This window comes from Sphaerodactylus townsendi, linkage group LG05, assembly GCF_021028975.2.
Source record: "Sphaerodactylus townsendi isolate TG3544 linkage group LG05, MPM_Stown_v2.3, whole genome shotgun sequence".
Lineage (NCBI taxonomy): Eukaryota > Metazoa > Chordata > Lepidosauria > Squamata > Sphaerodactylidae > Sphaerodactylus > Sphaerodactylus townsendi.
In genome coordinates, this window is record NC_059429.1 from 77,296,644 (window position 1) to 77,440,822 (window position 144,179).

Genomic DNA, 144,179 nt, shown 5'->3' on the forward strand with positions numbered 1-144,179 from the left:
AAAGGGTTGTGCCAGCTACAAGATGCCTGGATCAATTTGTATCTTGCCTCCTTTCCCTCTCCCCCCCCCACCCCGCCCCGCCCCGCAATCAATCGTTCCCTGTCCTGTGCCTGAGAGATTTGGAATTCTGGAATATATTTAACATATTCTCATTTAGATGTTACCTAAGATAGTGTTGTACAGTTTCAAAAGGGCATTTCTCCTTCTTCAGAATTCCAATATATTCTTTTGAATTGTTTTCAGTCCACCATTCCATTCAATTTGCTATGGATAGATTTGTAATTAGAAAGAGGAAAGTCCTTTCTGTTGATGAAGATTTCTCTTATACACCTATATCATCCTGTAGTATAGACCTGAATAACAGACCTGGAAGAATCTCCACTATGTCTTCCTTGATAAGAAACTTATCTAAGGGAGAGGGAAACTCTTCAAAGAAGACAGCTCCTAATGTGAAGTGAAAGCAGGGATGTCAGTACCAAGATACTTGGAAAAGAACCTATGGATGGCTCTCTTACAGTGTGGCAGCAGACAAAGCATATTGGGACATCTGTTGCTTAGCAGTAAATGGCATGAAGGTTCCTCTTCCAAACCCACCAAGAAACAAGGATTCGCATGAAGTTTTTTAAAATTGAAAATGACTTCTCAAACTTGAAGAAAGCACTGTTGAGATTTCACAGCCATCAGAATTCTAATTTGCATTGTGCAGCAGTCCAAGCTATAGCCTCTGTTAAAGCAGGGGTAAACGTACATACCAAGTTTTCAGAAGTTTTGCAGTAGCAAATGCAAGATGCTGGAAAAGCACTGTTGATAATTTTATCATCAGTAAGGTATCTTGCCTTTTGGGGTAGTGCAATATGTAGCCATGATGAGTAAGAGTCAAACCTGAAACTTCTCTTGCTGCTATGTGCTGAAGATATTTCACAGCTGAAGTCAAGGCTGAATTGTACAAACTACAAATGGATTTCACCTACCGTTGTGAATGAAATGCTTGAGGTCTTGTGTCACAATGTTCTGCATACACTAGTAAGAGAGATTAAAGAAGCTGTTTATTACAGAGTAATTATTGATGAAACCACAAATATCACCACACACTAACAGATTTCATTTCCTTCCACATTGCAATAGAGGATATGCTTGTGGAAGAATTCTTTTTGTGTGTGTGGATTTTATGAGATTGAATCCACCTCTGCTACAACTCTCTTTTCTATTTTGAAGGTTGTACTTTGTCACTTTGATCTTTCTCTTGACAGATGTCATGGCCAATGCTGTGATGGAGCATTGAATGTTACTCGACATCTTAGGAGAGTATAAGCTCTTGTAAGGGCTGAGGAGCCAAGGGCACTATATGTTCACTGTCTTGCACATGTTGTGAACTTAGTGGTACAAGATGTGTCAAAAATGTTACCATGTGGAGAAATTTTCTGAGTGAGTTATCTGATATGATCACCTTTCTGAAAACTTCACCCAGACATCTTGCTTTGTTGAAACACTTCCAGCAGGCAGAGAACATAAATTGCCCCACCAGGTAGAGTAGCTTCCTCACAGTCAGTGGCTTCAATTTATAGATCCAGTTATTTGAGAATATGTCTTCTGAGAAGAAAGAAGATGCTGGGACAAAAGCAGAGGGATGTGCATGAAGCTTCGCCTGCATTATTTGTTGAAGCCAAATGTGTTTTACAAGTTGAAGCCAAATGTGTTTTACAAGTTGAACTCAAAGAGCAGAAATTAACAGGAATGCAGTCATTTCCCATAAACTGATTTATGTGATTTTAATAATAGTTTGTTCTGAATGTCTGTATTTTTAAGGTGAAGATTTTAAGCAGTGTGCTAACAAAGCAAGGTATATAAAATCCAAGTGGTATAACTGTGGGTTTTCTTTGGGGTCCTCACTATAAGCACTGTTCTGAATTGCCGCAAAATGTGCTTGTACTCACTTGAAGAATATGAGTTTGAAGTGAGAAGAAGATATTCCAAACTCTGTACATTGCCCCTTCCTAAATCCTCCATGGCCCCATCTCCATACATAGTGGTAATGGAGGCCCCTCCCTCCTGTGATGTCACTGGATCTCTGACCTAGCTGCAGCCCTGCTCCCCACTGGGAAATTAAAAGTCTATAGCCCTGGCTCACCAAGACATTGAGATGATGCAGCTCTGGGAGTTCACAGTGTGGTTTAAACTCATATGATAGAACACTTTTCCTAAAGTAACAGGTTTCGATCTGGTCTGTGCCTGGGTGAGAAACCTCCTGGGTATGTTGTAAGCATTGCTCAGAATTCCATAATAGAAGAAAGGTAGGGTATATGCGTAACAAGTAAATATATAGAGTTGATCTATCAATTTGTTGCATTTGGTCATCTAATGTTCCATTAACATATGAATACAGGAAACAGATGGGTGCAAGTCCTACATGAATGTCTTGTTGCAAGGTTATGGAAGATTGAGGGCTTAATTTCTGCAATTTGAAGAACATTTCCCTAGAAGCAAGCTCTAATGAACAAAATGGGACTTACTTCCAAGAAGCCCTGTTCAGGATTGTTCCTGGTGGATCCAAAAGGGAAACCTCCTCAATTTTATTCTATACATAACACTAGCAGGGCTATTAAATAAATAATTTCACTATATTAGTAGTATGTCTTGTAACTGATCAATTGACTGATTCAGTATAAATACATTTGTTCAAATCTTAATGTGGATATCTGTTTACGATACTGATTGTATAGGCCTAAGCACATGGCTATCTTGAATTCTAACTACCATACCAAACCAAGTTTCTTTCAATTTCAGCAAAATAATTTTTAAAAAACTAATTAAATATCTTTATTAGGACCAATTAAAAATCACAATAAGGTATTAATAAATATTGCTGAAAGAGCACCTGCACCTGTATGTCCCTGCCTGGACGCTGAGATCATGGTGAAGGCATTCCTAGTGGAAGTTCCCCAAGCCGGGTGGCCAGGACACATGTGAGGGCTTTTTCCATGAGTGTACCCAGGCTCTGAAATCATCTTCCCTTGGACTTTCACTTGGTGCCTACCTTTAAAGTGTAGGTGTATGGCGAATACTTTTCTCTTCACCTGGGCATTTGGCAAGCCTCCCTTGCAGCCTCTCTGCAGCTGCTGGTCTTGTTGGGATTAATTTTTATGATGTTTTTATCATCTTGTTTTATTGCTAATGCTTTATTTACCATGTTGTTATTGTATGTTTTATTGTTTTCACTTTATTGTGAGCCATCTGTATAAGGCAGGCTAAAAATATTTATAAATAAACTAGCAGGAAAGCCCATTGTATGAAAAATGCAATGGCCTGTAGAAAGCTGTTGCTGGATTAATGACAACCACTGAGGTCAACCCCTCCTGCCTTTTCTCCTCCCTTGACCCCATATCACCACCTTCCTCCTTCTCTTCCTCCTCTTCCCAGATGCCTGCATCAGCATACCAGGGTTAATGGTGACCACTAAGGGGGGACAACCCCTCCTGCCTTTCCTCCCCCCTCAGCCTCATGTCACCAGCTCCCTCCTCCTTCTATTCCTCTTCCCAGATGCCTGCTCCTCTTCCTGGACTCCTGTATCACCATGCAACAACTAATGGTGCAGTTGCAGCCACCAGCAGTCTTACGGGGAGTGGCTGACACCTGTGCCTGATCCTCCCCAGGTGGCTGCAGATGGTATGGTGACTGTAATTATTCCAGAGTGAGGGAGAAGACAAATGTGCAAGAGAGTGAGTAATTACTGTGGGGTTTTTTACCCATTCTTTGTAAGCCCCGCCCCCAAGCCATGTGTGCATGACGATTGCCTGGAAGTGAATTGACCTTCTTGTTGCAGAGGTCATGTAACTGTAATTATATTGTTTAACTTACTACTGTTTTGATTTTAGTGTGTTTTATCGTATTTTAACTATTGTACACCGCCCAGAGCCCTTCGGGGGTGGGCGGTCTAACTACTTAAATAAATACATAAATTGTGCATGACAATTGGCTGGAAGTGAGTTATCGCCACCATAGCTAGCCTTTTATGTAATATAATAGGATAAATAAATGGTATAATTATAAGCAAAACATTCAAATGGACTAATAACACTACCTGCATTTTCTGCACACTATCAAAAATAGTATTTTATTATTCTTTTAAATAAAGCAATAGTATTAGCACTCATGCATAGAAAAAACTTTCATATTCATTGTTTTTTTAATTCCCTTTCACTATCAAAACAGTCTCAAAAACAAAAGAAGTGATCTCTGAATTTGACACCCAGCCAATTGTAATTTTCCCTCACTGATTAACATAAACTTGTTGAATAATCAGCTAAAGCTTTAGTTGAGTCGTCTAGCAAAATAATATTATTCTAACTTCTCAGGTTTTGGAAATTAGGCTACTATTCTGTTTTTGATATTTATAGAGGTAACAGTTAATTGAACCTTAGTTTCCAGTGCTTTCTTCATTGGACTATGTTACTAATATTTTGTATACTGAGCAATCCTAAACAGAGTTACAGCCTTCTAAATCCATTTATGTCAGTGGTCTTTAAAAAAACTGCTTAGAACTGTACTGTTTCAGTATCAAAAGACAGGACTATATCTTTATATTGTAGGATGGATGAGGAGATTATTCATGGATAGTGCAACCCACAGATGGGTGACCTCATTCCACTAATAGCAACTGGTGCATTCCATTAAAGGTCTTCCTGCTTTCCTGCTTATGTGAATGAAATGAAAAGTCCCTACTTAAGGAAAAGCTCCTAATGAAGAAACTATTGCAGAAACATAAATGAATAGGTAACAGTATGGCCTTTCTGTGGGTGAAGCCATGGTTCAGTAGGAGAAAACGGAACTTTCCATAATGAAGTTCATAAGTTCAATCTGTGGCATTTCCATCAGGGGCGTAGCAAGGGGGAAAAGCAGCCGGTGTACTGGTGTGACGTCCACCCCTGTCCCACCCTGGAACGCCCCCGCCATGCCCCTGGAACGCCCTCACCACACACACACCGCCCTCTTGGAGCTACGCCTCTGATTTCCACAGATATTACTATCAAGTAATAGACAGTGAAAGACCATGAAGAGCCACTGCAGAGAATACCAACCTTGCCCTTTCAGTATAAGGCAGCTCCGTTCATGCAAATGTATTCTGCAAATTTGAGAAGCATTTTTGCAGATGTGTACAGCTCCTTGTTTTGAGGAGTCTGAGTGGGTTTATGGGAGCATCTCAAGTTGAAGAAAATGAAGGCAAAGGTCATTTTCTTGATCTCAGTTTGATCAGAGATAGCATATGTTGCAGAGAATCCTCCCACGATGCCGAATCTTCAGGGATTTGTATAATATATGCGTGTAAAGAATAATCCCCTGCATTGCCCCACCTGTGACACAGCAAAGATTAAAGCCAATGCTCAAATACAGACGCAATTCCATAAATTCACAAACAGCAGCCTAAAAATAACTTGCTGGATTTGCAGTCGCCCTCCTGTGATCCTGATTCTTACATCTTACTGCTGCCATCTGTCACCATGGAGATAGAATCACATGGCTACCAGCCATTCATTCATGGCACTTCCAAGTTGCAGAATGGAAAGAGAAGGGTAGTAAGATAAATAATAAGGATTTGTTAATACCTGAGATTTTTTTAGTGAGTGGGATTCAAAAATCTTGTTTGATATGGTATATATAGAAAGAAATGCTGATCTCTTTATAGGTGTTGAAGAGTAAGGATTTCATATGAATGTTAGAAAAAATATCACACTTCAGGAAAGAGTCATTTTTAACAACAGTGACTAGGCTGATTCAGTTGCTAACTCTTCATCCCAAGAGGCATTTGAAAATTGCACATGGCGGGGAAAAGTTCCAGTAAGTGTCTCTTCTCTAGCTACTTGCTATGCTGAAATCCCCCCTATTTAACTTTTCCTTCCAATACACATATCTCTTAAAAGTCACAACAGCATTCCTTAACGCCAACAGATAACCATCCTTGTCAGACCAATGACCCAGTAAGATCCTTGCTCTTTTAGACAATAAGTACTTTTGTTGCATTCAAAAGAAAGTGATAAGGAGTAAAGGGGCCAGTGCTGTTGCATGGTGGTGTAGTTGACCTGCTGTCTACTGCTGTTGTACTAGGTTTTTATATAGCCCTATCTTTCTCAGGAGCAGCAACAACTGGTAGTATGTGGTATCTCAACCTGCAGTGACTGTTCTCCACCACTGGGAATGCTGTAGGTCCAGCTCTGACTGCTTTGTGAGCAGAGGGGAAATTTGAAGAAGAGTTTGAATTTATACCCCGCCTCTAAAGAGACTCAAGATGGCTCATGAACTCCTTTCTCTTCCTCTACTCACAACTAGAGGCGTATCTGCAGTGAGGACATGGGGTCACCCATGTCCCTGGGCGCACGTCTTTTGGTCACGTGACCAAACACCACCAAGCCCCGGCCCACACCTCCCTGCCGGCCAGCTTTTGAAAACTGGGGCTTTTGAAAGCCGGCTTTTGAAAGCAGGGAGGGTGGGGCTCAGGAGCATGGCCTTGCCCCTAACCTGCACAGAGGTCAGGGGCTTGGCCCCACCCCCTGAGTCCCCCCCCCCAGTGTTTTCAAAAGCCTTTCAAAAGCTCCGGCTTTACAACCTGTGCAGAGGGGGCGTGGAGCTCGGGGGCGGGCCATGCCCCCAACTTCTGTGCAGATCAGAGGGCAGGGCTCAGGGGTGGGGGGGCGCCCCCTGCTTTCAAAAGCTGACTTTTGAAAGCTCTGACTTTTTAGCCTGCAGGGAGGGGGCGTGGAGCTTGGGGGCATGACCCCACCCCTGAGCCCCCTGGCCTGCATGGAGGTCGGGGGAAGGCCCCACCCCTGAGCCCTGCCCCAAGGTCACCCAGCAGGAATGTAGGAGTGGGGAAACCAATCTGGTTCACCAGATAAGAGTCTGTCACTCATGTGGAGGAGTGGGGAATCAAACCTGGTTCTCCAGATTAGAGTCCACGTATCCACCTGCTCTTAACCACTACACCACACTGACTCTCAGCCTGAAACTAGACCTGGCAATTTCTGGAAAATGCAGGTCAAATTAGGCTGCGTTGCAGGAGGCACACTGCCTCCCAAATAGGTAAACATTATTCTCCCATTTTATGTCTGGCATTAATCTGGTGATCTGATTCCCCCCTCCACCCCCAATTCCTCCACATGAAGCTCAATGGGTGATCGTGGGCTAGTCTCAGTTTTCTCAGAACTGTCTCAGCTCTACCTGTCGCCCAAGATGTCTGTTGTAGGGTGGGGAAGGGAAGGTGATAATAAGCTGCTTTGAGACCCCTTAAAAGATAGACAAAGGCAAGGTATAAAAACCAACTCTTTTTTTTTCAACTGTATGTGGAGGTATTTCATAATATTAGTATATTGTGTAAGTGTAATTTGTTTAATGTATTGTATACCAGTAGTTATCTATATAGTCCTGCATTGATCTATCTCCAAGTCAAAGTCATCTTCAGAAGAATCACTCTATATGCCCGCTCAGGGAGAAGCCACAAAGGTGAACTGTGTCATAACTGTGAAACTCCCTCTCCATAGAAGATCAATCCAAGTAAAAAACAGTTTCATTCCCCCAAACTTTCTCATGATCTTACCTGGTGAACTTTTAGTGGAATTTCTTCTCACTTTCTCTGATGGCTACATGATGCAATCTGCTTATATTGTGTGATTGTTTTTAATCTGCTGATGCAACCTGTCATGGTTTATAGTTGATGATGCAATTTTAAAAGGTTCTTCACATTCTTTTGCTACCTTTATTTATTAATTTCCTTATATCTACCCTGTTTTTCTCACTAGTGGAGATTCAAAGCAGTTTACAAAATACCATGCCTTGTAAACAAATAACCAAGACATATACCAATCAACAGCTTTGATGCTGTTAACATTGTTTTATTATTTAATGTTTTTGTTTTGATGAATTATGTAAACTTACCTGGGCATTGTTTAAGAAGTAGCAGTATTTAAAAGTGCTCAGTAAATAGCGAGAAAGGCTTGGCACCTTTTGTTTTTTTCTATTATTGTACTGTATAATTACATTATATTATTGTTGTTAACACCAGATACCATTCAACCAAAAATTGGACTCTGGAGGGAAAATCTTAAATATGAATCAAATTCTGAAATAATGTATTGGCTTTCTATATGTGGAAAGGGTGGGGTGAATTGGGGCGTAGGGGGCTAGTAAATTAATAGGGTAAGTAACTGTGATCAATGTGTGCTGTCAAGGGTCTTTTAGGTCTAGTGAGAAGCAGAGGTGATTTGCCATTGCCTTCCTCTGCAGAGTCTTCTTGGGTGGTTTCCCTTCCCAAGTACTGACCTTGCTTAGCTTCTGAGAGCTGACAAGATTGGTCTAGCTCAGGCTATCCAGGTCAAGGGCCTCCTTAATTACCCATCTCAATAGTAAACATTGCTGAATGTATTTGGGTTGCAAGCTTGAGCAATAAGTACACTTGGGTGGTTTCTGCACGGGAAACAACAGCGCTCCAGGAATGGGAAAAAAATGGTCCCTGGGGCACTGTTTGCACAGGAGGCACTGCTGCATTGCACCAGTGCCATCCTGGTTCCCCTGAAGTGGCGCGAAGATGCCGCTTCTGAAACTTGCTCAGCGGGCAAGTTTGTTGGAATACGCCAGTTGCCACCCATTGCAGAGTGAACAGCAGTGGGTGGCAGCTGGCGTATTCCCGTGGTGCTCCTGAACAGCTGCCTACCTTTTCCCTGCCTTTCGTCGCTCCAAGGAGGGAAGGGGACACGCCTCCTTGCCTCCATTGCTTCAGCCATCGCTCTGGCCAGGGGGCGTGTCCCCTTCCCTCCTCGGAGTGACAAAGGGCAGGGAAAAGGTAGGCAGCTGTTCGGGGGGCTGCATGGCTGTGCGGAGCGTGCTCCGCCAGCTGCGCAGCCTGTGGGGCTGTTCATGCGAACGGCCCCAGGGCTTGCATTGGCATCAATCATGCCGATGCAAGCCTGTGAGCCTGAATGTGCGGAAACCACCTTGGATCCATTGTGAGGTTAAATATTGGATGTCCAGGCTTTTTAAAGTAAAGACAACTGTTTTGGTCCATTTATTAACACACACTGGCCAGGACAAGCAGTTTCACAGTAATTGAATATCGAATTCATTTGGGAGAGGAGAATTTCAGGATGAGGAGGAATATATATCCTCAGCCAGCAATGTGAGACTAGGGTTGTACAATTAACCATGTGCCTCTTTCATCTGTGAAATTTCAGAGAATATGGAGCTATAGGAACTATGTTTTTTTGAATGGGGCCAGAGATCTCAAATGGATACTTCTCAGCATCTTCACAACCTACAATTCCAGGGTTCAGTTGAAGAATTCCAGGAATCAGTTGATGAAGACAACTAATTAACTGATCCATTTCTGATATGGATATAACATCAGGTTTGTTAGTATGCTTTCAATTTTCACCAGGGGAAAAAAAAGCAGATTCATGCATACAAGATAAGGAATAACTAACTGAACATAACCTCCCAAATGGGGAGGGGATAAACATCAGGGAGGTTACAGAGAATTGCATTCTGAGCATGAATAATCAATGATGCTGTCACAAGAAGATAAATGCTATCTGAGAAGCACTAAGCCACAGTACAGATAGCAATAGTATCATCATGTAACACTGCACTGACTACACTTCTAATTAGGACTGTATTCAGTTGTAATATTATTTGAATGGCAAATATAGCTAAGGTTTAACTTATTTTATGGCCAAATCTGAAAGCACTATTCTCTAGAGTAGTGGTCTTTAACCAGTGGTGGAATTCAGCAGGTTCACACCACTTCGGAAAAAACGGTTGTTAAAATGGTGCTTGTAAACAAACCAGTTGTAAAATTCTTTGAATCCCACCATCGGAACCAGTTGTTAAATTATTTGAATCCCACCACTGTCTTTAACCCATCTAGTCCTGGTGGGACCTGATGAGGATGGGGTCCTCTGACCTACAAGCATGTGACAATCTTGTGATATTAAAGTCTTGTGACAAGTAGAGGCAGTTCCAAAGCAATGCCCACACTGGTGTCAAGGCTAGGACCAAGAGAAGTGAGGCAGGAATCATGAACTAGGATATGTACCAAAGTGAGGAATAGATCAAGAGTCAGACCCAGGAATAAATCTTTTCCACTGCTGAGAAATATAGCCTTGCCCTCCTGTTGCTTCTCTCAGCATGGACACAGAGAGACAGGAGATGTAAAGAAAAATAATGTCACATGTGCACACTAGAAGCAGATCCTTCCAAAAAGCAGCCAAAGAAATGATGGCAATTTAGGGTTTCCAATTCAGCAGAGGGGGCTCCCACTGAGAGTCTGCCCTAAAGATTTAAGACCACTGTGTCATAAAACTGGGTCAGTTAATGGTACTTTGGCACCCAAGCAAGGTCACTATCTCCTTGTGGGTCTCTGCTACTGCTGAACAAGTGCACACGAGGCCCCTGTGGCAACATGGGGCAAGTCCAGGAGGGTTGTCCATCATCTCCTGTGCTCCTTTTGACTGGAAACAAGCTGATCCCTTGCAAGCTATCACTCAGTTGGCTTGGGCAGAGTACATAAAAGTATGAATTTCCCAAAACTGACAGACCAAATGCTCACTCATGTTAAGAGTGGCAAACTCTAATCTGGAGAACTGGGTTTGATTCCCCACTCGGGTGGGGACTCAAGTGACCCAAATTTGTTTCCCGCTCCCATATATGATGGGTAATCTTGGGCTATTCACAGTTCTCTCAGGACTCTCTCAGCCCCACTTACTTTCCAAGGTGACTATTGTGGGGAAGGAAAGGATGTGCACCACTTTGAAACTTCTGACAGTTGAGAAAAGAGGGTTATAAATCCAAACTCTTCCTCTTCTTCTTCTTCTCATGTAGCAAAGTCAACCTAGGGCTGATTTTTCTTTTTTGGCAAATTGTAGCCAGCATGCATTCAGATCCCAATTCCCCATTTCCTGGTGCCACACACATTCCTTAGAGTTTTCGAGATGTAGTGAGCTGCTGATCCAATATGTGTCAGTATCTGCAGAGGGCTAGTTTGCCTTACCAAAATCCATGGAAAAATAAAATTAGGTTACTTCACTGCACAGAAGATGACTGCTAGTAGGCCAGTGATCCCAACTAATGTAGCACAGTCACTAATCTACACAACAGCCACCTTGTTTGGCATCATCATTGAGTAAATACAGATTCAGTACTTGGGAATGTGGAGGATCCATTTTTAGCTGTCACAGTGACATTCACAAGACTTTGTGAGGTTTTTCCTTCAGCTAAACATTGAAGCAGACTAAAAGTGCCACCGTCAAGCCACTGACCAGGGCTTGCCAAATAGCAGAGTGGAGGGGCTGCTGCTTTGAGCTCCAGTCATTAACCAGACACAGCAGCTAGTAACCGTCAGACAGACATGAAACTGCAGCTGGTCTACTTGCTGTCACTACTTTCCAGGAACAGCTTGCTGGTTTTTCATTGGCTGACTTGGCTGCATGAAATAACACAGCTGGGAACTGGATAACCAGTTAATTGACCATAAAACTGCAAAAACAGTGTTCTGTCTTGGTTCTCTAGCTGCTACTCCGGAAAGGGAGGAAGAGCTAGAGACACAAAGTGTCTGGCCCTGTAAGTGTGTACTCTTCCCCCAGCCTTGTGTTTCTACAGGGCAGCTCATATTTCATGGCTGCCACGTGACTTCTTTTGCCTCTCATGATATTTTAAGCCTCTCGTTGACGTCAAGCCATCTCCACAGTATTCTATTCTATTCTGCTTTTGGGATCTGCATTCTCACCTACCAGCTCGCTCCTCCTATTATTCCCTCACAAGGCACTCACGGCTCTTTTGAGAATAATGGAGCCAGCAGCATGGCTGCAATGAGGGTCATTCTTCTGCCCCTTTGTTCTTTGTTCATCATGAGAGTGTAATTTCCCCCTGAGTCACCACAGTCAGACCCCAGCTACTGCACAGATGCTTTCTCCCTCAGACTTGGAAGAGCTGTGATTAAAAAAAATACTGGAGAGCTATGTAAATACCAGTCTCTTGCATCTTACTTCCAAGACCTGAAGGGAAAAGATGAGAGAAGCTTGTTTCAGGTCAGGAAATGTGGGAAAGATATACATTCTAGAAACAAGCATTGTGTGTGTGTGTGTGTGAGTGAGAGAGAGAGAGAGAGAGAGAGAGAGAGAGAGAGAGAGAGAGAGAGAATTGAGTCTGTGGGTGAGAATAACTAACTATACATAGGAATGTTTTGCATTAAACTACTACCAAGAGGTATTTGTCCCAACCTGGATAATCTAGACTAACCTGATCCCATCAGGTCCCAGAAGCTAAGCAGGGTCATCCTTGGTTAGCACTTGGATGGGGAGGCCATCAAGGAAGTCCAGGGTGGCTACATAGAGGTATAACTTTTTCATCATAATGAATCAAGGAGATGTGTAGATAAATCTGCCACATTTTCCTGGATCTTCTTTATGTTGAATGCTCTGCCAGGTCCTAGTGCCTGCCACCCCACCCCCCCGTTTGATTCTCTCTTAGTGACAGAGAATCGTATTTAAGAGCTGCTTGTGTCAAAACCATAGTTGCTTCCACTGGTGAATGTTGGTCTTTTTAAAAAGATCCTTTATATTGCCCTGGACAGCTGTTAGCAAGACTTCCCTTTTTGTAAAGTTGTGCTGCCATTTTGTTTCCTGTGGCAGGAATGGGAAACAAAATGGCGGGTGCATCTTTACAAAAAGGGAAGTCTTGTTAATAGCCATCCAAGGCAGAATAAACGATCTTTTTCAAAGATCACTGTTTACCAGTGCAGGCAATAATGATTTTGACACAAGTGGCACTTCAACAGGATTTTCTGATGTGAACAAAGAACTGGCACTATTTGCAGCAGCGGAAACATGCTGCTGCCCTTCCACGTAAGGATGCAGGACCCCACTTCATTCTTTATGTTGAATGGAGTATAGGCAATGGCAAATATCTCTTGCCTTGAACACTTACAGGGTCGCCATAAGTCAGTCACAACTTGACAAAAATAAGAGGTATCTGCCAAAACCTATACTCAGTAGTGAAAGCACTGTTTGATTTCTCAAATAGCAGCTGAAACATAATCCTACTTACCAGGCCTTTTCTGTGACCTGCACGAAGACCATATCATCCACTGATCCTTGCATAGCCCTCTAACGCTCCTTAGAGCTCAGTCCTTTTGTAGCCCAGCCCAGTGAATGCATTTAGAATGCCAGAGGAGTAAGAATGGGTGGGTTCTTGTCACCAGCCGGAAGAGGTAGGGTGAGTAAGCTGTCAGTACATTTGTGCTCAGTTTTTTGCCTGCCTATCCTGCAGGAGCTCTCCCCAGCTGGCAAGTGGTTCTGTGACTCAATGTCCAACCCAAGAGAAGCTGCATAAAGGGTTCATCTAGATCAGTGTTCTCAACCTTCCTAATGCCGCGACCCTTTAATACAGTTCCTCATGTTGTGGTGATCCCCCGTGCCATAGGTTCGCCATCACTGGTGTATACATTTCTTCTATATGATCATATGTTTTCAAATTAGACTTTTCATACATTTCTCATTGTTAGTGGGTAGGGTTTTTTTGTTCCCGTTTTGCTGTTACATTTCTTAAGGTTGATTTGAGAGACTGCCTTTTGTCTTTGTCTTCTGGCCCCATGTGATACAGGATGCTAAACTAGAATAGACCACTCGTCCAATTCAACATCACATAAAATAATTTTTTATAGTGCAACTTGAGGCTGGGAGACTGGCAACAGAATCAGAAAGATGGAGAACACACAGGTTCTGGCTCATACGCTGATCACGTCCCTTCCTCCTTGGGGGAGGTGATGATGTAGCAGGGAACATGGAAGACTTGCCAGAAGGTTACTTTCATAAGTAAAAGGTGTTGGCCCCGGCAACCGTCAGATACCTGTGGCTGAATATTTCAGTGTACCAGGACACTCTACTGATGCCCTGAAAGGCACTTTTCAGCAAAGGCTTCCAGAGAGAGAATCAAAGAGAAATTACTAGTAGTGCAATCAAAAGAAGAGTTACTTCAGTTTAAGCCTAGTTAAATTAATGGGCTTAGACTGGAATAATGCTCTTTAGGATTGCACGATAAGACTGTTGGTAGATTTGATCATATTAACTGGGAGTTAACAAAGTTGACATTGTTCTTAACAATCTCAGGAGTTAAATTACTTAATATGACTTTATTATCATTTGTGACAGTGATTTTGAATGACCATCTTGTGTACTTGGGGGGGGGGGTCTGAATGGAAATGTGACAAGCTATACCTCTTGTGTTCATGAGCAGTTAGTTTGCAATTTGTCTTTCCTTATGCTGTGTAACATTATTCTGATCAATGTATTGTCGAAGGCTTTCACAGCCGGAATCACTGGGGTGTTGTGTGGTTTCCTGGCTGTATGGCCTTTTGATCCCTTTGACTGCTTACTGCCTAGAGTGGTGGGTGGGCAGTAAGCATTACAATGCAGATGCCCTCACTAATTGATTATGCTATCTTCATGGTTACTCACATGGATCTCACCCAACACATGCAAATCAAGCTTACTAATTGCACCCTTTACACTTGTTAACAGGCAAATGGTTCTTTCTCCCATCCTGGACATTCCACAGGTATATATATTCCACTTGCTTTACTACCAGCAGATCCTCTGAAGATGCCAGCCACAGATGCAGGCGAAACGTCAGGAGAAAATGCTACTGGAACATGGCCATACAGCCCGGAAACCACACAACACCCAAAATATTCTGATCAGTTTCACTTCATGCAGTAGATGAAGCAGGGCCAACCCCAAAAGATTATTCTTCAGTATAGCTACTAAATCTCCCAGATAAGCAAAAGACTAGCTTGCCCTTTCCTGAAATCCTTAAAAATATTTGAAGACTGATCACACAATATCCCATTAAACTTTCCCAGGCTAGACATGTCTGGTCTCTGTGACCTAAAATCACCAAAACGCTGTCCTCTGAATTCATATCATTTTTTTTCTGGAACTGAAGCAGCCAGAGCTGAATACTTCATTCCCAGCATGGATATTATGGCATGCTATCCAGTGGTGGGAGTCAAATAATTTAACAACCGGTTCTGGTGGTGGGATTCAAATAATTTAACAACTGGTTGTTTACAAGCACCATTTTAACAACTGGTTCTGCCAAAGTGGTGCAGACCTGCTGAATCCCACCACTGATGCTATCCCTGTACCTACTACTGGAAATCACATCTGTATATGTGCAGCCATATCTATGGCACAGGCCAATATCCACAGGAAAAAAAAATAAGAGTTAGGACACAGAACAGAACATACAAACCCACCAAACAGATGTTTATCACCGATATTTAAAAAAACGATTTCTACAATTGTACTAAATATTTCTCAAGGTATGAACAATTTACAGATATACACCAGACCTGCTGGCTTATATATAGGTAATATCAGAATATTTTCCCCATTAAGCTTTTTTGTATATTTTTGTCCAATAAGCAATTCCTGCTTTTCACTCCTGCCTGAGCCTCTATTTGGTCTGGTCTTGGTGTTTACAAAAAGATTGCATCTGCATGCTGATTAAATGTTCTGTTGCTGCCAATTTAATTATATTCCTAGGGAACGTTCAGTGGTTTGATGGGAGCTGTGGAGAGCAGAGCACTGCTTGGCACATGTTTCAGTAGCTTCTTTATTAGAGAAATAGCATGTAGCCCTTGTAAACTCAGCATATAGTTAGTATTGAACTATACACTATATATACTCAGCATACACTTAGTATTGAACAGATATGGACTACAGGGTTCCTTCCTGTGGCATTTTCTCTTTTCATGACAATGACATAGTTTATAATGAATCCAGAATGGATCTATGGACAGAGCAGCTACTGCATGCATTCAAGTGCCTGCTACATAGAAAATTCATTTAAGCAACCATTAATATATTACTCAGTACATACTTTCCCTACATTATTAATATTCATATATGAAAATATGAAGTGCTCATCATCAGTCTTGGGTTTAGAGGCAAAAGCCTAGAGTTATTAATATAGCTATCATTCTGAGGGTGGATTATTTCTTTCAGTGTTTGAATACTACAGTCACAGAGTGAAGGGAATTCAGCAGAATTAGATTTTCTTAAGTTTGTGCGAAGCAATAGAATATGCTGCTCTTGCTAAAGCCATTGGGTCACACCACATCTGATGCTGGTTTTGGTATTTTTAACACTAAATGTGGTATGTGACTTTGAAAACAAAAAGGATAGTCCTCTATTTCAACAGTAAGGAATAGGAAGTTGACTCTCCCCCACTCCATTACTCTAGAAATTCTTCCCTAAATTCTACTGCTTTAAACCTCAAGTGGAGGGTTATTGGTGTTTTTGACAATAAAGGTATTGGTCTTTTTCCTCTACCAGGGCTTAGAGCACCCTGGGAGTATGGACAATTTTGCAGCTGTGGAAACAGCACATTGGGAAAGTTAAATCACCCCATGGCTGTTTCATGCCTGGAGTTCCAGTCACAGTAGCATTACAAAGGGGTTGGGCCAATGTTGATCCAAAACAATAAGAGCTTGCTGAAAGACATTTCTTAAAATTGAAAGTTTTGGCTATCATACTCTGACTGCTGTGTGTAAAAGCTGCATTCTGCCAACTGCACAAATTACACACGTTAAAATATTTCTTTATTTATCTGCTCAGGAGAAGTATAGAGCTCTGAAGAACACCAAAGAAATGTTCCTACCCACTGAAATCCTAGTTAGGTACACAACTTCTTCAAATACATCAACTCACACATTCAGGTTCTAACAAAAGGGAAGGGTATGCTTCCTGTTGTGGGAAGAGGCTGCCAGATCCGGCATCATAAAGAAGTGAGAGCCTAGGCAACTGTGTTAACCATTTGTTGACTGCAACACTAAACAGCAACTCACCAATGTAAATGAGCCATTACACGACAAGCACCAGAGATAAAAATGTAACATTCAGCAACACCTTGAATAGTTTAATGGAATGAGTTCATAAATTTCACTTGAAATTTTCAACAGTCTAATAATTGGTTGCTTTTATATCCCTTTTCCAATGATTTCCCAATAACTTTGTAAGGTTATGATGAGGCAGTGATTGGACCCAAGTTATCCAGGAGGCTTCAATGCTGAATGGGAATTTGAACTAAGGTCTTCTTCCTCCTAGTCTGACACTCTAAATACCTATACCACATGGGCTGCATGAACAATTTCTGTTAACACACATTTTGAAACTCCTGATACTCATAGCATGGGTGGAGGGGGACTCTCACAAACGTTTAAAACTAGATCTGATGAAGGGCAGACCACTCAAGTTTGAGCTAATTTGAAGGAGTAGTGAATCTGGATCTAAGGAGGAGCAGCTGGAGGACAAGGAAGTTACTAAGAATTCCAATTAATACAAATGAATGTGGAAAGGGGACTCCATGTGTTTAGGGGGATATAGCTTGATTTGGCTTAAGTCTGATGGGCATGGTTACTTCCACTTAACCTGATATGCTCTTTGAATGCTTGACAGATATGGAACTATGAAAATGACTGATGCTCTAAGCACAAGGCTACCATTGTAAGTAACCCTTGTTGAATCTGCATTTTAAATTGAAGACTTTAGAATGACTGAGAAAAAGTTAAACAAACTTGTGGCACAGTAGTTAAACAACATTTTATCACCATTGCTATAAAGGAGGACTATATGATTTCTTACATTTGGCCAATAGAAGCTGTAGCATTTTTAGACATTTACTACACAATTGTTCTTCTCAATTATAGTGAGCATAAACAAGTGTAATGATAGAATCAATGCATGTAACCATACAGCTTGCTGCAATTAGAATCCCAAATTGCCTGCTGAACCTGAGTCTGTAAATGAAGAAACAAGGCTATAGGAGAGGCTATAGCTAAAGCACTGGAATGGTATTCCATGGTGTGTGTATGTGGGGAGTCAACTTAGAAAAGGTGCTTCCCAGGAGGAGCAGAACACAAAGGAGAACAATTTATATGCCATGACTGAGACTGCTTACTCTAGCGAGATATCATGGGTACCAAGGAAAGACATTACAAAGTTACATTAATGCCACAAGTACCTGTATAATGTAGACATGTGAAAAATACATATGGAGGGAAAGAAATGGAAGAGAAGGGAGAACTTAGAACTTAAGAGAAATGCAGGAGAAACAAACAACAGGAGACAGAAGTTCCTAACCTCCAGGTGAACTACAGGGAAAACATGCAGGTTTGTAACATCCCTGTTCCAAGCAGAAGTCTGATGAAAGGAAGGAATAGACAGCTCGGTGACCAATGCTGCATATACTCTGATGGTGAAGTTTTTCCAAAATAGGTGTGTGTGTTGAGTGCTGTTAAGGCACTTCTAACTCATGGTGATACTATGAATTAATGACCACCAAATGTCCCATTGTTAACAGGCTTGTTCAGGTCTGGCAAGCCAAGGGCTGTGGCTTCCCTTTCAGAGTCAATCTATCACATTACCCTTTTTATGGCTGTTTGTGGGGAAGGTCTTCTCTTGAAACTCAGAAAGGCTTCACCAGATTGCAGTTGCCTGGGGTTTGGGAGGCTGTGTGCTCTGCCTTTCCTGTACTGAAATAAATCACCATTGAACGAGATTATGGACCTTCACATGAATTCACTCAATGTGACAGTAACAGAAAACAGTACTTCCTCCATGGCTTTCTTTCTTTTTACCATTCACAACTTGTATGTGTCCAAAATGACCTTGCACTGTTAAATTTGGTCTCCAGGTAAAGCACTGAATTCCAAACTCTCTTGTAGGTAAATAACTGGAAGGGTTACTAGAGAAGGTCTCCCAAAACCTAAAAGGCAACTTGCAGCTAGGCCAATTATGTTCACTAATTTGGTACCTGGCTCACATTATTTCTGGCCAGTGCTTCACCCTTGCTTCTACCATCTATAAGGCGATGGATGGTTCTCTTACCTGATAGTTTGATGCTGGAAGGAGTCCCTCAGCCTCAGCTGCTATCCTCTGCAATGGAAGGCATAGTAAACAGACTGCCCAAGTTATTTTGACCTGAAACCCCTGCTTTTCAACCCTCTCCAACAAGAGAGGACTTTGTTTTTCCACTGGGAAGATGAATGAATGCAAGAAGACACAAGTCATAGCCCCAGACCTAGTATGTGATATTGAATTTATCTGAAAGGAAGACTAAGTTTTCACCTACAGGTACCATGAGAGGGATTAGCACACATACGGGTTGTATATATGCACTGCAATAAAACCATTTGTGTTTAACCCTTTTTAAAGTGGAATGTTTTACATTCAGGCCATCTTTCAGGTAAATGTACAGAATGAAAAAGCTTCCTTAGCTTGTGGGTGTGGACCTTGGTTATAAAGAAAAATGAGGAAGCACTCAGCAGGGGTAAATGGTTTAGAGCACAGGACTCTTCTCTCCTTGAGGAGGGCTCGTCATGCCTCCTCAACTCTTAGTGTTCTGCAAATCAGTTGAACTACCTTGCTCCTGTCAGGGAATATGGTATTTCCAATATCAACTATAGCCTTAACCTGCATTTCAATTATTTTATTGACAAATGCAGGCCTTGTGCAGATTAACTAATTATATTCACTGCATTTTTATTGCTATTTTTGTGCATATTTTGCCACTATAATTTTTCGTCTGATGTTTAAGACTGTTGCTATTTTTAGATTGATTTAAGATTTTAATCAATATGCTATATATCACTCTAAGTGCCAGTTTAATTATGGAAAGGTGGCCTATCATTTCTGAAAACAGTACTGTTGGGTTGGCTTGAGTCCTGGGGGATGGGAAATCTGGTCTGTGTGAATCTGCTGTGTGAAAGGAAGTGAGAAGGAAAGTAGAAATGAATTCCTACAATTGATGTAATTCTTCCATACATTACCCCAATAACCTACAATTTTCTTCATTTCACCACATGAAGCCTTCACCTATCCCACATCTGGAAGAGCATCAGCCTGAACATCAAGATGTGCTCATCTCTTTGTGGGGATCCCTTGTCTACTTGTGAGTTACTATATAAGCTTGGAGCCCTAGAAACTTTTTCTATAAGTAATACGTTGTTGGTTGGTCCCTTTCTCCCAGGATGCCCTGTGAAGAAAGACTTTGGCTGTAGCTCCATCAAACTAGTTTAATCAGGGGGAAGATTGGAAAAAAATCCTGAACAATGCAAGTACAAGAGAATACTTAGGTACAATGATTCTCAGGATGTTCACATGTCTCCACACCAAGCAAGTACCAATCACCATCAAGTTTCCCTTACTCCATAGCCAGCGATTCCTTGAAGCTGCCAGCATATCAAGCAAGAAGAAGACTGATAACTTGGGTTGCACATTAGGAAGAAACAGATTCTGCACTTTCCTTCCAAAGTCCCCACATCTCTTCTGAGAAGAAATAGAAGGCACTTGAAATTCCAGAGTTCACACACTCATGCCAAGAGTTGTAAGATGAACAGTGTTTTACTGTTTTAATGCTTGATCATATTCTTTTATGTGACTACATGCTTTGGATGCATGATCATACAGAAACCAATACACTGTTCATAGCGCAGAAGATACATTACTTTCTTAGGATGTTACCTCTTGAAAAAGCTGGAGGTTCTCATCCCAGCTGCATCACAATTGTTGGACTGGCTGCCTAGTAGCTAGCTGCATTTACTTTACTTCATTTGATTCTCACTGTAAGTAGCAAAATATGCATTGGTCTCTACTGCTCTCTGGTTGAAGAATGTGCTTCAATCTAAATAATATAAATTAATCTTACAGGAGTGTTGGATATATCAGGCTTAGTGAAAAGGGCTGTCCCGTCCAAAAGTATAACTGACATTTTAATGTTCTAAATATGTTTACTAAGGAATCCCACTCATTTCATGGGACTTACTTCCAAGTAAATAGTCTTCGAATCTCAAAGCAGAAATAGAAAAAAAGATGTTAGATTGCAAGTCTACATGATAATTTCCTTTGTACTTGCTTGTTATTCCTGAAGGTTTATAGTGCAACTACAGTAATCCAATTGAATCGTGCGTGAACTGACTCTCATAGTAGATACCATCCAGTGGTAGGATTCAAATAATTTAACAACCGGTCCCGAAAGGACTAAGTGGTGGGATTACAACCAGTTCTCTGAATTAGAAAAAACATTAGCTACCAGTTCTACCGAATAGGTGCGAATAGGCTGAATCCTGCCACTGATACCATCTCTTAAGGAAGATGGAGCATCTACTACATGTCTACTTACTATTTCTTTTAAATAAATGCCTTCTCTTCCACCTCATTCTTCACACACAGTAACAGTTCGCAGGGATTTAGATGCTCAGTTGTTGCAAACAATAGTGAGGTGGCAAATGAGTACTGTACCACTGCAGGTAGGAGCTCACATGATTGTACTGCTACACGTATCAAAAACATTTCCACACACAAAAAACTGCCAGGCATCAAGTTAATCCTTCTCTCCCACCATACTAGCTTTCTATGTGTGATAAATGCTTTTTATGAAAGAACGTTCAAACTATGCACATCCCCAACCTGCATTCTCCAATAATGCAATCTAAACATGTTTCCCATCAGTTTGCCACATTAGATCATCACCATAGGATGGATGATTCACCTGGGCATCAACATTGAGGAACTTGGAGGCTAATAGGACACAGGCACAAATGGGGCCCTACCAGGAGGCCAAGAAAGGCAATTACATTGGCAAGTGCACCTGCTAAAAATAGTTTGAAAGCCAAAATCTCAGTCTAGTGCAGAGGTCTGCAAACCTGCAGCTCTCCAGATGTTCATGGACTACAAATCCATCAGCCCCAATTGGCCGTGCTGGCAGGGGCTGATGGGAATTGTAGTCCATGAACATCTGGAGAGCTGCAGGTTGCAGACCCCTGATAGTGGAAGGGAAAGGACTGAACAAGGAGGGAACCTGAGGAACCATGTTAGAGCTTGCCTTTCTTAGGTGTAGCTTCCAGAGAGTCCTAACGGATATTAACATTCAGTAGCTGCGATAGGGAAGGGGGGGGGGGGGCAAACTGACAATTATGACAAAGTTTTCCCTTCCATCCAGAGGATAAAAATGGGACAGGATCCCTCATTTTAATAAAGCTGCTTTCTCACTTCCCCAGCTGAAGCAAGCCAGTTATATTTCCACCACCTGCCACAAAATCAGCAGGTGTGAGAACTGTTGTCACTGCCATAAACACGTTCAATTCACACCAATTATATTCAGTCCCTGCATGCACTAATAGGACCACAGAGACATCCTTTCCCTACATCAGCACAGACAATGGTACACCATTTCATTTTTCTTTCCCACCTTCTACACACCATGAAGGTGCTGCTCTTTCCTAGAAACCAGCCCAGAAAGGATGGCATTCTGTTCACTGGGGGTGGAGGTACAGGGCCTAGTAAAGAAAGCCTTCATTCAAGTTTTGGTACAAAGTAGCCAGCTGAGTTCAGTGAACAGAAGCATGACAAGAACTTAACAAAAAGAAGCACAGAACATTTCCCTTGAGCAATATTCAAGGCTTACATTGGCATTTTGTTGAAAGTCGTTCAACTGATTCTAGTTTTCAAGCTGAACCACTGAAATTCCGTTCTGCACCTTTCAAATCAACCAGTAATTGAGGCAGCCCAAAAGGTTTAGGAGAACGAGACTAGCAAGTCCTCCAGAGCTGTACAAAGCCATGCTGCCACTTGGAGGAGAAAAGAAGAATGGCAGGTTACAAGTTGCATGAAAAAATGACATCTCCTCCCTACACTTGGCTGACTGAAAAGGAAGAACCTGGGCTTGCGCACATATGTCAGGTCTCAGATGATCTGCAGCAAATATCACTGCAGCAGTTCTTCCCAGCAGATGGGTCTAGAGAAGACTTCTCTTTCCAGCCACAAATCATAATTCATTTGGAAATCTTCAGGCAACTCCACACGTTGGCCCAGAACACTTTGCAAACAGTTATCCACAGGAAGGAATTCCGGGTTGTTATGTGCGCGGTCGTAGCGGCGAGAGTTGAAACGCTCTATGCTTGCACGCAGAGCACACTCCTCAGCTTGGAAGTCCCATGGACGCGCATCTAGATCTGTAGAAGTCATCAAAGTCATGATCAGACTCCAGACATCAAGGTAGCCCCAAGAGGTCCCACCCAGTCACATGAAAAACTGGAATTGACTCAAAAAAGCTTATGCCAGAATACATTTTTGCTAGTCTTTAGTGCTAAGGAATCCTGTTTTATTTCACTGCTATCACATTAACACTGCGAACCACCTGGAATTTCTAGACATCTCAGATTTTCAGCTTTCACAGTTTGGCAGAATGCTTTCAGAATACTGAAGACCAGCAGTCCCTCTGAACAGCTGACTGAGAGGTACAAGTATATGACGGGAATCTTGGAGATGGTTGCCAGAAATGAGGAGTACAGGAAGACTTTGGAGTCTCTGGGCATGGCTAGATGGAATTGAAGTACGGTTACTGTCTGTAATCCTCTTAATAAAATATTAACATTAACTGCTTTCACACACAATCCATTAGTATCTACCAAAGATCATGTTTGTGCCAATGTTCATATAAAATATTTTAAGTGAATCAAGATGTTAATCAGAAAAAAGTAATGAACATTTTTCCAGAGATGAAACTTCTCTATTATTGCCTTTTCATGATGAACCAGTCAAGAGTTACATACATGACTCATCAACTGGCTACCTACCTAGACTAAATAGCTCAGTGAATGTTTGAACCCAGCTTTCCCTGTCCAAATCAAGTACTCAAGCAAAATGTCTGCTTTGAAAGCATAATATATATTTATGCCCTCACAGGAGAAAAACATAGCCTTCCCCAGATTCCTATGTTTAAGAGATGAAATGCCTCATGGAATCCTAATGATTGCATTTGTGATCTTTGAGTACTTCATGGGATATAACTTGATGCAGCTGAAACAGATTCATGAAAAATCTGGAGAGAGCAGTAAGGTGAGACGCAGGACGTACCATTGCCATAAGCCCAGTCATCATTGAGGCGATGCCGCACTTTCTGGTATATCGCTGACATGGTCTTCATGTTGCTCTTCCTCCATTGTCGCCCCAAATATTTTGTCTGAACTTTGAGAAGCTTCAGAACGTAGAGCTGCATCATGGCTTGCTTCACTTTGAGAGCCCTTTTCAAAATGGGAGCAGACTTGAATACCACCAACATCTGGGGAAGTAAGGTAACACCAGCTGAGTTCACTAAAGCTGTACTTGTATCTTCATCTGCCCATGACCAAGACTTTGGTAAACCTTCTATAAATCTTTAATGAAGCTAGGAACAACACAGACAGTAGGTACACAGACAGATAAGGGTCTGCAGAAAAGCTTCTACTCACCATTGTCCTAGAGTGTTTCCACTTGGTTAACTTATTCAGTATCCTAAGAAGATTGATGCATGAAAACAGATTGCGCCAGCAAAACTGATTGTTGTCCCCAGCTTCCTATATGAAAAAGCGGAACTGAGTACAGGTGGATAAATGTGACTGAGAAGAAAAGCCAGAATTATGAAGAGCCCCTTGTTGACGATGCTAAATTTAATGGTGTCCCCACCACCTGTGCATATTCCTTATCAAGGGAAACAGTACAGGTTCGGGCAACTTTGCTTACCAGGCTCTCTGCTGTCAGCTCAGGTAACTCATGTACCACACAGTACGGATAATCCAAAACAGAGATGCTAAAACAAAAAGATACATAGAGAGACCAGAATGATAGTCAGTTTAGTATACTAACCCCAACATTGTTTAACGCAGCCTGGTTCAAACATATGAGAAACATGATGATATGAGGTTCTCCAAGCCCTGCTTGTTCATCCTCAAAATTCAGTAAGTTAAAATGGACATCTTTAAAAGGCCAATGTGAATATGATGACAATCAAGTCACACTCAGTTTCAACACACGCACGCACGCACGCACGCACGCACGCACGCACACACACACCCCGCATGTAAGAGTCCCACACTGCTTATGGCCTTGAAACTTCTTTGTGGAAAGAAGTCAAAATGTTCAAACATATTTTTGAGCTTTCCCACCTATGAGTAACTGCCAATAGGAGACACCAATGAGATGGACGTTTCCTACAGCAGTCTCTTGTGAGTAGCTATGAACAATTCCTTCATTGCTAGTTAAATTCTGGAAGAGGAATGGTTGCTCTAAAACTCTCACGCAGGTAACATGCAGATGTCCTGCTACAAAAAGCCACACTTGCCATCACTGAATTCTAGAACACAAGCATGGCAGTGATATTCTTACTCTCACTTACCTATTCTTAGCAGTAATGTATGACATGATGTTCTGATTGAAGAATTTCAATATAAGAGGGATACAGTTGGCAAATACCAGGTGCTGGGCCATGTATTCAAACTGGTTTAGGGAACAAACACAATAAGGCACATCAAGCAAGCACATTCCAGATTCATTACATTTCCCTGCTTCAAATGTTACACCTTACCGTGCTTACCTGATACACATGATTTAGTTTGAAGTGTTTGAGTAGCAGCAGCAACACAGCAGATATTGCTTTTACAATTATCTCTTTGTGCCTATTCACATCAACTCCCAGTTTCATGCTCTGCAACACAGTTGTTCTGGAAGCCAAAAGTGACAGTATTAGTGACTGTGATGGGGCTACCCTCCCTGCGATTATGTAGTGCTCTGGAGCACTTTTAAGAAATCGTTACAGTCTTTGTCCTTCTCATCTCAAAGAGTCCCTAAGAGGAGTCACTATCATACATTTTTAATAAACTGGAAATAATCAGAGATGATTACTTGAATATGCTCCACAGCTTTCTCTAAAGCCTTGTTGATTCTGATTAATAATCAATATGATAAAGAACATAAGGAACCATACATAGCTTCTGGGGTGGGGTAGGTACTGAAGGAATATACTGAAGTAAGTACTCGATACTCACAATGCACAATGTAACAAAATCTAGTCAACCTTGTGAAATGTTAATAGCTTCGGCTAGTTCTTGGTTTCATTTAAAGAACAGAATGTTATTTACTTTACATCCAAGTTTAGAGAAAAGAAGCCCTGTACTAAAGCACAACAAGGGAATATGGAATAGTATAGTTTAATCTCATCAGATCTTGAAAGCTAAGCAGGGTCAGTACCTGGAGGGGAAACCACCAAGGAAGACTGCACAGGAGGGCACTGGTAACCCACCTCTCCTTATCACTTGTCTTGAAAGCCCCTTGCTGGGTTCACCGTAAGTAGGCTCTGACTTGATGGCACTTCAAACACACTCTAAAGCACAAGCATCATGACTTTCCTGGAGTTTTCTATCAAGTCATGGCCTAATTCCACACTACTAATTAGAAAGGTCTGCCAATTCAAAGGCCCCTTCCGCACACACAAAATAATGTGTTTTCAAACCACTTTCACAACGGTTTGCAAGTCGATTTTGCCGTTAAGCACAGTTTCAAAGAGCACTGAAAGCAGTTTGAAAGTGCATTATTCTGCATGTGCAGAATGAGCCAAAGGGAGGCTGGTTTCAACAACATTCTGAAGACTGTCTGAAGGATCTACATGGATACTCCGCCTTTTACCAATGCCCACTTTCCTAATTATAGCCTGCATACACCCATTTACCAGTCTCCACTACCAGTGCAGACAGCCCCTTCCAAGGTCAGTAAAATGAGTTCCCAGCTTGCTGGGGATAAAGTGTAGATGACTGTGGAACACAATGGCAAATCACCCCGTACACAGAGTCTGCCTAGTAAAAGTTGTGATGTGACGTCATCCCATGGGTCACTAATGACCTGGTGCTTGCACAGGGGACTATCTTTACCTATCACCAGTGTGCCACCCCTTCAGAAAAAAGCAAGTACATGTCTATTCATTGTCTTCCCTCCTAATTCATTCAATGTCACTACTTGCTTCTACCCTATGAATGGTACTCACGGCATCTCCTCAGGTAAAACATCTGCCAGGATGTTAATGGAGTCAGTCTTGGCTTTGGAGGTGGGTGCTGCAGCCAGCAGGATTTTCAGTAAGGCAATCTGTGGATGAAGATCTGAGTGAGGTACAGAAGACATTCTAAAGTAGCCAAGTTAGGAAAGAAAAAGGGGCGCTCAGGCAAAAATAGTGGCAGATGAACACAGTGCAATTTGTCATGAACCAACAAGCAAAGAGATGACAAATCTGAATAAGCTTGTTGCATAACCCAGCAATGAAATCAAGATGAAAGCTAGATATTTCTCCCATCATAGAGGTGGTAAGACCATAGCACAAGCATAAAAGGAAGGAAAATGGGGTGAATGGGAACACTGTGTTAGGATGAAGCTTACCATGTACTGGGGCAAACTAGGAAGTAGACCCTGGTACAAGATTTCGGCAGGAACTTGCTCAACCTCCTCTTCCCCCTGTTAGCATAAGGAATAATTAAAATATCCATTGTAATTCTGAGTACTGAGTGGTATAGTGGTTAAACCCAGGTTCAATCCCCACTCTGCTATGGAAGCTTGCTGGATAATCATGGGACAGTCATACATTCCTAACCTAACCTACCTCACAGGATTGTTGTGAGGATAAAACAGAGGAGAGCAGAATGATCTAAGTCTCTGTGGGTCCCCATGGGGGGGAAAAGGCAGCGTATAAAGTGCATTTATTTCTATAAAGTGAACACAGGTAAAAACTGCACTTCATTACAAACAGCTTTACAGAAGCAACCTACATAGTTTATATTGATAGGAACAATGCTATGACTGGCAGATTGGCAACACTGAGAGTGATCCACGTATATTCTTCAAACAGGGAACCCAACTGAGGCTACAGCCAGCTGACATCTAATTCCGGACAATAGATATAATTTCCCTGCCTTGTATTTCAACCCAAACTACCGGTGACAGTCTTCCCATATCACTTACCCCTGACAAAGGGGAACGCAAGTACTCTTCTTCCATTTGTACTTGAATTTCTGCAATAGATGTATACTTGTGCTATAAGGTGACAAAGCAAAGGAAGTTTATCCACTGCATGGGAGCACAGTAAATTCAAACAATTCCCTGGCTGGGATTATCTCTCAGCACAGAGAAAACAGTGGTTTAAAATCAGCCTGTGTGAGAAGTCTTCTATAGAGGCACACATGAATTAAGGAGTACACAGTGTGAATACCCACCAGTTTCAAAGTTTTGATACTTTCATGAATGGGTCTGGGAAGTCCCACCACAGTGTTGGTGTCACTACAAATAACAAAGCAAAACTTGTCAGGCAGCAAATGCTATGATGCAACATATAAAAATATAAAACAGTAAAATTATATACTGGAGTGAGCCTAACTCAAGAAGTTTCTCTTCACTATTTTTCTGTCACCACTTGGAATCTGTTAGTAACAGACATTTAAATGAGTGTGTGAGGGCAGAGGGAGGATATACCATTCAAGAAAAACTGGAAGCCTTTTCTCCAAGTTAAGCCAAATTATCTATTTTCATAAGAACCTGAATTCTTGGAATTTTCTTTTTAACCTTCTCTTTTACAGTAAAATAAGATATGACAGAGATCTATATGGTTTCCGGCAGCTTAGTAATAATTCATACTACCTACCAATTTAAAATCCAGAAGTGTTTGTAAATTAAGCAGTGTCCTAAGCTTCAAACTTTAAAGACACAATATTTTTAATTCATTTAGGTCGTTATGCACTGGGTACAGAATTTGAAATTAAAAAAGAAACATGATCATAATTCAATAATTATAGTTCTCTGTTCCTTTTCTTGTACGCCACTGACCTAAACATGTAAATGCATGGTGAGCCTAAAACTCAACAGAAACGGTGCTGCTTTAACTCACTTCCCCAAGGTGTAGCCAATGAATTTACTCCGACTGGATTCCAAAAACATTTCAATGTCTTTTTCTCTGTAGAAAAAAAGGCAAAAAAGGCAGAGTTAAAACTTCAACACTTCTGACCATATTACAGTTTTCACAATAGCTCCTTAAAGATAACATCATTTAATACTGCAAATGGAGAAAAGGCAAGGCATTCCAAAACCTCACATTACTTAGGTTAGCACTAAGTAGGACATAGGAGAAATGTCCCCAGCAGCCCAATCCAGGGAGGTGGAGGGAACAGCTTCTGGAACCAGCGTGGAGCATGTTTGTCCACCTTGCTGGTGTAAGTGGCACTCATGGTGGCAGAGAGGTCAAATGTGGAGGCAACCCAGAAAAGCCTGCAGCCTGGAGAGCCGTGCTGGCCTAAAGCTGGATGCTGATGTGGCTGGGGATGGGCTAGGCCAGGGGCATTCCCGGGGGTGGAGCTGACTTCAGTCGGTTTTCCTTGGGTGTAAGTCCATTTTGCCTTACGAAGAGCTTTCAGGCAGCCAGGGATTTTCTGGCATTTGCCTTCTTCCGGCACTGGCTGGAAGTTCTTTGGAGGTGGTGCAGTGGCACCATTCCTGGCTACTGGAGCCCTCTGGATTGGGCTGTTGCTCTCTTTAGATGGAAGCTCTCATTTAATTACCACAAGTGTACAAACCAAAGATGAGAATGTTTTTCACTGTAACTAATGATCTACAATATATATTATAGTCACTTGCCAAATCTTCTAGCACACTTATATCGCAAAGGTCCTTTCAGCTTAAATGCCACCATCCTAGCACTACTCACCTGACCTTGGGTGCCCAAGGCAAACCTTTTGGGCAAGTCAGCCGGTCAGTTGAAGGGTGCTGGATAGGAGGAGGCATCACCTCATCTCTTTCAAGAGGGAATGTTTCTCCCTCAAGGCTATTATCATCATCATTCTCCTCCTCATCTTCACGGGAGTCATCAGTTTTGTAGGGATCCCGCTCATTGAAAGCATCTAGATTATCCTGTTTAATAAGAGCCTGGAAGAACCAACAGAGCAAACAGCAAGTTAACTGTTTGGGAAAAACCGGGACCTTTTCAGCACGGTTTCAGCATCCCCACTACAACTTCTGCCCCACAAACAATCCTTGTTCCCAGAAACGCAGCAGCAATGAAGGATTCCCCACTGAGGCAGATTGAACACGCGATCCGCTCAAGGGCTGTCCTGATCAGCTGCTGTGTTGTGTTGGGGGTGGGGATTTTTTTAAATTTTCAAATTCCCGGATCCCCGTCTCTGCAATCATGCGCAGAATGACCCTATGCGGAAACGAAGGAACGGGCGATTAAAATGAAGCCCGGTTTCCGCGCGCCTCCATGTAGTTGGATCCACGTGGATACGACGTGTAGCACTGCTTTGTATTGCCTTCTACTCAGTCAATCAGTCAAAACCGGCCCCATGTTGCTTCATATACACGTGGATCTCTAGTCCGCGAAATAAAAAAAAGGTTGCACACACATCGCGCACAGCCCGCTGCGTTCTCATTGGATGGGAGGCTTCATGTCACTACCAGTGACGGGAAAAACTAATCCGGATTCATCCCCCAACTTCCCCATGGTTCCAGATTGCCCACGCGTTTTTTGAAAAGGTCTACTTTCTTGCAGGTACTAAAATAACATGTGCTGGGGGGCGGGGGGGAGCGTCAGAAACGGGATGAAAGAGTGTTCAGTGCTGGTGCAGTGGAGGGTTCTACTGGAAACCTGGATATTTTGTGTGACGAGCACGCATCTAATCCTCAGTGGGGAATTGACCTCATCTGATCTTGTGAACCTTGTTCTTCCCAAAGAGGGCAAGGTTAGACTCCTTTTAATTTCCTCTGTTCCCCAGCTCACCTTGTGTTCCCGCCGGCCCCGTTTCTGCTGCTGCTCAATCAAATCAGAAGCAGATGCTGGAGGAGAAGCAGCCCTCATATTGCGGATTACTTTGATACTGTCCTCAGGAAGTGGGGGGAGACCCAGCATCTCTCGCTTCTCTGCTTTCATATCCTGAAGTTCCTCAAATCCTCCAAGGGTACACTACACAATAGGCCAATAAAATTTAGTTGCTCTATCTTTTTGATTATTCACAGTTCAAGAACTGGTCTGCTAACAGTAAATCAAGAGACTGAGGAATGAAAGATTTGTTGCAGTTAATTATATCTCAGTGATTCTTCAAAGAACCACTTGTGAACATCAGATGCAGTAAACACTTTGGCATTTTAAACTTGGCTGTGTGATCCATGTTATAACCCATTTTCACAAATAATTTTCTAAAGAATGAAGGGAATGACACTCATTAAGTTGAAGTGCCCTTATTCACGACAAACAGCATCTTACCAAGACAGTCTTCCAGAGGAGCAGCAACACCTTCTTCATAGGGAAGTGTGGAGCATGGCCACTGCAGAATTTGGTCACCATCCCAAAGAGCATAACAGAAAATGGCTCATTGTTATAAAGCGGTGCCCCTGAAAGGTAACATACTAGTGTCACCCATTTTACATTTTAAAAATGCCTCAGTTCTTGTTTCATGGATCCCAGTTCCATCCTCTGCAATCTCTTCTAATGAATGCCACTACCTTCCAGGACATCATTCATAACTTCCTTTTTTCTTTTTGCTCCTGAAATTACTGTTTACACACAAGTGCAGTGTTAAACTCGTGTTCACAAATGTGATCCTGTTCATTCAGTTCAAAGGATACAAGCTTCCTTCCATATTTGGACAGACTAATTAGAAACCAATTTCCAGAGAATCCGTACCTAATTCTGCTCTGAATGTTTGTCTCATTGTCTTCCACTCAGGCTTGTCTCCTTCACATTCTTGACGGACTGTTTCTACAATAAGGTACATAATATTCAGCAATACCCTGTAAATGGGTTAAAAGGATTCAGTAGGTTAGAGAAAAACACTCTGACAAAATGGTTTAGCTCACTCAAAACAACTTTACAAAGATGTAAGTAAACCTTGCAATCAGATCATCCAGAGGGAGGGGAAATGGTGGATGAAAGAGAAATACACAACATTATGCTACTATTATATCTTAAAGTTTTCCCACAATCATTTCCTTGTGGAACTGGTCATTTCCATGTAACAGAAATTATCATTCCTTATTAAGGGACAACACTGTGCACTAACTGTCCAAAAACAATATCATCTAATACAGGGTTCATTCTATGATGTGCTATTCACACATTCTTTTGATTTGGATGCCGGTCCTTTCTTCTTCTTCCTGTTCTCTCACTGCCCCAGCCTTGGAAATTTAAGGTCCAACATTACAACAAATCTAAAGATGTGAGTTTTGCACCAATAGGGAATTACAAGATAAAGTTGGACATACTCATGCTAGTTCACCAAGTAAGCATGACTAGGGCTTACAAGCGACCGTGTAATTTGAGCAGAGGATGTTGGGGGAAAAAGGAAAATGCATCATTGCTAACTTGAAGCACATCACAGAGAAGTATCATCCCATTATTGCTTTGCATGCCAACATTCTTTACCTTAGATCTGTGCTGTCTGCCAGGGAGATGGCAGGCTTCCTCACTGCACTACTGCAGGCTGCACTGTTGCTAGAAAATAAAGCAGCAAGAAGGTAGTTTTTACTGTCCATAATATGGGGTCAAAAACATGGTTTGAGAATAAGGAACTATGGAAACAAATAAACATATTGTGTAATGCTTCACTGGAAAGATGTACCTACAAGCACCTTTCTCCAGTTCCCTCTCCTATCCATCTGAAACTGAGAATAACTGCTGTGGGATCTTGCAAACTGAACTGCACTCACCTAGTCCAGTGTACTAAATCACTACAAACCCTACCAACATCATTCCAGTTTCTTAGACAAATGCTGAATAATGCACTTTTAATGCATTCTGCAAGTGGATTTTACTGTGCAAACTGGCAAAATCCATTCGAAAAGATCACAAAAGTACACTGAAAGTGTACTGAAAGTGCATCATTCACTGTGTGTGAAAGCACGCTAGTGGGAACATACTTCGCCCAAAAGAACCCGAATTAACTACTGACACACTGGTCAGTGAAAAGAGTAAAGGCCCTATTCCTTTCTAGAGAAACCACCACAGTTGTCTCAGTTCCAGTCAAACCTGTTGTGAAACAGCAGACTTCCCACTAAATTCCACCACTTGTGCTAAGGGACATCCTTTACTACTCCCTCCTGCTACAATTATACTTAAAAAATATTGAGACACTGATATTCTGCTGCTTCACTGCTATGAAATTAGCATTATAATTAGTATCCATTACATTATATCTATCTGGGACCTTTTGAAAAACAGGATCTCTGGGGACATAGTTTGACATTTGTGATATCATAAACACTGGTTCCGGGTGCAGGAAGATGGAGGAAAAAGCTGGCTAATATAAAATTGTCCAGACTGTCAAGCGGAGAAAGTCTCCAATAAACTTGAACTAAACACTTTAGCAGAATCTTTCTATATGTTTTCTGTGAATCCTTCACCTAAACTGCACAAGCAGAGGCAAGAGGGTGTGCCATTAAATTACTGGGAATGTGCTTGTACAGTAGAAAGGAGAAGCACTACAACAAAGGAAAGATCAGGGCTCCAAGTAGGGAGCTATTTATGTAGGTGGACTATTTGACCCAGGTCATTAATTAATTTTTATTAGTACATGCTTAATTCCTAGCTGGCACACTCAACAAAACTATTCACAAAAGTGATCAATTCCCAATATCAACCAATGTGCATTTTGTCCCTTCTCAGAAAGGTATCAATTCAGCTTCAGGAACTTGAAAGGCAAAGACTGTCACCTGCCATGCAAGGTGCATTTGAGTCCTATACTCCAGGGCCTGATCCAATTCCCTCTGAACTTAACAGGAGACTTTTCATGGAATCCAACTGGATAGATACCAGAATGAGTCTAGCATCTGATCATCTTTCACAAGTTGTAAAAATATATATCCTGGTGGGGCAGATCATAAAAAGGCTAGCTATACAGCCTGACTCCTTTTCAGCAACATGGAACTCACTCAATTTCCATGTTCAAAAGTTCCACCAAAGCATTGAAAGTGCCAACTTCCAGTAGAAGGAAAATGTTGTATCGCATCCAGGACTGAACTTCAGCTTCAGAACTGCATTCATCAAATGTACCTGCAACCACAAAGGCATTTTCTTTGAGCAAAGACATCCTTTACTGGATCAAATTTTACAATGAAGTATGTGTAAACCCCATTTTGCGGGGGGGGGGGGGGGGCAAGCACAGAGATGTGCACTTTATCTTGAGAACCCAGATGTCCTGGCAAATCACTGTGCTTAAACAGCAGCAGTTCAATAAATATATATATTTTAAACAAACTGGTCAAAATATCTGTTTACATAAGCATCTGGAACTCAGAGTTTAGTTTAGCTACTGAAGGTCAAGGAATGAGAGCGTTACAACACTCCACAATAAATCATTTTACCCTAGAGTGGTCTGGTGAATTCAATCTCTCAAGAGATAATTCCACAAAAAACAACACTGCATAGCATAGGTGTCAAACTCACGGCCCTCCAGATGTTATGGACATCATGCTGGCAGGGGATGATGGGAACTGTAGTCCGTAACATCTGGAGGGCCGTGAGTTTGACACCTGTGTTGTATAGGATCAGCCTCTATTGTCTGATGTTTTCACCTAGTACAATATAAAAAACCACTAAGAGCAAAAAAACACATCCATTATTATTATGCTATTTTAGTTACCATACATTCAACTAAAAATTGCAGAACATCTAAGAGTTGGAACACTGAAATGTCCATGCCAGCTCTTGGCTCAAGGACATTCTAAGATGGACTATAACCTCTCATAGTTAACAACCATGGTTATCCCACTCCACACACTTCTGAACTTCTATAAACTAGCCAGCATAAATGGAAGATGAAACTGTTAAAAAGTGGAAACCAACAAATTAGCTCTCTCTGCACTGAATAATAGCAGCTTTAGGTTACAGGAAAAGAATTTGTTACAAATGTAGTTTAATCAAACTGCTCAATCAAGAAATGTTTCACCAAACCATTACTCAACAATTGAACTGAGAAATTCCTCTGACAATAATAAAGGTGTACCTTGTGCAACATAAAGGATGGCTCGGGCCACCCTGAGCCTTTTCTCCCGAGCAGTAACCTCAAGGCCATCAAGAAGCCTCATAGCATGGGTGCGATGCTGACTGGTGTCCAGTTCTGTCCATTTTTTATCCTGCACTGTAAAACCAAGCAATATGATATATGATACTGCTTTCTGAAGTGTGTGTACATTGTACACTAGCAGCTAACTCTGGTCTGCCCTTTCAGCATACGTGTATTCATCAAAATCCTAGAAATTGCTGTGCACTCACTAAAAGAAAACTCTTCAAATAAAGATAGGATTCAACATTTCTGTATGATATAGGAAAACAGTCCACTAGCAGAATGTTAGCAGAGAGTGAACTCCTCTATAATTTTGGGCAGCACCTATCTATCATTTTGGACAGGACCTATACATAGGCTAATTGGGGTTACGTAGTGTTCATAGTCAAATTGGCCAATCTGGATCTATCAGAATAAATCCAGCAAAGTTATTGGGCTGGATTTAAGCAAAAGATTTCTACAAATGAGTAGAAGAGTAGAACCTTGTCCAAATGTAAATGTATAAAAAGAATCATGCTGGCACACAAAGACCTTTGGGAAGTCCACAGGTGGACAGAAATCACATTTTCATAACAGAAAAAGACTCTTACCGTGGACCCTAAAATCCTCTTCAAAACACTTCCTGTTGAGTTGGAATTCAGGGCCTTCAGTGTAGCTGTACAGTTCTGTTAAGGGATAACATGCACACAAAATAAAATAGCAAGTATTTTAAACAAGAATGAAGGGCAGTTTGAATAAGATGCGCGTAGCTCTAAACCTGGGCAACAATGTATTTAGAGGTAATCATTTGCTGTTACAAAAGGATTCACATTATTTATTTATTTTATACCCCATCTTTTTCCATAGTGGGAACCCAAATCAGCTTATATCATTCTCTTCACTTCCATATTATCCTCACAATAACCCTGTGAGGTAGGTTAGGCTGACAGTATGTGATTTGCCCAAGGTCACCCAGAAACCTTCCATGGCAGAGTGGGGATTTGAAATTGGATCTTCCAGATGGCTAGCCCAACATTTTAATCATTAAACCCCCCTGCTTCAATAATATTTTGTCAAGAATAACCAAGAGCAGTTGGTTTGCTGGTTAAGATAGTGCCTTGTTTTGCCAAGTAAAGCTCTGCCACCAGAAGACATACACACACATGCACCAGTGAGACCTGCTCACCCTTTTGTAAGCTGAGATGCAAGTTGCTTAAATCACTTGTATCCCACTTATCAAATAAATCTTTTTCAAACAGCTTACCAAAATAATAACATACAAACACCAACTGTCCACAAACAAGTTAGGATCATAAAGATAGCAAACATATTGTAAAGCAAGAGCAATTTAGCAAAATGCTCAAGAAAAGAAAATATTTTAATTAGGTTACTTAACAATGAAGAATAGAAGATTTCATAACTGGGATTCCAGCACAGAAAAAGCCCTTTCTGTGGCACATAACTCCTGAGGGTGGGGACATTCAGAGAACAGTCATGGATGTAGATGAGCAATTTAATAATGGCTAAACACAAAAAAGTAGTTTACAATTTTACTTCATACCCTGCCTTCACATCTTGTTATATGCCCCCATCTTAACTATGATTTGGTACCCAGCTGTATGGAGGCACAGAGCCAGCATCACATCTCCTGAAGAAAAAATTGATGCTATCAAAAACAGATACACTGTAAAATGCATCATCTTCTATTAGTAGGGCTTAATGTGCCAACTGTTTGCTGACCTGGAAACATTAACCCACATAACTGTAATTGGGCAGCCCTTGGAGACAGCCCAGCAACAACTGATTCATACATAGCAGTCCAATGTCTGTCAGGATGGGAACACCTCTTTGCTACATTAGCAGCCAATTTGTTTTTGAGTTCAATTCAAGGATGATTTTATAACCTTTAAAGCTTTTCACAACCAAAGATACACATATCTGAAGGATCATTTCTCTTTATGTGTCCTCATCAGCCAACTATGGTCTTCTGGTAGCCACTTTTTAGTTATTCCCTCACTCAAGGTGGCCTGCTTGCATCTGCATCTAGCCTTCTTCCCACTTTATGGAATGGCTCCCTGAAGAGTTGAGCTGGGGTGTGTGTGTGTGTGTGTGTGTGTGTGTGTGTGTGTGTGTGTGTGTGTGTGCGCGCGCGCTATCTTTATATGTTTTTGGGATGTACTATAAGGTCTTTTATTTGTGAGAACTTTTAGCTGCAGGTGAAGATTCCCATGAAAATGAAGAATGGGGTTAACAGGCTATTATCATGTTTTTAACCTAATGAAAACTTCTGCCTAGTGCCACATTATTTAATAGACAAAGAGCAGCTTCTTACAGAGCTTTTCTTATAAAAGGTGCAACATTCATGTACAAAAATGAAACAAGCTCCCCTCTTGAAATTCAGCAAAACAACACATAACACTAGAAACAGCAACAGCAAGTCAAACAACCACAAACAGTTGATTTATACAAGATGACCGAGTCCCATTAGCCTCAAAGAGGGCCAGGCCATTTTTGGCTCTGGCCCCAGCCTGGTGGAATGCTCTGCTGGAGGAGATCAGGCCTGTGTGGGATTTGATGCAATTCCACAGGCCATGCAAGACAACTGTTCCATCAGGCCTACAGCTGAGGCAGAGGTAAGATATATAAGGATCTCTAAAATATTTTAGTCTCCTTCTGCCCTTCCCGCTCCTCTGTCATGACTTACATACCAGTTAGAACTAGGTTACCATCTGTTTGGGGAAATTTTAATCCACTGGGTGTTTTTTTTTTAATGCAATTATGAAATCTTTATTTATGTAAAAATGTGTGATCTGTTATTATTATCTGTTGGGAGCTGCCCTGAGCCTGAAAGGGGAAGGGTGACATTTTAAAAAAATCTAATAATAAATAAAATAACAAAAGGCCAGTAGCACAAAACTTCTTCCAAGCACAGCAAGATGGTAAATTAAACTAAGTCAACTCATACTTTACCTGACAGCTCAGCAGCCCATTTGTCCGTGTCTGCATATTCAAACTCAAAGTCTGGTGACTCCGAATAGCCCTGGGAAGATGGTGACATCTTATTGAAACATTCAGTTTTCCAAAGAGTGCACAACTTTCCCCGCACAGTAACTACAATACCCAATTAGTCTGTTACAGATTGAAGCGACATCACTCCCTTTGCCTGCTTTCCAAACCGACTCTTGCTACGTAGCTCAGCAGCACTCTGTGCCCAGCATTTCACACAGAAAAGGCACGAAGCCGGAACGAAGGCAAATCGCTCTCACAAGGGAGCTGCCATTGACGGCGGGCTACTCAGAGCACAACAAAGGGGGTCCCCTTAGTGACTTGCGCCGCTCTTCTGAAGAACAACAGACGGTAAACAAAAGGCTCGTGTGGTGGAGTCGGCGAACAGGCCAACGGGATGCCCACGGGCACAGCCTAGGACTCCCTCCCTGTATTATTAATGTCACACTAGGCCTGAAACTGGAGCACGGAGCGCCCCAAAAAGGCCTCTCCTGAGCCTCCACGCTCAGGGATCGGGCGAGAGAGCACGACGCCGCCACCCGGCCTCACCTCTGAGTCCTTGCGCTGGTTGCGGTTGAGTTCCCGGCCTTTTCCTCCCGCCGGCGGCGTCAGTCCGAGCCCCGAATTCCGTTGCTTATTATTGACAATGAGCAGCCCCGGACCACCGCCACCGCCCGGCTCCATGGCGACTCGCCGGCAGTTCTCGCGCGAATTCAAATTCGCGCAGGGGTTTTGCACTGGAAACGTGGCCATTTTGGGCGCGCGACTCCGTCAACACGCCGGAGAGTGTACGGATTTGTTGCGTCTCGAGCGCTCGGAAAGAATCCTCGCCATCACGTCGCCGCAGCCATCTTGAGAGCGGCGCGGGGTCTTCCGAGGCAGGTACCCTCTGTTATGCTATTACCTTTTGCTGATGCCGGTCAGTATTTTTTCATACTCCAAGCTGCCTCTTAATCACCTTATTTTCCCTATTTTATTGTACTTTTGTTATTCTTCACCGCATGTGAGAAGTTCACATGCCCAAACGGTTCCAGTTCCCCCGCCCCCAAAATCTCACCTGGGTTTTATACCAGGCCTTTTTTTGCTCAGCTCCCCGCCTCCCTCCCGCAATTTTCTTTAAAAGTGAGATTAAAGATTTATTTCTGTATTGTATCTGTTAAAGTGAACAGTCTGTCACGAAACCTCATACTGGAATAAATGTTAATTTAAGGACCAGTAGATTTAACACAGCTGTGTGTGTGTGAGAAGTCCCATCAAGTCACAGCTGATTTATGGTGACCCCATGGGGCGTAGGGTTTTTAAGACCAGAGACCCTCAGAGGTGGTTTCCCATTGCCTGCTGCCACATACGCCCCTGATATCCCTTGGAGTTTCCCATCCAAATACTATCAAGTATCTGAACTGAGTGTGTGCGACTAGCTGCTAGCCCAATATCACCCAGTAAGATTCCACGGCAGAGTAGGGATTAAAACCTGGGTTTTCCCGGTCTTAGGCCCCTTCCGCACACTCAAAATAATGCATTTTCAAACCACTTTCACAACTGTTTGCAAGTGGATTTTGCTAATCCACACAGCTTCAAAGAGCGCTGAAAGCAGTTTGCATTATTCTGCATGTGCGGAATGAGCCTTAGTTTAACACTTAACCACAAGAAGTAGAGTTACTCTGCTTTTCTCTACTTTTAAGAAGACTCAAGGGGGCTTAAAAACTCCTTTCCCTTCTCCTTCCCACAACAGACACCTCGAGAGGCAGGGGCGGCTGATTCTGGGGAACTGTGAGTAGCCCAAGGTCGCCCAGCAGGTTTCATGTGTAGGATTGGGGAAACAAACCCACTTCTCCACCTGCTCTTAACCACTAGACGAGGTGACCATTTGATGAACAACAGTTACAGATAAGTGCAGTCCTTTTTTCAGGATTGTCTAGTACCAGTACACATGGGAAAGTTGTGTACTGACTTACCATTCTACAGAAGGTGGGTGTGAGCACTCAGTGGAATAGAGATTGCAATACTGCTTTTCCAGCTGCTGTCTCTCTCATGGCATCTGTGTCACACGACATCCCAACTGTCCATCCCTACACAACTTCTTCTATCCTTCGACAGCAGTTTGGCATAAACATTTTTCAATTCTTTACAATTCCACCCATCCTATGTCCTCATGTGAGTGTTTGTATAGGGATCTAGAGACCCTCCCACAGGATCCAGTTACATGCTCTGAATTCATCCAATTAATTTATTTGCTAACTTTTGGTATAGCCCCAGGTGAGGATTGGATTCTGTTTTACCCACATTACTAAATTAACAGTTCTTGTGATATCCCCCCCCAATTGGAAACAAAGTATCATTGCTCCTATTTTTTAAAATGTATGATTGTAGCAATCCTGCCAATTATTGCCCTATAAGTCTTCTTACAAATTATGTGCACATTACTTAAATTGAGTGACTTACCGTCCACTCACATAGGACACTTGGCTCCTGATGGGTAATCACAGCTTTTAATAACAGCTTTCAATTGTGGGGAATTGGTTACAGCAAAACTGCCAGAAACAGATTCCTTTTCAGTTTTTATTTAGTTTCAGTTTCCGTCCTCTGCTTCATCGCGGCAAACAGCTGTTTATATCAGAAACTCATATTACATCAGCCCAATATCCACTGGGTTGTCATATGTCCACATGCTTTTACCCAAGTCGGTATGTACAGATAGCTTATTGTTTATTGTTGTCCTTAACCATCTGTTATGTTTCCTTTATTCTTCTTGGTTTTTTCGAGTTAGAAGTCTTTAGTTTTTTTTCTCCTGTATACTTAAGAGTCTTTTTCCTCATGTAATACAGATCCACTTATTATTAAAAAATAAGAGATAAAACATGAAAAGAAAGAAAAACAAAGGTTAACAAAGAGAAAAAACAAAGAAAGGGGAGGCTGTTTCCAAGAGCTCACATTGCTGGTTCTGGATTTTTTCAGAACTAGTGGGTCTACAGGGTCTAAGATCTTCCAGTCTACCTGTCAAATTCAAGGTCCCACGTATCGGGGGAGGCAAGAGCTAAGAAAAATGTGTTGTATAGCCAGCGAAGTAGTTGCTATCAGCAGTGTGTAGTCTGGGAGTTCTCAGAAGCTCAACCAGATTGAAACGCCATTCTACTTGAAGTCAATACCCATGTGTGACTACATGGGTATCATGACGACGAACCTTCACAGCAAATCAGCCCACTCCTTACACAGCATACTGCTTTTATAAGAAAACTGGCAGAAATTGTGGCTGCCAGTTTATCACTGATGTTCCAGTGGTCTCTTAACTTCTGCTTCACGTCTGATTATACTATCTTCTTTGGGCTTTCAACATGCTAGTTCTGCTTCAGCTAGTAGTATGGACAGTAGTATGGACAGCAATGACAATTATAATTTGCAGTCCTCTGTCACTGTATGCTGTAAGACAGCAGGAACAAACCCAATTCATTGCATCCAGAAATGAAAGTGTGCTTGTGAATGATGGATCCAGGACGTTTCCTCAATGCACTGCAGTCAGTTACTAATGCTGGAAGTTATCCTTTCCTATAAAGTCCACTTAGGGATGTGGGAAAGAAGTCTTATCTTGTGCTCAAGTATCTCTGATCCAAGATGCAGACAAATAGCTTGCCAGGGATAAAACTGAAAACAACCTCAACCATAAGAATAGGCCACTTGCTTCTTCCCCTTTTCTTCCCTCCAACCTTACAAGCTGGGTACCCAGAAAAGCCTAATAATACTAATATTTCTTTAATAATAATATCACCATGTTCCCACTAACAGTGATTTTAAACAAAGTTAGGATATCAAATGGCCAAAGAAAAAAAACTCACATTTGCTGTACATGAATGATTTGAAGCTGTACAGACACAGAAACCCAGTCACTAGTGAACATAGTCTGAATATTCAGCGCAGATATTCTGATGGAATTAGCCTGGAACAGTGGCGTAGCTACGTAAAATGGAGCCCAGGGCAGACTCTGAGTTTTCCACATGATTTTAAAATTGAGATATAGCCACTTTGGCAAAAATCAGCTGAGATCATCCCAGTGGTAATTGGCATACAGGGTACCATTCCAAAAACGCTAGGGCAGCACTTGAAACTTCTAGGAAAAATTTCCTGACCGTCAAGGCTGTTTGTTAGGAAGAACTTCCTGACCATCAGGGCTGTTCAACAGTAGAATTCACTGCTTGGAGAGTTGTGGAGTCTCCTTCCTTGGAGGTTTTAAAACAGAAGCTGGATGAACATATGTCAGGAGTGCTTTGATTGTGTTTTCCTGCACTGCAGAGGGTTGGACTTTATGGCCCTTGGGGTCTCTTCCAACTTTATGATTCTATGAACTACAAATCGACAAAATCAACATATTTCAGATTCAGAAGACAGCCCTGCTGGGATCTGCACGAATACTATGCCAATACTTTAGAACGTCCTAGGCCTCTGGGTGAGGTTCGAATTGTAATGAAAGGGCAACAACCAGCTAAAGAACTGGCAGCTGTTATATGAAACATAATAATAATAAAGGATTTCAGGGCAGTGAGTTTTTCTAATTGTTTTATTTAGACTTTGCGTAATGATTTATTGCTCATTTGCAAGGATTAATATTGCATTCATTAAAAATCATTCATATACAAAATAAACCTATCCCCATCTGGGTTGACGCTATAACATGCTCCCTCTGACTGAGCTGAGGTGTTGCCAGGCATGAGAGTATATTTCATGGCTTATACAGAGATGGAGCCCTTAGCTAAGGTATCTATTGACACTGCAACACAGAGGCAGACAAATGGAATGAAAGATCCCTCATGGGCTCCATGAAGGACTTCTGGAAATATGCTCTCAGCATGGCTTAGAGGAATCCAAGCCAGTTCTGGGATCAGAACTTGTGGTATTAGAGCTATGCAATTAAAAAATGGGGAAAAAAAAACAAAAAAACAAGCCACCCTGGTATGTGCCAAACTAAGATTAAAGGAACAACTGAAAGGAAACACACACAGAGTGAGTTCTGGGCTCATTATACTAACAAAAAAAGAGGTCATTTGGCATGGCCAAACTTAAATGAAAGTAAATAAAATTCTGAGAATTTGAAGGGAGAGAGAGCCCCTGTATCAAGTCAGAGTTATTGTCTGGAATATTGGGAAAGGCTTAGTTGCCAATGTATAGCTATTTGGTATGGGTATTTTAACAATTTGAGAATTGTACAGCTGGCATTAGGAATGTGCAAAGGTTTAGTGGCTGAGTGGCTCTTCAAATCACAGACTGTTCTCAATGGAGGACCATCAAGGAGACTACAGCCTATCAAACCCAGCATGGGTCATACAAGTGTCGGACACACTACATTATGGTGGAGTTAGGAATGTCATATTCAGTATTTACATCAAGTTTTCTGCAGAGTTTACTTAAAAGGCAGAAAGTTCAAGGATGGTCATGCATTCACCATGCTTCACAGTAGTCTCTTGACACTACTGCCCACTGAGATGTCAGAACAAGGGTGAATCATTAAGATTTACCTAAACATACTTGCCTGAACCACTCTTAGCTGATTGTGTGCTTCTGAGGTGCTAAAACTTTCACTTTTTTTATGGCACTAAAATATGAAAACTGAGCAACACTGTGATCTCACAGGACAGATACAGTGCATCATGTACTTCAACAGAATATGCTAGCCTACAGATATAAGGTAATTAAAAGCAGCAGAGCACTCAAAATAGCAGTGCCAATGGGAAGGAATTCCACCTTCAATATTCATTTGCTACAAATGGAGCCTGAAGATGGAGGGAATGCTTTACACAATGAATCAGTCTTTGAAAGATTTGAAAAACTAGAGCTGCTACATAATCTAAATATTGCCTGTGCAATGCAAGAGAAGGGATGGAGGACAGAAGGTACCATTTCAGCTCATAAGGACTACTGGGAGTGGGCACTAATAGTTCTGTAATGCAGTCGCTAACATATTCTGCTTAAAATTGTCCCAATAAGGAGAAAAGCAATACTCACTAAGTATCTTTTAAAATGGGATATTAATACATCTTGTGTTAAAGAAAGAAATCTAAAATCAAAGTTACAGAAAGGCAAAGAGAGTGGATAGGCAATATCCATTCAAATTAGCACCCTAACTTCTCAAAAAAAAGGAACTAACATCCACCTAGACTTTGTGTATGCAACTACAAGTTTCATGTAGAAAAAATAATATAGCTGATTGCAATTGTTCCACTGAAAGTAAAAGGACTCCCCTCTCCCCCAGATAACACAATTAGCATCAGGGTTAGCCTTTGTTGAAGACATGCTTCTATCTTAGGTGGCCACAAGGTGTCAAATCTGTTCCAGTGCAGGAAGGGGAGCATTGATCTAGCAGCTAACAAACTGGGGCTCATTAAGGCAATTTAGAATTTTCCATACAGAAAAAAATAGTACTCTTAATATTTCTTAGATACATTAACTAGAACTAAGGTGCTTGGGAAAGGTTTAAATTAAAAGAAAATCGCCACAGGAAATGAAAGCTCTCAATTGCCAAAAGAAATCCTCCCATTAGCAAGAGAGTTAAGGGGATGAGACCACACTTTTTCAGTGTTGATGCAGCAGGGAAATCCCAGGTTGTCTTGCAGGGTCAGATACAGACATGGAAATAATATTTTTAAAAACCAGAATGAAAAAGAACAATAAGATCACATAAAGAAATAAAAACATTTCAGAAAGAAAAACAAAAATAAGTTCTTTAAACATATTTTTGCTAAAGCTCTTGTCTTGAGCATGTGGTCTGGTCCTTCAGCATTATGGTCCATCAGTACCTACAACAAAGATGACACACAAAACTAAGCATTAGACACTACACCAACTCGCATCAATCTGTACTCTTGCTAGAGCTATCAATAGAATTTGATAAATTTGAGTTTCCTTAGGATTGCCTACTCTATGTTGGAAAATTCCTGAAGATTTGGGGGTGGAAAATTAGGAGGGCAGGGCTTGGGGGGTTTGGACCTCAATGGGGTAAAATGCAAAAGTCCACTTTCCAAAGCACACATTTTCTCCAGTGGAACTGATCTCTGGAATTATGGGAGATCTCCATACCCCTCCTGGAGTTTGGTAATCCTAAATTTCCTCAGCCAACTCCCATGAAAATCTGTTGCAGGAAACACAGCCAAGTGTTTTGTGGCACCTTAAAGACGACAGATTTATTATGTCAAACTTTAGTCCACAGAAGTCTATACCAAATTGTATCTATCTTTAAGGTGCTGTAAGACGTAGGCCCCTTCCGCACAGCAAATAAAAAGCTCTGTGCAAATGGTGTAAAGACACCGGCGGCGTCCCAATCCGTTTGCACGGCTGGCCCTCCCATCAACAGCAAGTGCATTGGCAGGGTCACAAGACTTCGCATGGTGGCGCAGTGGGGTTTTTTTTTGTTGAGAACTCATTTCTGTACAGCTACGAAGGAACACACAGATGTACCCCCACAGCCACACTGACATCCCATGAAATCCTGATATGATCCTGTGCGCCTGTGCGACAGCAGACAGCAACTGGAATTTTTTTTTAAACCTGCAAGCGCGACTGGAGCAGAAGAGCCTCCTGCCTAGCCGTTCGCTCGGTGTCAGTTGCAGTTTATTTATCGCTAGTTTATTGATTCACCAATACACCGTTTTGGGGAGAATAGAGCATTGCAGCTTCATTGCAGCAATAGTGGTTGTGTGAAGTTCTCTCCCAAAACAGTGTTTTTACCATCCTTAAACTGCTGTTTTTGGCCAGTGTGGAAGGGGCCATAGATGCAAAAACAATTCTCACCACTATACCAAGAAAACTACAGAAATCTATACTCCATGCTGTCAGATCTGCCTATTCTTCAGAAGACCCAAGATGTGTCCCCTTTTCCCTTATGGAGATAGTCACCTGTAATAGTTTGGTTTAAATGGCCCATTTTTATTGAGGCCCAGATATTTCGCTTGATCATCTGTTAGTTCTGTCAGGTGGGCATCAAATGAAGGCAGGTGCAAGCTGGCAACATATTCATCTAGGAAAATAAAAGGAAAAAGTGGCTGGGATTATTAAAACGTTTTCCAGAATACTTTAGAGTGTTCAGGCAAATTTCTGAGAAGCATTTTATGCTGGAAGCTGTTCCTGTTAGATTCAACATAAAGCCAACTGGCAAGTCCAGAACAGCAGCTCTATAACTCCTTCTTTTATGGATCAAAGATATTATATACATCAAAAGAAATACTGCCTGTTCATAAATATTTCAGTTCTGTGCTGCTCCTTCATATTCAACTCTGGAATTTCAGAACAGCAAAATCAGTATCCTGAAAGTGACTAAGCAATGGTAAGAACTTAAAATATCTAATTGCTGACTCAGTATTTAACAGATGTTTTGATTTTTACAGTTCTTGCTGGAGGGAACAACATGTATTTTGTTTTTCATATTCTAATCTAAGGGATAGATTAGATCATAACCTTGTAAACCTGGTTTGTAAAAGAAAATCTAATACTTTCAGATGGAGATTAAATGAAGTTTCGCTTCAAAAGGATATAATTGTTCAGGACTGTAAGAAAAAATTTAAAAGAACTTTTGAACTCAATTTAAATAAGAGAATGGACTTAAGAATGGTCTGTGATGAAAATAAAGGCTTATTAGAAGTCTTTTGATGCAACATAAGTTTGAATTTAAGAAAAAGAAAATACAAAAGTATTTCAGAGAAGATTAAAAGAAAAGAGGATAAACAACAACAAGAAGCCAAGAAACAAGAACATTGTGGAGAAAATAAGAATTTTACAACAGTTGTCTATGTTACATAGTAAGGGAAATGAAAATAAATTTGAAGTATGCAAAGCTTGGCAATTGGTAAACAAACCAGGAAAATAGTTAGCATATACATTGAGAAAAAAGAGAGAACAGAAAATGATATTGAAATTACACGGAGGAAATAATGTTCTAACAGATAATTAACAATCCAAAATATTTTATAATTATACGCATTTATATAAAGTTCAAGAGATAAAAACAGATGAATATTTTAAAAAGCATAATTTACCTAAGATTTAAAAATTAAAAAATTAATTAAAAATCAAAAATTAAAAAATCAAACCAGGAAAAAATCCTGGTTCAGATGGATTATCAGGATTGTATTATAAGTGTTTTGAAGATGAAATTGTACAACCTCTACAAAATACAATGAACTCAATCTTGCAAGGTGGAAAGATGCCAGAATCATGGAAGAATCTAGTATGGTGTTAATAGCTAAAGGACAAGACCTAACTGACAAGAAACTACAAACTGATATCATTACTGAATAATGACTGCAAGTTGTTTACAACAATTTTAGCTGATAGATGGAAAGCAGTTTTACAAGAGTTTAGCCATGATTGTACCCTGCCCAGGGGCTTTGGTGACGGGCAGGTAATAAATGTACAAAAAAAATATAAGTAAATGAATGAACGAATGAAGATCACTGAGAATTTTAAGCTAAAAGACAGATAAATCACAATGTTAGGACTGAACTGGGTATCTTGTAATATTTGGAGAAACATAAATGAAAAACAAGCCCCTTTAATTCTGATGCCGAAAAAGCGTTTGACTATGTGAATTGATCTTTTTTGTTTAAGGTTTGGGAAAATGTGGATCTTGAGAAAATTTAATAAAATTAGTGAAATTAATTTATACTTCACAGTCTGCAAAATAATAGTTAATGGAGATTTAACTAAACCATGTGAAAAAAGGAGCAAGACAACAGAACAAGGAACAAGACAACAATGCCTATTATCTCACCTCCTGTTTATTCTAGTACTTGAAATCTTGAATAGAGATAAAAGATATCATGAAAGGATTTGGGGAATAAAAATTAAGAAAGAGCCCTATAAATTAAGAGTCTTTGCAAATGAATTGCCTTAAAGAGCACTGAATTTTTAATGTCGAAACTGAAAGAATTTAGTGCATTAGCAGGTCTTAAAATTAATAAACAGAAAACGGTTTTAACAAAAAAATATGAAATTACAAGAGTTGATGAGCAAAATGGTTGAAAAAAGGTGAATATCTGAGTATTACATTGACCAATGAACTGTATGTTACTATGTCAAATCATGGAATGAAGTTAAGAAAGATTTATTAAGGTGGAATTCAGCTATTGCTGGGGGAAATTTCAGTGAGTAAGATGAACATTTTACTCAGAATGTTATTTTTGTTTCAAATAATACCTGTGTTAGCAACTGACATTCCATTTAAAGAATGGTAGAAGAATATGTCAAATTTTGTTTGGCAAGGGAAAGAACCTTGCATTAAATATAAAATTTCACAAGATGAAAAGAGGAGCATTAGGTTTAGCTGATCCAAAATTATATTTTGTTTGGTTTAGTTGAAAGTATGGGTTTTGTTGAGAAACAGAACACTGCTGGAATTAAAAGGACATGATATGAGATTCAGATGGCATGCCTATTTATGGTATAACAAAGTTAAAGTCAATACGGAATTTAAAAATCATTATGTTAGATGTGCTATTCTAAGAATATGGGATAAATACACCCAGGTTGTGTCAAAAAACACCATTATGGCTCTCAGCACAAGAATCCCTATACGGCAAGAAAAGATATTTGAAAATAAGTGGTTAACAAATAATGATATACTAGACTTTTCTCAAGGGGAATGTAAAACGAATTGAAGAGAACTTTCTGACTGAATTTGAAGTAAAACTATATATGAATGACAATTATATGATTGTCAAAATGTATAAGCTTCTGTTGAAATTTGAAACAGAGGAAGAATGAGTAAAAGGCTATATGATAAAATGGGTCAGTAACTTTAGATAGATTATACAAATGGTTCAATAGGAAAATATGTGGTTGAAAGATCTTACATTTAATTAAGTTCCAGTCTCAAAGAGTTTCTATAAAATATTATATTAATCACCAGAGAAATAAACAAAAATATATTAAAATGTTCCAAATGTGGAAATGTAAAGAAAGTTTGTTTTACCATGTATAGCGAACCTGTAATAAAGCTAAAAAAATTGGAATACAAATTCATTCAATAATCCAGAAGATTTTAAAGACTAATATACAAATGAAACCAGAGACTTTTCTTTTGGGTCTGATGGACAGACAGTTTGAAGAAAGATATTTTGTGGATTTGAGGATCAGGAGAATAGGAAAATGGGTATAATAGTGAAATCCTACTTAATTATTAAGAATTACATTATGCAATTATATTGGACGCAGAGGAAATCAGGAGCCTTCAATTTCTCTTCCAAAGTGTGGTTTTTGTATATGTTCATGGTTTCTGTTTGTCTTCTAAAAAGTTCTAATAAAATTATATTAAAACAACATATTAAAAACGAGCTTGTAATTAATCAGAAACTAAATGTACTTCAAACATATATGTGAGTTATTTTTGAATCATAGACCTCTCACTAGTCAAAAAGCTACTGCTAAAGATTCTGTCACACTTTAAAGCTTACCCATTTTTTTAGGCAGCAGGTACACATCTTGTTTATATCGTCCCTCAGGAGCATTGTAAAGCTCAATCAAAGCCAGAGCCTGTGAATATTAGAGAGATGCTGAAAATATATTCTAGTCATTCTTTCCAGCATTTGCTGCCCACATACTGAAAAATCAATCTTCATTTGATTTCACATGCCATGACGCTAACTAATCAGCCTGTAATCAACACATTTATTTTTGAACCTCTGAAGCTTCAAATTTTTGGAGTTTACAAAACTGCAGTAAGGACTTTTTTTGGTACAGAATGACCTTTGTTAATGAAAGGGATCTCTTTTGCTGGTTTCAAGATTAAGACAGAGAGATGGGGAAATTAATTTACCTAAATAGGAGCATAATGACATTTTGTAAAAGACTAGAGCAAGAATGCAAAACATTACAAATATGGTACAAGATACAGATGCCACAGTGATATACCTGAGTGGTGGCTGTGATTGACAGAACAAAGGTGGGAACTGTTGAACAGCTCAGATTGAGAAGTCGACCCTAAAAAAAAAGGACAGAAAATAAATCTGTGATATGTTACTGGTACATGAAAGCCTGTGCACAGCAGTTCATACTCAAGAATTACTATATGAAACCTGCTAATTAACATATCCACGTAAGGCCTGGACTTACCACACTATCTCAGCTGTTTTAAGCACTTAGTGCAAATATCATTTAGGCCAGCATCAATGTTAGCTTCAATTCAAGACTAATAAGTAGAAAGACTATCAGATGAAGTTAATTTTTCATCAGGAAAATGCTGACTTCCAGTTGTTGAAATCTATACTGAGAAGTGTTAAGATCTGCTTAGCAGAAACCCTGAGCTTCCCCATATCTAAATTCCCACTGGTCTTCTGGCATTTGTTCTATGCTATAAAGAACAAACCAGAGCATAATCACAAGACACCAGAAGGACACCCTTCTTTCTTTCTCCACAAACTACTCTTATTCTTTTCTCACCACAACACTTTCTCCTTGCTTGAACTGTACAAACTGGTATTTGTCCCATCAACTTTCTATACCCTGAAGCTGAAAAGTAGAAAGGTGACTCCTGATATCATCCGTTACAGAAGGTTTCATTTGAAGCTTCCCACACATACCTCCGCTAGCAGGACAACACGCTTGCCATCAGGCCAGATTACATGATCCACCTGGGAACGTACACGTTCCCAAGTCAGCTCTGGGGTACGCAGACTGGCCTGGGACAGAAGAGATTGAGACAAGAGTTCAAATATCAGGGCTTCCTGAAAGAGCTGTAAGAGCAAATAAAATTAAAAGATGCTCACCACATCAATTTCTGTATTGGAATGACCCATATTACACACAATGCAGCTATTCTTCATTCTGTCCAAGTGCTCTCTAGTCACTACATTCTTATTTCCTAAAATGAAGAGAAGTAGCTAAATCAAGCTGAAGAAAAAAGCCTAAACTTTCAAGTTTTCCCATTCCATGATTAAAACTTTAATTTCAAAACTGCACATGGAACCAGTCAGATAGTAGTGCAGTAGATCAAAGGGTGTTGGATATAGAACAACAGGAGAGTTCCATTCTTCCAGTCTCCTGCTAAGAGTAGATATATAGTTACTGCTGCTCCCTACCTAGCTCAATTGTAGCTTTATGGCCACAGGAAAACCTTTACTCTTGCAAGATGTAACACAACCTTCTGCTGTTTTGGATGGACAGTTTAAAAAAGGCCCCATAGCAGAAGGGATTTTGTTTTTGTGATAGGAGAGAGGTTGAAAATATTGAACATGTTTTGCTCCGCTGTCCTGTCTATCATGACACCCATGTAAAGTTAATTACCCCATTGCTAAATAACAACTAAGGTCGCTTGGCTCAGGCATATGTAGGATTATTACTAGAGGATGGGAATCCAAAGATTACCACATCTGAAGCTAGGTTTTGTGAAATAGCTTGTAAAATTCATCAAATGACTCTGAGTTAAGTATATGTGGCAATTAGGATATTTTAATACATTTTACAATATAGATATATTGTATATATGACATAAGTGCATATTATATATATAAAATTTTAATGTATTAATTGTAAAATATATATGCCTTTTAAATTAATTGTAAAAAATTATGTATGGCTTTTTACTGTTAATGCGCATACACACACACACATATATAAAGTTATGATCTGTGAGGAATGTTATAATTCGCTGTACTTGCTGGTCTAAGATTGTACAAATAAATTGATTGAACGTATTTCCTATGTATCCCGAGAAGTCTGACATCCTGTTTGATACCAAATTCTAAGTGAAAAAGTACTTCTTGATAACATATCAATATTACCTTGTTAACTGGCAAGACAAAACTGGATTGCAAAGAGGAGAAAAACATGTATACATTCATCTGGGTTCCTTCTGGACTGCTTTACCTGTACAAGTTATGACCACATCCACCTGGCGAATGACTTCATTGAGCTTCACTACGCGAAACCCATCCATGCTGCCAAAAAGAAGGTAACACATTAAAGGGACATGACATGAGATAAAACAGGAATGCTCAGCCTGCTCTGACCAACTAAAACCAGCCACAATTCCACTCCCCCAAATCTGATCCAGAATTAGGGAATCTGCTGGGACGATCACATTGTGTTCTAGTATCCTCACAGCTGTGCTGCTCTTTTGACACCCCAGGTTCAAAAGACACATAGTTGCAGTTTTCACCAAAATGTTTCATAGTTGATAGCAGCTGAGGTTTGAGCAGATATTATGTTTAAAGACTTTAAAGCACAAGATGGTTTATGTTCTATTCTGCTTTTTGAACTACAAATTGAATTCATCCAAAGTGTGTAAAATCAAATTATCAGCAATGAGACAATCTGATGTGGAAGCAAATAGCTGCTAAAGTATATACTTATTTGGCTGTTGGGGGTTTTCTGGGCTGGGTGGCTATGGTCTGGTGGCTTCAGTTTCTAATGTTTCACCAGGATCTGTGGCTGGCATCACATCTTACCATGACATGCCTCTGAAGGATGCCAGCCACAAATGTGGATGAAATGTTAAGACCATGGCCACACAGCCCAGAAAACCCACAACAGCCAGTTGATTCCAGCCCTGAAAGCTTTTGACAATACAAATCTACTTATTTGACTCTTTAGAAAAGCAAACTAATCAGAATCCTCAAGTTTGTGCAAATCTTTATTTCTATTTATTTAAAAGGTTCTATTGCATTTTTCAACCATAAAGTCTCCACGGTAGCTTATAAAACATTGTAACAGTAACAAAATATAAAAATAATCTTCAGAGACTAAGCAAAAATAAGTATCCACAGAAGAAAATGAATGACCACATAATAATTAAATGATGGGGAAAGAGGCAAAAGTTTTTAAAAAGGAACATTACAAAATTGTTAGCAATGGAATGAACAACATAAAAGGACTCTGAACAAAAAAAACAATGAAAGAAATTAAGATGTCATGAAATCAACTAGATTTACTTGAGATAGAAGAAATGCAAAAACACCCCCTAAAATTCTTGAAGCAAAATTTTTTTGAATATGTGAAAAAACCAGGAAGATTTTCAGCACACTGTTTGAGGAAAGAAACTGAAAAAAGAACATTTACCAGTGTTATGAAAAATGCTAATACTACTCACTCAGAAAAGGAGATACAAAAACCATTTCTTTTTTTCAGAGATATACAGAAAAAGAAATAAGGAGGAAATGGCTATAAAGAAATATATTACCAATATTCCAATTGAGAAATTTACAGAAGAACATAGAGACATTTCGAATGGAAATACTGTATAAAAATCTATGAATTATCACAGGCCATTAAGGACCTGAAGAAAGGCAAAGCACCAGGAAGAAAGGCAAAGCACCAGCTTAACTGCAGAATATTATATATGCCTGGAAGAAAAACTAACTCTGCCTTTACAAGAAATGATGAATGAATTCAATCTTGACAGTAATTTCTCCACATTGTGGCAAGAAGTACTTAGAACACTGATCATAAAGAAGAAAGCAACCCAGAATTACCACAATCATACTGACCAGTATCATTATTAAATGTGTATTACAAGCTTTTCATGACAATAATGAAGACCCAATTGGGAAAATGTATGCTGAGAAAGCATTTGATAATCCTTTATGGACTTTTATGGAAAAACATTGGAGCATTTAAATTGTGGACTAGGTTTTTTAATTGGATACAGAGAATATATACCAGGCAAGAAGTGAGAATATTAATTAATGGCGCTCTTACAAAGGAATTACAAACTGAAAAGGGAACACAACAAGGATGCCCTTTGTTCCCGTAACTATTTATCTTGGCACTTGAAATGTTGGCAGCAAGGATCAGACAAGACCAAAGAATTAGAGACTTGCAAACAGATGGAGAAGAATTCTAGACGAAAAGCTATGTAGATGATGTGGTGATAATAATAAGCAACCCCCAGAATGTAAAAATAGATTGAAAACAGATCATTACAAAGTGTAAACCAAACAAGAAAAAGGTGCTGCACGATGAAAAAAGAGATTATTTAGCTATTCCTAATATTAAATTATATTATGAAGCTGCAGAACTTGTGTGGATTTCTGATTGGATTAAAAATTTAGATCAAAGAATTATAAAATTAGGAATAGAAGATTTGAAAGCAGGAATACATAGTTATCTATGGCAGGAAAAATTGGACCAGAAGAAAGATCTGATCAGAAAAGATTCCCATGTAATAAGGAGAGGACTTTTTGAAATCTGGATTAAAATATACACAAGATGATGTCCCCAGTCTCACCTTTATAATCTTCCATGGAAGCATACTGTGACATAAAGACAAGAAAGAATAATGATAATATAATATATAAAGAAATGATAAATTCAGAGGGAAAATTTAAGTCATGGTAAGAGATAAAAGAGGAAGGAAAGAATACAGTAGCTGATATACTTCCAATTAATGTCAAGACTCAGAAGAGAATTAAAAACAGAGTGGGGAATATTAAGAGAAGCAGTGTTTGAAAAAGATCTCATATCACAAAAGCAACACCTACTTGGAAGAATATGTAAGATCCTGTTCAAATATTATACTGAAATGGAACAAGTAAAAGACTGTATGATAACATGGATGCAAAATTTTCAAGAAGAAATATCTTTTCAACAATGGAAGTTATTATGGTTCAAAAACATGAAATTTACAACCTGCCAAACCATGAAAGAGAACTGGTACAAAATGTTTTGTAGATGGCATATGACACTGAAAGATATTATGAAGTTGAGTAAAAACTTCAATGTTCTCCATTGGAAACCTTAAAAAGAAGCTGGGTCATTTTATCATATGCATGGACTTGTAAAAAAGTACTGGTTAGATGTACATGCAAAAATGCAAAAAATATTGAAGATCAAATTTTCATGTGCTGTACAGACATGATTAGGAATCCTTCTTTACTAAGAAACTTAAATAATTATGTTTGTACTTGTTAATGGCATTCTGAGTAACCTTGGCAATTAACTGGAAAGCTGAAAGATGTTCAAACATAGGAATTTGGGAGGGAAAAGTAAGCGAATATGCCACAACGGCCAAATTAACACATCTTGTAAATAGACAGTCAAAACATGAGTTTGATTAGAAGTGGGGACTGTATTGTTTGTATGTTGCTGAATCAATTTTTTAAAAAACAAAGTACTATTGGGAATAAAAATTAGAATAAGAGCAATTAAATGGACATATTAGTAGCCAAGGCTATTAGTAACTGTTTCATTAACATATACAAGTGAATGTTTTTTGAACAGAAGAATGTTAGGTGAAATAAGTAAGATGGAAGGAACTCTCTTAAATTTACATAATTGAAAATTAAGATCCATTTCATTTGTTATATTTTTTAAATATTTAAGTGTTGTTTTTTAAATGGTTGGTGTTCTTTCTTTAACTTTTGTGTTTGTGTATTTTTATATTGATAAAAATAATTTAAAAATTAGAGTCTGTTAGACTGTTCTGATGAGGGAACTCCAAGCAGGACTGTCAACATTGAAAGCCTTATCCTTGGTTGCCACTTGCCTCACCTCTACAGACAGGGGCATCATTCAGCAACTTCACATGGGATCGACTGACTTTCCCATGTGTATCAGATGACTTATGGCTTGATAGGATAAAACCACCATTTTGAATTTCCTATGGATATCTCATTTCCTTCTCACTATCTAGTTTGCCAGTTAAAATCTTGCTTTCTGGGCTCCTACATACAGAGCTGAGGCAGGTGACAACCAGAATCAGAGCTTGTTTTTAGTGGTAGTGCCTCACCTTTAGACAGGAAAGGTTGCTGTATAAGTCACACAGCCCTGAATGGATCTCAGTTTAACACCAAAGCTATTCCTACAAATTCTTACAAATACAGAACAGAAAAAGAGCATTCAGCTTCCTGATGCTGATAGCAGCCCTGAAGAGAAGCAGCTATTCTGTATGACAAAAGAATAAACTGTGTGCTAAACAGATGTTTTGATGCTATACTAAAAGCAGCATGTTTCAAATGCATTTAAGTATTCAACAGCTGTTAAGTTAATCCTGTTTAAAAATTAACTCTGAAATATTTAAATTTTATGGTTTCTCTAAATCAAATTGGACGTTGTCTTCCTATTTTATCTTCAGAGCTCTCCAGAGCTGTTTTCATACTTTGCCATCCTCTTTATGAGGAAACACTCTAGGAGTTTGTTGCATTTTTTTTCATTTAAAATTAATTATATGTTGACCGAAGTGTTTGAGTGAACTTTTCCTTAGCACATGCTGCAATCTATGAGGTAAAGCTTATGAGGGCACAATTCAGTGAGGCACACTGATGACACCCTCAAAGGTGGTCCGAATATCTGATCACAAGGGATGGAAAATTCCTGCAAACATTTATATCTTAATTAGGGTAGCCTTGGATTATGAGAGCTCTGGGTACACAAAGGCTCTTCTTAAGTGGACTGATTTCATTTCAGTCTTCTGAATTAGCTCAAGAGAATGGCAAACAAAAGGAGAAAAGGCCAGTGCTCTCAGACAGCAGCATTTGTAATACCTCATCTCTTACCAAGCTTGAAGAGCACAGATGGGATCAATCTCTGTGATGTAAACTATAGCGCCTAAGGCTTTCAGAGCTGCACAACATCCCTTTCCAACCTGAAATACATAAAACCAGCAACAAATTAATATTCATGGGCATTAAACTTTTTCCCACACATGAACTAGACTCTAGTATGACAACACTTTCACCACCTCGCAATGACTGCAGAGACAGTTGACTAGAAACCAGTAATAAGGGTATTGTTTCCCCCCAGTTTCCACAATTTAATTCAGAGTGACTACCTTCTGTGGACAAACCTCTAGTGGAGAGGAGGGAAATAACTGTGAGTGCAGAGGGGGTGGGGAGGTAGGCAAAGAGGTTCCATTTAAAAGCCGAAGGGGCAGACAAGCAAGGCATTCATATAACCCTTTCCTCATCCCTCTACCCAACAGCACTTCCAATAACAGGATGGATTTAAGAATGGTTAAGAAGAGGTGCTGCACAGAGGTAAGCCACAGGGAGGACAAGAGTTTTGCCATTAAAATGGGACAAACCGGGACACAATTATCTTTCTATAGAATTTGGCAATTCCAACTTGAATGTATGGAATTGCTGCGCTGCGGTCATATTTAGTTTGGTCCTAAAGTACAGGTAGTTCAATGATGATATATTCAGAGGATACTGGTAGCGACAATCCTGAAACAGAACAGTCTATGCAAGTTTCCAGATAATTTGGAACATAATGTCCTTTGCAAGCATGTCTTAAACACTTATCAGATTTTATTGAATGAACTCAAATGAGATCCAATATTTTCATCTAATAATGTGCAAATTCCAAATTTGCTAACATCAGCCTGCAATTACCCATTACAGCCATTACAATTAGATACATTATGTACATCATGTTCTGTTAAGATACAATTGCTTTAAATACTCACTTTTTTAAAACCAAGCTAAGAAGCCATTATTAATATAAACAGACAACAAAAACCATGCAAGGATAATTTGCAAAGAGCTGCTAGATCAGCCAGGCTACTGCAGGATCACTTTTTAGAACTCACCTCACCATAGCCACACACCACCACTTGCTTCCCTCCAAACATCACATCAGTTGTCCTCTTCAGGCTGTGGGACATAAAGAAACTCTTATTGAATTAAGTCAGCTGCAATGCAAAGTATGTACTCAACATATTACCTTCACACATCTGAACATCATAAAATGGTTTTGATTTAAACTTGGCAGCAAAATGGGTGCACCAGCACACGATGGAAGCTTGGGGTTGTTTTCTCTTCCTACCACTTTATATCAGACTTACCCGTCTAAAATGGACTCTCTGCAACAGTACAAGTTATCAAATTTCTGTTTAGTGACAGAGTCATTGACATTCATGGCTGGAACACACAGTTTCCCAGCCTTTGACAGCTGATATAATCTGAAAAGAGACATGAAAAAGAATTTTGAGAATTCCATTTAAATATTTGTCAAGAACATGATAATTAAAAGAGAGAGAGAATGTGCCTAAACCAAAGCTCTACATTCTGTGCTTTTTTCTGCTGTGAGAGAGTTTTTGGGTCCCCAATAGATTCTACATCCAGAATCTACAATTTTTAAAAAATACAGAAAAGGAAGCAAATCTGAAGCTAGAAGGTATGTTTAAGGTTCAATGTAACTAGAGTCTTTGATGATCATATAACACTAATTGAAAGCCAATCTCACAAATAATCAACCCGAATTAGAAAACATTTAGGCTCAAGTTTAAGGTAAAATGTGCTATCTAAGCAACCCTGTAAAGTTCTACAACATAGGGTTTTCAAGGCAAGAGATCAGCAGAAGTCATTTGCCATTGCAGTCCTCAGCTACTAGCTCCTTAAATTATTAGGCTAACAGTGCAATTATATTCTTTTAACTCCATTAGTTTAGAGGAGGTAAATTTTTGCTTAGGATTGCACCGTAAGCTTATTAGTGTTCCTAAATTACTCTAAATTTACAGAAATAGAGAAACATGCACTGGAAAGATAGGCTAAGAAATGAGTTAACTGCAAACAATAAAGTCACTGAAAACCACAAAAATAGTTTGTACAAGTACATTAAAAGCTTTGTTACCTGGTACTTGATTACTGATAATTATGTTATCCAGCATCACCCAGATGTTGCCACCATACCCCACATCTCCAAGACCATTTGTGCCCCTCTCACACCTCTCCGGACAGCCAGCTCAATCTCTCTGGTCATTCCTGGGCTTCTGACAGCTGACATTATCTTCAGGGGCTTTCTTCCCCCTCACTCTGCCTCAAGGTGTCTGCTGGAGGGCTTCCCAAGCAGCTGGACCACTTGAGTGTCAACTGCATAAGGCAGCTCCATGGCTTGGGAAGATAGGTGCTGCCAGGCAGATGGGTGTTGCCATGGTGTTCCCAATGTTTGAGTGGGGCTTGGTTGCTTTGGTTTATTTTGGATAGTGGGTGGGGTAGAGCAATAAGTTGAAGTATTTGGCACGTCTGCTTAACCAGCAACCCCATAATCTATGAGTGCAGGATAACAAAGCTTTTACTGTCGTACTGAAATACTGATGAAAAGAAATAGCAGCAGTTCAACTTCTTTAAGTGGTGTTTTTCCCCTTTTATCAACATAAAACACATCAAGAGGAAGCCAAGAGAGGAGTGGCTGGATAGGTGAGTGGCTGGAAGTATTCTTCACATTAATTAAATTTCAAAGTTGAAGTTTTGTGGTATAACAGCTAAGGCTTTTAGCTCAACCAGGCACAATCCTCCCAAGCCTTAGTTAAGGCACTTTACCTAACATATGCTTAACTTCACAGCTCTTAAGTGATGACACCATCAATTCACAAAGGTTTTATGACAACAGAATGAGCTTTACTGATTTTTTAAAAATCTACTGCGGATTGGGGAAGGGGCTATAAAAGAGACCAAAGCTTCCAATGAAAGAAGTACAGCCACAGAATGAGCCAGATTTGCCGGTTCCATTTTGGTTTGTTACCTGTGCACACCCGTCACACTTTCTTCAACAATCCCTCTGATCTTCTTAAATACATTTGGATATTTCTTATAAACCCAGTGGGTCAGGTCTCCTCCATCATCCAAGATCTGAAAATATGACAAATACAATGTTTAGGTCTTCTACTAGTAAGTACCCGCAATAAAGTTAACTTCACTTTAAGGTCAGGGCTTTTCTCATGGACTCATTGATCTAGTCCCATACAAATTAAGAATAAGAAATCTGATGGTCTTGCTACACCATTAATGAGGGAGGGGGGATGCATTGCTGAAGCAATGTAGGTGGTCTGATTTTCTAAAACATAACATGTGGATACACAGAGAAAATGCACGGTGCTGTGAAATCTGAAGTGAGCTCTGTGATGAAATGATGCTTCACCCAAATATCTGTTGTAAGGATTTTCTTCTTTTCTTTTCATATGGTGAGTCTACTCTGTGAATGCTCAGGGGTTAATCAAACTGCCAGTACAAGTATCCAAAGACAGAGTTAAGATTCTTTCCCCCTTCTTTAGTGCCAAACTAAGGAGAGACAATAAAGAAACTTAGTACGATAATTAGGGCAACCAGAAGAGCCGAAGGAGACAGGGGACTCTAGCCTGGTCATGTAGGCAGTGGTGCAGTCTCTGCCCTTGTCCTTTCGTATCTTATTTTGACAAGGCGGTTTGGGGGGCAATGTGCTGCCTTTGAGTAGGTGGACAGTCATTCTTTGAGGCAGTAGAGGAGCAGCAAACATAATAAATAAACAGGCTTTAGAGAAGAGACACTCACAATGTATAAGAAGTGTATAAGACAAAAACAGGGCCTGAACAGCTAACCTAGCATCTGTACTATCTCTATCATAACGAATTAAGTATAGTTTTATGGAAATATTACTGCATGTTTGAACCTATTTAATCTTTCTCTGTGCTCAGTGATGTAATATTTTGCTGCACAGATGTTGGAATTAATTACAAAGTCCCACTCTTTGGATTCATGCTTACCAAGGTAAAAGAGAGTTTGCATTGTTGGTAGGATCTCTAGTAGGCAAGACTTCCAAATCTGGCTTCTTCCTCCCAAGAAAGCAGAGAGGGAGAAGACTCCAATATTTGCAAAGAATGTCACTTCGGCTATTAGACTGCAATTCTATTTGTGACCTGTGATGGCAGCGGAGGAATGGCATGGGATAAAATCTGAACAGGGAACCTCATGTTTAAGACCAATGTCTAAAACCAGCAGACCAGCGGTTTAAGAGCAGTGCAAATCTCTCACTCAGTGTTTTGAAAAAGGGGGTAAAGTGTCATTTTACCACAAGACAAAATCCAGGCAATGAAGTGCATGTTGTACTCCCAGAATAGGAGAAAGATTTAAAAGATATTTTCAGCAACAGTGGAGAAGGTACCCTATTCTTGCAGTAATGAAACAGCAGCCCAAATGTGAATGTTTTGATATACAAGTTCTAGAGGTTTTGTTGCAACAGCCTGCTACAAACAAACAGAAATTTAGTAGTATCCAAAGACTAACAAAAATATATTCCTTTGTAAGTTTTTATGGACTACAAACCACTCTGTCTAATGCAATAGAATATGCTTTCCCCCCTGCCCCCACTTTCATATACAATGAAGATAAGGGTAAACTTTCATAAATCAGAGCTAAGTTCATCAGATGCATGAAGTGTACAATGACTAGGCCAACAGATTTATATTAAAACGCTGCAAACAGAAAGGATCTGTACCTTTATTATAAATGCATCTGATGAAGTGAGCCCTGCCTCGTACAAGTACTTATTACTATTCCTAGTTTGCGTCTCAAAAGTCTAGAGCTATGCAACAACAAGCAGTCTCTGTCTTTCTCTCAATGCATCTACTTGACTTCTCAGGAAGCATGTATCCATCCCATTTTTATCCTCCCCTCCTTGTAAAATAAATAGAATTACATGTTATCCTTACAACCAACCCCCTCTGAGGAATGTTAGGGTAAGAGTCTATGCCTTGCTCAAAACCACATGGTGAGCTCCATGGCTACATAAATATTTGAACTCGGGTCCCCCAGGGTCCAACACTTTATGTACTGAACTTCACCGACACTCTGCTGAGATAAGTATCAACAAGTTAAGAAGCCAAATTAATTTTTCCATTCTTTCAACACAACACATCACAGAACGGGGAACAGAGAACGGCAGAAAAAAAGAGAGAGAGAAACTTTACAGCATGTTCTAAGGAAGCCTACCCTTGACCCAGGAGATCTCAATGATTATCAATTAGTTTCAAATGTTCTGTTATTGAGAAAGGTGACTGAGCAAGTAGTGGTTGGATCAGGCAAACTGTTTAGATCCCTTTCAATGTGGTCTCAGGCCTGGTTATGAGACTGAAACAGCCTTGGTGGCTGGGGTGGATGTCTTGCACTGGAAGATGATTAGGACTGCAACTCTGTTAATTCTCCTGGACATCTCAGCAGCTTTCAATGGTGTCAGTTGTGGTATCCTTCTCAACCACCTATTTGGCCTGGAATTGGGAGGCACCATTCTGGGTTGGTTCCAGAAGTACCTGTAGGGTAGGTTTTAGAAGGTGGCGCTGGGGGACTGTTTTTTTTTTTTTGCCTCTTGACCTTTGGTATACATGGTCCCACAAAGTTCCACCTTGACCTTTATGCTCTTTAACACCTACATAAAACCAGTGGGTGAGGTCAGCTGAAAGCGTGGGCTGGTTCTCACCAGTGCGCAAAAGACACTCAGCTTTATCTCACATTTCCAGCTGATCCCAGGGAGGCAGAAGAAACACTGACATTTCTTGGAGGCAGTTTTTGAATAGATGGGGGCAATAAACTGAGGCTTAATCCTGATCAGATGGAAGTGCTACTGGTGGTCAAAAGGTCTGAGATCTTTTACCAGCTTTGACTGGTTAGCCAGCTGCAGTCCTTGTGGGACAGAAGAGATCAGGCCACTGTGGTACATGCCCTGGCTACATCAAGATTGGATTACAGCAATGTACTCTTTGTGGGGCTGAGAAATGTTTGGAAACTTCAAGGGGTACAGAACGCTGCTGCTAACATGTTGACTGGAGTGGATCATAGTGACCATATCACTCCAGTCTTGGCCCACCTACACTTGCTTCCAATTTGTTTCCAGGCACAATTCAAAATGCTCATCTTGACCTTTAAAATCCTATATGGTTTGAAACCGAAATACCTGAAGGACAGTCTAATCTTTTATTAGCCTGTCCAACAGTTACAGTCATTTTCAATGGCCTGCTTTGGGAGATTCAGCCATTCCCTTCTGCTGCCATCTTATGCTAGTAGATTAAGACTTTTTTTGTTTTATTTGGCATTCCTTCAATGGCCCTCCTTCCCAACCCATGTTTCATGATTTGCATGTATTTTAACTGTATTACATGCATTTTTTGCTCTAACACTTTTAAAGTTGTTTTAATTAGGTATTTTGGGGAGAGGGGGTTATTATAATAGTTTTAATTATTTTACCGTGTATGTTTTAAATTGTTAGCCATTTTGGCAGGCCTTCTAAGGGCAAAAAAATGGGATACAGATATTGTAAATAAATAAAAATAAATAAATTACCATGTTGGCCTGCCATCCATCCACATTAACACAGCGGTCAATGCACCACCAAAAATCATCCTCAGACTCCCCCTTCCAGGCAAACACAGCAACACCTAATAAGAAAAAAAAGTTGCACTTTGTCGAAGCAGGAGCACTCCAAGCACCCTTGGCATTAAGCCAGGACTGACACAGAGAAGCCGAGGCAAGATGCTCTTACCCTAGCACTTCAGCGTCATCTGCACCAGCACATGTAACTGAAGCTTGCCCATGCATTGTATATTTGAAAGAAGCTTTGCTAGGGCTCCAGACTGAGAATCCAAGAATCTATTGAACTAATAATGAAATTCTGGAAACACTTTCCTGGGAGTAAGCCCCACTGAATAGACCTGAGTAGGATTCCAAATAGATCTGCTTAGCATTGCTCTTTAAATGTCCGAGAGCCAGCAAACAGCATGTTTCGTACCAACTTATTTTGCTTTCCTCTGTTTAGACAATTTGAATGACCAGGCTATTTGAAGAGTCATTAGCTCAGCAACATGAATAATTAATAGGACCCTGATATCTTGCAGCAGTCCCTAGATGCTGAAGTATAACTAAAGACAAGGTTCAGTCACAGCCCACCCTACTCCAGAATCATACTGTATTGTACAATCTACAAAATGTTTTTGGCATCCCTTGCTCAGAACTATATAACTAATTCCTATTTCTCGCTTGCTAGGTTTAGAATTCCCCTAGACTGGATTCTTGGCTGGAATATGCAGGAATGGAGAGCATAGTAAAATAAAGTCCTATGGCTCCTTAAAAAATAAATGTATTATGCCTTCAGGTTTTTACAGGCAAGAGCTGCATCCACAATAGGGCAAGAAATCTAAAACGAAACAAGTTCTCATTTGTGTTCTGCCAACAAGTTCAAGGGAGTCAGCCTGGGTGTGGAATATTTCTTTGTACAAAACTGGCAGAATGCTCAATAAGGCTGGTCATGTAGTGAATTTACAAAAATATTAGAACAGTGAATTTGGCAACTGTATTTTCCCTTCATTCTTTTCACCCGCAAATTTTAGTAAGCCAGACAGATAAGCATTAAAGTCATACAAATTTAGCACAAGCTCAGCAATAATGTGGTATTTTACTACGACTGATAACATTTTTAATGATCATTTTACTGGGGAGAGGGGGGGAACGACCCATTAAGATTGACAGTCAGTTTGACTGTCTATTATTTGACCAGTCAAATATTCAATGGAGCCAAGAAAGCCACTGTGTGGGTGGTAGCTTATCTTTTAAATTTCACTATTTTTAGTAAGGGCAAATATGTGTGCTGCTTGCCTCCCAGCCCTGAAGCAATCATGGGAAGACATAGCAACATAGCTATCATAGCAAGGCTTCTCCTTCAGGCTGTCTGCTACAACTAAAAGCATCCACAAACAGACTTTTGTTTTAATGTATTGTCGAAGGCTTTCACGACCGGAATCACTGAGGTGTTGTGTGGTTTCCGGGCTGTATGGCCGTGTTCTAGCAGAATTCTCTCCTGACGTTTCACCTGCATCTGTGGCTGGCATCTTCAGAGTATCTGACTTTTGTTTTTATTCATTGGAATTGCTCTGCTTTTATTTTAAAATGGAGGTGTTTTTAAAAAAAGTTTTTTCTAACTATAGGTATCTCATTCCAGGAAAAACAAAGAACAGTTTTCCAACACTGCCAGGCTACAGTAATAATACAAAACAACTTTTTAAAGTTCCTTGTTTTACAACAGCTGATTTGCTTCCAAAATTAACAAAAGCATCAAACCCATCGATGATTCATTTTTTTATTCTAAAAAAATGTTTTTAAAACTACCTGAACACACACACCCCTAAAGTGTGTCTTCCTTTTTTTGTGAGCTTTAGTTGATAATGTATTTATACATTGCTCTGTCCTTTCTCCACTGTTCTAAAGTACGTCTGTTCCACAGTGCCAATTCCTACATTCCTACCTGCTGATTAGTGGGAGAAAAAGAGGAATGGCATTCAGTGACATCACTATTACACAGGCAAACCTAAAACAGAGATTTATATCTGCAGATAGAGTTTTCTATTATTAGCTAGTAATCAAATGGATCAGCAAATAAAACATAAACTTGTGACAACAGAATTTTTGTAAGGATCTTTTCACATCGAAACATCGAAGCCCATTTCTTTCACGCGTGATGCCACTTATTCAATCGTTACGTGATTTTCCTTCAAATTTGTGTTGGGGGAAAATCTCTTTTTGTGATTGTCACAAGCCTGCATAGTTAGTATCAAACTGCAGCGTACTGATAATTGAGCTTCATGCTTTAAATTTCACATTTCTGCAGTTCCTAATCCTATTACATTGTTTATTAGATGCATCATCCTACTGATTGCACAGAGTGTCACTGTGTAATCTGCCCTGAGTTTCACTGAGAACGGTGGCCCATAAATAGCATAAATAAATACAAATAAAAATAACTAGAGAGACTCTACCATGCATGTTGTACACCATGTACTATTAAGCATTCAAGAGTGTGATGGAGCTAATAAGAACTGCATCAAATAAAAATCATTTGTATTTGTGACTCCAGCCATTGTTCTTTACTTACCAGCCTCAGCCAATGCAGCAGCCACCTCATTCTGTGTGGAATAAATATTGCAAGCAGACCAACGGCACTGAGCTCCTAGTGCACATAGTGACTCAATCAATACCTGAGAAACAAAGCGAATACACAATCAACCTGAACAGCAATGGAAACAGCTGACTGGGAGTTTTGTTCATACAAGGTTAGAACTAAAATGTTATTTACTTCATTTAAGTGTATAACCCACAGTTCTCCAAGGACTCAAGACAACAACTTTCCGAATCATCTTCAAGGTGTGAAGACCTTAACTAAGACCTTTAAGGCCTTACGCGGCCTGGGACCCTCGTACCTGAGAGACCGCATTACCCCATATGCCCCTATTTGGCCTCTGCAGTCAGCAGAGGCAAATTTGCTGGTGGTTCCTGGCCCCTCAATGATGCGGCTGGCCTCTACTCGGGCCAGGACCTTTATGGCCCTGGCCCCTGCCTGGTGGAACACTCTTCCTCCAGCTGTCCGGGCCCTGTGGGATCTTGGCGAGTTCCACAGGGCCTGTAAGACGGAGCTGTTCCGCCGGGCCTTTGGCGTGTCCAGTCACTGAGTGGCGCCCCCCTGCCCCCATGCTTTATGCATTCTTTTACCATCTGAATTTTGGTTATCTATGTTACCCTCCTAGAGAGGAGTCTGGCCTCTCCTTCTTCTTTTTGGGGAGATTTTAATGAACTGGGCTATAGGACGCCTGTCATTGATGTGTCAACCGCTGTTTTAATGGTTTTTAATGGATTTTAGTTATATACTGATTGTTGTGTGGTCACTATTGTGAACCTTATTTAATTGTATATATATTAATGTTGTGCGCCGCCCAGAGCCCCTTGGGGATGGGGCGGTTTATAAATCGAAAAAATAAATAAATAAATAAATAAATAAATAAATAAATAAATAAATAAATAAATAAATAATACTTGCAAGACATATGATAATGCTTTCCCCACACTTCTACAGCCATTTTACCCATTATCTATTTAGCAATACATCTCGGTCAGATGTACCCCCCCCCACACACACACACACACACACACACACACACACACACACACACACACACACACACACACACACACACACACAGAGCGCACTTAAATTCTGGTGTTGCCAGAATGCAGTGACGCATGTGTGCACGCACGCACACACACACACAAACAGATGGCTCAGTAACTAGTAACTTATCTCCCTCTGCTGGAAGGGATGGATGACCTGTGCAGATGGCATTTACAAGAAAAAACTAGCTTGCATACGTGTTGCAGAAGGGGAATACTCACCGCGGTCTGCGCTGTAATGTGAGTACATCCTACAATTTTAGCTCCAGCTAAAGGCTTTTCCCCCTGAGCTCGTTTTCTTAGCGAAATCAGGGCAGACATGTCTATAAAAGCACAGATAAAGATCTTTTAAGGAAGTTCAAAACAAGCCAGCCACTTGTGTTTCCAGATTTAAGCAAGTCGAAGAAATAAGCATATGTGAAGAGATACTAGCTAACGGTCACTCTAGAGAAGAAAAGGCCAGTGGTGCCCACCCTCTTGGATGGAAAATGGACAAATTGGCCCTGTAGAGAAAAAAGATGAACGTTGTCAAAAAGCATACAGCACAAAGGTCTGAATCCGCTCCACATTTCAAGGGTCACAACCTATTAATTTATCTCTCCTATTCACATGGTGACACTCTTTACATGATGCTGGTGACAAGGTTAGGAATCCAGACCATCAGTAACATGACTTGTCGGTAAGATCTTGAGGGGTCAAGAAGATCTTGAGGAGTTTCAAAAAAGCTAGGCCACTGAGATGATTGTCCCACCTTGGCAGCACCCTAACTCTTTTGAATATAGTTCTCAAAAACCAGAGGAGGTCAGTCCAACAACCCATCCTTTACCTTGCTCTGCTATTTCTATTTCTCGGCGCCCAAACTCTGCCTGCTTGATATTTTTAACACAGAAATTGCTGCTGCCCTTGGAATTAGTTTGCTGCTTTTCTCGAGGGGAAACTTCATCATCGGAGCTGTCTGTGTAGGATGCCGCTACAAGAACAAACACAAGACATGCTTTATGAGAACAGAATATACATGAAGGAGGATCAAGACAATCATGATGTCTTACCCAGTACTGACATTTTACCATCTGTGCCATTTTAACTATATTCTGACAGTTCATCTAAACCTGGTCAATCTGCTTCCTATTTCAAGTATTTCACTTCTGGGCTTGTATACCCTAGCATAAGTTGGCACCATGCGGGTTTCAAAAACTGCATGATATCAACTTCCTTGAAAGATTATTAGCAGACAAAGCACAACATATTAATTAAAATTTTAGACTGTCTTTCAAACTAACCAAACTAATAAATCAAGAAATCTTACATGGACCTCAAGGTGCTTTATTCTTATGGTAAAGGAACAGGTAAGTAGATAATAAACATTTTTTCCAACAAACAGCATGGTACTGAAAATTCTGGCTTTGTGTATGCAAAACACATGGGACATAAGAAGGGTCAGTCAGACTATTTATATACAGTGAGGAGGATGACTTTTGTAACATTTAAAGCCAGAACAGACTGAGTTTTCCAACAAAAACAGCTGTGAATGGACAAGAGAAAGGCTGTTACAGAGTTCCAACCATGATGGAGAAAGATGTTTAGCCAGGACGTTGCTTCTAACCGAAAGGTCAGTACTGAAACTGCTATGTATTGCAATGTCATGTTCGGTTTTGAAATTCCTCAGTGACGTCCTTAAAATAAAAGACTAGTTTCTCTTTCAAGTCCTTAGTCAGTGTAGATTTAGAACAGCCATACTCCTGTAGGGGCTCTGGAACCATAATTAGCCCTTTGACATGCCACCTGTGGCTGAGCAGTTCTCCACTGTGGTTCCCATCCCATATCTCAAGAAAATGGGCAAGGCAAGCTTGTAGTTACCACCTAGAGATGTGAAGGGCCAGAAAAAATCTGAAAGGTTTGGAGAAAAAAATGATGAAAAAAATGGGAAATTTGGGGAAGCATTACTTTTTTTTGTAGAATGAATTGAATGCTTCTTAAAGCAAAGTTTTTCTCATTCCAAATATATAGTGTGAAAAAATCTGAGGACTATTATGACCAGGGAACACTTGCCCCATATCACAAAAACATTTGTTCTACAACCACATTAATAGGGGTGTTAGGACATAAAATTCTCTTGTGACACACAGAAAGGAAAACACCCCCATGCACGATGACGACCAATGGGGAGGACCATTTGCTGCACTGCTAGGAAGGGGCAAGATTACTTTCTTTTAATATCTTGACCTGGAACAGTAAAAAACTGGGAAGCACCATAAGAACTCCTTGGCTAGATGCATACCTGGTGGGCAATAAAGGGACTCAGCACCCATTACAAGTTCAATCAAACTGAACCCCTTCCAGCCAGGGAAGAAAGAGTTAAACAATTCAGCTCATTCAGTGAAAGCTGAACAAACTGAGGAGCCTGAGTTGGCAGGAAATATGGAATATTTCCAGATTTAAGTTTGGCTATTAGAATGTACAATGCTAATTTATATTTATATTTATATGTATAATATAGACATAGTATTTTCAAGATTTTTTTGTTTAAGTGTAAATGTTTTTGTCAATTATTACTAAGTTATATGTTTAATGATAATACATTATTAAAACATTCAGGAGTTTCAATGTTACAAAGTTGATCAATATTTAAATATGCTGGTTAGATTAACCTACTGTGACAGGATGAAAGTATTTCTATCCCAATACTTGCCTTTACTTAGTATAGAATTTGTCTCTACTTCAACTTTTATTTTTTTCTTATCAGATCTCAAAGAATTAATCAATATGTGTTGAATCAATCAATATTTATTACGGTCATAGATCAGAAGTTATCAAGTATAAAATACAAGATCCACATTTACATTTCCGGACTAAAATCAGAGAATAAAATTGAGGAAACCAATATGTGCTGAAGTGTTAAAGTGCGAAAGTTTCCAACTGTTTCTCAAGTACTGGGTATAGGAGTCAGGGTAAAACTACCATTACCCCAGCAGCTACCAAGGAAAAGAGCAATAGCCCAAGGTGGGGTGGTGATGGTCTCCCTCCCGTTCAGCGTGCTCTCCTTTGAGAACTTTAACAGTCTCTTTCTCGCACCTGTGCAGCCTGGCCTCATGCCTGGGAGAGAGCAAGAAGTCAGAGGGAAGTTGAAGATCACAGGTTTCTTACAGCTTCACAATGCTGCAGGCTGGCTCAGAGAAGGCTTCTGTAGTGGGAAGCCTTTTGCCTTCCTTGTTGCCTTCACGCTCTCCCTGGAACGAGGCAGAGTATCTCTGGCCCTCTCACCTTCATCTGAGCTGTGAGCCTTGTGCCAGGGACAGAGAATAAAACAACAGTGAGGGAAGTCAAGAGTACACAGGATTCCCACTGTAGGATCCTCACTGCTGCAACTGGCTTGGAGTTTCCCAAGGGAATTCTCAAGGCCTGACTGAAGCAGGCTGCTGCAGAGAGAAGAACTCTTGACTGCTCTTTACTTCCATCTCAGTTTTCTTGCTCCCTTCCCCTTGTTCCAGATACATAAGGATTGGCTGAGGTTCAGCAGTGCTGGGGAAGATAACCCTACATGTTCCGAGGTACTTTGGAAAAACATTATCCTTACATATTCAGTGGTAATAGTTACAATATTATTATTTCGTGTGGGTGTTTGGCAGGATGGCATACAGGGCATGTAGTCGTCATGTGGCTCTTTTCATTGATTTTGAATGTGGCTCTCTACAAACTGTCGAGTGAGTACCACTGGCTCACAGGAAAAATGAACTATTGCTGCCCACAGGTATGCAGAACCAAACTATTTAAAGCAGAAAGCAAATTATGATTGTATGCCTGCAGAGTTGTTTGTATTGGTGATGTCTGTTAGGATGAATCCAAGATAGAAATAATTAACTTTAGAAGCAGAGGAAGCCCAATTAACACCAATTGGGAAGAAAAAACTCTCTCTGGATCAGCGTCTGAAATACACAGATTTTTCCTACCTTGACAGGCTATTACTAAGCCAGTCACTGCCTTTCATCGTATCAAGCAATATAAGCAACCCAATCCAGTCCTTTAACTACTACTGGTGCTACAACACTGCTGAAAAGTGGCATAAATTAATGCTCGTAATTGTACAAACCAAATGGGAAATACAGGAAAAGAGAAGTAAAGACCTACCAGAACTATAGCTATCAGTGGAAGACTGTGAAATGGAACGAGATAGGGACCTGCGACCAGTCTTGGTTGGGAACTTGGTGAATTCTTGCATATCATCTGCAAACTGGATTTGCTGAACAATAAGCACAAACAGACAATACTTATTATTTATCAATAGGTTTTTTTCCCCCAGAGATCTCACAACATGAACTTTACAGGTTAGGATTATGCTTGCTGAAAATGAGACCCCCACAGCAGGGCTTCATCCTTGTTCTTCTGTATAATGGTGGATTTCTGTCCACTACTTACTGTCATCAGGTGCGTATGGAAGCAACACAAATTCATTTATCCTCCTTAAAAATATCTATATATTACCCCTCCAGAAGGAACTCTAAAGAATAGTTGATAATATTATATCAGATAAAAAATATGAAATGCATTCTGCACAGCCAGTCATATGGTAAAAATCATCTTGCTACTAAAGCAAATCAGTCATGCATGCTGATTCAGTAACGACAATAACGGCATGACAAGAGCCAGCCTAATATCTCTACAACAACAAACTGTGCCTTACAAGAACACATGCCACTTTTGGGAGATGTGATCATATTCCAATTGAATAAGTTACATTTTCTCAGTTAAGAAACTATTTAACAATAATTCAAAAGAATTTAAATGACAGTACTTTAAAATAATCACACATTACATCAAATACTATTCAATTTGAAAAGTTTACTAGCTGGAGAAAGAATTCTAGAATACAAACCAAATATTCCTCAATTGTCGGGACAAACCTTTGCCAAACCATTTTTTTCTACTGTGTTCAAGTTTCACAAACAATGATCAACCTTTGTACATGCTCACAATTACCATTAGTCAAAACCACTGTTTGTGCATACTACTGATTCAGTTTCACAAACTGATATATTCACCATAAATATAGGTAGATGAATTTCTTTAGACTGTGATAGGACTATTTGAGTAGGACATCAAATGGCATCCAGTTAGTTACTGTACTTCACAACTGAGAACGTGGGAATTGACTCTGGAAAGGGCCCTCATTCGCTCCCCCAGGGTATAACTGTTCTTAATGCAAGTCTGCAGTCTGCATCACCCGCCATTGCTTCCTTTAGATATATGTAGCTCAGACAGCATCAGGCAGGTATGGATGGCAGAGGTGAGATGGTAATCTGAAGCTATCCATACTTCCCTAAATACTACTGCATCTGTGTATGGTTCTCCAGTTGCACAGTGGCAGATAGGAAGGCGCTCCAAAGGATGATCACTACTGCACAGAGGATTATCGGCTGCCCTCTCCCCTCCTTGGAAGAACTCTATAATTCCCGAAGCCTAAAAAAAGCCCAAAATATTCTGAGAGACCCGTCTCATCCAACACACTCTCTTTTTGAACTGTTACCATCCGGCAGACGATACAGGTCTATCAAAACTAGGACAAAGAGGCTTAGAGACAGCTTCTACTCTAGAGCTGTGGCTATGCTAAACTCCACGGCTTCATGTTGATATGTTTGGGGCTGTGTAGGGATGGGTGGAGGAAGGGGAAAGTGAGGATGGGGTATGAGTCTGAAATTGTGTGCATCGAGGAATGCTGCTGTAAATTTCGTTGTGCGTGCACAATGACAATAAAATGCTTATGCTTATGATACAAGAATGGCTTTTTAAAAACCCAGACAGTTCACTGGGTAACATCTTTCCAGAATCAAGCAGCTCAACAACAAAAGAAAACAAAAAACCCCTACAGCTGACTATTTCAGCTTACAAATCCCCCGTGCTGCCTGCAAGGCTACGCAGGCAGCACAATAGCAAGGGGAGTTCTGAGAATTAGAGCTGGAAGACAGAGTCCTGGATAAAAGAGAGGGGAAAGGTTGCCTGCTATATTTACACTTACATAAGAATTAAGCCTCTGATGATGGTGCGGCATAATAGGTAGACTAGAACTGGGAAAATTGGGCTCAAAGGAGGAAGAATCATGTATGCTACCCTGAGCTCTGTGGGGAAAGGGCAGCATAAAAATGCACTAAATAAATAACAGCCCAATATCTTTTTGTAAGCCTATTTATATAGACTCAAGGGTTTTTAAAAATAATGAATAATACATTGCTAGTATTATCTTTTATTTTGTCCTAACAAAAAATGGAGGGAAATCTATATAATCTATATCGATAATGCGGTTGGCCTCCACACGGGCCAGGACCTTTACAGCCCTGGCCCCGGCCTGGTGGAACGCTCTCCCTCCAGCTGTCCGGGCCCTGCGGGACCTTGGTCTTTTATATGTTATTTAAATGTTATTTAATTGTATTGCCTTACATATTGTACACCGCCCAGAGCCCTCCGGGGACGGGGTGGTATAAAAATCTAAAATAATAATAATAATAATAATAATAATAATAATAATAATAATAATAATAATAATAATAATAATAATAAATAAGTGAAGTTTGATCAAAGCAAACCTGTGTCAAAGGTTCTTGAATTCTATAAGAGAAACACACTGTTCACTATGTCATGAGGCAATTTAGTTCTGAGAAATAAGCAATAATAGGTTGTTCCTTGAGATGAAGTCCTTTGTCCATTAATCTATTTGCACTTCCTCTGTAGTGCTCTTTGCTTCATGTCAGACTCACTAACCCTTGTTTAATAAATACCTAGTATAGATTTATGTAAGTTCTACAGATAAGACCAACCAGTAATGACTGGGTTCAAAAGCTTTATGCATCTTAAATACCAATTTATTATACTTAACAGAAGAATTCAGGACTCTGTACTGCGTTCAGATATTATCAGTGACATCTGATAAGCCATATCTTAGCTGAAAAACTCCCAAAGGAATTTGCGCCTTGATCAAATGTTGAACTATGTTCCCTCATGACCACGGGCTGAAACTTATGAAGCCCTTTTGCTCACCTTGAGCACAGGTGCTTTCCTTGAGCACAGAAAGCCTTTTTCCGATGCAAGAGATTCTTTTGTTGGCACAAGAACCTGCTGCACCAGGGGAAGGTTCCTTTGCATTGAGGGAAGCTGAACAGATCCATTAAGTTCCCAAGTGGTATAAAAGCAACAAAAGCAGCGAATTAATTTTAATGAATGAACCACTACTTAAAAAAAACAACACCAGATTATGGCAATAATGAATCAAAGTAATCTCTTAATGGCCAAGTCAAATACACTCCACTCTGCTCAAGAAGCTGCATCACCCATTAAGATCACCAATGGCTACTCAACAGCTTTCCGGGGTCTCAGGCACAGCAGGTCTTCCACATCACCTACTTTCTCATCCCCTGATCCTTTTAGCTGGAGATGCCAGGGACTGAACCTGGGGCTTTCAACATACAAAGCAGATACTCTACACTGAGCCACACTGCTGCCGTTTCACAGGATTGGTACAAATCAACCACAAGCACACTAAAAAAATAGATCCCCCCTTTATATAAATATTTTAAAATATATTTATGTAAATATATTTTAGAATGTCTTGAAATATGGCTTAGAGGGAAGCTTATCTTTAATACAAAACTGCATGTCTACACATAACCTTTTAACAGTCAATCCATTAATTTCTACCGAACACATTAAGCAAAAGCATGATGTCAAACTTTATAAACATGAATCAACAGATCATATGCTATCATGGCACATTATGAATGACGGACAACCACACAGCAATTATAAATCCCATTAGACAAAGAGGTCTGTGTTTTTACTTTCCCTTAGAAATTAATGATATTGAAATACGCTGGGCTGTGCCTTTAATTTCCATTTAATGGAAACACACTATACCGCCCCATAACTACTTGCCTTACCTTCAAAGAGCTTTGAGCATTTCATCAATGTCGTGCCTTGCTTATGTAAAGTGAGTGCCAAACTGAAACCTGTTAATTCGATAATCACCCAACTTGTCTGTAAGCAGATAATTATTTAGTGCAAAACGCATGTGGAATATATGTGGATTACGCTGCTAAATTGCTTCAAGTGTTTTATTTAGTTGTGAACCAGTATGTCTTTAACAACTGTTTTACATGATAGAAGAGATTTAAATAATCTAAGAAGTCTTCTTTAGTGACCTTAATTGGTATTTTAATCACAGATTTAAAATAGCCTTGAACAAAATAAAAGGTACTCTACCACCTCATTGCCCTACCCTTTGTTCTCATTGGGCCAAGCACGGAAAGTAGTCCTTTGGTATGGTTAAACAAAACAGAAGTTCATCTTAAAAACTAACAACATTTCAATATGAGCTTTCATGGATCACAGCTCACTTTCTCAGGTAACAAAGGAAGTCAGCTGTGACTCATTAAACCCCACATAGAAATAAATATTTTAAGTCTTTAAGGCGACTCTTGAGTTTTGTTTTATTTTGTGGTAAGAAGCTAACATGGTTACCCCTTTGTAATCATCTTTGGTATGGGATGAAGGGAGTGATAGGGTGCCTATGGGACTTGCTGACTCTGCGGCCAGGGAAGCATTTTGGTCCATCTCAGGGTAGCCGCCCAATAAAACTAGTTCATTGTCAGGATGTTATCTTCTAGAGCCACCTTTTTATCCAAAGATGCTCCATTCAGAACCGCCTGTGTCGTGCCTTTACCTTTCATTATTCAGGCATTGCTGGTATCAACAAGTAGGGACGCTCTGGTTGATATGGCAATGCCAAGTTTAAAAAAAGCTTTAAACCACACACTAAAACCGCATACATAAACAACTTGGAAATATCAGTCACCATCGAAGCACTGTTACACAAATGCCTACCCCCATATAATTGTTCTTTGCAGAAGCCAGAGATGTTCCAAATTAAGACTTTTCAGCCATGAAGTAGCTATGTGTCCTGAGGTAAGACAATATGATTCAGCTTAATTCCTGAGCAACTATAATAAAAGGAGAACACTAACCTATTTTACCAGATGATAAGGATTACTTTGAATATGTGCAAAATTCTTTGAAGATTTCAAAGCACTATATAAATGACTTGGACTACATAATGAGAACTTACTGGATTTGTTAAAAAGAGCTAATTCACTTGCGCCATTTTATCTCAGACAGACAATAATCACTTGAGACTACCTAAAAGTTGGTATTTGAACACAGGGGAAATGTTTGCTCAGAATCAAGTTTTCAGTTGGAGGATAAGAAACCTTCAGTTATAGAAACGTTTGTACATTCTGGAACAGAGGAGAGACAAAAAAATTAAAAATCAAGGATGATCAGTACACAACACACCTACATAGAAAAAGTCATAGCATATTATACGTAGCATATTATACAGACCAATAATCCAGGTTATAGCCTATCATAGTGGCATTAACATATAGTTGATGGCCAGAAGTTCATGGACACAAATTCACACAATTTGTGAATTTCATATATTTCTGCATTATATCCACACATATAAACCTTAAGCATACCTTTTTTTTCAGAAGTACAGATTAGCAGAAGATTCCCATTTTCCCAAAGGTCCCTTTTTATCTAGAGGTAAGATTCTCTTGCTGCTTATCCAGTGCTCCATTTTGTCCAACAGCATTTGCCCAGAATACAAGGAGAAGCATACCAAGTTGTGACTGAATCAGGCATTTAAGCTCTAAAAAGGACAATTTGGATCTAAGAAACTGCTTGTTAATGAAATCAACTACTGAATTTACCACCGTAATCCCTGCACCAGCTTTAAAGGAGCTCATCTGAACTGTGCGGCTTAGTAAAATCTGTCCTGTCTAAAAATATTATCAAACATTGCAAGCGGCTTACTAATGAAATGAATTACTCCAGCATTAAATCAACTGCAAACTTAGAGAGCAATCAGACAGGTGTTTGACAGGGACTGCAATACAGCCCCGGGGGAGGGGGACGACAACAAAAAGACAGGATGAATCTGCACTGTCAGCACTGACATCTACACTATACCATCTCCTTGTTCATGGGCTAAAATCTCAAACTGGCACTGAAAGGAAAATCTCTCCTAAAATCTCTTCGACACCAACGCTGCCTCCTGCAAAGCGCCTCCTGTGCCCTGTGCTGTGGCATGCAGACCTCCATGCACTTGTTTTTGGAACAGCCTAGTCAGCCTGCCGCATTCAGGGTCCACTGATTTGGCTTCGCCCAGAATGCTGCTTCTTTTTCACTGTAGGTCAACACTCTACATTTCCAAAGCCAAAAGCAATCTTTATAAAGTCATCTTTTTATTGGAACTCAACTTTGTTTCACAGCTGGAAGTAGCTTTCTCAACTGGGTGGAGCATAATGTTTAGCAGGAAAGAAAATATTTTTTTATCTCAGTTCTCCAATGCAAAGTATGGAAAACAGTTTTCAGATCTTGCCCAGAGCTTTAATCTTTGGTTCACAAAAGGAATTAGATTTAATAGTTAAACCGTATTATCAAACATACCGTCCCAAATTTTGACTGGTATCTCCTAAAATGACTGAGGTAAACCTCTTCAGAAACCCAACTGTACAAAAACAAACTAAACCTTATTGTCTGAACATTTACATTGTTTGACAGAAAATAACATGCCTTTTACTGGTTTCAGTAAGAGGTTCTTAGTGTTCTAGAGGCCCATTCCTGAATCTATTTATACTTACATTAAATAATCAGCCCATTTTTTTTAAGGCCTCATTCTAGAAAACAAAGGAAGAACCATCAATAATGTAGGGCAAAATGGTACTAACAAAATGCCACATTTTTGAAAGCAGAAAGCAAATTATGATTGTATGCCTGCACAGCTGTTTGTATTGGTGATGTCTGTTAGGATGAATCCAAGATAGAAATAATTAACTTTAGAAACAGGGGAAGCCCAATTGGGCAGAGTATACTCTCTCTGGATCAGCGTCTGAAATACCAGATTTTTCCTACCTTGACAGGCTATTACTAAGCCAGTCACTGCCTTTCATCATATCAAGTAACGTAAGTATTTTGAAATGGCAATTTTATTTGCAGACTGACTAATGCATGTACATGAAGGGACAGATTTTGTCTGTTTTAGAAGGGAGGCAAATCTTTGCCATTTAATAAGCATCTGAACAGCCTATGTAGTGATGGGGGTGGGGTGGGTGTTTCAGTAGCAGAATGTGTGCTTTGCATGCAGACGGTCCCAGATTCTCTCTCTGGCATTTCCAGTTAAAAAGATCAGGTAGCAAGTGATAGGAAAGACCTTTGTTCACAATCCTGGCAAACTACTACCACAGTAAATAATACTGTCCTTGACAGATTGATGGTCTGACTCAGTATAGGAAGTTTCATGAGCATTCTTCTGACAACTGTTGTAACCAACCTATTTAATCTAAGGTTTATTGCTCGCTGAAGGCTGCCCTAAGAGCTAAAGTGCTCTGAGTGACAGACTTCCTGGAACACAAAAAGTAGTCCTCAGTTTTGCGGAGTAGTGACCATGACTATTTCCTGAATGGACCATTGGATACTCACCATGAATAGTCCTTCTTTTGTGGGGACAGGAGGACATCTTGTTTGCTTGGGTAATTCCCACCCCTTCCTTTATGGCAGGAAATGAATTTTATTTCACTTTCGCTTCCTATCTTCTCATGTGGGAGTCACCCATCCTCAGTTGGATCTTTCCAGAAGCAGCAGAGTAACACTTCCACCCATAACTATAACCACTGAATGCTCTAGACATTACAATAAACTGATAACTTCCAATCAGAGCTCAATACACTTAAGAAAAACAGGAAGCAAAAGACAAGGTAAAAACATAACTTTCGGTGAACTTTTAACTGGAATATATGATTAGGATGACTATGGAGGGCCAAAACGTCCTCCTGTCCCCATAGAAGGAGGACTATTCATGGTGAGTATCTAATGGTCTGTTCTCCTGATGGGGCAGAATGACATCTTGTTTGGGACCTCCCGAAGCAGCGTCCCCTCAACAGACGGGTCATCAATCATGTATCCAACATGTATTGCAGCACCTAAAGGTTGTGTCTGCGGAACTGGACAGATTAGCAGAAGATTCCCATTTTACAGTGTCTGGTTTCTGCAAACTGCAAAACTGAGTTATTCAAGAGGGCCTTTCTAGATAATATGGTTGAACTGTACACAATGGTTTACAAATTTACATGGATAAATTATGTTGTCTATGCTGCTTGTAGCACTTACTGTAAATAGGATTCTATAATATAATTTTTGTATTGCTTGATGTTTCATGGTAATGTTTATGCTGTGTTTCAGTTCCATCTTTTAGATTTCTGATTAGTTTTACAAACCCTGATTCCACTGCATTGTTTACTGAATGTTCCTTTTTGGTTGATTGTACTGACCTGCCCTGTGTAATCAGCCTTGAGTTCCTGAAAGAAAGGTGGACTATAAATAATGTAAATAAATAAACACAAATACCTATATCAGAGCTAAGAGCACCCAAAAAGAAGACTGTTCTTCCCTATCACCTTGACTGATCACATCAAAAGGGAAGGATTAAGTTTACTGGTAGCCATGCAGTTATGATCCTGCTGCCTGCTGATTTGTGCTCTGTGTGTAGTTGCCAGATGGTGAAGTAATTAGTAAGGGAGAAGCATAGTTGTTATGGGAGTAATGATTTCTGGTGCTTCATTGAGTCTTTTAATACAGTTAAGTTGCTGATCTATTAGGATAGAACACTGACAAGCTGGTGTTAATCCTTTCAGCAGACATGATAGCTGCTCACATCTACAAGTATAACCTTACAATACGGCGAACCAAAAGTGGATCATTTCTACGATTTATTACCTTTTCCTCAAAAACACACACATATTTATTTATTTATTTATTTGTTTGTTTGTTCGTTCCACTTTTATACCACCCTCCCCCAAAGGGCTCATAAAACAGAAGGTTTTTAAAACCCTTACAGCCAGAAGAAAGATTTTAAAAGCCCACAGTAAGATATGTAGATTACTTTAAATGCTGATGTTTTTAGTTACAAAATGCAGACACAGCTTATTGAAAGAACTGCATAAATTTAGGATTGAATCTGTCTGGTACACTCAGTTTTTAAAATGTTTGTTAACACACTTGTGTTCAGATGGTCTCATTAGCTCAACTAAACCAATTACCAAACTACTAGAAGCAAAGCCCATTGCGGGGGAGATGCAATGGGCCCTAGCAAAGGGTGAAAGAGGAATCATCTCCCCTGCAATGGGCTTTAGGGGCTGTTGCATCCCCCACCCCACCCTTGCTTAGGGCTCCACACTTACCTGGGTGTGGGTCTGTGGCTCGGGGGTGGATTAGGATAGGTCAGAAAGTGAGTGGAGGGTGGAGAGGAGTGGCTTGGGATGGAGGAAGGGCAGCAAGGTGAGGGTTGGGGTGGAGGAGGATCGAACGAAGTGGCTTGGGGTGGTCAGAGGGTTGAAAGGGGAGGCTTGGGGTAGCAAATTGGGAGAGGTGGAACAGGAGGCTTCAGGTGGGGGAGGTCAGAAAGATGAGGTTTCTGGTGGGGCAGGATGGCAAGGTAAGGCTTGGGGTTGGGTTGAAAGGAAAGGCTTGGATTGGGGGAGGGGTGGAAGGGGAGGCTAGGGGTGGGAGAGTGTGGAAAGTGGCGGGGGGTTGACAGGTATTTATTTTTACTTCTATTTTACATTCATATTCTGTCAATCCTTCAAGAGACTTGAGGAGGTGGAGCAGCTGCTCCATAGGCCAAGTTGCTCGTTGGGGTGGGTGGGTGGAGGCAGGGAAGTCTGGCTGGCCTCGCAGAGAAGGTGTGTGGGCCAATTGGACTAGTTTCATTTTACTTGCAAGAAAGTTTTTGTTTTGCCTTTTGCAATCCTTCACCAGCAGCATGGGTTTTGACAGTCAACTTCTCATTTTGCTTCACGTACAGACGAGGTCACTGAATTATTATGAGGGGAAGAAATGAGATGGCTAGAGCAAATGTGGTAAAATTCTTATGATGAAGCAGCAGGACTATCTTGTAGAACACATATGAAAACCTATGAGATGGCAGAAAAGCTGTAAAGAGAAAGTACTTCACAGTTAATATCACATCTACAAGCTTGCATCCAGCTCAGTTATTTAGGGTAATACAACAGGGTAATACAGCAGTTGACGGCTTTAGTTGAGAGCCCCCAAAACTGCAGCAATTTGGTTTTTAGTTGTGATGTTTTTGAAAGCTTCTTTGCAGATAAAATCTTATCTTTTTGCCATTACATTTCTGCCAATTTAGAAGCAGTCAGTGAGATAGATGTCCCTTGGTCACCTGATCCCTTGTTGGTCAGAATGAGGACAGTGTCCTGCAGGCTGTGAAGCTCACCACGTGCCTCTTGGATGCCTACCCATCTTGGTTGGTGAAGGCCAGCAGGGATGCAATGTGGGCCCCTTTTGAGGAAATTTTATAAATCTACTGCTGAGTTCAGGGATCTTCCCCGAGGGGTTAAAAGAAGCCATGATGAGACTACTCTTTAAAAAGCCATCTTTGGATCCTCTTGATCCATCTAATTACCACCCAGTATCAAATCTTCCTTTGCTGGGTAAGGTAACTGAGAGAATTGCTACAGAGCAGCTCCAGGTATTTCTGGATGAAATATTGGCCTTGGATCTCTTCCAGTCCAGCTTCTGCCCTGGCCATGGGGTGAAGACGGCTCTGACTGCCCTCATGGATGACCTCTGGAGACACCTAAACAGGGGGGGAGGGGGTCAGCACCTTTGTTACTATTAGATCTGACAGCAGCATTTGACTTGATTATAATATCATGACCAACAGTCTTGTTGACATTGGGGTTTGTGCAGTGGCTGCACTCATTCCTCCATGGTCAGGGACAGAGGGTAGCAATTGGAGGGGAACCTCTATACAGCATAGATTGGTGTGCAGGGTCTCACAAGGGACGATTCTCTCACCAATATTGTTTATCATCTATATGTATCCTCTTGCTGGGCTGATTTGGAGTGCCATGTTGATAGACAGTCATCTGGATTCTGCCCCTGATGCTCTTGCAGAGGCGTTCCTCCCATTGGGCAAAGTGGGCAGCTGCCCTGGGCGCCACCTTGTGGTGGGCGACAAAATTGCAGGTTTGTGGGGGATTTTGTATTTTCAGTGTTTTTCCGTTTTTGGCCTGCAGGGGGCGCGGATTTTAGGCTAGCAGCACCAAAATTTCAGGGATTTTTTGGGAGACTCTCCTGATGATGTTACCCAGGTTTGGTGAGGTTTGGTTTAGGGAGTCCAAAGTTATGGACTTCCAAAGGGAGTGCCCCCATCTCCCATTGTTTCCAATGGGAGCTTTCATAGGGAGATGGGGGCTACACCTTTGAGGGTCCATAACTTTGGGATCCCCTGAACCAGACTTCACCAAATCTGGGTGGTATCATCAGTAGGGTCTCACGAAGATACTCTGAAATTTTGGTGCTGCTATTTTAATAATTGCACCCCTGACAACAGGCACCCCCTAAATTTCCCCCAGATTCTCTTTTTAAATTCACCCCCTTCCCAAATTCTCAGTGCTTGTTTCTTTCTTTCTTTATTCTCTCAGTGCCTAATAAAGGCTATTGTTGTTGTTGTTGCTGTTGTTAAATCTACCCCCCCTTCTGCAGGCATTTGGATTTCAAAGTGTCAGAGAATCTGAGGTCCCCTAGTTTAAACACTATTGAAAATGATGTTGTTTTGGTGGATTCCAGCATCACTTGTTTAAACTAGGGAGCCCAGATTCTCCTTTTAAATCCACCTTGAGGGAGAATCTGGGCCCCCCAGTTTAAATAACATTGAAAGTGATGCTGTTTCAATTGGGGACTGGATACACCATAAAATGTTTTCCTAGCAGTAATAAAACATTTTGAAAGCATTTTGAAAATGTTTTCCAAATATTATTTCGGCTGTGTGGCATGGCCCATTGCTATGTTCAGATTTGTGAGTTGGGGGATGTTCTATAATGTGATGGTGATTTTGAAACGACCTGGTGGAAAAAATCATTGTTTGGTCATGGTGGGGGAGGGTGGCCACCCATGGGGGGGGGCCATCAAACTCAGGTTTTGCCCAGGGCTCAAGTTTGCCTAGGTACGCCCCTGTGCTCTTGCCAGTTGCTTGGAGACTGTAGTTGAATGGATGGAGAGCTGACTGAAGTTAAATTGAGTGAAGACTGAGGTCATGTGGCTGGGGCAAGCATGGGGGGAGGCGGGCAGTGCTGGCTGCCGAAACTTGATGGCATGCAGCTAAAGGTGGCACCTACTGTCAAGAGCCTAGGTGTGCTTCTTGATGCCTCTAAGATTTGCATAATAATGATAAGAGAAAATTTGTACCCACCAGGCTGAAGACTAAAAAGTCACTAGGTATTTTATAACATGGCAATGTTTAAGAATTATTTCAAAACAACAGCTGTTGCTGTTATTGTGTTAAAATTTGCTGTGTGCCTGTATTGTACAAAATTGTTTTGAAATAATTCTTAAACATTGCCATTTTTTTATAAAACCTTGTGACTTTTTAGTCTTCAGCCTGGTGGGTACAAATTTTCTCTTATCATTATTGTGTGTGTACCTTCCCCTTAATCTTAAGTATGGAGGCATCTCTTAGATTTGCATGGCATTTTTTCATCTCTACCAGGTGAAACAGTTGGCCCCTTACCTGTCTCAATCTGAACTAACTACAGTGATCCATCAACAGCCACCTCTAGATTGGACTACTGCAATTTGCTCTACACTGGGCTACTCTTGAGCCTGCTCCTGAGGCTTCAATTGATCAAAAATGCAGCAGCGAGAGTCCTTATGGGGACCTTGTGATGAGAGCCCGTTCAACCATTGCTTCGTCAACAGCATGGGCTTTGGGTGGAATACTGAATCAGGTTTAAGGTTTTGGTGTTAACCCATAATGCCCTAAATGGTCTGGAACCAGCACATCTACAGGACCATCTCTCCTGGTACAGGACCGCCTCTCCTTGGAGGTTGCTGTAGTCTGTAGGTCCCAGGTCATAAAGAGGTCCAGCTAGCCAAAACCAGAGCCAGGGCCTTTTTGGCTCTGGCTTGAACCTGGTGGAACGCTCTGTCAAATGAGAACTTGGCCATGCAAGATGTAGTACAGTTTCATAAGGCCTGTAAGACAGAGCTGTTCCATCAGGCATATGGTTGAACCAGATATGGTTCCACCAGGTACATCCAGGCCTTTCCTCCCTTTCCCTCTTCTTTTTTTCCCTTTCATTTCCCTTTTTTCTCTCTCAGTTGAGGTCTCTCTTGGAATGAAATGGTTAAATAAGTTTTAAATTGTTATGGGTTTCAATAGTTGAAGTTGATTTTATAGTTGGAACTATATTTTTACTGTGACATGGATTTGGTTGAAATGTTGGAAACTGCCCAAGCCTATACAGGGAGGGACAGTATATGAACTTAATAAAGACATAATCAATCTCACAGGGTCGGTGCAAGTAAAAAAGAAGGAAAATGATATAAGCTGCCTCAGCTACCCATTGGAGAAAAAGGTGGGGTATAAATAAAAAAATAAAATATAAGCCTGACAAGCATATTACAATGTCATATTGGCAAGGTCTTTCTACTTTGTAATGTTTTTTTTGTAACTGCTACTTCTGTTCTAGTCACTTTATGTTTAAAAGTCTCCTTCACATCCAACCTCTGGTCTTTAAAGTGAAATAATGCAGTTACCCCTCTGTATTATGCTGGCATTTTCAAAGATATTATCTATGAGACTAGCTGCAAAGCCTATTGTGGGGGAGATGCAATGGGCCCTAGCAAAGGGTGGAAGAGGAAGCATCTCCCCCTGAAATGGGCTTTACTGGGGCTGCAATGGGCCCTGCCTCCTGTTCCCAGAATGACACTTGCCACTTAACTGGTTGTGGGTCTGTGGCTTAGGGGTGGGAGAGGAGTGGCTTGAAGTGGGGGAAGGGCGGCAAGGTGAGGCTTGGAGTGGGGTGGAAGGAACGGAGTGGCTTAGGGTGACAGAAGGGTTGAAAGGTGAGGCTTTGGATGGCGGATTGGGCGAGCGTGAAACACAGTGGCTTCGAGAGGGGGGAAGTTAAAAAGGTGAGGGTTCTGGTGAGGGAGGGTGGCAAGGTGATGCTTGGGTTGGGGAAGGGTTAGAAGGTGTGGCTAGGGGTGGCGATGGTTGTAAGGTGAATATTAGTGTGGAAGAGGGTTGGAAGGTTAGTACTGGGTGGGGAGAGGGTTACAAAGTGAATCTTACAGTGGAGAGGGTTGAAAGGTAAGGTTTGGAGTGGGGGAGGGTTGGAAGGTGTGGCTAGGGGTGGGGAGAGTTGGAAGGTATGGCTTGGGGTAGGGGAGGGTGGAAAGGTGAGTTTTGAGGTGGAGGAGGGTTAGAGATGGGGCTTGGGTGGGGGAAAGTTAGAAAGTGGGATTTGGGGTGGGGGAGGGCGGTCTAAAAATGGAATGAAATAAATAAATAAGGTGGGAGGGCTTTGCCAGAGACTGGACTGGACTGGTGGGTGGGGGTGGGGAGGCGGGAGAGCTTCTGCAGCTAGCAAATCAGCTGATCCATGGGCCAGGGTGGTTGTTGGGGGTGGGGGGAGGTGGAAGAGCGTCCACAACCTGCAGATCAGTTGATTTGCAGGTCCAGATGATTGCTGGGGGTGTGGCGGGGCTTCTCTGGCTGCCAGATCAGCTGATCCATGGGCTGGTGTGGTTGCTGGGAGTGAAGAGAGGTGGACGGGCTTCTGTGGCCTCCGGAGCAGTGGCACCAAGGTGCTGCTGCTCTAGGGAAGGGATGAAATACCCCGCACTAGAGAGGGGATGAAATGTCATTGAAACATTCCATCCCTTAGTGTTTTATTGTGGGATCAGGATACATATCAAATTTTGTTGCCCTGCTTACTATTGCACTTGCAGCTAGATCCCATGGACCTCGATCCTATTTACTCAGAAGCAAGTTTTACTAAATTCAATAGTGGTTATACCACAAATAAGCAAACAAGAATGAGGACTTAGCTCCCATAAATGGTGATATATTATTGAAAAGTACAAGATGCAATACTGAAATATACTGGCACTCCTTTATTTTCTGAGCATTCTAAAATTGGAGTTTCTTTGGTGCATGACACTGCTGAGAGTTCTAAGCTAACATAATTAAAACCTCTCTTTTCAATTTCTAGAAACCCACAGCATTTGTCAAATTACAAGCAGACAGGGAAACCTCCTAATCCTTGTTCTCATGTCCATTCCTAGATATATTTGTAATGTTCAGTTTTTTTTAAAGTATAACATTTATACTTAAAAAAAACATGAATACACCACACAGTATCTTTTATGTGCCAAGTATAACAATTTTCGTATTTTAATTTCCCTAAATTTCATACATGATCATTACAGAAACTTCCAGCAGAATGCCAGCTGCAAGAAGTCTATGGAAATTCAATACAAAAGAGCTGCAACAGCTTGATTTGGATGGGGATAACAGTATTGGGAAGGGCAGAGGCAAAGTGAGGGAAAACTCTGCCCGGGACGTGCATGCGCCCCGCCACGCCCCCTCCATGGCCTGGCCACGCCTCTGCCGCAGCTCCACCCAGGGCATCACGTCCCACCCCACTGGCGCTACACCTCTGGGGAGGGGGGAGCTCCTCCCTTCACTTTGCTCCATTTTCCCAACTCGAAATGGCCCTTGGAGTCCAGTTGGTGGGCTGCATGTGGAGCAGTTGGCAAGGTGTGGTAGTTATACTAGAAAATGAATGAGAACCTACTATATTAGCCCTCTGATACCACACCAACCAAAAATACAGTGCTAGAATTTAAGAAGAGCAAATATAAGCGCAGTGCATTAACAGAGTAATCATATAATACCACTATTTATTATTTATTTATTTATATTTATTATTGAATTTTACAGACCGCCCTACCCCCAAAGGGCTCTGGGCGGTGGACAACATAAATATATAACATATCTAATTAAAAACCCATTTAAAATAAACACAGCGGTCAATATATTAAAACAGCGTCAGCAATAAAACCCTTATTAAAACCCTCCCAAAGAGGGGAGAAAAAAAGGTCCCATAGATGGTAAGGTACCCCAAACACAGGACAGTAAAATAGGGGCACTTATCAGCGGCTGGACACTCCAAAAGCCTGGTGGAACAGCTCCGTCTTACAGGCCCTGCGGAACTCGCCAAGATCCCGCAGGGCCCGGACAGCTGGAGGAAGAGTGTTCCACCAGGCAGGGGCCAGGGCCATAAAGGTCCTGGCCCGGGAAAGTGGAAAGGCTGCTGTAGCCGTATCATTGATGGGGCTAGGAACCACCAGCAAATTGGACCTCTGCTAAACGCCAGAGGCCTAGTAGGACATAGTTACAGCAATTAGAAAGCTTATACATAGCACGTAAGAGGCATATATGTACACAAAACGTGCAATCAAGGATCTAAATGTCCATGGAAAGAATAGGTAAACCTTGAGAGAAAATAGTCTTCAAACAGGTAAGTCTTCCCACACTGAATGAGATCAGGTAAATCCCAACTGCTGTGACGCACTGATCTCATTCAGCGTAGGAAAAATTAAGGACTTATCTGTATCAAGACTATTATCCCTTAGGGTACATCTATTCTTCCCATGGATATTCTGATGCTTGATTGAACGTTTTGTGTACATATATGCATCTTACATATTGTCTTGTAAGTCGCTTAATTGTTTAAAACGGTATTGTATGTTTATTATGTTAATATACTGCACTCATATATTAAATTCAAGCAGTTCTTTTTGGTTGGTTTGGTATCACTTAGAGGCATAATGCAGTAGATTTTCAGTCATTATCTGCTTGTTGTCCTGCTATGCATTTTTTGTTTTGTTATTTTGGTGGTTATAGTGTTAAGTTTTGGATTTGGAAGACCCCGGTTCGAATCCCCACTCTGCCATGGGAGCCTGCTGAGTAACCTTGGGTCTGGCACACAAACTCAGCCTAATCTACTTCACAGAACTGTTGTGAAGATAAAATGGAAGAGAAGAGAATGACATAAGTGGCTTTTGGCCCCCAGTGGGGAGAAAGGTCATGCATAAATGAAGTCAATAATCAAGGATTCAGAGCAAGTAAAGCACCCGGATAAGACAAATAACACCAACGCAAGAACATGTCAGGTGAGGAAAACGGCAGAAGTAGGATGAGAATCTCAACCCCTCATGGAAGAACACATATCTCGTTTTCTATCTGGAGGTGCAACTAAGCCAAGCCATGTGCAGCAAGAAATAATGACTGTCACTATTGTCAAGATAGTATAGGATGCCACAAGCAGTTGGGAAACTAAGGCAAAGGAGATGATCAACAATCATGTTAACAGTATCCAGTGTGAATCCTGACGAGCAAAACAGCAGTCAAGTTTCACTTGATCAGCAGCAGGTTTTTAACCTTGCCAGAAGACTGAGAGAGAATAAATAGGTGCAGTTTCTTCCAAATTAACTGAGAATCTGCAATACAGAAGGATGACTACTGATAACAATGGAGGGTTTATATACACACCCATTGGTAAAAACAGCAAAGTATATGTATGTATGTATGTATGTATGTATGTATGTATGTATGTATGTATGTATGTATGTATGTATGTATGTATGTATCTATCTATCTATCTATCTATCTATCTATCTATCTATCTATCTATGTATCTATGTATCTATGTATCTATGTGTATGTATGTGTGTGTGTGTGTGTGTATATATATATGTATGTATGTATGTATGCGTATATGTATACGTATACATATACATATACACATACATACACATACACATATACATACACACACACACTTACAAATTTCAATGCTAGAAGGCAATAAGCAAAACTACCCCATCTCCACTGTTAGAATTAAAGGCTAGCAATTCTATGCATTAATAATAGGGTTTTGATAATTGATCTCCTACAAATTTGTCACATTTTTAAAAACCTGAAACCTAATGCTCCTAAATGAACATCTGGACGGTCCCTTATAAGTCACAGAACACTTTTAAAAATAAAAAGAATGACAAAATACAATCGTCATTGTACAAAGCTGCAGAAAGTAGAATACAAGAGAATACAAGAGAATCAGCCTTATTGAGTCAAAGAAGGTCATGCTTTATTATGAACACAGTCACTCAATCCAACATTAATAAGAATTGGCAATATGCTCTTATTTGGAGCTTGCCTAGATTCAAATTAATCTTCGTCCTATGGGGCTGGAAAAGAATGTAAAAAATTCTGACCAGAATTCTGGTGAGTGTGGGAAGAACAGTTGAAGGTGAATACTTTCACAACACACAGGTTCAAATGATGCAATGCAATTTGAAAGGATAAAAACCAAAAAATTGGCCCCATTACTAATTTCTTCTATTCCAATATGTCTGAAGGTGTGAGCCCTGTATTTCTGCCTATGCCCAATTTTAACAGCAAAACCCCATTTTCTAGTTCAGACATCCATGAATCAAACCGCTATATACACCCAAGTATACTACTAGGAAAGCAATGTTGCCAGATGTTTCGCTAAAGGCAGTTCACCTGCAAGCAGCACAAGTATACTTGGCCCCTCCCCAACCCCAAGGATTCTCAGTTTGCATCAACATATTTGCAGTCTAATTTATTAGAACATCATGTCCTTGGCCAGCTAAATCTTTTTCTGTTACAAGCCAAAAGTGAACAGATTCTACAGGAACAGCACGGCAGTTACCAAGGACATAGTATTGATCAGATCACATAACAGAGTTCAATTAGCTCTGTAAGGTAGGATAGAGCAGCCCCTCAGGTAGTCTGACTAGGTCAAAGGAAAGACTCCTTTAAAGAGCTTGATAGGATTTAAAAGAGGGTTATTTGGCACTTGCTTGTTGCACGATTAAAGGTTAACTTTGAGATGTTATTCCCTCCAATCATTTCCCATAGTGCCACCTTCAGGGATGGCTTTGTCAATCTAGAAAAGCATGTTGAACTGCACCCAAGGGAAAAAGCAATTAAATTGTACAACAAGAACATTTAAAGCAGTTTCTGACTAAAATCACTCACAATAACAACTCAACTTTAACAAAGGAAAGAACAGTCAAAGACTGCAAGTTCAATGCTGGTAACCCCTGAAGGTCATTAGGTAACTATAAACTAGTGCACACCAAACTGAAACCAGTACGTTTACCATGTGACATTCCATGTCTCAAGCAGGTATTTACCACATTAAAAAGCAAATGCAGACATTTGCAGATCAAGGGATACAAGTAACTCCTTAAAAATTTCATCCAATAGGAAGTCTTGGCGGCAATTTCACATAAGTTGCTTGCCAACACATTTTTACAAGACTTTTGTTCATACATCTTTATCAGTCATTTGTGACATTACTGAAAGCTGGGGAAGGAGGGGCAACACTCTCATAATGTACAAAAGCATGTGAAATATGTAGACCGGACCACTGGATGCTCACTGAGAAGGGTCCTTCTCCTGGGAGATAGGAGGACATCTTGATGGGTGTTTCATACCCCATTCTCTGGGAGGCAGGAACTACTTTTTTCTAACTTCCTGTCTTGCCAGCGAACTCCATTTTAAGTCAGTATTCGACTGACAAAGCAGAAGAAATAGAGAACCAATAACACATTGTAACAAAGAAACATAACAATGCCTAAACAAGGAAGGCTAACCTGAACATCAACTGTAGCTGTGCTAGGAATGAGAGAGCACAGCTGTAAGACATGTTAGACCAGGGAGGGCCAAGATGTCCTCCTATCCCCCAGGAGAAGGACCCTTCACAGTGAGTATCCAATGGTCTGTTTTCCTGGAGGCGGAGGACATCTTGATGGGGCCTCCTAGAGCAGCACCCACCAAAAACCTCAGTTAAATATGGTCTTCTAGTATGTGCTCTAACACTCTCTTGCTGAAAGTGGTTTGGGCAGCCGCCCAAGACTGAAGCTTATAATGCCTTACAAAGGACGATGGCGAGGACCAAATAGCCGTTTTCCATATGTCTTCTACTGATGCTCTATTCCTGAGAGCTGCGTTGGTAGATGCACACCGTACTGAGTGTGCAGCGATCCCTGCCTGAATAGGTAAATTACTAGCTTTGTGGGTCTCAATGATGCAGGCCTTTAAAGTGGTACTGATCGCAGCCACTGATATCTGGTGACCAATGTTAGGCACAAAGATGTTAATAAATAGGATAACAGTCTGACGAACGTCCTCTGTTCATATGATGAACGCTTTAAGTGCCCTGCGGGCATCCAGATTGTGCCAGAGCTTTTCCTTTGGATGTGATGGCTATGGGCAAAAATTAGGGAAAACAATGTCCTGATTCAAATGAAAGGAACAGCTCGCTTTAGGTCTGAATGTGGGATCTGTTCTTAAAATGACCCTGAACGTACACAGATTAGAGTTGACTGACAGGGCTCGGAGCTCAGAGGCTGATGTGATGGCAATAAGAAAGAGTGTCTTCATCCTTAGCCATTTCAGATTAATCGCTTGCACAGGCTCGAATGGTGACTTGGTGAGAGCTGACAGGACGGAGTGAGGCCTCCAAGATGGAAACCTGGTGGTTGTGTCTGATGAATTCCCTTAAGGAAACGCACCTCATCAGGATGATGGGAGGCCAGTACCCTCTGAAAGGAAGGTTATACTTTAGTGAGGGCTGCTACTTGGCATCCCAAGGTGGAACTCTGTAATCTGGCTTCTACTCCCTCCTGGAGAAAATCCAGAACTGAAAGTAGACCTGCAGACATTGGGTCTATGTGGTTCCTTTTTCCCCATGTCACAAATGTTTTCCACAAGTAATTGTAGATTTGGACAGTGGCCTGGCGTCGTGAAGCTAGTAGGGTAGACACCACCTTGTCAGAACACCCTTTCCTTCTCAAGTTTGCCCTTTCAACCGCCACGCGGTCAGATGAAACCATGCAGGATTTGGGTGCCACAGGGGTCCCTGCACCAGCAGGTTGGAAGCCAGAGGTAGATGGAATGGCAGTTCCTGGATAATCGAGAACCATGGGTGTCTCACCCAGAACGGAGCTACTAGTATTCTTTGTGCTTGTTCAGCCATGATCTTGTGAAGCCTTAAAATGACTGGAACAGGAGGGAAGGCGTAAAGGAGAAGGGATGGCCATGGAGCCGCAAGGGCGTCTGTGGCAAATGCTGTTGGTTCGTGATACCTTGACATGAAGGCTTTGACTTGGTTGTTTCCAGATGTTGAGACCAAGTCTATTGCCAGTTCCCCGAATCTGGTCACCACCATCTGGAAAACTTGCTTGTTGAGTGACCATTCTGCTCCCATCACAGTTTGCCGGCTGAGCCAGTCTGCCGTCACGTTCAGTTTCCCCGGATGTGTTCAGCATGTATCGAAGATGTTGTTCTGCCCACTTCAGAATCTTGAGGGCTTCCTGATATAATTGGAAGAACCTGGACCCGCCTTGATGATTGATGTAGAATTTTGCTGAGAGGTTGTCGGTCCATATTAATACATGCTGTGGACTGATGGCAGACTGTAATGCTATGAAAATGGTCCGAATCTCCAGGATGACCTGGTAGGGGAGGGAGATGGTCTTCTAGCAGAACTGCTTGGAAGGGCTACCCGGGGAGAGGATTCCACAGCCTCCTTCACCGTTCTGCCAGTAAAGCAACAAAATCATGAGGTGAGGGGGAATCCCTGCCATCCCTGGCCGCTGGCTTCACAGGAGCCGTAGACGCCATTATACCCACTTTGTACTCCCCTTGCTCCCCTCTCCCCCCTGGGCCTGGGTGGATCTTGCCTGTTCACGCTGCTCTCGGCAGGCTGGCACTCGGTTGGAGGAAGCGAGGTCTCAGCAGCGGCTTGCACTCTATTGACTCTTGGCTCCAGCGCACCCTGGTGTGCTGCTCCACAACGCACCTTTTCTTTTTTGGTCGGAGCTTGGTTGCTCTGGCCTTGGTTGGCCAATCGGCCTCCAGTACCGAGGTCGCTCCATCCTCAGTTGGGCTGGTTGCTCTGCCCTCAGCACTCCCAAACAAGGCAGGAAAAATACTGGACTAAAATGTAGTCCGCTGGCAAGACAGGAAGTTAGAAAAAAGCTCCTGCCTCCCAGAGAATGGGGTATCAAGACGTCCTCCACCTCCACTCATCAAGATTTCCTCCACCTCCAGGAGAAGGTATAGCAAAACCAACATATGCGACTTCAGAAATAAGGTAATACTTTGAGTTTGGTATTCAATATTGTCATGTCAATGATTACTCGGGATCAAAATCTGATATACCTACAAAGGAGGTCCAGAATGATAAAGACGTCATATGTTCATGCAGCTCAAACTATGCTCAAAACAAAGTAGACAACAGGAGAGAAAGTAGGACTGAAAGTTTACAAAGACGGGATCCTACCAAAGAGAACTTCCGGGATTCCAAAGGAAATGCTACAACCAATTTCATATTGCAAGTCACTCTTTCATTTGTGAGAACGTTTTAAAATCTACAGCTGTTCTCTGCCTCCCCAGTACACCACTGCAAGACTTCATACTGAGCATGACTTATTTTCCATTGTTTTATTAGGATGTGAAAATAGTACTGTTATGCAAACTACAATATTTATACTAATAAGCACACAATAATTTCATCAACAACAGAGACAATTCTAATGACACTCTTGGGAAACCTGACAGGTTGTTCCAAAGGACCAAGCTTAACAAATGCAGAATGATCCCCCATGCTACTAGTAACGTTTGAACTGCAAATGAAAGCTATTATCAGTTCAGTTTCTTAGAAAAAAACTGCACATATTTCAACTTCCATGTCCACATCCTGAACTGTTTTGCTGGCCTGAGGAAAAGGTGCACCATTAGAAAGCTATCTTGAATGTACATAAGGAAGCATGACAAGATTTGGGAAGGGAATAGGATGTACAAGAACCAATGAATGTCTGAGGAAGCAAATATACTGCTTGTTAGAAAGGCACAGAAGTACTGGTTAGAGAATAAACTTTCAGTTTTTTCAGCTTGTGTACTTTTCACATAGTTCCACTGAAGAAGATTCTACACTATAAGGTAATTATTCTAAGTAAAAAAAAAAGCAGGCTCAATCTATATGAAAATTACACGTTTTTAAAACATGTACTGCCTCTTCCATAACTCCAACCATGCTTTTCTCTCTGGCTAAATATTATGAAACTGTAAAGCAGACAAACGATTTCAGTTTTTGAAGAAAGCTAAAGCTTGATAGTGCCGTTAGGTACTATGGAAGTATGAGCCAGGAGGAGCCCTATGAACCACTCTCAAGTACCTGAAAGGTTTATATTGGTTTCAGAAGAAAGCAGCAATATAGATTAAAGAAAAGTTGCATTTCAATGACCAACTATAAGTATGAACTTAGGGACAAACCAGAAAATGCTCCTCTCAGATCCATCAATACATCAAAAGGATCCTATATTCTACAGAGGAGACAAGCTTCAGGGGCCTTCGTAGCATCAATAGCAACACTCACAAAAATAATTCATGTGGGGAGGGGCATTCTACAGCAAATATACACTAGGAAGGCATTAGCTGCACATGTCCCCCTGAGAATGTGGTCCTGGTTGAATCAAGGCCAGCCACTCAGGGAGAAGCACACGAGCAGCTTTTCCAAGCTGCCTGACATAAATACAGGTATTACTTTCTGTGGACTGATATATCTGAAACATACATCTTTTATGGGCAAAACTTGCCTTTCTAGCAGCATTTTTCTAAGGTTTCTTGAACTATGATTTCTTCTCTGTTTGCCATAGCAGAGTCTGAATTCCTATATACAAAGCTGTAACAGTATAGTCACATTCTGCACAGCATCTTGAATGTACCACTTCAGCAGGATTCCAGCAATGCCACAAGGCACGTTAGGAAAAAAAACACCAGAATTAGCAAAACAAAAACAAACACAAGTAGTTTTGTGGGACAGGGGAAGTATTACTATTCTCTCAAAGACAGAGAGGGTTTTGACAAGGTGCAATATGAATGAGTTATCTTTTCATGTTTTGTCATCTTTTCACATTTTAACTTTTTAATGTGAACCAGTGAACTTCACTAGATTTCACCAATAAAAAGTTGTTTTTGCAGCTCAAAAAATTCAGCTTCTCACATGAAGCAAAAAAAAAGAATACTGTAACAACCCAGTGCTATTTCACAGTTCTGAATTTCCCAAGGATTCTACAGTAATGACAGAAGAGGACTCTTCCATGTTCTTCACACCATTGTACCAGCCAATCAGTAGTTTAGCTATGGCGAGCATCCATATCGAAACCATGTTAATAAAAATGTGTCATGCTGGATACATTGCATTTTAGTAATCGTGATACAAATATGTTCAACATACGAAGGAAGCAAACCTGAGGGTTCTAGGAAACAAAAGAAACTTTCAGTTCTCCAATGTTCCAACACTGAATACATGCTCACTGGGAAAGAAGCTAGTTAATTCATGAGAGCTTAAAAGTCTGCAGAAGTCACAGTCTCATTTGATGCCCTCTGCCTGCATTGGGGCCCAGGACAAAGGATACATTTCAGTTATTTTCTTACATACAGACTGGATTCCTATTCTGTGTACAGCCAAAGTATCATAGAATCATAGAGTTGGAAGAGACTACAAGGGCCATCCAGTCCATGCAGGAATACCCAAAACACCCTTGACAGATGGCCTCTGTTTAGAAACCTCCAAAGAACTCCACCACTCTCCAAGGAAGTATATTTCACTGCTGAACAGCCCTTCAAAAAGCCCTTTAACCGACAAGAAGCTCTTACTAATGTTTAGGTAGAATCTCTTTCCTCATAGTTTATTTATTTATTTATTATTTCGATTTCTATACCGCCCCATCCCCAAGGGGTTCCTCTAGTTCAACTCTATTACTCCATGACCTAGGCTCTGGAGCAGCAGAAAACAAGCTTGCTCCATCATCAACATGACATCCCTTCAAATATTTAAACATGGCTATCATGCCACCCCTTAACCTTCTCTTCTCCAGACTAAACATGCCCAGCTCCCTAAACATGCTCCTTCTCATAGGGCATAGATTCCAGACCTTTTACCATTTTGGTAGCCCTCCTCCGGACACGCTCTAACTTGTCAATATCCTTCTTGAATTGTGGTACCCAGAACTGGATATAATATTCCAGGCAAGGTCAGACAAACACAGAATAGAATATTACTTCAATGTATTGTCGAAGGCTTTCATGGCCAGAATAACTGGGGTGCTGTGTGGTTTCCAGGCCATACGGCTATACAGCCCGGAAACCACACAGCACCCCAGAATATTACTTCCTTTGATCTAAACACTATACTCCCATTGATGCAGCTCAGAATTGCATTAGCTTTCTTAACTGCCACACTGTCGACACATGTTCAGCTTTTGGTCTACTAAGACTCCCAGATTCCTTTCACATGTACTGTTGTCAAGCCAGGTGTCACCCATCTTCTACCTGTGCATTTCACTGTTTCGGCTGTACCTTACATTTCTCCCTATTGAAATTCATTTTGTTAGCTTTCACCAAGCTCTCTCTAATCTGTCAAGGTCATTTTGAACTCTGCCCCTGTCCTCTAGGGTATTAACTACCCCTCCTAATTAGGCTTCATCTGCAAATTTGATTAGCATGCCATCTATCCCATCATCCAAGTCATTGATAAAAGATTGAATAGCACTGGGCCCAGGACAGAACCTGTGACACCCCACTAGTCACTTTTCTCCAGGATGAAGATGAGCCATTGGGTTTGGTCAGTCAACCAATTACAAATCCACCTAAACAATAACATTGTCTAGCCCACATTTTATTGGCTTTTTTGCAAAATATCATGGAAGACCTTGACAGAGGTCTTACTGAAATCAAAGTAATCAAATCCATGGAAATCAAAGAAATCAAATCCACAGCATTTCCTTCATCTAACAAGCTTATCACGCTATCAAAAAAGAGATAAGATTAGCATTACTTGTTTACTGATCACAGCATTTCCTTATGAGTCTTTTTCCTTATAAGTCTTTTTAATAATCTGCTCTATTATGTTTCCTAGTACTGATATCAAACTCCCCCCCCCCCTTTTTGGAGTTGGGGAAAACTTTTGCCTCCCCTCCCCATTCCATCTGCTGTGACTTCTCCTGTGCTCCAGGATTTCTCAAAGATTACTGCAAGTGGTTCTGAGATTACTTCTGCCAGTTCTTTTAAGTACAAAGGAGACACTTCAAGTACACACTTGACAATTAGATATTGTGAAAAACTCCTGTTTTTTTAGAAATTTACCCAGTTTTGGAAAGTTCAGGCTAGCCCCATCTTATCTGATCTTGAAAGCTAAGCATGATTGGGAAACCACCAAGGAAGACAATGATTTCTACCCAAATTTGGGATTCAACCCTGAGCCTCCCAGATCCTTGTCTGGCACTCTAATCACTACACCATACCAATGGGGTTCCACTCCAGCCCTGAAAATGTCATAAAAGTTGTTTTAATGAATTTCAGTGGAACTTGCTTCCATTGAATAGGCTGTGTCCAAAGAAAGGGTCTGCAAGCAACACATGCAATTACATCAGCATATCATGTGCAGCCCTCTGTGCCTATATGCAAGGCATGCACAGAAGGGATTTGAATCTGTGTTTCACATATGACCAAATAGGAAATCACTGTATACAGAATGAGCCCATTGGTCCATGAAGGTTAGTAATGCTTACTCAGAGTGGCAGCAGCATTTCAGGGGTAGAGATCTTGCACATCACTAACCACCTAGTCCTTTCTAACTGGGGAACTTGGTATCTTCTGTATGCAAAGTAGAGGCTCATCCACGGAGCCAAAATGCTAACCACTACACCACAATGAGGCCTCAAACATACAACAAAGTGCTTTCCATAGCACAACTGCTCTTTACAGCCCAACGAGCCTCAAAGATACAAGCAGTGATTTAAGTACCCTGTTTCCCCGAATATAAGACATCCCCGAAAAATAAGACATAGTAGAGGTTTTGCTGAAGTGCGAAATATAAGGCATCCCCCGAAAGTAAGACATAGCAAAGTTTTTGTTTGAAAGCATGCCTGACGAACAGAACACAGAAAAATAAGACATCCCCTGAAAATAAGACATAGTGCATCTTTGGGAGCAAAAATTAATATAAGACACTGTCTTATATTCGGGGAAACACGGTATCAGAAAGTAATTGCTCCAGCTACAGACTGTCTTTTGTAAACAGAAGTTTGCAACCTCTGAACTCTTCTGCAACTCGCCACACAGCTCATCCACAAGCTCAAGGCTTTAAAACTTGCAGTGGGGGCAGATTCATTTTTTAGAGGTTTTGCCACATGATCATGCCATCACACTGTCACATAAATTTAATAAAATAAACGAATAAATGAAAGAACCATAGATGCACATATAGCTGTTTTGATAGGTGGCTTTTGGGAGCCAAATGTTTACTGGTGAGGCCCACTGAACAATGGCGAGGCAAATGTAAGTACATATTCTCTTTCTGTTATTGCATTCTTGCTATAAATATTTAAGAGCAGATAATTTGCCAAAGCTAAAAGGGAAAAAATCCCAAGTGCTTAAGTTTTAGGGTCCATTTGAGGTTAAAACTGACTTTTTAGCAGCAAATTCAGAAACAACTGACATTTCTAGTATGAAAGTATGGGTTTAGCCTCTGAGAACTTTCTTGGTTGGGATGTTCACTCTCGAATCCTTTCGAGTTTGACACCAAGATGAATAAACCAATTATGCATAAAATATCACAGCTTTTCAGCTAACCCTTTTGAAGCACTCAGCAGGAGGAGATAGTTCCAATTGTGTTTTTAAAGAAAAGTGGTCTAAGCAAGGGTGATCCTACTTTACTTCACTCATCAACAGAAAAGTTATCATTCACCTAAGAAAAGCAACACTATACTTGGAGCTGTTGGTCCTTGCTTTGTTCATGTTTTATCCAAGAACCGTGCATCATAGAGCAAAACGGAACAAAATGTTCTGTTTTGTTTATTGCAAATCTTATGTTGTCCAAATGCATTTCTAAATATTTTGTAATGCCTCTTGAATTTCAGAGATAAATTCAAGCTATAAATAAATACATTTCACCACAGCAAATCTAAGTGGAAAATCTGGCTGTATTTATGTATTTAGAAATCATGGGTGATGCTCCACTAACAGCAACAGTTATTATGAAGGGCTGTAGGTTTTCCTTTTTTTAAAAAAAAACCAAAACAAACCTAAATTAGGCAAAAGTACACAGTTAAAGCCATAAACTGTATTGGCCCATTTCGCCAGTCATATATTTTCAAGGGGAAGCTTTGTTGGTCTGCAGTAGAACAGTTAGACTGGTATTTGACAAAGGATGTTCTGACTCTTGAAAGTTCACACTCTGAGAATCTTGTTGATCTCCAAAATGCTACTGAACTTGGATCTAACTAGTTAGGTATGGCTCAATGAAGTGCTGAGTATATCAGAGTATATTACAGGCAGCAAAGAACCTCACAACTTTATCTGAAGGTATATTCACATAAATCAAACTAAAACCACAGTGCAGGTTCTGAATTTATCACACCTGTACCGCAAACCATAGCAGTGGTCCAGAAGCAGAGGCAGTGTAGCCTTTTATAAGGTTTAGCTAAAATATCATAAAGTAGTAAGCAAGCTTTTGAGTTCCCCTGAACTCTTCCTCAAGTGGGAAGGTCAGTTAAAAAAATAAGAGTGGGAGAACAAGAAAAAAAGAAAAAGATCTGGACTAGACGAACTTTACAAACTAGAACTGAAAACCAACAGGGAGGCAATTAGAAGGGGAAGGTATTGTGTAAGAGCACAAGACTCACACAATGCCATGGCTTTACAGCGCAATCCTAAGGAGAATTACACGAGTCAAAGTCCATTTATTTCAATGAGTTTAGACTGTGTAGGATTGCACAGTGAGTATTGTATCTGAACTGGATTATTATAATGAAACATATGGATAGTCTGATACCCATACAAATAATGCCTTCTAAAGAAGGGGAGGGGGGAACAAAACAGTCAGGGAAATTTTCTACTTTCACCTGCATGATTTCTTCCAATGGAAAAATTGCAAACAAATCCAGTTTTGTTCCTCTCATAGTTTTGTATCTAAAGAAGAGAAAGGTCAATTACGTGAGGCAAGAAAAGACTAGATTTGGGCTAATTTTTTTCCCTAATTCAATCTCCATGGGCTGTTTTGTAATCGTATGACATTAAATATATCTAATGCCATAATGTTTGCCAAGGGAGTATATTTTTGGAATTATTCTTAAAGCCAAACTATTATAAAGCTTTTCTATAGTGTGATGAAATGCTTCTTGTGTTTTGACCCTAATTCTGTTATGCTACCAGAAGAGGTTAGTTGTGAAATCAGCTACGGATTCTCAATATACTTACATCTTTGCTCATGAAGATATTTGGGGAAAATTCAACATACTTTTAAGTACAGGTTGGTATCAGAAAACTTGGGAAACTGTACTAATGACAAAACTAACTTATGAGATCTAAGAATATACTTAGTAATACAATTAATCGGTTTGAGGAGAAATAGTCTGATTTAACATGCTTTAGAATAATATATTACAACAAGATATAGTATCTTTTGATCACTGGATATAACTGTGGATGTACATCATAGAAAGTACAAAAATAACAGAAAAAAGTAACATTAAAAACTATACTACATATATTTTCAAACTTGTTTATTCTGTTTAGGAGGAAGGGGTGTTATGAAATGCAGCGTACAATAGAGTGTCACAAAGCCAAAGGGTTGGGAATTGTTGCACAAAGGTATGTGAACCAGTGTGGCATAGAAAATAAGAGCAGGTGGACTCTAATATGTAGAACTGGGATTGATTTCCCGCTCCTCCACACGAGTAGTGGATTCTTATCAGGTGAACTGGATTTGTTTCCCTGCTCCTACACTTGAAGCCTGCTGGATGGCCTTGGGCTAGTCACAGTTCTCTCAGAACTCTTGCAGCCCCACCTGCCTCACAAGGTGTCTGTTGTGGCGAGAGGAAGAGGAGTTTGTAATCCCCCTTGAGAGAAAGGCAGGGTATAAGTACAAACTCTTCTTCTTTGAGAGGACCCCAGGGGGATGTTTGCTGCTTCATCTCTTACATTGGGCACATCTGTAATTGTTACTCAACAATATGTGTGGCATGCAGAATGCTTTTTAAATTCAAGTACTAAAGTAAACAGAAAAGTAAAAAGAGCCCATGATTCAGTTTTTCCTCTAGAGTACCAGCTGTGCCTTTCTTTCTCACCCCGCCCCCATCTAAAGTCCAGAAGTTTTATATGTGTCCCAAATGTTAAGGTGCCAAGTGTGCAGGGAAAGCAACCAGATCTTCCCTGAGGTACACCCATCTGAAAGCCTACATTACAAATCACATAGAAGAAGCATATGCCAGCCTCACACTGATCTTAGCAAGCAATGTGTATGACGACCTACCACCACTGACCAGCACGTAGATCAGACACAATCAGTACTCTCAATAGCTACTCTATGAGGCAGCCCTCTGCAAAGACCTGTGAATAAACTCCAAACCAACCAAGCCTTTCAACTGCAATACGCCCGCCTGGGCCAACTCTCCTTGCTCAAAAGGCCTTTTTCCCTTTCACTGCCAGCAAAGTAAAATAAATGCCTGATCGCCTCCAGAGCCCTCCCACGCCTCACCTCTATGCAACTTCTTCCTCTCTCTGGCTCATTTCCCCACACGTCACCTCACGGGGTCATGTCGGTGAGGCTTAAGCCTCGGAATATGCTTTCAGTCGGGTTATCAGCCGCAGCGTCCCCCTAGGCATGTGCAGAGCGCTTTTCACCAAGTCCCCAGGAACAAGCGACCCAGACCCTTTGGGGTTAAGAAGAAAAGCTCGCCAGGCGTAGGGCATGGCTCTCAGAAGCCTCTCAGCCGTCTCCATTTCAGAAATGGAACCAGTCCCACCACCCCCGTCCCATCCCACACAACGGGTGAGGACACCGGCTGGCCGGCCCGCACCTTCTTGGGCGCCTTGGTGAGGGTGGACATGAAAGAGTATTTCTCGGCGTCCTCCATCTCCTTCGCTTGTTTCGGCTCATCTCCGACGGCCGCTTCCGGCACGGATGACATCCTTGCGGGGTAGCGAAGGGCAGAGGCCGCTGGGGCAAAAAAGCTACTGCTGCCGCCTTCCGACCCACCCCCCCGCACCGGCTCCGCGACCTCGCTCTGCAACCTCCAAGCCCGCAGCCGCCGCGTTTCAATAGGGGGCGGGGGCAAGCCGCTGGATGCGTCACCACCGGCGCCCACATTGGACAGGCACGCAGAAGCCGGGCAAGTGAAGCCGCACGCAAAGTATTGGTGATGGCGTCATCACGCGTAGCCGAAGTAAGCGGACTGCAGGGCTGCCGAGGAAACGACTGACAGACGGAAAAGTTATAGCCGTGGCTGCGACCGCGGGTGTGCAGATAGGGCAGAGGGCTTCTTTTGAGGCCAGTTTAAGGGCTGCTCTACACATGCGTCAAAATTTGATGGCAAAATAGACAGACTAAATAAGAGCATAAGAACATAAGAACGAGCCTGCTGGATCAGACCAGAGTCCATCTAGTCCAGCATTCTGCTACTCGCAATGACCCACCAGGTGCCTTTGGGAGCTCACATGCAGGATGTGAAAGCAATGGCCTTCTGCGGCTGCTGCTCCCGAGCACCTGGTCTGTTAAAGCATTTGCAATCTTAGATCAAGGAGTATCAAGATTGGTAGCCATAGATGTGACTTCTCCTCCATAAATCTGTCCAAGCCCTTTTTAAAGCTTCCAGGTTAGTGGCCATCACCACCTCCTGTGGCAGCATATTCCAAACACCAATCACAGTTGCATGAAGAAGTGTTTCCTTTTATTAGTCCTAATTCTTCCCCCCAGCATTTTCAATGTTCCTTTTTCTTCCCCCCAGCATTTTCAATTCCCCCTGGTTTTAGTTTTGTGAGAAAGAGAGAGAAAATTCTCTCTGTCAACATTAAAGGGAAAGACTTTAAAGTCTGCCTGTAAACAAATAAATAACAAAAACAACCAGGGAAAACAGTTCTAGTTCTGCCATCGTTTTCACTTAGGCAACTTTGAAAAATGCACCTTCAGGCTAAAGTGGCATGTTCCATTCTACTGCCTCAGCACTTCAGCTCCTCATTTCCATCTCTATGTGCAGTCAGTGTGTCTGTTAAGTAGGGTTGCCAACTGTGGATTAGGAAATAAGTGGAAATTTTGAAGGTGGAGAGTGAGGCTTGGGGAAAGGAGGGGATTCAATGGAGTATAGTGCAATGGAGTCCAGCCACCTTCCAAAGCAGCCATTTTCTCCTGTTGAACTGACCTCTGTCACCTGGAGATCAGTTGGAATCCCAGGATATTGCAACCCTCACGTTAACTGCTGTCAGGTCGCTTCTGACTCATAGTGATCCTATGGCCATGTATGCACATTTGGTATCCTTTGCTTTCAGTGCACTTTCCCTTTGGGTTAGATGTTCATTTATGCGCACATTTTCCTCTATTTGGAACTGACTCCACTTTCAGATCAGAGAATCCTCATGTTTTCCAAATGCTCTGTAAATGCAACTCCCCCACCCTTCTCAGGGAAACTGAAGGAGATCAGCATGCATAAAAATTTCCCTGGGGTTTTTTTTCATTCCACCCTCACCTCCCTCCCAATGGTCTGCTGCATCGTTCCTGAGAAGGCAGGGGAAACTCACTCTTTGCCCACTTTTAGAAACTGTAGAGCTTTTCTGATCTGTGGTGTGGTGGGTTCAGAAGGAAGGAAATGTGTGCACAACCAAAAATCTGCCCCAAAGCAAATGTAGGCTTACTGAGGGCCAAATGAACAAATGGTCTATGAGAAATAAAACATGATCAGAATAATTGTTTTTAAAATTGAGTTTTCAGGAAACAGGTCTATCAGGGGAATAAGAGATCATACTAGTAGAGATTTTTCTGAAGTTGTGCAGGAACTTCTGATAGCAAGTTAATTCTGAAGATGTTTTATCATCACAGATAATTTCTGATCAAAGTGATCTAAGCACAACATTTAGAAAATAATAATTTTTGTTGGTTAAAGGCTGTGCTATCTCAACACCCTTTATGAAAGGTGGAGGATTTTAATGTTAATGAGTACCTATTGGTGCATATTTTATGATAGAACAAATAAAGATTACACGATTAAACATTAACTGATTAAATTATCCTATTAAACATGGATTGTTGCAAATGAAATTAGATGGCTGAGAGCTTCAATAGTAAAGCTTCATGAAATCCACGTAGAGCCATCTTAAAATCATTGTCTTCAGAGTTGAATTCTATCAATCTTCAACAGCAGAAAAAAATAAGTAACTATCAGGATGTTGGGGAATGATATACAATGATTAAAGGAGAACTACAGAAGCTGTTACCTGCATTTATGTTCTAAGTTTGGTAGTGAAAATTCTTGTCTGGTAAAACATTTTTGCTAGATCATGTACAGTGGTTTGCAGATGGGGAAATCCTTTTTGGTAGATGTTTTAATGGAATTCTTGATTTAGATTGAGATAGAAACAAAACAGGTAGAAATCTATGTAACATGTTACCCAAATTTCATCAACTGATGCCTAGACATTTTAATCCAAATGGTAAAAAATATATGTTCCTTTTTAATCCTTATAGTTAGAACTCCCATGTCCCCCCCAGCCACCAATGGGGATAGGGAGTAGGTAACCAGAGCTAGGTTGGGAAATTCATGGAGATTTGGGGATGGAACCTGGGGAGGACAGGGACCTCAGTGAGGTACAATGTCACAGAGTCCAGCCCAACCTCCAAAATATCTATTTTCTCCAGGGGAAGTGATCTCTGCAGTCTGTAATTCCTGGGGATCCCCAAGTCTCACCTGGGGATCCACATCCCTATGCATAATACATATTTGAGAATAGACTTGTTTGTTATGTCTCAAGGGCCGATTTCATTAGTGCATAAAATTATGTTAGGTTCAGCATTTTTCTGATCATGCTCCAATCCTTTGTTTAATAAACTTAAAACAACACCAAGGCACCCTTTCCCCGCAGAGGTTAAACAATTTATCCATTTGAGATAGAAATTTGAAGAATTTTTTTTGCTAAACATGATAGCCTGCAATAATATTTTTCTCCCTCACTTTGCACCCACTCACCCTGATAAAGAGTTCTGATAAATTTAAAAGCTCAGTGTGCTGGCTAGAGTGTTGGATTAGGATCTGGGAGAACCAGTGCTCAGTCTGTCATGGAAACTTGCTAGATGACCTTGGGTCCATCATATACATTCAGTCTAACCCACTTCACAGGGCTGTTGTGGGAATAAAATGGAGGCGTGGTCAGTGATGTAAGGATTTTGTGAAAAGAAAATTACTTTTTGATCTTCCAGTCCGGCTTCCGTGCTGGGCATGGGACGAAGACTGTTCTCGTCGCTGTCACAGATACGCTCCGCATACAACTTGACCGAGGCGGATTGGCGCTGCTGGTATTATTGGATCTTGCCGCAGCGTTTGATATGGTCGATCATGATCTTTTGGCCCACCACCTGGCCGCTTCCGGGGTGCAGGGCACTGTCCTTCAGTGGATTGTCTCGTTTCTCCGGGACCGGAGTCAGCAAGTGTGGTGCGGGGATCAAGCCTCCCAGAGGTGCCCGCTTCATTGCGGTGTGCCCCAGGGAGCGCTGTTATCCCTGCTGTTGTTTAACATCTATATGCGACCCCTTGCTCAGTTGGTGCGGAGCTTTGGGCTGATCTGTCATCAGTATGCTGATGACACTCAGCTCATTCTGTTGATGGGGGGGGGGGGCAGTCGTCGCCCCGGCAGCTCTACAGCACTGTTTGGAGGCGGTTGCTGGATGGTTGCAACAGAGCAGGTTAAAACTGAATCCATCAAAGATGGAGATCCTTTGGCTGGGCCACGGTGGGGGGGGGAGGTGGGGGATTTCCAACCGCCGGAGTGGGAGGGGGCTACATTGGCACCGGCCTCCTCCGTCCGCAGCCTGGGAGTCCACCTGGATTCATCTCTTTCAATGGAGACCCAGGTGGCCCATATAACCCGGGTTGCGTTTTCTTAGACAGGCCCGGCGGTTGGCCCCTTTCCTCTTCCAGGCAGATCTCACCACTGTGATCCATGCAACGGTCACCTCTAGGTTAGACTATTGTAACTCGGTCTATGCAGGCCTCCCCTTATGTCTGCTTCGGAAGTTGAAGCTGGTTCAGCATGCGGCGGCGCATGTTCTCGCAGGAGGTGCCTTTAGAGCACTGGCTTCTGGTCGAGTTCCGAATCATTCATAAGGTATAGGTGCTCACCTTTAAGGCCTTATGCAGCCTGGGACCTTCGTACCTTCAGGACCGTCTTACCCCATATGTCCCTACACGGCCTCTACGTTCGTCAGAGGCCAATTTACTGGTGGTCCCTAGCCCCTCGATGATGCGGCTGGCCTCTACCCGGGCCAGGGCCTTTACAGCCCTGGCCCCTGCCTGGTGGAACACTTTACCACCAGCTATTTGGGCCCTGCGGGATCTTGGAGAGTTCCGCAGGGCCTGCAAGACCGAATTGTTCCACCGGGCGTTTGGAGGGGCCGGCCGCTGACGCGCCCCCCCCCCTTTCCCTTTCCCTTATACTCTGGGTTCTCCGCTCCCCTGTTTTATTTTCCAGGGTGGATCTATGAAGTTTATGTTTTTACGTTGGACGCCAATGTAACGTTATTAATTTGCTGTTTTAATGGGGTTTTATTGTAATTACTGTTTTATCATGTTGTTCACTGCCCAGAGCCCTTCGGGGGAGGGGCAGTATATAAAACCAATCATTAAATAAATAAATAAATAAATAAATAAATAAATAAATAAATAAATAAATAAATAAATAAATAAATAAATAAATAAATTTAATTGTGCTGTTTTCCAGTAAAATCATCTTCCGTTGAATCTAAATGTCCCATATGAACCGATAGTGGATAAGTATTATAATGATCAAGGATGATTTAGGTTTAGCAGCAGGCAGCCCAATTCATGATGGAGCAGTTTAATGGTGGCCAGGGATGGCTTAGCATTGTGGCCTCAAAAGGGGAATGGAGAGGCACAGAGGAAATGAGAAAAACTAGAAAAAAGCCCGAAACTCAGTTTTTCAGTGTGCCATGCATGTTCTTTTGCTGTGGTAAGTCACTGGCAGCTGAACGGGATGTTTCTAGGCTGAAAGCCCTCAGAAAGCTAACAAAAGTCAGCTCCACCTCTGGGAACGCCCTGGAATGATCCCACTGGCTGCTGTGGCAGAGGAGTTCCAGCGCAGTGGCAACTTCTGCATTGAGGCACCATGGAGCATTTGTGCCCTTCTTGATAGGGTATTTACTACTTACACTGACTGTATTAATTAAGGCCATTCTGCACAGCCAATTACAGCGTTGTGCCATTGGTGTTATTGGCAATGCTGCAGCAATGGAGCGTTCATATGGGCGAGCGCTCAATAGACAGGTAGCACATCGGCTGAAACCCAGCCCTTCGCATGGCTGCACTTTGCAAATGTCGTTCTTTTTTCCCCAGGGTAGACATCACGGGCGTTTGGCGCAAGGATTGGCCAGTGTGAGCTGCCATTGGGCCCTGCAGCACCGATTCGGGCCCTGCAGCACCAATTCCTGGTGGGCACTTTGCATGACGCTAACTGCGGAGTGCCATTGTTGAAAAGACATGCTTGGTGAGCAATTTTTGAATAAACCGTTCTGGGCCTGCTGGAACATTGGCACATTGATGCAGCATCGTTTCTGCAACAACAGCTGTGCAAAGTTGTTACCGCCCAGGAAAATAAACAGAATATTTTCCTGAGTCAAGTTACGTGACTACACTGGCTCCATGTCCGGATGCAGAGACTTGTGTGGCTCAGAAGCCTCCATAAGGCTTGCAAAGGTCGTGAACGTGCGATTATGCCAATGTTGTATGGTTTCCCTCTTGTTTATGCCCCTCTAGGATGTAATAAAAGCCCCTTTAGAGTTGAATTTATTATTTGCCTGCTGCTTAGGATTTTAGTTTGACTAGGTTCCCCAGTTAGCTTAAGGTTTTGTTATTATTAATTTAGGAGATTCTTATGTGCTTGTATTGTACTGTGTTCCCTAATGCTTAAGTTTAAAAATGTTCAATGTATTCTCGAAGGCTTTTAAAAACATTTAAAAATGTTATTTTTAAGATTTATGTTTGTCAGCAAAAGCAGTAGCCTGTAGAGGCTGATATTAAGGGACAAGGAAGCTGACTCTGGAATGCAGTTTAGACCAACACCCAGCCGACCCCTTAGCAAAGACAAAAGACCCCCTTTGGACTTGCAAATCAAATCTGTTGGCAGCACTCAGAGGTCCCCAACCGTTGGAAGATGTGCAGGGACCACCATTGGACAGTTTGAACTTTTCTTTGTTGTAAAGATGAGGAGCGGGAGCCTCAGGTCATTACTGAAGGAAACAGCCATCTGATAAAGAAGATAGCTGAGTGCGGTAGCGAGCCCACCTGGATTTCCTGAATGGACTGATATCTGCTCTCCCTTCAGCACCATTGCGAGATCCCGTTTGACAGCGGGATTTTGTAATCCCATTCAGAAGTTGTAATTGTATCTTGCTTTTGTATTGTTGTTTTCTTATTGGTGTTTGGTGAGGGACTTGCCCCCTCACCTCCCCTTTTACCTGCCCCTTTGCGCCTTTGAAATTTGGGAATAAAAGTTCTTGCACTAGGTTGCAAGATTGTGATTCTCCTGCCCGAGCTGTGACCACCATCTCCGAATAAATCCTTTTGCTTTGAAGATCATCGGCTTCCTGCACCTCATTCATGTTGCTGAGCTGAAATCACTTATTGTTACCCAAGCAGCAGCAGTAACAAAGTCTCTGCCTATACTGCTGTTTTTACCATCCTTTACCAGCTTTTTTGGCCCATGCAGAAACGGCCTAAGAGTAAAATATTATAATTGAGTTTTGAGCCATTGGTGCAGTTATTATTAAATTCTCTACGGGTGCACCTACCCATAATATATACTATGACTTACATTGTCTGGGCTGGTCACACTGGCTCCACAGTCCTTTCGCGCCTATCTTCCCACCGCCTCCCCCCTCCTCCCCAATGGATCATACTGTTAATTATTTCTTAAAATTATTAAAACATATCATTTTTCTTATTATATACTAATAATATGTCCCGAGTCGTGTCCTCTGCTCAGCGGAGGCAAATCTGCTGGTGGTCCCCGGCCCCTCCATGATGCGGCTGGCCTCCACGCGGGCCAGGGCATTTACTGCCCTGGCCCCTGCCTGGTGGAAAGCTCTTCCTCCAGCAGTTAGGGCCCTGCGGGACCTTGGAGAGTTCCGCAGGGCCTGCAAAACTGTGTTGTTCCACCGGGCTTGGGGGGGGGGGGGCGGCCGCTGAGCCCGCCCCACTTTTGCTGTCCTGCGCACTGGCTATATACTTGACCATCTGCCTACCCCCTCCCTCCCAGGGTTTGTCCACTGGTGGTTGATGCCAGACACCTTTTATTATTATTATTCTTTTTTTTTGGTTACTGCTGCTATAGTTTTAAGGTTTTGTATTGTTTTTAATTGGGGCTATTCGATTTGTTTTATTGTCTTGTCATTTGCTATTGTACACCGCCCTGAGCCCTTCGGGGGTAGGGCGGTTTATCAAATCGAATAAATAACAACAACAACAACAATAATTTTAAAATTAAAAATAAATAAAAATGTGTTACATGGCATTCGCTTTTAGATTTTTCTGAGGCTCGCCACAAACCTCACTTGTGAAGTCAGAAGCAGTGCTGGCATACTAAATATCTACCATTTTCTCCAGCTTTGCTGTATTACATATTGAATTTTTGAAGTACGGTCTTAATGTAAAATGTGTAGATTTCACACAGTAAACAAGAAACAGAGTGAGGTGCAGGTGAGGTAGAAAATCAGGAGGAAAAACCCTTGTTGAGTAGGAAGCGCAAGAAACAGATAAGCAGATGAGCTTGAAAAGAGAGACAAGAGAGAAGGATGAGTGGACAGAAAAGGAAGACGGCGTTCCATTTCTGACCTGAAAGTGGCAGTGTTGCACCACTTTGCACTGCTTCTATCAACTTCCTAGAAGCCTTTAGAGCAGAAGTGAAGGCCAACAAACATTAAGAAGGCTCCGTTAATCTGTTGTATCGAAAAGTCTTGAAGCATCTTTAAAGATTAACAGAGTTATTGTGGCATAAACATTAGTATCTTAGAGTTCATTACATGTAAAAGGGGAGCTAAAATGTAGCCCTATTGGTTGATGGGGAGGGGAGAGAATCCAAAAGCAACAGCAGCATAACATTTTTTATTTGGAACAAAGAAGCAAGCAAGTTGCTGACATTTGCTCATTTCTTGTGATATGATAGTTGGTCCTAATAAAATAGAATCTGAATGGCACTCTTTTCAGAATTCAGTTTATTGAAACTTCTGCATGTGGATTCAGGAAGGCCTCACCCCTTGTTTTTATACCCTATGTTGGTTTTCCTTTAAGTTTAATAAGAGTTTACATAAAGTCACAGAGAAAGGTACAAATCATCTGTCTGCTTCTGTCTTTAAGAAGGATGAGTCATTCCACTGGGTTCAGGACCACCTGATCTTAGGGTAAATGCAACACATTCCTGGGGCGCTGGCCTCTTAGAGGAATGCTAAAAATGTCTTTATCTGCTCTTTCCATAACCCTGCCAAAAAGAAGCCAGTGGAGAGTTAGGCAGAATGGAAATTAATGAGGGAAGGGGAGTGGCATGTATTTAAAGGTTGCACCATGGAAAGATACATTCAGAGTGAGCTGTAGAATTGAATATGTTCATGTATGGAGACAATACAGTATGCATAGTGTGTTGTTAGAGTACTTAACTAAGATCTGCAAAATCCAGATTTTGAATCCCTAGTCTCTCATGGAAGCTCACTAGTTAGTGACTTTGGGTCAATCAAACACACTCAGCCTAATTTACCTCACAGAACTGTAATGAGGATAAAATGGAAGGGAATGGTGAGGGCTATTTTGGGTCTCCACTGAGGAGAAAGGTGGAATGTAGATGGAGTAAATAAATACTTTATCAGGGCAGCTGCAAGACTGTGAGATATTTTCCTCTGCACCCAAAGTAGGTCCTGTCACCTTACCTTGAAGCTCTGAAAGCGCATTCTGTTTCCATTTCTGTTATTAATGTGTAAAACCACTAGGACTCCGGAGGAAGCCACAAAACTGTCTTCTTGGAAATCTAGCATAACCTACATATCATAGGACCATTAGTATGAAAGGCGGAAATCAGAAAAGGCTATAGAACTGGCTGCAGAACATCAAGCTTCCTACTGACCTGTTTGCTTTTCCAAGGCCCCCTAAATCGCCCAAGGTTGAGGCTAGTTATGATGTAACTGACATGACATGGACTGTATCCTTTCAATTTTGTCAATGGGAAACTATGCTCAGGGAAGAGCCATCTCTTGACCACATAGACATCAATCGTACTGAGGAGTTTTTAAAAGGTAGCCTGCTGTAGTGGGGACCTGCAGTGGCACAGTGTGCAGTAGAGCTCAACATGAAGGCTCTTGGGCATAAACTAAGGACTTGAAGGAGGTGCAGCTTGTCATTTGCTGCTGTAGTTGGCATTTGCATGTCATATGTGAATAATCAGCCCTAAATACATTTGCATGGAAACGCTTGATAGTTTTGACTGTTGGGTAAGTGTTCATAGAGACCCAGTGTGGTGTGGTGGTTAAGAGCAGCAGACTCTAGTCTGGAGAGCCAGATTTGTTTCTCCACTTCTCCACATGAAACCTGCTGGACCTGACACAGTTTTTTCAGAACTCTCTCAGTCCACATGGGGGCAGGCAATGGCAAACCAACACCTCTTGCCTTGAAAACCCTATGGGGTCACCATAAGTCAGCTGTGACTTGACAGCTCTTTACTTTAAGAATTTATAGGACCACTTTAATACATATAAAATGAATCATATACATTATTATATCAATCTTATTATATCTCTGTAACAACCCTAAAAGATAAGCCATAGTTATCATTATCAGTGGCGTAGTGGTTAAGCAGGTGCATTCTAATCTGCAGGGACCGAGTTTGATTCCCCGTACTGCCGCTTGAGCTGTGGAGGCTTATCTGGGGAATTCAGATTAGCCTGTGCACTCCAACACATGTCAGCTGGGTGACCATGGGCAAGTCACAGCTTTTCAGAGCTCTCTCAGCCCCACCCATCACGCAGGGTGTTTGTTGTGAGGGGGGAAGGGCAAGGAGATTGTAAGCCCCTTTGAGTCTCCTACAGGAGAGAAAGGGGGGATATAAATCCAAAACTCTTATTCTTCATCATCCCATAATGCATCAGATGTCAGGCAAGGCAGAGGCATAGGAGCTGGATGAAAGGAAATTTGAATCCTGAACCTTCCATATCACAGGTCCCATTCTTAGGCACTATGCTATACCAACTGTCTTTCCTCTTCTACACAGTTATTAATGAAACAGGGTACCTGATGTTGACAAATAAGCCACCCCCAGCCTAGAGTTATCATGCAGTTATATTGTGCCATTCTGGATTGTGGAACAGCCATTCCAAGTGCTGCAGCAGGGAGGGGGGAGGGAGAAGGGTGGGAAGTTGAACTGAATTCAACAGTTCATTCTCAAATCTGTATTCTCTTTAATTTCGGGTCTGATTTGCAACACTCATTATTAGAAGTGAAGTCAATTTGCTTTAACCTTTTTGACAGATCTGGGTCTTGAACCAACCATGTGACTGATTCAGATCCAGGTAGTGCATCCGGGAAGTGTTTCCTAAAATGAATAGGGGCATAGACCCTGTTGGTGTATCCCTACTTGGACACAAGTCTGAGTGTTTTAAAAACTAGCTCAGCATCCCACAAGGTCATTTGGATTGACTTCAGGTAATCTGAACCAGAGGTTTGTTGGACATTGTATTTTTAGTGAGGCTATATGCAGCACAGCTGTAGGTAACCATTTATCCACCTACAGTTCTACACTCATCACTGTCTAACTATGTGTCACATTTTTATCCCACTGCCCACCAAGGAGTTCAGGGATCTCTCTTCCATTTTTTCCTTCACAACAGCCCTGTGAAGGAGGCTAGACTGAGAGAGACTGGCTGACACAACTCACCCAATCAGCTTAGTACAGTGAGAAGTTTTAAACTATATCTGCCAGGTAACAGTATTACACTGTAACTACTGCACTATACTGGATCACATTGCATAAGGCTGAGTGAAAGCAAGATTGCCACTGTTGGTAGACCTGAAAAGGGTTAAAAGTGCAAAAGTCAGTGTGATGCTATGAACTCTGCTTCTTTTTCTGGAAAATGCATGATAGCAGCACACATGGATTGAATAGAAGTTACTAACCCCATACACATTTTTATGAGCCATACCTGTCATTCATTTTTTTGGTATAGAAACAGGTAACCGGTGGGGCTGACACCATTCCAGTTATAAAGAGAGAAAAGCATCTCCCTGCATGAAGATGATTTTTTTTTACTATCAGACAGGGAGTGATAAGCCTTCCTTCCCTAATGGACAAAAAAAGTTAAAGTAATTTCAATTCACTGTTTTTTTATTATCATGATTTGTGGTACATTTTGAGTGTTCAACATTTGGAAGTGCTGAAATAGGTCACGGTGACTCCCAAAATTGTCATTATCTGTTGACATCATCCAACCATAATTCCACCCAGTTCAAGATAGATTGTTTAAAAATATTTTTAAAAGGAAAACGTGGTGCAAGACTAATCCTGTGCTGCCACTGCTGCTATGGGAGTGGGGAGGCTGAGTGCTGCCCTCCGTGCTGGCTGCATGGTTCCTGAAGGACAAGACCACATTTGATTATGTGGACTGCGGGGGGAGCAGGGTGGGAGGGGGTAGCACCTCTGCCTCTTCTTCCTGCTCTCAACAACTCTTTACAGTTTGCTACCCTCTGTGTGTTCCGTCACAACATGGTAGACCACCTGGGCATTATCTAGAGTCTGTGGGTGCATCCACCTTTTGGAACAGTCTCCCTGAATATGTGAGACTGGGGTGCTATCCTCAGAAACTTTCAGGGAGCTCTGAAAATAATAAGGCCTTATTATTAACCAGAACTTTTAATGGAGCCATCTTACAGAGCTGGGGTGAGCTGGAGTTCTATTGATACCTAGGTGTTTGCTCAATAATAGAACAGGTCTTTAGGACTCCCCTTGGCACTGTAATCTACTCCTTTCATGCATCTTTTATGCACCGTATTATAGTTGGGTTTTAGTATTTGCACAGACTAAGGGGACCCCTTGAGCAGTATGCATGTCTGCCTCGAAACAACATGTAGGTACTAGAAATCCATATTTTGCATTGGAATAGGCACTCATACTTTCTATACAACATTTGGGAGTCCTTTGGATTTAATCATGGGCATGTCTAGCTGCTCCCCTCCCCAACAGGAAAAGTAATAGAGTTAGACATTTTGTGTTGGGGGTTCCTGGCAAGGAAAAATGACCCCGAAGAAATCCAGTTGATACTGGGTCATCCAAACATTGTCTGCAGGATAGTTTCACTGGGGCATGCCTTCTGCACCTGGCTGGTTAGATCCACAGGAGGAGGGGGAGTGGGCTGACAATTTAACAATCATTTTAAGGAGATGGTTGTTTGGCATACTCTTCTGTCTCTGGGAGATTCTATTTCAGGAAAACTTTGCTTCCACGGGCAGCCTGGTTTTTGGTGTTTCTTCAGTGATGGGTGGTGGCTCCTGCATTGACAGACCTCTGAATCCTCAGGGACCTAATATCTTGGACTTGGTATTGATCTTCCAATTGCAATCACTCCATGCAGATGGTATTGGAAGGTTGGAAACCTATATGGGAGGGGCGGTATATAAATCTGATAAATCAAATCAAAATTAAATCAAATCAGATGGCAAGAGTTGTTTCGAGTCAAGCAGGTGCTGTTTTGGTGAGACAACCAGGAGGTAGTCAGACTCATTAATATAGACATCACACTCTGAGCAGGTCATGCATCTGGTACACAGGTTCATGGTTCTATGCCTGGTTGCTAACATTTCTTTCTCAGCAGGTTGCATTGCAGGCACCAGTAACAGCACTGGGACACCTGTCTTGCTTCCAGGAGGACAGGTTCCAAACCCTGGCTTCCAACATATTGGATGCCTTCCTGGAGGACCTCTGGAGACTGGACAGCACCAGATCACACAGGGTGTCCTAGAGGCTCTTTCTCCCTTTACCTGTTAAGCTTATGAGCAGGCAGTATTGGTTTTCCTATTATTTACAATGTCCATGGGTGATACTACCCTGCTCCCCCTGCCAGTTTTGTAAGTTCTGCTCCTGAGCTTCTTGGTGCACTTGAGAAGACCTGTGCTTGCTCCTAGAACTACCGTGTTTCCCCAAAAATAAGACAGCGTCTTATATTAATTTTTGCTCCCAAAGATGCGCTATGTCTTATTTTCAGGGGATGTCTTATTTTTCTGTGTTCTGTTCATCGGGCATGCTTCCAAACAAAAACTTTGCTACGTCTTACTTTTGGGGGATGCCTTATATTTCACACTTCAGCAAAACCTCTACTACGTCTTATTTTCATGGGATGTCTTATTTTCAGGGAAACAGGGTATGAGCATTTCATTGTAATGTTCTGGAGTTTAGTGATCCTTGCTTATTTTTCCTCACTCAGTGCTCATTAGAGGGTTGGAGAAAAATTCCTCTGAGAGAGCCAGATGGGTGCAGACCTGTCACTCTACCCATGCTAAGAGAATTCACGTGCCAGTTAATGAGATTCATGTGTCACCTCCCTAGTATTTTTTTTCCCACCCCTCTTTTTAGGTTGCTCACCCTACACTGCCATCTCCCTAACATCTGGCATCTCTTGCTGTAGCGTGTTGCTGTAGATTTCATGCCCCAATATCAGTAGGAAGGCCCTGGCCCACTGGGATGTCTCAGCTGGTGGATCAGAGCTGCACATTAAAAAAAAGTCTGGACTTCAGGCAAACCAGCTTTCTCGGTCTGCTTCAATCCAAGGACTTTGCACATGTACATGGTAGCCATTTCATTTTATTGCAAGGCCATGGGGCTGATCAACCCATGAAAATCCTTCCTAGTGTGGGAGCTATGGAAGGGTGGAGCCAACTGATGCCTGCCACACAGATGGGCACAGACCCATCACAAGATACTGATGAAGGGGGCTGTTATTCCACCTGCAGGAGATCTATTCATCTCCATTTGAGACTGGCCTTTTCACAGCAACCTTCTCCTTGACTTTCTTTGGCGCTTTCCACCATGGGGAACTAGTTTCAGGTTCACAGAATGACCCCAGCAGCTGCAAACTCAGAACGGCCGTTGTAGACCAAACCTTTTTACCTCACTGAGCCTGGTAAATACTATAACCTCTGTCTTTACAAAAAAGTAAGATTAAAAACCCTCAGTCAAAGCATCCAGTGAGGTCTTTTCTAACTCTTTGTCTAGGAAATATAGAAATGAATGCAAAAGAGCTGCCTGTAGCGCTTTGGAAACATGAGGCATAAGCCATGGTGGGAAATGAAAATGTATCCCTGTTGTTTACAACCCTTGTAAAGGGGGGCGGGGAAGGTTGTGTATCCCTACTTCCTTCCTATTTGTCCTACAGCCTAAAACAATCTTATGGAAAATTCCATGCACACTGCCCAGATGAACCAACAAAAGCATATCTTGGTGAGCCCCACAGAATTCTTGGCCAGAAGCCAATCAAAAGCCTTCTCTGGGAAGTCTCTCTCTTCACCCTTTTTCTTAGCCCTCTGGTTAAGAAAGGGTTATTGAACAGCCGTGCCTTTTGGAGGAGCAGAGAGCCAGCTGGCAGCAAAGGGGCGGTTCCGGTATGGAATGTTTTGGAGGTGAGTTTGCACCGCCATGTGGAAGTAACAGATGCAGGAGGACAGAGGAATGAGATTGGATGATTCGGAGGAGATCCGAAGAGATAGACTAGAGAGATAAAATGGAGAGATAGATATATGTAGCAGAGATCCAAGTTGGAGAAGCAGTAAGCTGATTTTGATGACTGAGAATAGTAGGGATAGGGTGTGAACGTCAGCCTGTATAACTGCTCAAGTTACTTTTTTTACTACTGTCTCAGATCTTTATTATTTTGCGTGAGGTGCTTGATTGTAAGCTGTTAGTATTATTATTTTGATTGACAAGTGCCAGAAAGTAGTGCTTAGTCTAAAATAGCTTGTTGGCTATCAAGACCAGATCATGATTAAAAAAAGAAAGTTTGGCCCAGCTAAAAACAACCAGATGGCTATCATTTCCATGGCTTTTGTTAGGATTAGTGTATGTGTTTTGCTTTACAAATATTCAACAGCATTTGTTTGTAAAACAAAACTCCAACAAGTCGCAAAATCAATATTTTTTTTGCTAATGGCTCTTTGTAAGTAAACTGTTTCCTGTCTCTCTGTGTTTATTGATATGGTTAAATTATGACAGAATCTCTCTCTCCCAAGAATGATGTGAAGTGGTGAATAAATCCATCTCTAGCCTTCCTGAGAGTAATACTTAGGGCCAGTGTAGCATAGTGTTCTGAGTTGCAAAATAAGTCTGAGGAAACCTGGGTTTAATTCCCCTATCTGCAATAACTCCCCTATCTGCAATAAATTCCCTGGGTTACCTTGAGTCAGGCACTCTCAGTCTAGAGTAGACTCTAAGGTTGCCAGTTCCCTCCAAGCACAGGCGGGGCTTGGGAGTAGGATAGCCAAATCCAGATTGGGAAAATTGGGGATTAAGTCTGGAAAGGACAGGGACCTCAATGAGGTACAATCAGAGTTCACTCTCCAAAGCATCCAGGCTCCCACTTAGAGGCTAGCATCTCTTCTAACCTCTCTTGAAGAGTAATTATGAACATCACATATACGGTCCTGAGCTTCTTGATGGAAGGGCAGGGTTCAGCATGATCACTGAAAATAAAACTCATGAACAAAAGTTGATATTGTATTGTCGAAGGCTTTCACGGCCAGATTTAACTGGTTCTGGTGGGTTTTCCGTGCTGTGTGGCTATGGTCTGGTGGATCTTGTTCCTAATGTTTCGCCTGCATCTGTGGCTGGCATCTTCAGAGGTATATCATAGAGGGAAGTCTGTTACACATTGTGTCCAGATAGAAGGAAATGTTTGGGGTATATATTGTCCATGTCCCAGGGTGGGGAACCAATCAGTAAGTGTTTGGGTGGAACTTGTTATGCAAAGTTGGTTGACAGTGGTTGATAGTATTGTATTACAGGTGGGGCTTGCCGGTCCAGGGAGCGATTCACATTTTCATGCCCTGCAGCAGCATTGGTGAATGCAAATCCTGTGTTTGGGTGGAGTCCATTGTTCATGGACTTAGCATGCCCTCAGTTTGCTTTCTTGGTGTTTTAAGCAATTGGTAGCCAAGCTTTGCTAATTTTCAAAATCACTTTTTTCCTGTTGAAATTGTCTTGGTGTTTGTGAATTTCAATGGCCTCCCTGTGCAGTCTGACAAAGTAACCTTCTGAATTGTCCAGAATTTCAGTGTTTTCAAATAAAATGTTATGTCCAGTTTTGTTTAAGACATGTTCTGCAACTGCAGATTTTTCAGGATGGTTAAGCTGACAGTATCTTTCGTGCTCCTTAATACAAGTTTGAATTCTGCATTTTGTGGTTCCTGTGTAGACCTTTCCACAGCTGCAGGGTATGCGATAAGACTCCTGCAGAAGTGAGGGGGTCTCTCTTGTCCTCTGCTGAGCATAGCATCTGCTGTATTTTCCTGGTAGGTTTGAAGATGGTTTGTAGGTTATGTTTCTTCAACAGTTTCCCTATTTGATCAGTGATTCCCTTGATGTATGGTAGAAATATTTTTCCTGTGGTGGGCTGTTTCTCCTCAGTCCTCTGGGTTTCCCTTGGTCTTAAAGCTTGAGGTTCACTTCCTCCCTGATGAAATCAATCATCTAGACTGGGCTCTGCAGGCTAATGGCTACTCCACAACAGAAATCAAAAGAGCTTTAAGACCAAGAGGGTTTCTTAAGAACATCTTCAGTGTCCTTCAGGCATTAGAAAAATCTCATGCACAGGGTATTGTTTTTTGTTCAGAACATTCATTTTATGTTTGCTTCAGCACCAGCATCTCCATGTCCGGTTTTTCTTTTTCATGTTGTGTGACAACTGCCAAATGTGAGAAAGCCAATTTCTCTCATTCCATCAGAATGATCTCAGAATGACTTCAACAAAGGATCAGAAGGACAACTAGGTCCCCTGACAAATTAAAGTCTGCACAACACTGCATTAAAAAGACAAAGAAAGCCAGATAATTCAGTACCTACACTGCTGAATTGTTCAGATTGCAGCAGTAAGTATGAAGATGGAATGTTCCCTCTTCCACACACTGATATTGTTATATGCTCCTCACTTCCACAAACAGTGAGAAGTTCCAGGAGTGCAGTAATTTGGGAGATAAAAGTTCAAGTCTCCAGTTCTCTGTTTTGAGAAGTTATAGCACTTCCTTGGACTGGCTCTTTTGGATGAGAGAGCCATTTCTTAATCATTATGGCCCTCTGAGAAAAATATCTACAGTAATTAAGAAACAATAGTATTTATTGTCATAGACCTTCCCCCTAGAGCCAAGCCCCAAGTTCCTAAAAACATAAGAAACCCCCTGAAATATATAATCTATTCTGAAATATAGAAGTATAGAATATACATTATTTACATTTAATTGCCCTCAAATATCTGTCATCTCAGAGGTGGACTCCACTAACTGGTTCTGGTGGGTTTTCCGGGCTGTGTGGCCATGGTCTGGTGGATTTTGTTCCTAACGTTTCGCCTGCATCTGTGGCTGGCATCTTCAGAGGTGTATCACAGAGAAAAATCTGTTTCACACTGTGTCTAAGTGAGAAGGGAAAGTTTAGTGGGGTATATTGTCCATGTCCCAGGGTGGGGAACCAATCATTAAGTTCCACCCAAACACTTAATGATTGGTTCCCCACCCTGGGACATGAGCAATATACCCCACTAAACTTTCCCTTCTCACTTAGACACAGTGTGAAACAGACTTTTCTCTGTGATACACCTCTGAAGATGCCAGCCACAGATGCAGGCGAAACGTTAGGAACAAAATCCACCAGACCACGGCCACACAGCCCAGAAAACCCATCAGAACCAGTTGAATCCGGCCATGAAAGCCTTCGACAGGACTCCACTAAGTTTTCTACTGGCATAAGAGGGAATAAGTGTGGTATTGTCCAGTTCTCTTCCTCAGTGCAGTGCCATTCCACTTGGTAGTGTCTTGGAAGTGTGGAGTTTCAAGGATGTAATGTCAAATTCTCTGTGATGCTCTAAGAATGTTCTAATCTTTATGGTAAAGGCCATAGAGACCTGGGTAATGCAAAGAGCATCATAGGGGATGTAATGTCAGTTCAGAATGGAAGGTCCAAGAATGTGACATCACTTCTGGATAATGCTCTTTACCATAGAGATTGGCCAATTTCTACAGCATTGCCAACAATACTGTTTTCCTCCCCACTTTTTCCTATTCTGCAAATTATCAAGGGCTGAGGACTATGAATTTGCCCACGAGTGGACAAATGGCAAGTCTAGTTTGAGTGAGAGCAAGCAGTTAGTTGGTGGAATGAACATGTGAAGAAAAAGGAATGAAACTAGTACACAATGGGTAAGCCATTCAACCCTGGAGATGGAAACAGACAGAAGCAAAGACAGAAGCATGTGCCCATGATAATTGGAGTCATAATGGGCAGTGGACTAAATTCATCTGGAATGTGCAAAAACCTAGCTAATACCCCAGAGGACAGAGTCAGCATTTAAAATGACCTGGACAGATTAGAGAGCTGGGCCAAAAGTAACAAAATTAATTTCAACAGAGATAAATGCAAGGTACTCCACTTAGGCAGAAAAAATGAAATGCAGAAGTATAGGATGGGGCACACCTGGCTTGACAACAGTACATGTGAAAGGGATCTGGGAGTCTTAGTAGACCACAAACTGCAGCAGTGAGTCAGCAGTGTGATGCAGCAGCTTAGAAAACCAATGCAATTCTGGGTTGCATCAAGAGGAGTATAGTATTTAGATTGAGGGGCATAACAGTACCACTCTATTCTGCATTGGTTAGACCTCACCTAGAATACTGTGTCCAGTTCTGGGCACCACAATTCAAGAAGGGTATTGACAAGTTGGAATGGGTCCAGAGAAGTGTGACCAAAATGGTAAAAGGTCTGGAATCCATGCCCTGTGAGGAGAGACTTAGGGAACTGGGTATGTTTAGTCTGGAGAAGAGAAGGTTAAGGGGTGACATGATAGCCATGTTTAAATATTTGAATGGATGTTATGTTGAAGATGGAGCAGCTTGTTTTCTGCTGCTCCAGAGACTAGGTCAAGGGGAAATGGATTCAAACTACAAGAAAAGAGATTCCACCTAAACATAAGGAAGAACTTCCTGGTGGTAAGGGCTGCTCGACAGTGGATTATGCTGCTTCATAGTGTGGTGGAATTTCCTTCTTTGGAGGTTTTAAAACAGAGGCTGGATAGCCATCTGCTGGAAGTGCTGTGACTGCATGATCCTGCATGGTAGGGGTTCTGGGTGGCCCTTGTGGTGTCTTCTAACTCTATGATTCTATCTTAACCACCATACCATGTTGGCTGTCTATGTACTAGTTATTCATTTACAAACCAGTCCAACTTGCCACAATGCAACAGTACTGTTGCAGACATAAAACCATTGTCAGCCAACTTCGTGTTCCAAGCTGAATCGTTTGTTACACTATGACAAAGACCTCATTGTTTTCATATTGTGATGCCCCTGTTACCAATGTTTCTATTACTTATTAATCTGTTCTATAAAGCAGTGGTTCCCAACCTGGGGAACACATCAGAGCATTTGGGGATGCGTGAAAAAATTACATAATGGCTTTGCTAACATGGGGGTACAGTTTTAGGGAAATGGGATACACAAGTGAAAAAGGGTTTGAAACCACTGCTTTGAAGCCTGCCTCTTCCACAGCAAATAGAGTTCTAGGGTGAAGTCCTGCTCCTGTTGAAATCAGTATTAAAATGATTGCACGTTTTAGTGGAATTGTTGCGCAAACTTTAGATCAGGGGTCTCTAGCATGATGCCCAGGGGCACCACAGTGCCTGCTATGACCTTTCCTGGCACCTTTTAGAAAGTGAGCAGGTGGGGCTAGATGGGACTTTTGCAAAGCAGGGTTTCTGATTGGCTGTGTCAATTAAAAGGCATCCTACAAAACATAGCTTCTGCCTAAAATGTTGAAAAGGTGCTTTTTGAGTTATATATAACCTTTCTTGCTGACATTTTGTGGTTGTGGTTTGGCAGCCATTTTATGATTGTGCCCATCACTCTGGGTCAGAATTCCAAATGGGAACTCATGCTTTAGCCTTTGTAACTAGGGTTTGTGCCTTGGTGAAATAAGAAGAGCTTGACATGCTCACACTTGCTACAAATATGCTTGAATACTGAGGGAGCAATTAAAGGAGATCTATAGTTGAATTTCATGGCCTGTTATATTTCAATTAAAACCACTCGCAGGGAAACACCCCCCCCCCCCAGATTGGGGGCGTTTTCCATTCCAATTTCCCAAAGAAAAATGCACCTCCTGGATTTCTCCTCACTTCAGCAGGGAAGTATTTGAATTCATGTTCACAATAAGGGTTGATATGCCAGTCAATGTGATTAGTCAAATATTGTAAATTGTCTAGTCTGTGGATCAGCTGCAATTCACCAGCTATTCCATGTCATTATATAGTCGGTAGTTTGCCCATTTTTTATTGCTATATGATAACAGTTCTTAACAAGGGCAGGACTGAGAACCATTTCCCTCCCAGCCTGACACAAGTCAACAGACTTTGCACCATGGCAAAACTCCCTTGAAGGGTCACCTGCTAAAACTGCAGACTTCTGAGCTGCACTCACAACAGTTGCCACCACTAACAGTGTCCAGTAATGAAAGAATAGCAATAAAGTCCAAACTATTAATCAAGCAGGGCTTCTTTCTCCCATCTGGCTTCTGCATCTGATGTAGCTGCTGCAGGTCTTCCCTCAATTTGGGCCTGTAAAAAAATAAGTCATTCCCTCAATTAAGCTGTAGGCCTTCCTTCTCCTACTGCAGGCCAGATCAATTCAGGAGGGTTACATGGTTAACAGCCTAATATTTCCATGACATTGGGGAAATTCTAATATATTTTCCTTTCTTATTGGGCCCAACACATACCTGTAAAAAAATAAGTCATTCCCTCAATTAAGCTGTAGGCCTTCCTTCTCCTACTGCAGGCCAGATCAATTGAGGAGGGTGGGGCTCTTGCTGTTGGTAATAAGTAGTATTTAGGTTGTGATTTCTGAGCTGTATAATTAGTAGCTTTCTGCCTGACGTTGCCTGTAGTGCTGGCATCTTCAGAGGATCTGAAGATGCCAGCCACAGATGCAGGTGAAACGTCAGGAGAGAATGCTGCTAGAACACGGCCATACACCCGGAAACCACACAGCACCCAAGTGATTCCGGCCGTGAAAGCCTTCGACAATACAATAAGTAAGCAAGCTTACCAACTGCACATGCTCAGTGAGCTTTTATCCCCTGGGCCCTAAGATTCAACAAAACCAAAAAATACTAAAATGGTATGGGTTACACTTGCAGCAAAAATTGGCTATGAACGGCTTTGATTAGCTGGAAGCTGATGACATTATATCTCCCTTTCTCCTTCCCCCAAGCAGTTTTTTTTAACTTTTAAACACTTTTCTTCTTTTTTTACCATGGGGGTGGGGAGATACAAACATATATTAGCACTTTAGAATTAAAGTGTTTGAAGAATGGAGCTAAAAGATAGCTTCAACTGACCCTCATGTCTTACAAATCCTTTGGAAAGATGCAGGGAACACAGGAGGAAGAAAAACACACTGTCGTGATTTTTGCAAACATTTACACTCATAGTTATTTAGATTCAGGATGTCAGCTTCAACCTGAATCAAGTAAAAGGGGGCATCCCCCAAAAAAGAAGAACTGATGAGCTGGGTGCCTTAATCACAACCACATTTGTCATTCCATGTAGGTTACAACAGAAGCTGAACCAGTGAAAGCCCTCCCAAACTGGGCTAAGCAAAGAACGAAAACAAAAGGAAGAAAGAAAACAAAAAAGCAAATAATTGCCAGGCAGGTCCAGATGGTTGCTCAGATCTACTCCAGATTAGAACACAGTAGGAGAAAGAATCAAGAAAGGCACTGCAAAAGAACATTCTTCCGGCCTTGAAAGGAGATAGAACTATTAAATGGAAGCAGATGGTGAAAACACTGCCACTTTGGCTTGCATCTCTGACTGTTCCGTTACTAAGAGATGGCTGTATATTGGTCACATCCAGGAAAAGTGAACATCTCCACATCAGAACAATCTAATTCTCTGTCAGTCATCTCATCCAAGTGGATACTGTTAGCTTTACAGAGGTAGAAACTGGTTACCTGCTTTGCTAGAACTCTAACAAATATCAGATTCATGACCACGAGGGAATATGATGTAGCTATAGTTACCAATCTCCAAGTTGGGCTTGAAGTTCTCCCAGAATTATAAATGATCTCTAATGTACAGAGATCAGTTCTCCTGGAACAAATGACAGTTCTGGAGGGCAGACTCTATGGTACATATCTATACTGATCCCCCTCTCCTTCCCAAACTCTGGCATCCTCAGGCTGTAATTTCCCCATCCAGTATCTTCCCAAGGTGGATTTGGCAACCATGTGTGTTGAATTCTGTGTGGCAGGGAAATACAGTTAAAGGAGGCAGTCTAGGGCATATAGGTAAAGGAGGCAACTTAGGTATAATGTCCACACAGAATTTTGGATAAACAAAAAAATAGGCCCAAGCAGTGGTATGCTGAGTGGTTGCATGGCCTGTTCATGATATGCAAGGGCTGCAATGATGGTTGCGCAGATGCACACCCACTACTCCCTGTTCCTTTAAACCACTTGTTTATTTTTTCCCTTGAAAGCAATTAGGTGTACAATATACAGTTCGAGTTTCATCCTTACCATCTTGACCTCCATGGCAATTTAAGCTCAATAATATAAGATAGCTTTTTTCATATTTATGAATTAATTTTTTAAAATGTAGATTTCTCCCCTAGATTTGCTGTGTTTTCAGGGGTCTATCCCAGGGCAAGCTCTCAAACTGTGCCCCCCCCCCCCAATCTCCTGCAATCTGGATGTTACGCCCCTATTGATACATGCCAATATCGCTTTAGCCGTTTTTGTTGGTGCATTAAACTGACTGCTCAAATTTAACTTACTGTCCACCTGTATCCCAAGATCTTGTGCTTACATTATTACTCAATGGTGTATCCTCCATCCAAAGAGAAAGGGGGGAAGAAAGAGCGAGCGGGGGAGAGAGAAAGAATGTTTAGAGAGAGAGAGAATGGAGACAGAGAGATGGGGGGGGGGGGGCAGAGACAAAAGGGGGAAGGTAGAGATTTGCAGCAGTGGGGAATGTTCTCTATATTCCCCCACCCCTGCCCACCACTGTTGAAGAAAAGCCTCTGGTTGCTTTAAAATTAAGATGAACTTACTTTCAGGTGAGTGGTGCTGTGGCTGGGAGGAGACTGGGAGAAGGGAAAGGCCAGGGAAAGAGCACCCTCCTTAGCCTTGTCTCTGCTGCAAGTCTCTTCTCACTCAGTTGAAAGTAAATTAATTTTAATTTTAAAGTAACTAGTGGTAAACTGGGGGACACGGATCAGTTTTCTCCCCCCACCCCCCACCCCCGCCACCCCCACAAAAGCCTCTGGGTGCTTTAAAATTAAGATTAATTAACTTCCAGGGGGCGGGAGCTGGCAGCCTAGATCAGTTGGGGTGGGGACTCCTCTTGCGCACCCCAAAGAAGTGCCTGAGGCTCAATCCCCCCTTGGTTTTGCATCTGTATGTTTTACATTCACATTAGGGCAGAGGTGTTCGGGGGGGGGGATGGTGCCTGGAGACATCCATTCTCTGGGTGCGCCCTTGCCCCGCTATGCCTGGGACAGGACCCACCTCTCCTGCTCGGAGCCGGCAGCCAGCAGTCCCTTCTGCCCTCCCCTCTGGGGCCTCCATGTTGGGCCTTTGCTTTTATAAGCCTGGGGGCGCCCCCGAGCTTATAAAAGCAAAGGCTCCAGCATGGAGCCTTCCAGTTGCTTCTGTCTTCCCCAGAGGGGGCTGCCAGCTGCCGGTTCAGAGCCGGCAGCCGGGAGGAGGCCAGGACTTTGTGGGGGAACCAGGAGGGGGGCAAGGCGGGGGGGGGGTTCATCTGGCTTCCTTGGCCCCTGCTTTCTGTTAGAGTTGGATTTGGACCATTTTTTTTGGTTATTTGTTCGTTTGTTTAATTTTTTCCCACTCTTTCCCAACAAGTCAGGCTCAAGGTGACTTCCAATAAAAATTAATACAATTAAAATAATTTTTTAAAAATAAAATTAAACTCCCAATTAATAAAAACTCAGGCCTGTTCCACACGGACCCCCACAGCAGCCCACACTGGCATATATGATAGCGGTGTGGCCCTGGGGCCTTCGCACGCTGAGGAGGTGCCTTCATTTTGTTTCTCCACATTTACCTTCTCTCCCTGCAGAGCTCCGCAGGGAAAGAAGGTAAGTGTGGGGAAAGCAGGAGGTGCCTTAAAGTGGCACCTCCAACCTGGTGTCATTTGCACAGCATCATCTGGGAAACACCGTTTCCCAAAATGCTGTTCTCTGCTGATTTTGGGAGGAAAGCACAGCACTGCCTTGATGCAGAGACGGCAGCCATGCGAATGGTGTTTTTACCATTCCAGAGGAGCTGTTTTTGGCCTGTGTGAAGTGGGACTCAGTGGTGCTGAAACACACAGGAGGACCACTCAAAAAGGAAGGGCAAGCCAATTAAATTCTCATAGGAAAGGAAATACAATAATATAACAATAAATAATAAGGGAAGGGGGAGGGGAAGTGGTGAGGGGCGGGGGAAGTCCAGTAAGATGGGAATTAAATTCTTACTTCATGGGTAGCGGGACAGGGTATCCTGAAGCTCAATCTCTGCATAACTGCACCTGAAGGTGGTTTTTCTGATGAAAAAGAGAACAGCTACAAAGCATTGAACATGCTTAAAAAATGAAATGAGGGAGGGGAAGCAGTTTCTTCTGACAGGGTTTGTCTATGATCCATCCATCTGTGGCACCTTCTTCCTACAGACCAGATGTGATTTCTTCAACAACATAAAATGGAAGGTGTTGTTCTCAAATTAACTCTGCTGCATCAGAGGAAGCAATTATATCTTGTAGGCTTAATTTTACTTCCTAATTGTTTTAATTTTTTTAAGGGCTACAGTACTTTCATGTACCTTCCATTTCCTGCTGAGTGAATAGGCTGTAGAACGAAGCAGTTCTAAGCAGAGTTAACACCCTCTTAAGCCTGTTGACTTGAATGAACTTAGAAGAATACTTAGAACTGCCATAACAACAAAAAAGCACCAGGACTGAACCTGGCCTTATCAGCTTCCACATCTCAGTTTTACTGCCAGACCCAAATTGGTGCGCTTCAGGGAATGTGGGTGCAGCAACTATAATTTTCCAGAGAACTCTTCTGAGTTCCAGGAATTCGCTGGAGAAACCTGACCTACTGGATTGGCTTTTTTTAAAAAAAGCATCTGTATTGTATTCATCTAACATATTGCTGCCAATCCTTCCCAGGTGATCACAATGTTGTTTTCTCTCTAAAAGGTAGTTTCTATTTGTCAGGAAGGCACAAGTGAGTTCATACTTTCGGTTGCTCTCATGTTAACAATCGTTTTGATTCAGCTGCTTATACATGGTCTTGGTGATTCTTCCCTCTTGATAAACATATAAAATGAAATTCTGCACACTGCATACCTTACCTGAATCAGAAAGTACAAACTCCTAATATTCCTAGAATATCAACAACTTCAGCAGTTCATCTCCCTGGTATATATTAGCTAAAGGCCAGTTTATGACTAATGGAATAGCAGAAAGGTCCTGATACTTCAGTGCCCCCAATACCTGAGACAAGCTGCACCCCTTCTGCCTGTCCAGTCAGTTTGAGACAGAATCCAGCAGTTCTGGTGACCTTCCCAACAGCAGTTAAACTTCCCAGTGTCTTCTGATAAAAATATCCATGGCCAGCCATCCCAGCAGATGCTCAAACCAGAGAAATAACATTGGTCTTACCTGTGAAGGAGACTTCTCCATTGAGCAATTGATGACATCTGGGTATTTGTCAGCTACCATTCAGGAAGGCAGGAGTTAAAGAAAAAACTTCCCAGCCTCCTCTCCGTGCTGCGGATCTGCCCCTTCTCCTGGGCTCCAGTTCTGGCTTCTCCACAAAGCAGTATCCGGTCGATCAAAAAAATGCTGTAAAAACTTGATATTACAACGTCCCAACTTGCTTCCAATATGAGAATAAATACCACGGAAGCTGTTAAACAAGGACCTTATGATCTAAGGAACAAGGAACTCCTGTACTAATATGTCTAACATGGAGGGGACCTCCTGGGCCGTTAACCAGAACAGACTGCTAACTTATACTTATAACTACATATATATAACTGATCTTGGAGTAGGATGACGACCAATGGGAGGGCAGATGTCATCAATTGCTCAATGGAGAAGTCTCCTTCACAGGTAAGACCAATGTTATTTCTCCATTAAGCAAGATGACATCTGGGTGAACTCCCCTAGCAGTGTCAGATTGCTTTTGTACCTTATAAGCCTCGCTAATGCATTCCCTCAAACACTTACTGATGGAGGGGGATGATAGCTTCTGACCTCTGTTATGGTTAGAAATGGATATGAACATGGAATCTGATCGCCTGAATTCCTGAGTTCTAATTAAGAAGACTTTTAGGGTTCTCCTCATGCCTAAGGTGTGCCAGTACACCTCCTTGGGGTGTTTGGGATCAGGACAAAAGGTGGGCAGGAAAATTTCCTGTTTCCTATGGAAGGTGGAATTGATCTTCGGAATAAAGGTAGAGTCAATATGTAGCACCACCTTTGTCCTTATGAAAAACGCACAATGGAGGCTTCATCGAAAGGGCAGCTAGCTCCGAAACCCTTCTGGCTGAGGTGATGGGTACTAAGAAAATAGTCTTCATGCAGAGGTGCTTAAGAGAAATTTCCATTATGGGCTCGAAAGGTTTTTTGGTCAAGGCCTGCAGTACTGTATGCAATCTCCATGTGGGGAAGTGATGTCTGACTGGTCTATCTTTCAGGGCAGCAACACTAAGGAATCTAACTATGTGTGGGTGTGAAGTGGGAATATGCCCTTCCAGTCTGGGTAGTACGTGAGGGCTGCCATCTGTCTATATAAAGTATTAGCTCTAAGATCTGATTCTATGCCATCCTGCAAGGAGCCTAAAATGTCCCGGATCTTAGGTTCTGTAGGAGTCACTCTCTTTCTCCAGCACCACCTAACAAATGCTTTCCAGGTAGTATTGTAAATTATTTTGGTGGAAGGTTTTCTGGAAGCCAGTATGGTATCAAGGACGGCTTTGGAGTACCCCTGAGACTCTAGTTGTCGCCTTTCAATCTCCAGCCGGTCAAGTTGAGTCGCTCTAGTTCAGTGATGGTAAACCTATGGCATGGGTGCCAGAGGTGGCACTCGGAGCCCTCTCTGTGGGCACGCGCACACAGAGTTCATCATGTGGAGGGCGGAAAATCACCCTCCCACACACACACACACATCTAGGCTGGCCTGGGCCACTGAGCAAGACGTACGCGCACCGTGGTGAGCAGGGAGGACTCGGCTGGTGGGCCTGGTGCCTGTGCTCCAGGTAGCTGCTGCCCGAGGGGGGGGCGCAGAGGAGGCAGAGATGCTAGAGAGGCACAGAGCGGTGCACGCGGGACTTGCTGGAGGCTAGAGCAGGCTGGCCCCTGCTCGAGGGGTTGGGGCAGAGGAAGAGGGAGCCACCCGTTTTTTCTAAACTAAAACCTCAGCATTCAGGTTAAATTGCCAGGTTGGCACTTTGCGATAAATAAGTGGGGTTTGGGTTGTGATTTGGGCACTTGGTCTCAAAAAGGTTCGCCATCACTGCTCTAGTTCCAGATGGAAATGGGTCCCTGTTGCAAGAGGTCTCTGTGCAGTGGGAGTCTCAGAGGTTTGCGTGCCGACATCTGTAATATGTTGGTGAACCACGGTCATCTGGGCCACCACGGGGCTACCAAGATGGCATCTGCCCTCTCCTCCCTGATCTTTTGAAAGAGTCTGGGAATCATGGGAAAAGGAGGAAAGGCGTACAGAATTCTGTGAGGCCAACTGGAGGACAAGGCATCCGTATTCTCAGCCTCCGGGTGATGGAATCGAGACATGAATCTAGGAAGTTGTTTGTTCAGATTGGAGGCAAAGAGGTCCAAGACTGGAGTTCCTAAGGCTTGGGATATCAGTAGAAAAATTTCCTTCTTTAGTCTCCACTCCCCTAGATGAATGCTCTGTCTGCTCAGCCAATCCGCCTGAATGTTTAAGTTCCCCTGAATGTGTTTGGATGTGATGGAGAGCACATGAGTCTCTGCCCATTGAAAGATTAGAAGGGCTTCCTTCTGTAGGTTTGCAGATCTTGATCCCCCCTGTCTATTCAGGTAAGACTTGGCCATTGTGTTGTCTGTCCTGATCAGAATGTGGGATCCTATTAGGAGGTGTTGAAAATGACTCAAGGCCAACTGGATCGCTCTTAGTTCCAGCACATTGATGTGAAGTACAGACTCCTCGGTTGACCAAGTCCCTTGGATGGGAATTCCCTCGAGAGTTGCTCCCCAGCCTAGAATGCTGGCGTCCGAGAACATCTGTTTGGTGGTTGCAATCCAGAACACACGTCCTAAGTTCAGATTGGATGGCTTCATCCACCATAATAGGCTGACTTTGACAGTTCTTGGAATCACCACCTCTCTGTGGGCTTTGTGAGCAATGAGATCCTGAAAGGGACGAAGGAACCTCTGAAGTGGTCTGAATCTGAACCTTCCCCATTGTATGGCCTCTGAGAGTGCCACCATAAGACCCATCAGGCTTGCGAGTGAAAGTAGAGAGCATCTGTTCTTTTGTAGAATTTGAGTTATTTTGACTTTCAGGATTAATTGCTTTTTTGGAGGGACCATGATTTTGCAGGAGGTGGTGTCTATGATGAAGCCTAGATGTTCCAATCTCGGTGAGGGATTTAGTGAACTCTTGGCTTGATTGACGAGAAAACCATGGTTCTCTAGGATCTGGATGGTCTCCTGCGTGTGCTGCACTGCTTGGGTCGAGGAGTCCAAGCGGATCAGAATATCATCGAGGTAAGGATGTATTCTGATGCCTCTTTCCCTGAGTAACACTGTCAGATTGATGAGGAGTTTGGAGAAAACTCGAAGGGCAGTGCAGAGGCCAAATGGGAGTGCTCTGAATTGGAAGTGATCTTTCCCCACTCCAAATCTCAGGAATCTGCGATGACTCTCGAAAATGGGGACGTGGAGATAGGCCTCTGACAAGTCTATGGAAGTGAGGAATTCGCCTGGCTGGAGAGAATCTGCAATGGACCTCAGGGTTTCCATTCTGAAATGTTTCAGCCTTACGAAGCGGTTGACATACTTCAGATCCAGGATCGGACACCACTCCCCATTTTTCTTGGGTACCGTAAACAAAATGGAGTAGACTCCCCGTTCCCTCTGCTCTTTTAGAACTGGCTCCACGGCCTCTATATTTAATAAATGTGTGATGGCTTCTAGTTTCCTTGATCTTTTTTCTGGTATTTTGGACAATGGAGACATCATAAATCGACTTGGGGGTAGAGACAGGAATTCTATTACGTACCCTGAAAAGACTATTTCCAGGGACCAGGCATCTGCGTGAGAGGCTTGCCAAATCTGGTAGAATTTCTGGAGTCTGCCCCCCACTGCATTGCTGTTGGCGTCATGCCTTGGATTGACGATTGTCTTGCTGGTATCGGTTGGGGATCGGCCCCTTCTTGGAGGTAAAGCCTTTCTTGAATTGTTGTCTTCCCTGGTTCCAGTATGGGTGACGAAAATTGTCTCTGTTAAATTGACTGGTGCTCTGCTGGGGTCAAAAAAAGGACTGGGAGGATGACTTCTTGTCGAAACCACGAGGCGGTTTGGGAGGTGTTTTGGTTTCTCTTTAGGGTCGACCAAGAACTCATTGAGTTCCTCACCAAAAAGTTTCTGCCCATGGAAGGCACATTTGGAAACCATAGTTTTAGACTGCCAGTCAGTCTGCCGTGCTCGTAACCAGAGTAACCGACGTGTGGCCACTGAGGAGGCCAAGGAACGGGCCAAGAAGGTGACTGAGTCCAATGTGGCATCGGCTGCAAAACTAGCTGCCTTAAGCATTCTGTTCACCCCTTCTATGGCTTTGGTCTCAGTAGGGGGTAGTAATTCCAGTACTTTCCTAGCCCATACTATGGAGGCTCTGGAAACAATGGATGCTATAGCCGAGGCTCTAATGGCCATGGCCGCCGCTTTGTGTGTTCTTTTGCAGAACTGATCAGATCTTCTATTCTGCATGTCTTTGATTTGGCCTCTGCCATCCTTAGACACCAGGCCTGAAGACTGTAGAGCTGCCACTGGACCATCTATAATGGGAACTTGTAAAATGTTATTAGTATAAGCAGTTAAATCATATAATTTGTGTAAGAAATTGGGGCACCTTTTGTTGGCCACGGGCTTATCCCATTGATTAGTGACCTGAGTTTCAAAATATTCTGGGAAGGGGAAAACCCTTTTGGAGTCAGGGTGAGGTGGGAAAAATTCACCGTCACCCTTATGCAGAGAAGTGGATTTATGTTTAGAAGACCCTTCACTGCTTTTGGCTTCTCCAAGGTGCAAGGCAGCAACAGATTTTGACAGTAAGTAATGGTAATCTTCAATTTTAAATAGACAAAAAGATTGTTCAGTAACCTTCATCTCCTCTAAATCCTCTTGATCAGAAAGTATCTCCCCCTCCTCCTTACCCTGGGGCTCAGAACCTGAGGAGTCCACAGTGGGCTCTGGAATTAATTTAGGTTTTTTGAGGGCAGCTTTGGTTTGCCAGACAGAACCAGTTCTTTTATTCTCTCTGATAGAATTATCGGAAGTGGAAATGGAACTGAGAGAAGGACTGGGGGGACAGAAATCCATCTGTGATTTATAGAGGGTTAGCATCTCCTCTCTCATCACTGCCTTTTCCTGTTGAAAGGCTCCTTTAATGAAGGCAAAAATTTCCGTTTTTAAATCCCCTAAGCAAATCTTACCACTCTCCTCCTGTAGAGCGGAAATCTCCTCTTGCTCTGTATTAGACATGGTGCAGTCCTGACCCGGGACACCAGGGTGCGTTGGACTGTTGCGGAGTGCAGCATTGCAGCTGTCCGCCATTTTGCGTGCCTTTTGGTTTTGGCGCAAAGACACCTTGTTGATATAACGATGCGGAGTTCACGTTGCCCCAGCCGGGGACGCTGAGAACTCACTCCTCTGGGGACTGTCAGCTCTGCTGGAGCCCTCCTGGGACCTTTGGCTGCTTTCGCTGTCCTCTTCAGAGGACAGAAGGTTTCCCCCCTGAGACATAGCAGAGAGGAGAGGAGGGGTTGAAGGATCGATCACTCACCGCTTCACGCTGTAAGGCAATCAGCCGATCAGCGCAGTGGCGACAGGAACGCTCAGCCGCTTGAGAAGGAGGCTGGTCTGACTCCTGTTGAAGAAATTCCAAGCAGAATAAACGTTATCTCGTCTCAAAAAGTTAAAGGGTGGTGGCTCTGAGAGCCACCATGCCTGCTCTTCCTAAGGTAGGGAACAAACTGGAGCCCAGGAGAAGGGGTGGATCCGCAGCACGGAGAGGAGCCTGGGAAATTTTTTCTTTAACCCCTGCCTTCCTGAATGGTAGCTGACAAATACCCAGATGTCATTTTGCTCAATGGAGAACCACAAAGGCCTTTCCAGACAATAATTTTGTTGCAGCAAACTTGTTAGGGATCAGGTGGTGGAGAGAATGGAGAATCTGGATTTCTTTTCCTTGCTAACATGCCTATTGCAGAGAAGTCACATTTTTCCAGAGACCAGTCCTAGGCAGGTCTATTCAGCATCCTACTCAGCTCCATTCAGTGCAGCCTGGTCCAAGGAAAGTGAGGTTAGCACTGCACATTTAAGTATATTATTTAGATTTTAAGAAATGTATTTTCCAGCATGCATCTATAGTGCACTAGCGGGCCCGGCCACGCATTGCTGTGGCTGAGTCTGGTGAAGTGGAAAAGAAAGAAAAGGGGAAGCGAACGGTTCGAACATGTGTCATTGCACAATGCTTGCAAGGGAGGGGAGGGGCAAGGGGCCCCTCGCTCCTCTCCTTCTCTCCCATTCCCTTGCATGGCAACCCAGCCGGTCCCTCCCTAACATTCCCCTTTCTCTGCTAGGGTGGGCGGGCCGTGTGCAGGTGGCTGGTCCTGTACCTTTCACTCCCTTCCCTTGCAGGTGAATTATCTAGCGTAAAACACACTTGGAGGCATGAGCTACGTTGTGTTCAAATTTCACAGCGTTTGGTCCAGTAAACCCCCGGACCCTCCCTCACCTTCCCCTTCCTCCGCTAGGATGGGTGGGCCATGTCCAGATGGCGGACCCCACCTTTTTCACTCCAGATGGCAGCGTTTTTCAAAGAAGGCATGGTTGTTTCCCTTGTATCAGAGGGTGTTGCTTTGATGGCCAGCAGATGGCGCTGTTGCAGAACAGAACTGTGGTTCCAACTGTCACAGGTGTGGCATGTACACAATAACGGGCACAGTTGTGACATGTACACAGCAGAAGGTTTGGAAACAGTATGGAAACCTGGCCTCACGCAAATGCGACATTGTGTGAAAATTTCGAAGCAGTAGTTTGGGAGATTACCTGTCAGCAGAAAAATGCACTGATAGATTTTTATATATATAGGTGACTGAGGCTGTATAGGTATAATCACCAACTGTCTGTGATGTCAGTGTAGAAAATTATACCAGGAAATTGTACCAGGAAAATTATTCCTGATCTCTCCTTCTTACCAGCTATGTGCCATTGGATGACTATTTTGAAAACTGCATTAAAAAAAATCCTTTTCAGGTTCTTCTCTAAATTTTGAGAATTGCCATGATACCTGCCCTCCATCCCATCTGGATAAAACTAGGGTGCAAATCAAAAAGTGTGGGCCCTTCATCTTTCATTGTTTGGATCCCCTACTGTAAGAAGCAGCTCCAGATGCTGTGCTGTGAACTGAAATTGCAGCTTTGGGAAAGAGGACATCCTTTAAGCCCTGGGAAGGAAAAAGACAGACACAATACGAGCACTTCTCTTTTTTTATCTCACTCTGGAGCTTCAGTTGGCACAGTGGGAGCATTTCCAATTAAGGAAGAGTCAGAGGGGAATACCTCTTTCCCCTTCAACAATGTCCATCGTTACCTCCTCCTATAGCTGCGTTTTGGGGTTTTTTGGCAGCCCAATCACACATATGGAGACACCATAGACACACATCACATAGACACCGTCTGGGCTTTACAGAAGGGTGAAAATTTGCTCTGTCCCATTATGTGATCTCTGCAGTGGAGGCATAAGAATGAAGGTTGAAGCCAAGTTTATCTGGCTCTATGAACTGCTTGAATAGGAGAACAATAAAGCACTTCATGCCTCCTCCTGTTGCCATATCCATCCCTCTCAAGTATCTTAAATCATGTCTGCACACAGGAGTTAAAAAGTGTTACACATCTGTGTTTATTATTAAATACATCATTTTCTATTAAATAGACACAAAATGTTTTTATATAAAATTCAATGTTTTGAAAAATATATATATATATATAAAGCATACAAACATACACACAGCTTGAACCAGAACTACAACTCTAAGGAACTTTCCAACTGGTTTCTCCTATATAAAGAGGCAGGTGGGTGAATACAGTAGAACCTCGAAAATCGCTGATAATCTGTCCGGAGATTATTGGTGATTTGATTTTAGATGGTGGAAATCGGCGCCTGGCAATCGTCGATTTCTGAAATGGACAATTGTCAAAGGCACCAATTTTCGAGGTTCCACTGTATAGGAATTAAGGGGTGTATCCCAAGGTCTGCTTTGCCAGCAAGTACATACTCAGAATGGGGCATAACAGCTGCTATACTGGCTCAGCATCAAAAACCTGGCCACCAGTCCAAGATGATCATTTCCCATCATTCAATAGAAATCATGATAACATCTATTCTACTCAGTGGAGCAAGCAATTTAAAATAGGTTTAGGATCTTGTCTGACCTCGACACAGGTATGCCACAATCAGTCTTTCCAGTCTGATCAACCTGAGTTGCTCTCTTCTCAGGAGACCATCTGACTAAGTGGACCTGGAATCAAGTTCCTTCTATACAATTGCACATCCTGCTGCTCTTTGGGCACAGCTCATCTTTCAAGGACCAGAGTTCCACATAGGTGGCTCAGCATTCTGTGAAACTGGCTGACCAAGCCAGGTGGTGCACATATCATGTTTCTCCCTAGCATCTGACAGTCAGGGTTTACTGTTGTTAAACATGGAGGTCCTTCTTTTGGCTATTGTGGCTAGATGCTCTGATTGGGCTGCAGAACACCATCATCCCACCTAGCCTCTTCACACCAATCTCCTAAACCAGGGGTCAGAAACCTGCGGCTCTCCAGATGTTCATGGATTACAATTCCCATCAGCCCCTGCCAGCAGGAGAGCCACAGGTTGCAGACCCCTGTCCTAAACCCTTCTGGTCTCCAGCAACTGCAGACAACCCAGGCCAGCATGAACCTCAACAGGCAGAACCTCTTGAATCTGCCTGCAAAAGGAACAGCTAAGGGGTTTTTGGAAACACTGCAGAATGAGCTTTGTATTATATGCAACAATGCAGGAAAAAGTTACTCTTCTATGCTAGGAAACAATTTCCTGTTGAACAAATATGAGAAATGTGAGAAGGATTGCTGAAGCCACTAATGGCCTTAAATCTGAACCTCCATTTTCTTTGCTTTTATAAGAAAAGATCTTGCCAGACTCTAACATGTAGACAAGCTCTCTACAAGTTGCAAGGCAAGCTGAAAGGGACAAGTCAGCCTGACACTTCTGCAGGGATTAGCTAAATAAACATCAAGATGTTTGATGCTAGAGAAAGGCACATGGCTGCACACCCTAGCAGTTCAGGATGTTGAACCCACACTAAAGCAGAATGCTTCACAGAATGTAAACACATTTGGCACACTGAGAAGATAGGTCATAACCTTTTGCAAATATGGATTTGCTTGCATCATTAATCCAAAACATACACAGCACTACTAGGTGTCAGTTCCTTACAGTGAGCTCAGTTACACCCACACCTTCCTCTGACAACAGTTTCTCTAGCACATTAAACCTGTAAGTGCAGAATGGCAGCATATTGATCCTGAGGCCGGCTCAGGATCTTTAGTCATTGGCTACAAACACTTTAAAGAGAAAAACAGCAAGGAAAAGGATGGACCAAGATGAAGCAGAGACTGGCCCTGCCTTTTGAAAAAAAAACCTGTCTGGACAGCTACACAGCATGTACACAGCATGTATGCACACATGCTGTCACAACCTGGACCACAAATGCAAGCCTGGAATGTTCTCTAAACATGGCATGCAAAACATTTATGTATACAAAGTGCAACAGCTTTGCTTCATTTGAAGAATGGGTGGTGAACACTCTACAGATTAACTCTCCACTATAACATGGAAAGGAGGAGTGATTAGGCCCTTCTTGGAGAAAGCCTTCTGTGTACTGGCTCCACAATCTGTCAAGACTAAAATTTAGAAAACAGAACTGCATGTTACAAGGCCAGCATACAATCCCCAACTTTCATAATGCTTATGTGACAGTAAGCACTTGCTGCAGAAAGCTGGGAGTACCTTTTGAGCTGGGTCAAAGCATTTAAACTATATAACTTCGAAGCTGGCAGCCATTTTAAGTTTTAATAACAGACAGCTCCTCTCATAAAAGAGAAAATAAATGTCTCTACAAATGCATTCCTACGTTATAGAAGGCATCATCTAAAATGTAAACTTCTCTTTGGAAGCACTGTTTGTCATGTGCAATTCTATGCAGATTTAATTGATTTCATTAAAAAGTTAATGGTGTGAACCCTAGTTAAAAGAATTAAAAGTGGATACCACATTACAAATTGTAAGTAAAACACTGTAGGTTCTACGATGGGGACTGTCGGAGGCCACTAAGATAGCCAATGGCAGCGCTGCCTAATGCACTAGGCTATCCAGGAAGCAAAAAACAGCAAGTCAATTAAGTCCAGCAGGGGGAAAAAAACTAGCCCAGATAATAAGTTATACATACACTGCATGAGCCAAGGGAAAAAAGAGCTAGGCATACTCTCTATAGCAGCTACAAGTTGAGTAAATTTGCCACAGAGGGTCTGATTAAAAAGCAGCAAGACAGTTTGAAAGCCTGTTCCTTCAGGGACCGGAAGCTCTCAAAGAGTTGGACGAACAGATTTTTTTCCCATTCTTGTCCAGGCACATAGTGGTTCACTCCAACAACTCCCTGGAGGCACTCTGGCAGGGACGTCACTCATTTCACACCAGAAAGCGATGGGCACAGCAGTTCCTAGAAACTCTTAACCCTCCGTCAGATTAGCAGTTTTAATGTACAAGTCACCTTCCAGACTGCTGGCAGTTTCTGGATTTCTTCTTGCTTAGTTTAGCTTGTTGACCAGTTAGTGGAACAAGGGCTCCACTGCAGCATGTGGCAACAGGGAAGCCAAGCCTGAGTGCCAAAGATAAAATGTCCTTTTTCTCTCCAGCTCCTCCCATTGCCAAGGAGAAAAACTCTTCACAGGAAGAGATGGTTACTATTTCCCAGAATTCATCCTGAAACTTCTTGCCAGAAGAAGGGGATTACGTCCAAGCCCCATATGGCTTTTCATCCCACAGATGGAAAAGTCCAGCTGAAAAGAAAGGAACAACCATCAGAACACAATATCCAGGGAGAAAGGTTGCTAATACACTTATCTGCCCTTTCCCATTGCAGGGAACAGATTTTCAAGCTAAGATGACCTCAGCTTCCATGCAGCCCTCTTTGTCTCAAAGCAATCAAGCCAAACACCAAGAACTCCAGCTGGCTAACAAAGTCACTTATCCAGAACCACTGGTGAGGCCTAGAAGTCACACTGCCAGATATTCCCTCCTGAAATGAGGGAGGATTGATCCCAAGTTTGAGCCATGGATGTTTTGCCATCTGCGATTTGTAGAACTCTTACGAACGGGCTCATCAAGTGTGCCAATTTAATGCACTGAGCCTAGCAAGGCAGCACAACTGCCAGAACTACAAGACAAAGGTAGATGTGGGAAACCTGCTATTAGGACAGCTGCTAAGCACTTTCTTCTTCTTCTTTTTGCTTTTACGTTGCAGCCGACTGATGACTGAACCCGGTATGGGGTTCAAGGCAAAAATAGTTCTGAGGCCATTTGCCATTGTTTGCCTCCACATAGCAACCCTGGACACTGTTGAGGGGGGTCTCCCATCCAATATGGACCAGGGCTGATCCTGCTTAGCTTCCAAAATCTGATAAGACTGAGCTAGCCTGGGCTGCCCAGGCCAGAGCCCACTAAGCACATTACCTTCTGACAAAGTACTACTGAAGCTGTCCACAAATTAGACATAGCACTTCTGTGGACCAAAGTAAATTGGGCATGCAACTCCAGCCTCTAATGCAGGCAACTAAACTGAAGTGCTTACTTGCAATGTCATATACACATGAGAGCTTTTTATGTTGCAAACCATTTATTAGGATTTTACCTCTTGCCATTCCTGATGCACTCTTCCCCGCTTCCTGCTGTGTGGCTTGAGTCATACTTTGAATGTACACTGCTCTCTTGACAAGGAGGCAGCACTGAAGTGCTTCTAGCAGATCACCATTAAATCCTTGTATATGGCAGAGGTTATACAGGGCCAGTTTACATTGTACTGGAGCCACATTTAGCAAAACGTCTTTACAAAGCCAAAGGAGTAGAAGGAGGGGAATGTTTACTCTGAGTACTGGATTAGTGTTTTCCTTGCATAAAATGCATTTGGAACCTTACAAGGATAAAGTAGCCGGGGAAGGGATTTTCAGGAGTAATGGGCTAGAAGGAGGAAGAAAGCATTTCCTTACTCCTTTTAAAAGCACCTCCATGGAAAGGAGCTCTGCCAAAGACGAGAATGCTTTGTCAATACAGCTGCCATCATTAAAAAGTAATCCCTCCCCCATGTCACCTTGCCTAAGGCTGCCTAGTGAGTTTATGGCCAAGGCAAGATATTAACTGTACACCCTGCAAATGCTTATAATAAGCCTTCCTGGCTTGGCTGAGCTTCTATCAGACCTTCTACCATATGCAGGGGAGCGGGATGATATCAAGAGAATGGCTAGAACTAGTCAAGTATCCAAACTACATTTACTGAGGCTTTAGGAACAAAAGCCAAGCCACACATACATTCTGCAACCCCTGCCCACAAGCAGTTTCCCCATGGAACTCTGTGGACCATTTTGGGACAATCTGAGCGAAGGAAGGGGCTGTTTTGATACTTCCCTTGCCAGGCATTCACTTAATGTACCTCTCCGCCAAGCTCCTTTCCAATTAATTTCAATGGACCTATTGTGCAGCAAGGTGAGCTTCACCCAGAGCTCTGTGCTTTGGTCTAGGCAAGAGGTCCAACTTCTGCTCACACTGACTGGGTCATGCTCATGTAAGACTTCACATGAAGGCCAGTCATGCAAGGATGGGAGTTCTACAGTTTTTTCTTCAGACTAGGAATGCTCTGTAACTTGCAGAGATCCATATCTACTGCTGCCCCCAGGAGAAAACCACATTCCACTGCACCCATTTCCTTTGGTTATTATCATCTCCTCACATAGAAATGAGGTAGCAGGTTGCATGTACTCAATGGCACTCAGGGACAACTCTGGTTACTGGAATTCCCTATCTCCTAGCAGATCTCCTAGCAGTGACTCTGTGGGAGCAGACTAAGGCTCCATCTAACTCAGCAGCCTGTTTCCAACAGTGGTCAGTCAAGTAGCTTACAACCACAGAATAAAGTGAACAGCTTGCTCTGGCTCCAAGCATTTAGTTTCATTACCCTCCAGACTACATGAAGACTACAAGCTCATTCCCTCACCCAGATGTTTTTATCACAAGTTGAGGTCACCTCTCCCCCTTTGATCAAGATGGATCATCTTACCTCATAGTTCCTCCAGCATCTGCAACTCCAAATGCTCTTCTCCTTCCCTCAGTGGGCTGCAAAGGAGGGTGGAAAGTAGAATGAAATGCTGAGATCAAAAGGAAAACTAAACTATATCTCCAGAAAACACTGTCCTCCTCTGAAGAAGGATAGATTGGTGGGGAAGCAAGGCTAAGCAGTGGTCAGCCCCAGCAGCCTCTAAGCAATGCACCAATAAGTTTCTTTTAACAGGCCAGATATTCAAATGGGGAACTTGCACGGAGTCACAGCCTTAGAGAGGGCATCAAGGGCCACTTAAAGCCAAAGCAACGAGGAATCAGACAGAGAAGCCCTTGTTTTACATTCAAGTTGCATCACCTTGTAAAGCCTTACCTTCCTTCTTGTTCTTCCATGTCACTTCCCATTCTCTGCTGTTGCCTCTTTGCTAGTATCTACATGGAAAAGAAGAAAGGCTGAGCTCTGGAAAAGGAACCTTGACATAGCACCAATAAGGAGACTTCACTTCCTGTCATATCTGAGTGGATGAGAACGGGAGGGAATCTCAGACCACTGTGTTGCTGCCTCAGATAACCACAACTGTGACTGGACCAACTATGAATTGCTCTAGCAAACATTCGTATTCAAATCACTAACAGGGAGCACTGATAAAGACCTGTTTTTGCTCAAACAAACCTGCTTTTGGTGTGGAGAGAGGGCGAGAGGAAGACGCCAACTCTCCAAGTAAAGGTGCCACCATCCTTCTGAGCCTTGATCATGGAATTATAGAGTTGTAAAAGACCACAAGGTCCATCCAACCCAACCTCCTGCCATGCAGGAACACATGATCAAAGCATTCCCAAAAGATGGCCATCCATCTTTTAAAAAACCTCCAAAGAAGGAGACTCCTCCACCCTCTGAGGCAGCTTATTCCACTGCCGATACACAAACACTGTTCTAGTCTGAAAGATAATCTCCTTTGGAATTCAAGCACACTTGCATGGTACTGCTTCTAGTCCTATCTTGCAATATTTACCTGTCACTAAAACACTACAGATTATCTGTAGAATTACAATCTTGGTAGTAGCAGATACAGGAAGAGCATTTTTAGACTTCTAAGGAGAAGTGTTCCAGACGTTTCTCCTAGCCAACACCAAGATCTGGCCTTTTGAGTACTGAATGCAAGGCAGCTCTCCTGGAAAAGATCAGAAGCCGCTCCTGCCTACCTTTCCCTTCTTACAATAGAAACCTTCTGGATTCGTGCCCAGAGAGGAAAAGGCAAGAATGCTGAATAGGAACAGTTAATGCTTATCCAAAGCCTGAGGTGGTGGGAGCAGTCAGCAAGATGAAGCACATGTCCACAGCATTACAGTAATGTGACAGAGGCTGTCATCTCACTACAGCTCTTACTCAGAAGAGGTATTAAAAACTAGCCGCCACCACTTCAGTTCATTCTCTGGCCTTCAGAGACAAAGAACCGTAAAAGATTGCACAGTGCCTCTCACTGCACTGATGGAAGCTTGTCATAAGGAGAGCATCCATCTGCCTATTGTCAAGTTGATCAAGGGCACTGACTCCTAGCCTTGTGCTTCTAATACCTCAAAATGTTTTCACACTTCAAGGATTCATGTCAGAAGCAGTTTTTCCATAAGGCATGACTCTTCCTTGAGGTTATAGAACATGCTGGTGTTTGCCATGCAGAGGCAATCCAAGATAAAGAGAAACTGAGGAATATGCACCAGGACAGAAGTTCCTTCATGGATCTAGCTAACCGGACCTTTTCAGCATTCTGAGCAAGTAAGATGTGTTGGGGATGGAAGTGATTGACAAGCTGTGCCACGCACAATGAGAGCGGTGATAGAATGCTGAAGACAAAGGTACAGAAGTTCAAGGGCAGAATATTTTCTCAAGCCAGGACTACATCTTACCCTGGATTTATGCAAGTAGAACAGGAGGCCTCCCACTGCCAGCAGGATCCCCAGGACGCTGGGCACCAGTGCATACATCAGAGTCATCTTTGGGTTACCTCTGGGTTCTGGCTTCTTGCTGGCCTTCTCTGTGTTCGGAGGAATGAAGTTCAGGTCAAAGTTGGGCCCCGACAGGCTATCCTCAGGCTCCCTGTCCTTGGCCAAGCCCTCTTCACCTCGTCCTGCTCGTCTCTCTCGGAGCTGTGTGCTCAGCTGTATTCCTGGGACTTGGCCTCTGCTGCTCTGCTCCCCCCAGGAATAGCTGACTGGGGATTTCTGCCTTGTAGATGCTTTTAAGGACTGCTGAGTTGTGGAGAAAAGTTCCTCAGAGCCAAGACTGGGGAACAGTGCTGGGTCACTGGGTGGAAGAACTGCCCAACTTCCACTGGAGGGCACCCCTGAGCTGTCCAATGGCTCCAAAGTGACAAAGGATTCCAGATTTAGACCCAATGAGCTGCTGCTACCAGTCCTGCCCAAATCAGGTGCAAGTCCAGGAATGGCCTTGGGTATGTCTCTTGTAGAAAGCCACTGTTTACTGGGAGAGGGTTTGGCTAAGCCCGAAAGAGACAGATGGTGAGAGGGCAACTGATTGGGCCATAGTTGGCTGCTGCCAGCTCCCGAACCAGGGAGAGCAGATTCAGTTTGCTGCTGTCTGGAAGGCAAGGCGGGAATGTTGCTGGGCCTTGGGGACCAAGAGGGTGGGAGCAGGGTTGAATCTTGGAATGCTGCAGTTCCCTCAGGTCCCTGTGATTTAGCTGCCAATGCCAATTCTTCTGGTGCAGTGTGAGCAATAACTCCAGAGTCTATGCTTGGGCCTTTGTAGGTGCTCCTAGGCACCCGGGGACTGGTACTACCCTTTGATTGGCCTTGAGTCTGCATGGTGTCAGGCACCATAAATAACTGGAGAGTGCTGGCAGCTGTCTCCTTGCTGTCCAACTGGTCTGCAATAGAAGGAAGAGACTCGAAAGTCGGAAGGAAAGAAGTCACGAGTCCCTGAGTGATGGGGCTTGTGGCTGGACACTTGCAGTCTTGGTCAGTCACCACACCTGAAAGATCCAGATACAGAAAGAGAGGCTATAGAGTGAACAGCCTCTAGGATTCAAGAGACAGAATAGAGGCTTCGGGCTTGGCTCTGTCCCGGCCCTCAAATCAGCATCAGAAGGCAGTCTAGCCAGAACCAGCAAGACAAGCCACAAATAGGAGCTGGCAGAAAGACAAGCAGATGGTCCAGAAATGACTTTGAGACAGCTGCAGGACTGGCCAGAATCAGTGGCAGCAGAGAAAGCTCATCCAGCTTCAGCCCCAGTCAGATCCAGCATTTTAATGAGCCAAAGCAAATGAATGCCCCAGAACTACATGGCTGCAAGCAGAAAGGTAAGCCATACATCACCAACACTACCAGTAGCTGCTCAAGCAACATCCAAAAGGAAGCAACACATTAGTCCTAGTTTGCGCTTTGCCCCAGGAGCCATGCACTCATACAGTCAGAACACAGGGACAGACAAAGACGGCTGCATTCTCCATATGAATACTACAGAGCACCATCCAGAGGGAAGGCCGGGGAGTAACAGTTTGTCAGTCTAAGGTGGCTTTACTCATTTTTGTGTGTTTCCTGCAACAAAGGGCTGTTGTGGGTTAGAGCCCACTACATTGGATACATGAAGTAAA

General features: G+C 42.0%; 3 protein-coding genes across 6 annotated transcripts in view; all 3 read right to left on the reverse strand.

The window, feature by feature from the left end:
- Positions 1 to 18,676: 18,676 nt before the first annotated feature.
- STRIP1 (striatin interacting protein 1) lies at positions 18,677 to 38,676 on the reverse strand. Its single transcript, XM_048496311.1, has 21 exons — positions 38,471 to 38,676; positions 37,886 to 37,955; positions 35,527 to 35,601; positions 34,877 to 35,011; positions 33,804 to 33,924; positions 32,299 to 32,367; positions 31,561 to 31,667; positions 31,141 to 31,268; positions 30,658 to 30,840; positions 29,590 to 29,807; positions 28,777 to 28,842; positions 28,109 to 28,172; positions 27,858 to 27,929; positions 27,279 to 27,353; positions 26,893 to 26,990; positions 25,450 to 25,576; positions 25,252 to 25,352; positions 24,600 to 24,666; positions 24,329 to 24,433; positions 23,955 to 24,159; positions 18,677 to 23,050 (listed from the first exon to the last, which is right to left on the reverse strand). Exons 1-21 carry the CDS (start codon positions 38,672 to 38,674, stop codon positions 22,803 to 22,805), a joined length of 2,538 nt encoding a protein of 845 aa, XP_048352268.1. The 5' UTR covers positions 38,675 to 38,676; the 3' UTR covers positions 18,677 to 22,802.
- Positions 38,677 to 42,452: 3,776 nt separating this feature from the next.
- On the reverse strand, positions 42,453 to 101,695 carry AHCYL1 (adenosylhomocysteinase like 1). 2 transcript variants are annotated; one of them, XM_048496592.1, is made up of 17 exons: positions 101,443 to 101,695; positions 70,696 to 70,807; positions 67,397 to 67,540; positions 66,793 to 66,893; positions 65,501 to 65,603; positions 62,920 to 63,014; positions 59,354 to 59,460; positions 57,675 to 57,791; positions 57,420 to 57,483; positions 56,386 to 56,474; positions 51,761 to 51,831; positions 50,662 to 50,756; positions 50,476 to 50,574; positions 49,808 to 49,876; positions 49,351 to 49,429; positions 45,800 to 45,920; positions 42,453 to 44,703 (listed from the first exon to the last, which is right to left on the reverse strand). In XM_048496592.1, exons 1-17 carry the CDS (start codon positions 101,551 to 101,553, stop codon positions 44,697 to 44,699), a joined length of 1,584 nt encoding a protein of 527 aa, XP_048352549.1. In that variant the 5' UTR covers positions 101,554 to 101,695; the 3' UTR covers positions 42,453 to 44,696. The 2 variants fall into 2 exon arrangements, with proteins under 2 accessions (XP_048352549.1, XP_048352551.1); XM_048496594.1 differs by lacking the exon at positions 42,453 to 44,703 and having other exon boundaries at positions 45,796 to 45,920.
- Positions 101,696 to 135,074: 33,379 nt separating this feature from the next.
- CSF1 (colony stimulating factor 1) overlaps positions 135,075 to 144,179 on the reverse strand; it is a 24,406-nt gene continuing 15,301 nt past the window's right edge. The window contains exons 6-10 of one of the 3 annotated variants that reach the window (XR_007244687.1): positions 142,473 to 143,557; positions 140,941 to 140,999; positions 140,569 to 140,624; positions 136,114 to 138,298; positions 135,075 to 136,007 (exon numbers count right to left, since the gene is read on the reverse strand). Coding sequence is in view for 2 of the 3 variants with exons in the window: in XM_048498932.1 (XP_048354889.1) it covers positions 140,570 to 140,624; positions 140,941 to 140,999; positions 142,473 to 143,557 (1,199 nt within the window). In the remaining variant the exon portion in view is untranslated. Of the gene's footprint in view, positions 138,299 to 140,568; positions 140,625 to 140,940; positions 141,000 to 142,472; positions 143,558 to 144,179 lie in introns of all 3 variants that reach the window. The other 2 variants (XM_048498933.1, XM_048498932.1) reach the window with 2 other exon arrangements.

Coding starts and splice junctions, on each gene's coding strand:
- STRIP1 (XM_048496311.1), bottom strand. CDS start 38,674: ATGGCCACGTTTCCAGTGCAAAACCCCTGCGCGAATTTGAATTCGCGC. Junction 33,925..34,876: donor CATCCTTTATGTTGCACAAG/GTACACCTTTAT, acceptor TTGTGGTTGCAG/GTACATTTGATGAATGCAGT. Junction 24,160..24,328: donor GGAAACACTCTAGGACAATG/GTGAGTAGAAGC, acceptor TTACTTCCCCAG/ATGTTGGTGGTATTCAAGTC.
- AHCYL1 (XM_048496592.1), bottom strand. CDS start 101,553: ATGTCATCCGTGCCGGAAGCGGCCGTCGGAGATGAGCCGAAACAAGCG. Junction 57,792..59,353: donor AGTGTGACGGGTGTGCACAG/GTAACAAACCAA, acceptor GTCTCTTTTCAG/ATTATATCAGCTGTCAAAGG. Junction 57,484..57,674: donor AGAGAGTCCATTTTAGACGG/GTAAGTCTGATA, acceptor TATGTCCCACAG/CCTGAAGAGGACAACTGATG.